The 140701-nt window shown below is 38.5% G+C and overlaps 4 protein-coding genes across 9 annotated transcripts; all 4 read right to left on the bottom strand.

The window, feature by feature from the left end:
- Positions 1-49556: 49556 nt before the first annotated feature.
- On the bottom strand, positions 49557-67941 carry LOC119735798 (serine/threonine-protein kinase Chk1-like). 4 transcript variants are annotated; one of them, XM_038209736.1, is made up of 11 exons: positions 67860-67941; positions 59554-59677; positions 59207-59341; positions 58214-58402; positions 57494-57598; positions 56181-56267; positions 55084-55183; positions 54080-54263; positions 52939-53070; positions 51369-51470; positions 49557-50902 (listed from the first exon to the last, which is right to left on the bottom strand). In XM_038209736.1, the coding sequence occupies exons 2-11, from the start codon at positions 59660-59662 to the stop codon at positions 50807-50809; spliced, it is 1239 nt and encodes a 412-aa protein (XP_038065664.1). In that variant the 5' UTR covers positions 59663-59677; positions 67860-67941; the 3' UTR covers positions 49557-50806. The 4 variants fall into 4 exon arrangements, with proteins under 4 accessions (XP_038065664.1, XP_038065665.1, XP_038065663.1 ...); XM_038209737.1 differs by having other exon boundaries at positions 67749-67868; XM_038209735.1 differs by lacking the exon at positions 67860-67941 and adding an exon at positions 67053-67094.
- A 4094-nt stretch (positions 67942-72035) lies between these two features.
- LOC119735444 (alpha-N-acetylgalactosamine-specific lectin-like) lies at positions 72036-73686 on the bottom strand. The gene has a single exon (XM_038209142.1). The coding sequence runs from the start codon at positions 73639-73641 to the stop codon at positions 73138-73140; it is 504 nt and encodes a 167-aa protein (XP_038065070.1). The 5' UTR covers positions 73642-73686; the 3' UTR covers positions 72036-73137.
- Positions 73687-92321: 18635 nt separating this feature from the next.
- LOC119735754 (serine/threonine-protein kinase Chk1-like) lies at positions 92322-107459 on the bottom strand. Of its 3 annotated transcripts, XM_038209671.1 has the most exons (13): positions 107360-107435; positions 107019-107099; positions 105669-105768; positions 104471-104594; positions 104179-104313; positions 103186-103374; positions 99145-99249; positions 97846-97932; positions 96802-96901; positions 95711-95894; positions 94552-94683; positions 93970-94071; positions 93401-93496 (listed from the first exon to the last, which is right to left on the bottom strand). In XM_038209671.1, exons 2-13 carry the CDS (start codon positions 107081-107083, stop codon positions 93401-93403), a joined length of 1419 nt encoding a protein of 472 aa, XP_038065599.1. In that variant the 5' UTR covers positions 107084-107099; positions 107360-107435. The 3 variants fall into 3 exon arrangements, with proteins under 3 accessions (XP_038065598.1, XP_038065600.1, XP_038065599.1); XM_038209670.1 differs by lacking the exon at positions 107019-107099 and having other exon boundaries at positions 92322-93496; positions 107360-107459; XM_038209672.1 differs by lacking the exons at positions 107019-107099; positions 107360-107435 and having other exon boundaries at positions 92322-93496; positions 105558-105768.
- Positions 107460-109847: 2388 nt separating this feature from the next.
- LOC119735753 (alpha-N-acetylgalactosamine-specific lectin-like) lies at positions 109848-112140 on the bottom strand. The gene has a single exon (XM_038209669.1). It carries the CDS (start codon positions 112039-112041, stop codon positions 111532-111534), a length of 510 nt encoding a protein of 169 aa, XP_038065597.1. The 5' UTR covers positions 112042-112140; the 3' UTR covers positions 109848-111531.
- Positions 112141-140701: the final 28561 nt, after the last annotated feature.

The following is a 140701-nucleotide window of genomic DNA, read 5'->3' as shown; positions in this document are numbered from 1 at the left end:
CTTAAAAATGTATATGAAATGGCTGCAAAATCTACTCACATCATGCAAGCAAAGATGTAAAAAGGTACGCATTTAGTTCATATATTTACGGTAACATGTTCAAATAAAATTACCTTGTTGACGAAAGTATATCACTCGACGTAAGGGTTTGCTCGTATATTGTAAGAAATAAATGTGTAGTCACTTATTATGTGTACAATTGATATTACAATTTTTGTAATTGAGGTATGAGACCTGATACATCAAACTGAAAAGGCAGTTAAGGCTAAGAAAAGATAACTTTGCGGCGCCATGTGAATAATCTCTTTTGTGAGTGTGTTTGGTTCTGAAAAGAACCGGAGGGACTCGACGTTTCGAACTGTATGCTCTGCCTCAGGAGAATGAGGGATTCCAACGATGATGCGATGTTATAAGGATGGATGCGGTGAGGCGTGAGAAATATGCGAACTGGTGAAGCTCGAAACCTGTGAAGCTGAGAAGGATGCAAGTCTACTGAGGGATGCTGGATGATCACTGGAGCGTGTCAGTACATAGTGAGGGAGTTCAGGGTATAGGTGACCCATAGGCGAGAACTGAACCTTAGTAGACCCATCGGACTTGGACTTGAAGATGGGGCGCCAAATGTCGCTGATGTACAAACCGATGACTTGGGGAACAGTGTTATGCTTGATGATCTCGATGGCTTCTCTGATGCGTCGGGGGTACCAGCGGTCGATGCTAGTGAGTGGTTCTGCTTGGTTCCAGTTGATCTAGTGGTCCTCGGTGTGGGAGAGTTGGACGATGGAGGATTTCTCGAAGTCTCCCTTCCTGCCTTGGGCACTGTGTTCATTGAGTCTGGTGGGGAGGTCCCTGCCAGTCTTACCGATGTACACTTTGCCACATTCACATGGAATCTTGTACACCACCCCTGGTCTTGTACACGCCTCACCGCATCCATCGTTATAACATCGCATCCGGTTCTTTTCAGAACCACACACACTCACAAAAAAGATTCATTCACATGGCGCAACCGCAAACTTATCTTTCCACCATGCAGTTAAGGATAATACAAACAAAACAGCTTCGTGTCCTTTTTGCCGCCCTCCTTTTCTTTTTTTATTTTTATATTTATTCATTTGGTTAATTCATACATTTGCAATTATATTTTACAAATATATTTTCTATTTATTATTGTTTTATTTCTCCCAAAGATGTCGGGGGGGGGGGGGGGCAATCACATTTCATTATTAAATTACAAAGTTTCCCACAACCAGTGAAATCAAAAACTGCATTGGGAACCATCGCAGTTGTCATACCTACCAAAAGTTCGTTTCAATTTCACTGCTATTTTTATGGTCTGTATTAAAAGCGAAGAATGATGGCCCGTATGCGAATTTTCTTTTCCCAAACTACATCCATTATACATGGTTGTTTAGCGCCCTCTACGATACTTTTATGATACGTACGCAGGTATCTTTATTTTCCCCCAGGAATTGTTGAGTAGTGCGATAGCTCAGTTGGTAGGGTCCTGATTTTGTATCACGAGTTTGTTGGTTCGATCAAGGCACCGTTTTGTACTCGATTTTTTTTTTCGAATCTGGAGCTTCGGAGGATCTTTCTAATTTTATATGTTCTTCTCATATTTTTTTGTAGAGAAGTAGAGTCTAAAACGCCATAGCGTAAACCCCATGCGAATGTCGTTTTGCGAGAAAAAAAATCGCAGCCCCCAAGAAGCTCAAATAAACAAAGAAGTATAATTGTATTGAACTAATAATACATGTATGTTGCCTAGTCGCTACAGTTAGATTTTTGTTTGGCTGAACGTCATCGGTAATATTCGCAGGGTAGCAGTGTTCAGTTTCAATCATACTCTTTGTATACACTATATAATGAAAACATGTATTTCTCTTGTAATCATTGAAGACAATTCTGACCATTCTTACAAAATCAATGACATCTTGCCAAATATTATTTAATTCCGTGATATCAACTCATGATGAGCTCGTTGACATAAACAAATCTCGAGAGAATACGCACTTGGCATCATTTAGCCTACTATATAGGTGCAGCTGCGATTTCTTATTCAGATATTTCTCTGTGAATAAAATAGACGACCAGACACGACACAGGTGGGCAGTATAGGTTTATGTGTGTGAAGGTTCAAAGTTGACTGAAATCTCAAAGTTTCAAAAGTCAAGTAGAGCCCAGGCGTTCTGTTCAAATACAATGATCATTGTGCAGTGTGGTAAACACTTCAACTAGACAATGTTATCAATAAACCACTGACTGTGCTATGAGTCACTGTGGCGTGATCTGTCTCGAGCTGGGTAGGGCCTAGGCGGAGAATCGGTTTACAAGTTTGCATCAGAAGAGCTTTACTTCTTGCGTTTCGTCTTAATGTCTCACTGGATTATCAAATGATTTGCATAAAGACAGCAAACAGCAGTTTAAAGGTAAGATATATGGATGCATTTACATGTTGATCGTTATTGATGAAACATTGTATGCATAATATAAATAATGTTATATTATGAAGTAAGGGGGGGGGGGGCTGTTCAACAGTTCTGCAAAGTTGATGATGTTCCTATTTTCCCAAAGGAAGCAAATTCCAATAAATATTGCTGCACGCACTGCTTTATTGCTAAAAGTGTAACGCATGTTTTCGTAATTACAAGTAAAAAATAAATGACAACAAATTTCTGGTCAAAAAAGTAGCTTAAATTTGCTGTCATTGTTTCATCTTCAAGGTTTTTTTTCCAGTTTAAAACGGGTTACCAGCGAAATACTATTCACATGACGGTCAATTACGGGTACCATGAGAATGACGGTGACCGTAATTCCTACACAGATTTCGTATTATTTCAACGGTAACTTGCCGTACGCCCTACTACAGAGCAAGGGGACTAACTCGCTGGGGTTGAAGGGGTTGGAGCTGGTGGCAGGGTCGTAGGGGTAACGTGGGATCGGTACCATTTGGGGTTAACACGGGATGTTTTTGTGGCTGAATAGCAAAATGAATGCACATCAAAGTATAACGAATGTGACACAGCACAATGATCAGCCACGGTACACCTATCCAGGTCTTTTCATGGGTGTCATTAACGTGCACAATCTCAGTGTTGTAGTCGAGGCCACAACCTCCGAGGCCGAGGCCAAGGCCGAGGCCACAACCTCCGAGGCCAAGGCCGAGGCCGAGGCCACAACCTCGAGGCCAAGGCCAAGGCCGAGGCCACCATCTCCGAGGCCAAGGCCGAGGCCGAGACCAGCTATCAAAACACGTAATAAAACATAAATCACTAAAACAAGGTTAAGATTATGTTGGGAGTTTTAACATCTTTTTAGTTGAATTCACTGAGTTTTGGAGTGCCTGGCTTACAAATGTACAGCTTGCAATGGGTTTCCTCTTGTAGGGAGTCCGAATATTATTTTTTAAAGAAAGAAATCTCAAGTTTTGTATCACTGAAAGCAAATTACACAACAAAATCAATGGCGTTTGAATCAGGCTCATAGGTGTTGGCCCTTTGGAGATACAACAATTTAAATGGCCAAATTTTGAGTTTCTATTCTGTAAGATTCACATCATTTACTTTTAGCATGTTTTATAAATTATATTTTCAAAACCTATCAAAATGCTTAATATCATAGGAATCCCCATTAAATAAACAACAACATGATTTTTGAATCAGGTTTTTACCACTCATAACCAAAAAGTTACGACCCCCCCCCCCCTGACCTTCGCACTGTCCAGGCGCGCGCCGAGCAAACACCGCGATGCGACCAGACAATGCCAGACGGCCCGCCGTTACGCACGGGCAAAGCATAGTTCCAATCCCGCTCCACACAACGGGATAAGTGTCCACGCATTATCACAACGGGATAAGTGTCTACGCCACTGGTACCCAGTGGCGTAGCCAGGAATTTTTCAGTGGGGAGGGGGGGGGGGGCTGGAACATTCCATGGGGGGCGTCAAGCAGGGGCGTCAATTGCTTCTCAAAAGTGGGGGGGGGGGGACATACCTTGATCATAACTGATGCAAGCGCAAAGCGCGAAGCCCTTACGGCGTGGGGTTCGGGGCCCGCTTAAGGGCCCCGAAAAAAATTTGATTCTAGATGTTCTGTGGTGTGATTTGAAGCAATTTCTTACGACTTTCCTCCATGCTTCAACTAATATTTTCTTGGCAAAAGATAATTATTTGAACACTGTTTTCGAGGTTGGAGTCATTGAATCAGCTACCAGAATTCTGAGCTATAGGCGTGGGGTTCGGGGCCCGCTTAAGGGCCCCGAAAAATGTTGGATTCTAAATGCTCTGTGGTGCTATCTGAGGCAATTTCTGACCACTTTAACCAATATTTTCTAAGCAAAAGATACATTGAAGTACATAATAGAGCCCATGGCGTCATGTAGATCAATGATAATTTTTTTAGAAACTCAAAATCTCAGTGGGGGGGGGGGGGGGGGGCGACAAGGTTTCATGGGGGGCGGTCATTTAAATCACCGTGTAAAAATAAAATCTACTTGATAAATCGTAACTGTTTTTATCATCTTTATGAAAAAAATGGTACGGACTAGTACACTCGATCGTATCCAGAAAGTTCAGACTTTTACTTAAAAAAGTGGCCTATAAAAAAAAATGATTTGGCCAAAAAAAAAAGTCTCCGGTTTCTGGTATGCACGCGCGTCGCCGTAGCCATGCGCGTCGGCAAAATGAAAAAAAAAAAATTTCAATAAAAGATGATGTCTCAAAACCGCCAAACTCACTGGTTTGACTGGAATCCTGCTGTTGCACAAATTTAACGTGTTTTTAGATGGGGTTATGATCGAGAATAAGCTTTATATGGCCTCTCTGGACTCCCATATATTTGCACTAAGTTCAGTCGGGCACCATTTGCAGTCATCAGCATACATTTGAAGCAAAAAAAAACAGGTAAAAAAAAAAAAAGCCGCGTGGCCGCACCACTTTTTCGGCAAGCTCCAAACCAGAAACCGGAGACTTTTTTTGGCCTTAAGCTTGCCGCACCTTGCCGCAAATCATTTTTAAAGGTCGTGGTACAGAAGCGAAACGAGAACATTTTGTACAACACTGCAACCAGACTAGTCTACTAGCACATGTTATTGTACGCAAATGGGGTTGGTGCCAGACTTATGTAGTCTGGCACGCGGTAACAGTTATAACGCTTGCACGTAGAAAGCTGAAGCGCAGGCTAGGCGAAGATGCTACGTACGTGAGTACGTTCAATGCAACCATTTCCAGTTCATTCGTGCGTACATTGTATATGAGTTCGTTTCACGGAACCCACTGCGGCAGAATCTCGAGGGTTTGATACGGTAAAAAATTGAAATTAATTAGAATAGAAAACACATCAAAATGGGCAGCCTCGAGCCGGCTTCGACCGATTCGCCGAGGCCGGAAGGCTCCGAGGCCGGCCTCCAACACTGGTGCACATGTAAGTGAATGCATTTGTTGTGTGCTTCTGAGGCTCAAAAATTGACATTTTTTATTAGCAAAATATTTCAAATGTTACTGTCTTTAACAAAAATCCTAATGACACGACTTCTAAGAAATGGTTATAAAGGAAATGCACATCAATTTCCGAGACATAATGTAAATGCCTTTGAAGAAAATATGACAAAAACTATTGCAATACTTTCAAAAGTGACAGTGATAAACATTGACGATAACTGTAAAAGATGAATCTATTGTAAAAAAAAAAAAAAAAGCGGCTAGTTTCTTCCCTGAGTTTGTTCATTTCGTTAAGTTTCTTCATTTCTGAAAATGTCGCCCAAATGAAAAGATAATGAAATCATTTAATTCCTTGATTGAAATTTGGTGTGAGGTACAAATACAAAATTAAATTGTTTACTATTGAACTGCATTTTCGTTGAAATGAATACTGCTATCGCATTCGCCTACTCGGTGCAAAATCGAAATGCAACCAACATACTACATTTTGCTTAAACAAGAAATTAAAAAAAAAAACATTTAAACGCAATCAAATGCTCTGTATAACTGCGAATAACAAACCATATTCTTACCCGACATTATGAAAACTATCGAAATGGAAAAAAAAGGAATGCTCTAATTGAATGAAACAGTTGAAAAAAATTGGATCCGAAAACTTGTGTTTAGTCGCTACACACTAACCTTTCTGACATTCGCATTGCATCATGGGTATGGATGACAAACAGGCCATGCGGTTTATGCACAAGCCAATGGGGCAGTGAATCAGTCAAGTTTTAAATAATGTTTTGGGGTGTGTTTTTCCAAGTTAAATGATTATACATTAAGATATTAGTGCATCGAATAATATGAAATGTAAGGAATATAAGAAACGTAGTTTATAAATAAGAAATTCTTAAAATTCCCTACAAAGTAGCAGCTATCAGGCTGCGAAGGATGCTTGTGATTGGTCAGCATTGGAGGCGTGAGCTTGAAATCTTGATTCTGATTAGCCAACATCATAATTTCAACATTTTGTTATCAAATGCTTTAGGTCCGAAACAGGTTTTTTTTTTTACCTGAAGTTACTACCAGAGGGTGCTATATACACACTTTTTGGGGGCACAATCATGTTCTTTTGTGACTTAGTTTAAACTTTAATAGTTTATATGTAATTACAAAAATCCATACAGCTATCCAGGAACCAATACCTGGATTAGATACGACACTGGTGTGGAGTAGGTTGTGTGAAGGATCAAAGTTGACTAAACTCTCTAAGTTACAAAAGTTACAAAGTAGGGCCCACGTCATTTAATCGTACAGAATTATCATTGTGCAGTGTGGTAAACACTTCAACTATAGATAATGATATTAATAAGTAACAGACTGGGCTATGAGTCACTGTGGTGTGCTCTGTCTCGTGTAAGGTAGGGCCAAGGTGGAGAATCGCTTAACCTGTTTGCATCAGAATATCTTTACTTCGTCTTAGTGTACTCACTGGAATATCAAATACTTGCATAGAGACAACAGACAACATTTAAAAGATGAAATATTTGGATGCGTTTACAAGTTGATCGTTAATGATGAAACGTTGACTAATATAAATAATGTAATATATGAAATAAAGGAGGGGCCGTTCAACAGTTATGGGAAGTTAATGCTGTATGGTTGTATTTTCCCAAAGGAAGCCATTTCCATTAATCTATTTCTGCACGTGCTGCTTTATTGCTAAAAGTGTCATATATATTTTTTGGTAAGTATAATATACATTAACTTACACAATGATCAGCCACGATACACCTATTCAGGTCTTTTTATGGGTTTTATTTAATTGGTGCGCATGTAAGTGCATTGTTTTGTCTCGCGCTTATGAGATTCAAAATTGGCATTTTGACGAGCATTTTGACTGTTTAATGCTCTCAAACAGGTGTTTTAAAGGATACGATCTTTAAGAAATGGTTATAAAGTAAATTCACAGTTATTTCACAGACATAATAAATAAATCCCTTAGAAGAAAATATAAAAAAAGGAATAAAGAAAACTTTCAAAAGTAAAGTTTGCAAGTGATAAATTTAAACAAATATTGACCATAAAATAAAAGATAAAATGTATTGTAAAAAAGTTTTATATACAAATCAAACCGACGAGTTTGTTTGCAGATGCTGTTAATTTCATTGAGTTTGTTCATTTCTGAAAAAGTCGCCCGAATTATACTATCTTATAATTCCTTGATTTCTTTTTTTTTTCAATAAAAATTAAAAATTAAGTTGTTTTCCATTTCAACTGCATTTTCGATGAAAATAAATACTTCTATCGCATTTGTCTACGTTGTGCGAAATCGACCACAAACAAACAAATTAAAATTGGTTTAATCGAAATAAACATTTGGGTCTGAAAATCTATGTTTTCGCTACACACCAAAATGGTACTCAATGCCTTATAAACCTTTCTTACATTCGCAGTGCGTCATGGACATGTATTTTGGGTGTGTTTTTCCAATTTAAATGATCAAAAATGAAGATTCAATCCATAGAATATATATAAAACGTATATAATTTAAAAAACGTAATTTATAAATAAGATTAAGTTTGATAAATTAAAGAAATGGTAGAAGACAATTATCTGAAAATTCCCTATAGAGTACCAGCCATCAGGCTGTGAAGGTTGATTGTGATTGGTCAGCGTTCGAGGCGTGAGCTTGAACTTGATTTTGATTGGTCAATATAATAATTTCTGTATTTTGTCATTCAAATGCTCGGGGTCAGTGGCAATCCAATGAAACAGGTTTTAAACCTGAAGTTACTACCAGGGGTCGCTTAACATTTATTTTTGGGGCACAATCATCTTCTTTTGGGATTTAGCTTAAACTTTAAAAGTAACATGTTATTGACAAAATCAAGACTGCTATCAAGGAACCAAAGATACGACACTGGCGTGTAGTATGTATGTGAAGGATCGAAGTTGACTAAACTCTCAAAGGAGGGCAAAGTAGGGCACAAGTTATGAATACGTACATATTTTTTTGTAATGCAATAAACACTTCAACTAGATAATGATATCAATAAATACCTGACTGGGCTATGAGTCACTGCGGCGTGATCCGTCTCGTGTTGGGTAGGGCCTAGGTGGAGAATCGCTTCACGTGATTGCATCAGAAGAACTTTACTTCTTATTACGCTTCGTCTAAGTCTACTCACTGGACTATCAAAGATTTGCATAGAGACAACACACAAATCAAAGGAATTGAATAGAGCCAACAAACAAGACTGAGTTTCCAGAAGTACCCAACTTGTGGAATAATGTATTGTGGTTGGTCACCTGACATTAAATGTATAGGTTTGGGCAGACAAAACATAGTTTGACAACCCCCACCCTCCCCTCAGACACCCCCCCCCCCCAAAAAAAAAGATTGATATAAAATGCCCAAATTTTATTTCAACTATTGTTTTTAAATCCCCTTCTATGGTAACAATTGCACCCCACGGAATTTGTTTTCTGCCAAACTGACCCTTGATAATGCATTTTGAAAGTCATTTCACGTGAAGTCGATCGACCGAAGCGTTATAAATACGGGGCTATCAGAACAAGTTTTACAAAGGAGCAAATTTTGCATCCCGGTGCAAAAAACAAACAAACAAACAAAAACACTATAACGCATGCACGGGTGAAGAATGAGGATTTTCAACAAAAGTAAGTTAACCCTAAAAGGGCTGTACTATTTGATCATCTCTTAGCCGGGGGCCGGATCCCCTCCTAAGATCTCGGTCATCAAGTGACGGGAAATTTCGAAACTCGGTACATGCATAGCACAACTAATCATAAACATATACCCAAGAAATGTCATGAATATAGGTCAAAGGGTTTTGTAATTATGGCTAATTAATTATTCATATACATGAATTGTACTTCTGCTCTGTGTACACTACGTATAGGCCTATGTGGAAATTCAATTTTAGCGCCGGAAAAGTTTTCGCTGCGCGGCAACCTGTTGTCCGATTTTGATGGTTTTGGTATCAACACTGGCAGATGCGCAAAGCTCGAGGCTAAAAAGTCAGAACAGCTCTCGTTATTTTTATTTTTTTTTGTAAAGCTATCGCGGAAAGAGTTGGGGGCGGATTCCGCCCCTGGCCTCTTTAGAGTTAATAATGAAAGAGAAATATCACGAAAAAATTCTCAGTGTTCAAGTAACCATATCGCTCCCAGGTCCAAAATACACATTAAAGTACGCCTACTCGCCAGTGAGTAAGCACAACGCAGTAATAAACAAAGTACTTGAGTTCAGATTATCTGTTCATGATATCAGCCTAATGGGTGCGCGTGAATTGTCTGTACACACTACCCTTAAAGTTGCGGTACCCGTGCTATTCAACAAAAACGTATTTTTCCTATTGAAGAAAAATATTTATATTGTATTCTAACCGAAAACCCGTTTTGTTTTGTTTTGGAAAGTCTGCAACCCTCTAAAAAAGTTGGAGTTGAGAAACAATGTGATGACTGAGAAATGATGTTGGTAAAAGGCAGTTGTTGGTTCACGTTATTCTCAAATTCTATGTAAGGCAAAATAATTCCATTTGAAGAACTATCTTTGTTAAAACAAGAGTGTTTCATACATCATTTGCTTTTGCTGTAATTTTCAGAAATGGATGGATTTGGGGTATAGTATTTTATAGCAAATATTGTTACACTGACTCGTTTGAAGTTTTGGGTTTGTAGATGCTGCAGAAAAAAATCATGTTCCTGTAGTCGGGTTCCTTGACCCAAGATGAAACAGAGCACTGTATAGACGTCGGGGAATTGTAAGATAAGGGAACCAGTCTAGCTGGCTTGTATCCGTTCATAGGTGTATAAATCGATTGCAAACAAAATGTGGACCAAATAAATAGGGTAAATTGGGGGCAGTGTCTTCGAGCATTCCACAACCTATTTAGACAATTTACGGTAAAAATGTTACCCTAAATTTGCCGTCATTTTTTTTACAGTTTAAAATGGGCTAGCTGTGGATGGAGCACACCTTATAGCTGAACAGGCAAAATGAATGTAATATCAAAGCATTACAAATGTAACACAGCGGAATGATCAGCCACGATACACATATTCAAGTATTTTCGTGGCTGTCATTTACTTTGTGCACATTAAAGTGCATTTATTTGTGGCTTGCAATTGAGGTTCAAAATTGGCATGTTTTTTAGCAAAATATTGGCTATTTTACAGTGTTAAACATGATGAACTGACACGACGCTTTATTTCAATTAAGTTGAGAAATGGTTAGGCCCTATGAAGGAAATTTACAGCTGTTATAGAGACATAATGTAAATGCCTGGGAAGAAAATTTAAAAAAAAAAAAAAGTATGACAAAACTTTCAAAAGTAAAGTGTACTAGTGATACATTAATACGAATATTGGCGATAAATGTAAAAGATGAATGTATTGTGAAACAAAATGAGTTTAATATACAGATCAAAGCTGTGAGTTTGTTTGCTAAGTTTGTTCATCACACTGAGTGTGTTCATTTATGAAAATGTCAGTCGTACAAAGAACAGATAGTGAAATCATATAATTTGTTGATTTCAATTTTTTTAATACAAAATACAAAATTAAGTTGTTTTCTAATTGCAACTGCATTTTCGTAAAAAAAAAAAAAAAAAAAATATTTCTATCGCATTTCCAACTAGGTACGAAATCGGAAATCAACAAACACATTAAATTTGCTTGAAAGAGAAATTTCGAAAACATGTTAATTCTAAAACATTTAAAGATATAGTCCAATATGCGCCGAATAACAAAACGAACTACCCCTGGTACTAATTTATATTTTCCTACGGTGCGTCTTAAGACGCACCGTTGGAAAGGCCTTCTTTCGTTGATAACTTCAAAATGATAGCTTGCCAGAAAGATAAACATTTCACAGGGAGTTTAGTCCCCTTACTATCTTTCAACCGAGTATGCTTTTCAACAATAATACGCCAGTTACTGTTCGGATAGCTGCAAATGATGGACTATAACTTTAAAAGAAATCAAATGCTCTAACTGCGAAATATAAGCTAAATCTTAAGTCAAATTTCTGAAAACTATCGAAAAGGGATGAACAATTGGTGTAATCGATCAACAGTTGCGAAAATGTTTTCGCTACACACTATAAGCAAATCGATTAACGCACAAACCAATGGGGGAAGTGAATTAGTCAAGGTTTAAATCATTTTTAATGTTAATTGATCATAAATAAAGATATTAAGAGTGGGTCCCCGTAAATATTTCATATTTAGTGTCATCTGCATCTTTTATTTTATTTTAATATGAAAGGACTTAATAAGTAAGTAACCAAAATGGAACTTTAATTTGTTTCAATGGCCCGTTGCCATGGTAACAGGCCACTTTGTGTTATGTGTTATGGGATTTTTTGGCTTGTTTTGGGGCCTAAAATAACAGTTTTTCTGATTAAAAAAAAAACACCCAGCCAAAATACAACATGATATCACAATATCAACTATATCATTACAAAGTATCATCCTTGCCTTTATTGTCAGACAACACACAAAACCACGCATCGAAACAATGACTTGAATGTTTGGCATAGTTTTTGAGCCCCTATTTTATTTCTCCTTGGTCATTGTTTAACATGATTAAATGGCAGTGATTACCTCGATAGACTATAACGGAACAATAAGAATTATCTTTCGATTTACTTAAAGTTATTTTCCTAATTTTTTTGGAACGCTTGCCATAAAACGGGGCACGCTTGGCCCTCCTTCCCATGCTTGGCATCACTGGGCCCAAAACCTTGGCACGCTTGCCAACCATTCACTAGCCCCACCAGAACAAGTGGGTGCTAGCCAAAGTGTTTTTTAGTTTTGTCACGTGACTTGAATATATGCAAAAATTACTTAATAAATTGGAAAAGCACCCCGATTTGGTCCACCGCTCGTAGATACGGTCGGCATGTCCCATCAGTACAAATGGGTGCTACGCGTACTTTTTTACAAAAACTAAATACAACCTGTTAAATGTTTAACGTCCAAATTCAAAGTCTTACTGCAGAACTAATTACCCAACTTGTTTATTTAGTTTGAATTGAGGCACTGTCCGTCGCTCCCAGGACATTACTGCCAAACGCGCAACGCGCGCCCCACTGGGACGACTGAGGCAGCACGCATAGAGCCCAACCCCGACGAGTAAATTAAACACAAACAGCGAAGGAGTGTATTGCAACGGAATGCATCTACCTGAATTTTTAAGACAAAAGTGAGTTACCATTATTACCGCAACAAAAAAAAAAAAACGAACCACCCATTGGAAATGCCTTTGTATCATGCAAAGTATTAGCATGCAGATAAAACTTTCAGGAAAATGAACCCTGACCATTTATTGCAAATAATGCAAACTCCAACAGTTTGTTTTGTAGAAAGAGTGCAACTTGTGAATATCCTTGGCTCACTGGCCACAACAACTTGGGCATGCTTGCTCAAACAAACCACTGCTTGTAAACATGGTTGTAAAATAAAAGATGCAGATATACATATTGAAGAATAATGAATACCATTGTTGCAATGATGAAGTGCAAATTCTGACCATTGGTTTAAAGAATCAATTTCCATTGGAAATGTCCTTGGCACACCTGCCCCAGAAACTTGGGCATGCTTGCCCAAACAATCAATAGAACACATGGATACGTAAGAATAACCGTCACCATTATGGCAAGAATCGCAGCCTCTGGCCATTGGTTTCAAAGAATCAGTTCAAATGTGAAACATCCTAAGCACGCTTACCCCAAAACTTGGGCATTCTTGCCTGATCAGCCCACTGCTTGGTAACATGTACAGTTGTAAAATGCAAAGTAAACATACAGATAATACATTGAGAAATAATGTACACCCCCACTGCATAATGGCAACAAGTTCAAACTGCCACCACTGTACTCAAAGACTGAATCAAAATTTTAAATGTCCTTGGCACGCTTGCCCCACCAACTTCGGCATGCTTGCCCAAACCATTCATTGCTTGGAAATTATAAAATGCAAGATAAACATACAGATAATAAATTGAGGAATAATGGACGCCATCACTGCATAACCCTTGCTTGTACATATGGTTGTAAAATATAACATGCAGATATGCATATTAAAGAATAATGGATAACATTATTGCAATAATTAAGAGCAAACTCGTGACCATTGGTTTTAAAGAATCAGTTCAAATGGGAAATATCCTTTACACACCCGCCACAGAAACTTGGGCATGCTTGCCCAAACAATCAATAGAATGCAACTATATATACGTAGGAATAACTGATACTATTATGACAAGAATTGCAAACTCTGACCACTGGACTCCAAGATTGAGTTCAAATTGTAATTCCTTGGTACATGTACACTTTCCCCAAAACTTGGGCATGCTTTCCCCAACAACCCGCAATCAGCCCACGTCTTGGAAACATGTGTATTTGTAAAATGCAAAATAAACATACAAACATGGCAACGAGTTCAAACTACGACCACTGGTCTCAAAGATTGAATTCAAATTGTAAATATCCTTGGCACGCGTGCCCCAACAACTTGGGCATGTTTGCCCAAATAGAAGAATAATGTAAACCACCAATGCATAATAACAGTAAGTTCAAACTACCACCACCGAACTCAAAGATTGTGTTCAACTAATGAATATCCTTGGCATGCTTGCCCCTAAACGTGGACATGCTTGCCCAAACAATCCATTCTTAGACAGTTGGTTTAGTTTTGGAAAATTCAATTGAAAACTAGACAACAAATGGTGCATTTAGGCTGTACAACACGTGTATATATGTATCCGTATACTATACTTTGTGTTTTCGGTCATACAGACAACAATTTTGTGAGGAAAAATATTTCGATAAATGTACAATTGTCGCATTTTCTTTCAATACAGGAACCTGTTCAAGCAAAGTCTGATCGGATTAAAACATTGTACATGCATAGTCAGGGATGTGTTATTGTTAAAAAAATTATAATGCGGAAAAGCCCTATGTTCTGTTGCAAACAGACATTGATCTCTCGTTTTGTTTTGTTTTGTTTTTTTTTGCTTTCTCGCTTCAAAGTGGAAAAGCATTGTTTTCGTTCCGATTTTTTTTCCTTTTTTTTGCTTTTCCGCGTAAAAGCGGAAAAGCATTGTTTCTGTTCCGATTTTTTTTCTGTTTTATTTCTTTTTGTTCCATCCCCAAATCCCATAGACTTTGTACATGCTTATTCACCGCGGCATTTTGGACCTAAAACAAACTCGTATTCTAATGAAACTTGTCCCATGTAAAGACCCCATAGTGACATTATGTCCCGAAGAGTGACGTCACCTTGACGTCATCATAGGTCACGGTGACGTCATCTTCTTTGTGCAAACTTTAAGACCCTATATCTAGAAAACCGTAAGTCCGATTGGGTTGAAACTCGGTATGTAGGTAGACCGGGATGTGTTATAGACGAAAATTGAGGTAACGTCATCATGACGTCATTGTGTGATTTAATTTAGATTTTTGAAGTTTTGGATCAGTAAGCCATATCTCACGAACTCAATATGTTATTTTCAAAATTCGTTTGGTATCATGTTTGTTACATAACAGGTATATTCACAAAATTGTGAAAAGTGTGTGACGTTATTATGGCGTCATCAAAAATGCGATTTAAAAAAAAATAAAGGGAATGTCCAATCGCCATGAAACTTGGTGGGTGGGTAGATAATACTACTAGAACACAAAATCTTGAATGACGTCACGATGACATGATCGGTGGATTTTTTACGATTTTTTTTATATTGCCAATTTTATTCTGCTTACAAAATTTAACACCTTTATTAATCCGATTGTTTTCAAACATGGTACAGGATAAAACCAAAATAAAATAATGAGCACTACCAAGTATTGTTACGATGGCGTCATCATCAGACATTAACTTGTATATAACAGTAAGTCAGATTGGGTTGAAATTTGGTGTGGGGGTAGGCCGGAATGTGTTACAAATGCACATTGAGGTGACGTCATCATGACATCATTTTGTGATTATATATATTTTTCTCACATTTTGAAGTCTTTTGCCGTATTTCACAAACGCAATGCCAAAATAAAAATTCTTTTTCAATTAGGTTTATTACACAAAGGTAAATGCACACAGTTTTGCACGAAACAGAAAAACATAACATCAATTAAAAGAACAATGCGGAAAAGCCCTATGTTCTGTTAGAAACAGAAACAGAGCTCTAATATTTGGCTTTTTCGCAATTCAGCGAAAAAGCCTTTCTTTTTGTTCTGTTTTTCTGGCTTTTTCGCAATTCAGCGAAAACAAGCCATTGTTTCTGTTCTGATTTTTTTTCTCCCTAGTTTCTTCTGTTTGTTCCATGCAAAATCCCATAAACCTTGTACACGATTTTTTGTGCAAGCCACTTTTGGCATTGAAATTTGTCAAACATCATTCAAGTTAAGCATATACATTGTCCTTATGGCAAAGTTGTGTCCCGAAGAGTGACGTCCTGATAACGTCATCAGGGATAACGTGACGACATCACAAACGTGCATATTTTGAAGTCCTATATCTAAAGAACAGTTTGTCCGATTGGGTTGAAACTACGTATGTGGGTAGACCGTGATGTGTTTTAGATAAAAAATAAAGTGACGTGATGATGACGTCATCGTGCTATTTTATATAAATTTTTGAAGTTTTTGGACCTTTAAGCCATATATCACGAACGCAACATGCTAAAATGAAAATTCTTTTTGTATTTGGTTTGTTATGTAAAAATGTGTGACGTCATCATGACGTCATCAAAAATGCAATTTTTAAAAACACATATAAGTGAAGGTCCGATCGTCATGAAACTTGGTGGGTAAGTAGAGATAACTAGTATTGGTATGCAAAATCCGAAGTGACGTCAAGATGACGTCATCGGTTGATTTCTTATGATTTTTTTAATATTTACAATGTTATTCTGCTTCCAAAATTGTACACTTATAAATAAGCATAATACGAAAAAGCCCTATGTTCTGTTGCCAACAGACATAGAACCTCCAGTTTCTTTCTTCTTTTTGTTCCACGCAAAACCCCATAGACTTTGTACACGATTTTAGTACCCACCACTTTTGGCATTGAACTTTGTCATACATCATTCAAATTAAGCATATGCAAAATTAAAAATTCTTTTTGTATTTGGTTTGTTAGGTAATACGTGTTTGCATAACATTTTGAAAAATGTGTGACGTCATCAAGACGTCATCAAAAGATGCAATTTTCAAAGGAAATATCCGATTGTCATGAAACTTGGTGATAGGTAGATAATGGAACTAGTATGCACTAGTACTAGTAACTTGGTGGGTAAGTAGAGATAACTAGTGTTGGTATGCAAAATCCGAAGTGACGTCACGATGGCGGCATCATTTGATTATTTATGATTTTTTAAATATTTATCATTTTATTCTGCATCTAAACTTGCACACTTCCTTTCATCAGATTGACTTTAAACTTAGTTCAAACCAAGACCACAAAGACAAAATGTGCATTGAGGATGGTTTTCAAGATGACGTCATCGCAGGGCATGTGACGTCATGTGACAAAGCTTTATTTCAAATCCCATAGACAATGCATATGATTCTTGTACACGCCACTTTTGGCATTGAACTTTCTCATACATCATTCAAATTAAGCATATGCATTGTTCTTATGGCAAAGTTGTGTCCCGAAGAGTGACGTCATGACAACGTGATCTTGGGTCACGTGACGTCATCACAAACGTGCATATTTTGAAGTCCTATATCTACAGAAAATCCGGTTGGGTTGAAACTCGGTACGCATGTGGGCCGGAAAGTGTTATAGGTGAAAAAATGCGACATTAAAAATATTTTTTTGTATTCGGTGTGTTAGGTTTTAGGTATATGCACAAAACGTTTGAAAAATTTGAGACATCATCATGACGTCATCAAAAATGTAATTTGTGAAACGCATATAAGGGAAGGTCTGATCGTCGTGAAACTTTGTGGGTAGGTAGATAATGGTACTAGTATGCAAAGTCCGAAGCGACGTAACGATGACGCAATCGGTTGATTTTTTATAATCTTTTTAATTTCAAAAATGTATTCTGCTTCCAAAATTGTACACCTCCTTTGATAGGATTGACTTCAAATTTGGTACAAACCAAAACCACAATGACAAAATGTGCATTGACATGTGTTGTCAAGATGACGTCATCGCAGGGCATGTGACGTCATTTGATAAATCTTCATTTTTTTGAATTATTCTAAGTATTTGAACAACCTTTAACTGTATCAAGCACTCTCAAAAGTGACTGCAAAAGGATAAACATAACATAAACGTTGATGCGAAAAGGCCCTATGTTCTGTTCGAACAGTCATAGCTCTATTTTTTTTTTCTTTTTCAGTCATTTTGCCCATAGCATTTGTACACATTTTTTTGTTACCGGCACTTTGGGCACTAAAATCAATCCGATTGACGTTATACTTGGCACATACTTAGACCAGCATCTGAAGTTGTGTGCTGAACATTGACATCATCGTGACGTTATCATGAGTCACGTGACGTCACATTATATTCGATTTTTCTGTTGTGACCATTTTCTAGCAAAATTCGGCTAGATCTAACAGATTGGGCTATATCTCCAGAACTACAAGTCCGATTGGGTTGAAAGTTGGTATGTACCTAAACCTAAATGTGTTACAGATGACAATGTAAGTGACGCATGATGACATCATCATGCGACATGTGACGTCACAATATAGTTGCATATTTTGAAGGCCAATATCTACAGAACTACAGGTCTGATTGGGTTGAAACTCCGTATGTACCTAAACTGGGATGTGTTATAGATGAAAATTTAATTGACGTCACGATGACGTCATCACGTGACATGTGACGTCATATTTAAAAATTCATAATTTAAAGGCCAATACCTCCATGACTACGGGTCTGATTGGTTTCAAACTTGATATGTACCACAACCGGGGCGTGCTAAAGATGAACATTTTATTGACGTCACGAAGACGTCATCACGTGACATATGACGTCATATTAAAATTGCATATTTTGAAGGCCAATATCTACAGAACTACAGGTCTGATTATGTTGAATGTTGGTGTGTACCTAGACCGTGATGTGTTATAGATGAAAATTGATGTAACGTCATCATGACGTAATCACGTGACATCTTACGTCATAATTCAAAGCCCTATGAGAATGTAATCACCTATTATATGCCACCATTTATTATAAACAGAAGTACACATCCTTCCTTGATGGAACTTATACTTGAACTTTACATGTCGCAAGTCACAAAAATTACCGAAACAGCCCTATGTTTGTCCACAAACACACTTGACATAAATCTAGTTGGCTTTTTCGCCATCATCAGCGAAAAAGCGTTTGTTTTTGTTCGGATTTTTTTCTTACTTTTTCGTCTTCTTGTTCTTCTATCCCAAATCCCATTAACTTTGCACATGTTTCATTCTGGGACCCCACATCAACATCAACAATCACCATCAACTTATCATCAATCAACATCAACGTCAACAATTAACAATTAACATCAACAATCATCATCAACAATCAACATCAAGAAACATCAACAATCGACATCAATAATCAACATCAACAATCAACGTCAACGATCAACATCAAAAATCAACAATCATCAACAACAATCAACAACAACAATCAACACTGCGAAAAAGCCATATGTTCTGTTGATTGAACAGAAATAATGAACCTCTAGTATTTTCTTTTTCAGTCATTTTGCCCATAGCATTTGTACACGTTTTTGGTACCGGCACTTTGGGCACTAAAATCAATCCGATTGACTTTATACTTGGCACACACTTAGACCAGCATCTGACGTTGTGTGTCGAACATTGAATTCATCGTGACGTCATCATGAGTCACGTGACGTCACATTATATGTGCATTTTCTGTTGTGACCATTTTCTAGCAAAATTCGGCTAGATCTGACAAATTGGGCTATATCTCCAGAACTACTGGTCCGATTTGGTTGAAATTTGGTATGTACCTCAGGCGGAATGTGTTACAGATGACAATGTAAGTGACGTCACGATGACATCATTACGCGACATGTGACGTCACAATATAGTTGCATATTTTGAAGGCCAATATCTACAGAACTACAGGTCTGATTGGGTTGAAACTCCGTATGTACCTAAACTGGGATGTGTTATAGATGAAAATTTAATTGACGTCACGATGACGTCATCACGTGACATGTGACGTCATATTAAAAATTTCATAATTTAAAGGCCAATACCTCCATGACTACGGGTCTGATTGGTTTCAAACTTGATATGTACCACAACCGGGGTGTGCTAAAGATGAACATTTAATTGACGTCACGAAGACGTCATCACGTGACATATGACGTCATATTAAAATTGCATATTTTGAAGGCCAATATCTACAGAACTACAGGTCTGATTTTTTAGAATGTTGGTGTGTACCTAGACCGTGATGTGTTATAGATGAAAATTGATGTAACGTCATCATGACGTAATCACGTGACATCTTACGTCATAATTCAAAGCCCTATGAGAATGTAATCACCTATTATATGCCACCATTTATTATAAACAGAAGTACACATCCTTCCTTGATGGAACTTATACTTGAACTTTACATGTCGCAAGTCACAAAAATTACCGAAACAGCCCTATGTTTGTCCACAAACATACTTGACATAAATCTAGTTGGCTTTTTCGCCATCATCAGCGAAAAAGCGTTTGTTTTTGTTCGGATTTTTTTCTTACTTCTTCGTCTTCTTGTTCTTCTATCCCAAATCCCATTAACTTTGCACATGTTTCATTCTGGGACCCCACATCAACATCAACAATCACCATCAACTTATCATCAATCAACATCAACGTCAACAATTAACAATTAACATCAACAATCATCATCAACAATCAACATCAAGAAACATCAACAATCGACATCAATAATCAACATCAACAATCAACGTCAACGATCAACATCAAAAATCAACAATCATCAACAACAATCAACAACAACAATCAACACTGCGAAAAAGCCATATGTTCTGTTGATTGAACAGAAATAATGAACCTCTAGTATTTTCTTTTTCAGTCATTTTGCCCATAGCATTTGTACACGTTTTTGGTACCGGCACTTTGGGCACTAAAATCAATCCGATTGACTTTATACTTGGCACACACTTAGACCAGCATCTGACGTTGTGTGTCGAACATTGAATTCATCGTGACGTCATCATGAGTCACGTGACGTCACATTATATGTGCATTTTCTGTTGTGACCATTTTCTAGCAAAATTCGGCTAGATCTGACAGATTGGGCTCTATCACCAGAACTACTGGTCCGATTGGGTTGAAATTTGGTATGTACCTAAACCGGAATGTGTTGTAGATGAAAATTTCAGTGACGTCATGATGATGTCATCATGTGACATATGACGTCACAGTAAGGGTGCACATTTTGAAGGCCTATATCTCCATGACTACAGGTCCCATTGGGTTTGAAAGTCGGTGTGTATCTAAACCGGGATGTGTTGTAGACGAAAATTTAAGTGACGTTCCGATGACATCATAACGTGACATGTGACGTCACAATATAGGTGCATATTTTGAAGGCCTATATCTCCATGACTACAGGTCCGATTGGGATGAAAATTGGTATGTACCCAAACTGGGATGTGTTATAGATACAAATTTAAGTGACGTCGCGATGACGTCATCACGTGACATATGACGTCATATTATATTAGCATATTTTGAAGGCCAATATCTACAGAACTACAGGTCTGATTGGGTTGAAACTTGGTATGTACCTAGACTGGGATGTGTTATAGATGAAAATGTAAGTGATGTTACAATGACGTCATCACAGGACATGTGACCTCATATCAAAAGTGCATATTTTGACGGCCAATATCTACAGAACTAAAGGTCTGATTATGTTGAATATTGGTGTGTACCTAGACCGTGATGTGTTATAGATGAAAATTGATGTAACGTCATCATGACGTTATCACGTGACATGTTACGTCACAATTCAAAGACTTACGAGAATGTAATCACCTATTATATGCCACTATTTATAATAAACAGAAGTACACATCCTTCCTTGATGGAACTTATACTTGAAACTTTACATGTCACAGCCTTATGTTTGTCCGCAAACAAGTTGACATAAATCTAGTCATCCTTTGTTTTTGTTCTGATTTTTTTTTCTTACTTCTTCTTCTTCTTGTTCTTCTATCCCAAATCCCATTGACTTTGCACATGTTTCATTCTGGACCACACTTTTGACCCTGAACATACTTCAATCTCAATGAAACTTGAAATACACATCCTTCCTTGATGGAACTTATACTTCAAACTTTACATGTCACATGTCACAAACAGTTACCGAAACAGCCCTATGTTTGTCCACAAACATACTTGAAATAAATCTACTTTGGTTTTGTGTTTGTTATTTTTGTTATTATTAGTATTTTTCTTTTACAGACGGAGAGGACTCAAGCGGCACGGCAGTGGTACAGCATACACAGCTTGAAGACAGCAGCACAGCAACGACGGCTTACAGTAGTAATCCAGCTGAATTACACGCTGCTGACAGATTCGGGAAAATGTACATGACCACAGGTACATATTCACAAATTGTCAAATGGGTGCACGGGGACACCAAGAAGATTTTAATGCCACAGCTAACGTTGAGTCAGGCCGGTGATAAGACAGAGGCAAGGGCAATATCACGAACATATTTTACTCAAGAAAACACGAAAGGGCAATCCAATAAAACTGGTCATTCTGAGTGGATCAGATGATGAGCAAAAGTCCATTATTTTGAAAAGCATTGCGTAATATTGGGCAACTTGCTCCAGTCCCTCACTCAATAACTTCAAACTTGTTACCTTAATGCAAACGGAAGCCCCTGAACAAGAGTCTGACCTTGTTGACTCGATCTATGCTCAACTGTTGGGTCAAGACACAAATATTTGACAGAGATATTGACAGAGGTAACATAAATTGGGTCGTATGTATAAAAACTAGTAAATGCTAGGAAGTTTAAGCAAAAAGTAAAAGCATTTACTTTGGAGTACAAGCATTAAGGAAAAGCAAATGCTTAATTTCGTATGAATACAAGTTTTCCTTTACTGTTCAGCATTTACTAGACAACAAATAGCAAATGCTTCTTACTGTTGGATTGTTTTCATGGACGAATGATTGCCAACAAAAGGGTTTATTTTGTGTGTACGAACTGCCGCATACACACACAGGGTTTACACGTGGTGTAATAGTCCAAATCAAGGTGATGCATACAGTACATGTAGTAGTACATACATTTTGATCCTCAAATCCAGCAAAAATGATGACACTTTTCGGCAGTTGCAGAATACAAAAAGTATACTTTCATCATTCATGAAAATTGTAAAGATCCACAGTGTCATGTAGAGTGGGAAAAACCATACCAACATTCGATACACAAAGAGTTTTGTTTGTTGAAATATTAAAAAAAAAATCGTTTGCAAAGATTGGTGACCTAATAAACTAAACAAATGATTTCATTTTGTTCAGTCCCCAGGGTGCCGTTGGATAAAATTTATCCTTAATTATTCTGTGCCGCACTGAATTTTACGCTAACACTTGTCATGCGAAATTATCGTTTCTAATTCTAGTAATAAAATATATAATAAAAAAGTATTTAAATTACGCATAAATGTTAGTCAAAATACAGTGTATGGTATTATGTAGTTTATTAACGTTTTGTGTCAATTTTGGGGCGATTAATATTGATAAATGCAGCAGATTTCTTGCAGAAGTATTAGCTATATATTTTCAAGGTTGCCCAAACCAAGCCTTGAAAAATGTCCAGTAAATGCTTGAAATCTGAAGCATTTACTCCTTTTTATTCATACGAAATGAAGTAAACACTTCTAGTCTAGCGAAGCTAGCAAGTAAAATGTAAATACTTTTAGCTTACAGCAAATGCTTTCCAGTAAAAAAGCATTTGCTTCATTTTTATTCATACAAATGCAATTAAATGCTTAAAAATTGGTAGTAAAAGCAAATGCTAGTTTTTATACATACGACCCATTGATAGAGGTCACTTGGAGTCATTTATTGACACCTACTCTCACAAAGTGCTTGTCCTCTGGGATGGGATTGATTATCAGCAACCTTGATGCAAGCAAAGTTGGTTCTGTTCTCAAACTCCTCGATCGGATGGCAGCAAAGGAAATATGGGAACTTGTAACCACATGTTCCTCTGACTCACACAAATTCATTAGCGAATCAATGGTTCAGGAACCTTTCACTCATGAGACAGCTTCAGACGTCACTCAGGTACAGATTGAAGATTATGTGAAAACAGTTCTTATTTCTCGATAAACCTGGTAAGGCTGAGGATCTCTCCGATTGGGCCAATGCAGCATTACCTGAAACAATATCACGCCTGTACAGTAAGGCAAATAAATACATATTTACACGACAGACAGACATGTCAATGGAAGCAATATCCAGAGTACTGATTGTCCTTGGTAAGCCTGCATTGGAGAGTCTGGTTTATCCTCAGCAAAGGTTTACATTTGAAGAAGAAGCGTTTAAGAAAGGAGCTCTCGAGAGGGTCCTAGATGCAGGTCTCTGTACTCGCAGGCGAGTCCATATTGGTTACAAATTTGTCAGCTACTGCATAGAGTTAAGTCATACGACAATTCAAGCATTCTGCCCTGCTAAACACTGCCATAGTGTATTAGACAGGGAGTCCCATAAGCTTCTTGATCAAATTGACCGCATGTGTAATTTTCAGTATTTGTTGCGCTTTTGCTGCGGCGACAATAAGCAAAGCTGCAGGTTGACTGAATGCATGCAGATAACGATAAACACCAACGTTACGACAAATTAAAGTCGCTCATGTGACTGCTGAAGCATGTTGCGGGCAGACAACGCTCTCTGGATACCTCGCTAATATAGGCGTCGTTGCAATAGTTAGCTGTGACCTGTCAATATTATGTTAAGTCGTAGTTTCGCGTTTAACCACAATGAAGAGTCTGTTTACACTGACTTTTGATGTATACAAAATAACAGTGTGTCCCTCAAAAAAATGTCAGTCTGACTGTTTTTAGAATAACTACAAAACCGTGAGGTCAATTTTGAAAATTGTTGGCTGTGCAGATACCCCTAAGCATATGGACCTCATGACTTTGTAGCTATTTTAAAAATAGTAAGACGGACACTTTTCACGACATGCAGGATTTTACATAGCTTACATAACACAGCAATGGAATCGATTAAGGCAAGGAACTTGGTTACAGTGTCCAAAAATGTTGTAACGAACAATTGATAATTGTGTAGTGATGCTTGACTGAAATCAAGTGTAACTCATAGGGGTTTAGGCCAAGCATATAATCTACAGAACCAAACATTTTTACAATTGATCTCATGGTTTTGTAGTTTGTTCCCCCCAAACAGTCAGACGGACCCTTTTTGGCAACACTTACTGTATCTTTTCGTCTCACTAGCTTGTTGAGGGTAAGAGCTGTGGTTTGATATCAAGAAATCAATACAAAACAAAAAAAAAGGAAAAAGAATATACACAGGGGCGGATCCAGATCACCATTTTCGGGCCAAGATGGCTGGAGTTCTTTTTTCTCCAACCATGCTAACGCATAATGCAAACACAGTCGTTCCTAATGCATACATTCTAGCAATGTATTATGACACTAAAATAATCTGTACGCGCTTTAGTTATGGTGCATTGACATTTTATTCATTTATAGATACTCCACCTGAGGATATCTTCAATTGGGATCTATCTGAACAGATTGGAACGCAATGGGAAAAATTGGCCTTAATCTTAAAATTTTCTGGAGTACAGATTGGTATAATTAAGGCTGATCATTCCAACAATATCGTAAGGCAGTGCTTTGAGATGTTAAGCACATGGTGGAGAAAGCAGGACAACTACACGGAAGCACAACAGACGTTGAAGAAGGCTCTGATTGCTTTGGGCAGGAACGACATAATTCGCGGCGCAGCAGGTATGCTCAGTATCTGATGACAGTGAGTTTGGAAAAATGTACACTTACATTTAACACAGATTAAAAGAAAAAACTTTGGTGCACGAAGACAAACGTATACATAATGGTCATCACATAATGTACTTTACCAGGTGTGAGAAACTAATGGAATTTAGTGGAAAGGGAAAATAATATTATTACTCATCAGGGATATCCGTTGTTGTGATTTGAATTAAGGAATGAGATGTGAAGCAGTTTTTGTATCGAAATTGTACGTGCGTGACGATATTTTCTTATAAATAAATATCATTGCGCGCGGTAACAAGGGACGAATTTTTTTTTTACAGTTATCTATTAAAAGTCAAACATTTTTGGGGGCGAACCGTTGGGCAGTTTGATTATTTGTGTTACATGAACTACCATCTGTAGGCGAAATGTGCACCAAAAACTGCAGTCTACACTCTAAAAATGTATTTGTCATTGAGGCCTCTTTGTTTGTCAAAATGAATAACTTTGTTTAGTAATTGCTGAATGACTAATTATCTGTTATGGAAGACTAATTTGCCGTCAGTGATGACTAAAATAAGTTGTCATTTTGACTAATGTACATTAGTTACGTGTATAAGAAAGTCATTGACTAACCTAAATTAGCCATCAGTGGTGGTTTTGACAAATGACGCGCAGTCAATGTCTCTGAAGAAAGATCGAATACTTGTCAAAATTAGTCATATATTCCTTCTGACTTATGAAGTTTGTTATTTTCCCGCCGTTGATGTGTTTAAAAAAGCGGGACTCATCGATGATGCTTTGTTAGGCGTACGTGTATACGGATATGTTACACTCAGTTTGTCAGGCAGCCATTAAACGGACATCTTCCTTCCTCCATTTCAACCATGACGAAGGTAGGAAAACTATGATTTCGAAAAACATGAGTTATGAAATGAGAGTACGGTTGTGAGGGAAGTGGGTTGAATCAGTAAGAATAAGCTGTAGCCTATAGATACCGAGTGAGACTCTTACAAAATTTTATGCTTGTACTTAGGCACATCTTTATGCTGCAAAACCGTATGCGGTAGGCCTAATAGATACGTATCAGCCATGTCGTTGTGCAATTTCTTTGCAACACACTAGTGAGTTTGTTGTGCCAAACAATTCATGAACCAATTCCTAAACTAAATATACTAAAGATAGGAGGGGAACTATTACATGATTAAGAACATTCCACGATTTTGTTGATTTGAAATATGGACATTAAATTTTGAGTAAAAAAAAACCGAGGAGAATAATAAATAATATGCAACAAATAAAGAAAGATTTTCTCTGTGTGTTTCTTTTGCAGGTGTGATCATGATCATGCAGTGGTAGATGCAAGGAGCTAAACACTGGCCCTGTGATCCAATTGCACAACAAGTGAGATACAAGTCAGCTGTGACCCCATTGTGACCCGGAGATGTACACATTATGGTGTACCATTAAGGACACTATAACGGACACACAAAAAATGCTAATTCAGTGGATATTATCTGGACTAAAGTGTGATTAGTCAGAAATTCAGTTACAAATCGCGCAAGTCGCTTGACTACAGATTAGTCGTATCAAGCAGGTTTCTATTCTTGTCATATGACTATATTTTCTAGCCTGAGTCTGACTCTAGACTAATCTATAGTCATTAGTCATCAATACTCTGTGACTAATATAGGCAAGTCGTACGAGACATATCACTGGACAATTTTTTTTAGTCAAAATGACAAATTAATTTTTAGAGTGTACGAAATGTTAAACATATATAACTAACTAAAACTGGGATAGAAAAAAGTTATAAAATAACTACATCCAACTAGACTCTATGAAGTCAGGTGAAAAGCATTAATTATGACAGTGAGTAATGTTCTCAGTACATGTATCAAAGGCCTGTACACTACTCTTGATGCACCTTAACACTTTATTATTCGCAGGATCTTACGATTTGTTCTGACTCCATATAAGAAGAAACAGAGCAGTTTACATACATTGGGGAATTGTAAGGTCAGGGAACCAGTCTAGCTGGCTTGTACCCGTTCATAGGTGTGTAATCGATTGCAAACAAGTGCGATGGTCAATTGGGGCCAGTATTTGAAAAAAGCCAGTTTTTTTTCCAACGCTGGTCGGCCGACTAGCGTTGGAAATTGATACAAAAATACCACTTTTCTTGAAAATGACAGTATACCAGGTGCCATGATTTTACAGGATGCTTTACACTGTCATTCAATAACAGTCCAGCAAGGTATATCCAAATCATTTGGTAGTTTTATTTTTTGGTGTTTGCAAATGTTGTATTTTCCCTTTAACTGACACCACGCTTTAATTCAATTAAGTGGAGAAATGGTTAGGCCCTATAAAGGAAATTCACAGCTATTATAGAGACATAATATAAATGCCTGGGAAGAAAATCCAAAAAAAAAGTATGACAAAACTTTCAAAAGTAAAGTGTACAAGTGATACATTTATACGAATATTGACGATAAATGTATTGTAAAACAAAATGAGTTTCATATACAGATCAAAGCTACGAGTTTGTTTGCTAAATTTGTTCAGCACACTGAGCAGGCGCGGATCCAGAGGGGGAGGGGGGGGGGGGCAACCCCCCCCCCCCCACAGTTCTGTTCATAAAAAAATGTTCATACAAATTCCTAAAAAATAAAAGTCACCCCCCCCCCCCCCTGCTGTGACACCCCAAAAACATTATACTGGTATAATGTCAGCGCGTTTAAAATACGGTGCACCATTCTGTAATCTAGTGTTACAAATTGTCGAATTTGAACAGCGCCGTTATTGAAATATGGTTCCAGCCCCCCCCCCCCCCCCCCTCTTTTTGATTTTACGGAGGCCAAGTGTCCGGAGAAAAAAACCTGTGTACATTTCAGATTTTTTTGCCGATGAAACCCCCCCTCCGAAAATTCCAGGATCCGCCCCTGCTGAGTGTGTTCATTTATGAAAATGTCAGTCGCACAAATGAACAGATAATGAAATCATTTCAATGGTTTTTTTTTTTAATACAAAATACAAAATTACGTTGTTTCCTATTGCAACTGCATTTTCGTAAAAAAACAACAACAATATTTCTATCACATTTTCCAACTAGGTGCGAAATCAACAAACAAATTAATTTGCTTGAAAGAGAAATTTCGAAAACATGTTAATTTTAAAACTTTAAAGATAAAGTCCATCGTTTGTAATTTGTGCATTTTGTTCGTTTGAAGCAACAAAAGTGTTCAAAATCTAATGAAAGATACTGAACAACTAACCTGATGAAGTTTCAGCTCAGCTTCAGCCGTATATTCCAAGAAAAACAGCATTCTAGGATCTCAATTTCAAATCAAAAGTTGCTGAGTCATGTTTGAATTGTTTTGAATTGCAGCTATACGCGATGTCGCGCACTGATCCTACGAATTATAGCAACCGCGCGCCTGTGCGTCGTGCCAATGCTTGCGCTCGCTGCGCCGAATGACAAAACGAACTATAAATTTAAATTTTCCTACGGTGCGTCTTAAGACGCACCGTTGGAAAGGCCTTCTTTCGTTGATTACTTCTAAATGATAGCTTGCCAGAAAGATTAATTTCACAGGGAGTTTAGTCCACTTACTATCTTTCAACCAAGTATGTTTTTCAACAATAATACACCAGTTACTTTTTCGGATGGCTGCAAATGATGGACTATAGCTTTAAAAGAAATCAAATGCTCTAACTGTGAAATATAAGCCAAATCTTAGCCAAATTTCTGAAAGCTATCGAAAAGGGATGAACAATTGGTGTAATCGATCAACAGTTGCTAAAAATGTTTTCGCTACACACTATATGGTACTCAAAGCCTTACCAACCTTGCTGCCATAGCAATGCATCATGGTCATCTATGACAAAAAAGCAAATCGATTAACGCACAAACAAACGGGGGAAGTGAATTAGTCAAGGTTTAAATCATTTTTGATGTTGATTCATAAATTGATCATGAATTAAGATATCAAGAGTGGGTCCCCGTAAATATTTCATATTTAGTGTTCTCTGCATTTTTTTTATTTTGTTTTAATATGAAAGGACTTTGCAAGTAAGTAACCAAATAGAACTTGAACTTGTTTCAATGGCCCGTTGCCATTGTAACAGGCCATTTTGTGTTATGGGAATTTTTTTGCCAGTTTGAGGCCTCCACAACTTTGTTTGTCTTATTTAAAAAAAAAAAAAAAACCAGCCATAATGCAAAATGATATCACAAAATCCACTACATCGTTACAAAGTATCATCCTTGCCTTTACTTTAGAAAAAAAATGATTTAAATGTCACCCTTAGGCTATCTTGAAAAAAAAAAGCTAAACAAATTGTAAGTTTCTGGCTGGGTGATGTTAAAAACAGTTTTTGGCTAAGATTGCCACTAACACAAAATGGCCTGAACCATGGCAACGGGACATTGAAAAAAGATCTCTCCTTTGATTATTTGCTCACCACGTCCTTTCATATTAAAAAATATACATAACACATAATTATATACAAAATGAACGTGGATACCCACTCTTAATGCATATAATATATATGTGAAATGTATATAAGAAACCTAATAATGATAAATAAGATTGTTATATAAATTATACCAATGTAAGAAGACAATAATCTTACAATTCCCTACAAAGTGCAAGCCATCACGCTGCGAAGGTTGATTGTGATAGGGCAACGTTGTAGGCGTGAGCTTGAAACTTGATTTTATTGGTCAATATCATAATTTCCATATTTTGTCATTCAAATGCCTTGGGGTCAGTGTCAATCCAATGAAACAAGTTTTATACCTGAAGTTACTACCAGAGGGCGCTATGTACCTACTTTTTGGGCACAATCATCTTCATTTGGGACTTAGTTTAAACTTAAGTAACATGTAATTTACATAATTAATACTGCTATCCCATAACCAAAGCCTGAATTTGATACGACACTAGCGTGTCGAAGGTTAAGGCCTATGTGCGGGTGTGTGTGTGTGTGTGAAGGATTGAAGTTGACTAAACTTTCAAAGCTTCAAAAGGTAAAGTAGGGCCCAGGCTATTAATACGTACAGAATCATCTTTTGTTTATTGTAATAAACACTTCAACTAGATAATGCTATCAATAAATACCTGACTGTGCTATGAGTCAGTGTGGCGTGATCTGTCTCGTGTTGGGTAGGGCCTAGGTGGAGAATCGCGTAACCTGTTTGCATCAGAAGATCTTGACTTCTTACGTTTTGACTTAGTGTACTCACTGGAATATCAAAGATTTGCATAGAGACAACACACAATTCAGAGGATTTGAATATAGAAAACAAACAAGACTGTGTTTCAAGAAAAACCCAACTTGTGGAATAATGCATTGTTGTTGGTCACTTGACCATTAAATGTATTGGTTTGGGCAGACAAAACATAGTATGACAAACGGTATCACAACCCTCTCTCCTCACCCCCCCCCCACCCCCCAAAAAATAAAGCAACGAAAAACATTGATATAAAATGCCCAAAGTTCACTTCAACTATTGTTTTTAAATCCGCTTCTATGGTAACAATTGACACCCCACGGAATTTGTTTTTCTGCCATACTGACCCTTGAAATGGATTTTGGAAAGTGGTTTCACTTGAAGTCGATCGACCGAAGCGTTATAAATACGGGGCTATCAGAACAAGTTTTACAAAGGAGCAGATTTTGCACCCCGTTACAAAAACAAACAAACAAACAAACAAACAAAAACACTATAACGCATGCACGGGTGAAGAATGAGGATTTTCAACAAAAAATGTGTTTCATATAGTTAACCCTAAAAGGGCCAGACTATTTGTTCATCTCTCAGCCGGGGGGATTCCCCATCGAGTGACGGGAAATTTTGAAACATGGTACATGCATATCACAACTTATCATAAACATATACCCAAGAAATGTCATGACTATATGTCAAAGGGTTTTGGAATTATTGCTTAATAATCGTTCATATGCATGAATGGTGATTCTGCTTTGTGTACACTACGTATATGGGGAAATTCAGTTTTCACGGCGCGGCAAACCGTTGTCCGATGTTTATGTTTTGTATCTTTTGTAAAAAAAAAAATGAGTTCTATGTACATATCAAAGCGGCCAGTTTGTTTCCTGAGTTTTTTCATTTCGTTGAATTTCTTCATTTCTCAAAATGTCGCCCAAATGAAAGAAAATGATATCATTTAATTCCTTGATTTAAATTTGGTGTGCGGTGCAAATACAAAATTAAGTTGTTGACTATTTCAAATGCATTTTCGTTGAAATGAAAACTGTTTTTTCGCATTCGCCTACTCGGTGCCAAATCGAAAACCAACAATAAAATTGAATTTGCTTCAACGAGAAATGTTGAAAACATTTAAACGCAATCAAAATAATGCTCTAACTGCAAAAAACAAACCATATTCTGACCCGCCATTATGAAAACTGTCGAAATGGGGTATAAATTGAATGTTTTAATTGCATGAAACAGTTGAAAAACGTTGGATTTGAAAACCTATGTTTTCGCTACACACTAACCTTTCTGACATTCGCATTGCATCATGGGTATGGATGACAAACAAGCCATGCGGTTTATGCACAAGCCAATGGGGCATTGAATCAGTCAAGCTTTAAATAATGTTTTGGGGTGTAAATCAAATTAGGTTTTGCCCTTCACCGACGTTTAAACACTTTATACTCAGTGTGTTGATTTATATCACCCCGACGCAAAATTCCATCTTATAAATAGTTCATGCGGTACCCGCTGCTGTGTACATCAGATTCCAACCAGCCAAGCGATACCGTTAGCTCGGTGGTCAAGTGGTAAGACATCTGCACTAGAAAGCAGGAGGTCGTGGCTTCGAGTCCCACCCGAGTGATTTTTTTTTCCATCTTTCACTCGGGAGGTAACACAGTGAGTATACAGTGCTTAAACGTCGGTGAAGGGCAAAACCTAATTTGATTTATATCACCCCAAGGCAAAATCCCATCTTATAATAGTTTTGGGGTGTGTTTTTCCAAGTTAAATGATTATACATTAAGATATTAATGCAATATATGAAATGTATAGAATATAAGAAACGTGATTTATATATAAGATTAAGTGTTATACATTTTTGAAATTGTAAGAAGAAAATAATCTTAAAATTTCCTACAAAGCACCAGCCAACAGGCTGCAAAGGTTGATTATGATTGGTCAGCATTGGAGGCGTGAGCTTGAAATCTTGATTCTGATTAGCCAACATCATAATTTCAACATTTTGTTTTCAAATGCTTTCGGTCCGAAACATTTTGTTACCAGAGGGACTTAATGCCCACTTTTTGGGGACACAATCATGTCCTTTTGCGGTTTAAATTAAACTTTAAAAAAAAATAGGAAATTGGAAATAATCCATACTGCTATCCAGTAACCAAGACCTGGATTAGATACGACACTGGCGGGTATAGTACGTTGATGTGTGTGTAGGATCGAAGTTCACTCAACTCTTAAAGTTTCAAAAGTGAAGTACGGCCCACGCCATTTAATCATACAGAATTATCATCGTGCAGTGTAGTAAACACTTCAACAAGATAATGCTATCATTAAACCACTAATTGGCCTATGGGCCACTGTGGCATGATCTGTCTCATGTTGGATAGGGCCGAGGTGGAGAATCGCTGTTTGCATCAGAATATCTTTACTTCTTACGCTGCGTCTTAGTCTACTCACTAGAATATCAGATACTTGCATAGAGACAACAAACAATACCTTAAAGATATTTGGATGCGTTCACAGGTTGATCGTTATTGATGAAACGTTGAATAATATAAATAATGTAATATATGAAATAAAGGAGGGGCCGTTCAACAGTTATGGGAAGTTAATGTTGCATGTTTGTATTTTCCCAAATGGAAGCAATTTCCAATAAACTATTGCTGAACGCAATGCTTTTTGATAAAGTGTGAGGTATTTTTTCGTAAGTACAAGTAACAAAACGTCGCACAAAATTTAAGGTAAAATAGTTACCTTTAAGTTGCTAAAGTTTTTTTTTCAGTTGAAAACGGGTTACCAACGCAAAACCATTACATGACGGTCAGTTACGGGTACCTACAAGATGAAGGTGACCGTAATTCCTACATAAATATCCCGTTATTTGATGGTAATTTGCCGTACGCCCTACTTCAACGCAATGGGAAAATGGGGATGGTGTGAGGGGCAGGGGTAGGGGCTGGTGGCAGGGTGGTGGGGGTAAAGTGGAATCGGTACCATTTGGGGCTAACACGGGACAGAATAAATGCACATCAAAGCACTACGAATGTGACACAGCACAATATCAGCCACGATACACAAGTCTTTTCATGGGTGACGTTAAATGTGTGCGCATTTCAGTGCATTGTTTTGTCACGTGCTTCTAAGGTTCAAAATTAGCATTTTCACGAGCAAAATATCTAACCTTTCCTAGCCTTAAACAGGGTTTTAAATGAAACAACCTTTGATAAATGGTTACAAAGTAAATTCACAGTGATTTCAGAGACATAATAAATACATTTCTGGGAAAAAATATTAAAAAAACATGACCTCAATTTCAAAAGTAAACTGTGCAAGTGATAAATTTAAACAAAATATTGACGATAAACAAAGGATAACATGTATTGTAAAAATAAAAATGAGTTTTATATACAGAACAAAGCGGCTAGTTTCTTTTCTGATTTTTGTTCATTTCGTTGAGTTTCTTCATTTCTAAAAATGTCGCCCAAATGAAAAGATAATGAAATCATTTAAATCCTTGATTACAAAATTATATTTTTTACTATTTCAGCCGCATTTTTGTTGAAATGAATACTTCTATTTGCATTCGCCTACTCGGTGCAAAATCGAAAACCAACAAAAAAATTAGATTTGTTTAAACGAGAAATTTTGAAGAAAAAAAAATGAATGCAATCAAATGTACTATTCAACTGCGAATAACAAACCGTATTCTTACCTGACATTAAGAAATCTATCGAAGTTGGATAAAATGAATGTTCTAATTGAATGAAGACTAAACGTATTTTGACAACCCCCCTTCCCGCTCCCGAACACACACAAACCCACACTAGAACGTATGTTTATGATGTAAATCGAGGGTTTTCTTTTGTTCCTCTTCCATTTTCTTTTGTTTGTACTTTTTCGCAACAGCTCTCATTATTGTTTATGTACACGTTTTCTAATCGTGGTCGACCTCCAGTGCCGTAATCTGTGCCGGCGAGTGGGGGTGGGGGGGGGGGGGGAGGGTGGGGAATGATCAAAACAAAACATTTGAACGCAATCAAATGCACTATTCAACTGCGAATAACAAACCGTATTCTTACCCGACATTAAGAAATCTATTGAAATTGGATAAACATTGAATGTTCTAATTGAATGAAACAGTTGGATCTGAAAACCTATGTTTTTGCTGCACACCATGTGTAACACAATGCCTATTGAACCTTTCTGAAATTCGTATTGCATCATGGGTATGGATAACAAACAAGCCATGCGGTTTATGCACAAGCCAATGGGACAGCGAACAAGTCAAGCTTTAAATAATGATCATAAATTAAGATATTAATGAATAGAATATATGAAATGCACATAATATAAGAAACGTACATTATGAATAAGATTAAGTTTTATAACTAATAGAAATGTAAGAAGACAATAATCTTAAATTCTCTACAAAGTACCAGCCATCAGACTGCGAAGTTTGATTGTGATTGGTCAGCGTTGGATAACGCTAACCAATCTGTGAAAACTCTTTCACACTGTAAAAACTCTTTCAACCCAATTTTTTTGCTATGATTCCCTTTACTGTTTCTCTTCATTTTGCCACAGATAAATCTAACCCCAAAATGCCTTTAAACCTGTTTTCAAGGAAGGGAAACACTTTGTGGACGTGGGCAAGTCCACACAACACAACATCGCTGCTACACCGAGGTCTTTTGTTCGGAGGTCCTGCACGGTGAATGTAATGCTTGTACTCCGCACACACAAAAAGCAGTAAATACATCATTGATAAAAAATGCCCAAATTCCATAAAAAAGACCCGTTTGTTTTTAAATCCGTTTCTGTGATAACAATTGACACCTTACGGAATTTGTTTTTTTCTGCCAAACTTACCCTTGATAAAACATTTTGGAACAGTCGTTATACTTTAAGCCGATCGACCGAAGCGTTACGGGGCTATTATGAGGAGCACATTGTGCGTCCCAGCCCGGCCGGATATGTCAACTAAAAAAACATCAAAAACAGGGTCTTCCCGATGTTCCCCAATACCTATGTTCCCCAACACCGATGTTCCCCAAAATCCTTAGTATTGGGGTTAGGGTTGGGGTTAGGGTTAGGGTTAGGGTTAGGGTTGGGGAACATCGGTATTGGGGAATTTATATAGGTTACAGTATAACACATGTATGGTGAAGTGTTAGGGTAAAAAAAAAGGTCATTTGGCAACAACACAAGTTAAAGATGACAGAAACATACCAACAAAGAATACGTGTTCAATAAGCAACCATATCACACCAAGGTCCAAAATACACATTGAAGTACGCCAACTCAGTGAGTAAATACAACGCAGTAACAAACAAAGCACTTGAGATCAGATTATCTGTACAGTGTATCAGCCTATTGGGTGCGCGTGATTTGTCTGTTCAATTCACACCGCCCTTAAAGTTGCGGTCCCGTACTCTTCATGAAACACGTGCTTTCCCTTTTAAAAGAAATATTGCAACGAGAAAACATGACTTTCACAATTATAACAAATCGTGATCATGAAAATAACATTTGACTTGGTGGTCCTGTAAACTACGACCAGTTAAATATCAATGAGTGAAATAGCATGAACGAATCAATGCTCAACAATGACCATCGAAAACCTAGGTTCAAAATACACATTCAAGTACGTCTGCTCGCCAGTGAGTAAAATAACACAGTAAAAAAATACACAACGCAAAGCACTTGTGATCTGATAAGCCTATAATCAGTGCGAGAAATTCGTCCGTACACACCCCTTAATATATTATGGGGGATACTTTCGTATTCCTATTCCATGTTCTTAGCACGGAAATAAATTTACGCGTATGACGCATTGTTGAAGACGAAAAAGAACATGAAAAATACTGTAAGCGGATACGCAATTCGCAAAATGTATGGCGAAATCAGTTCATGTAAATATAGTTAAGGAAATACATTTCTTCCAACCTGAGTGTATTTAAGACAATACTTTTTTTTAAAGAAAAATCAACACCGAAGAATTCCAAGCGGACAATCTTGCGATAACTTCAACAGAACGATTACATTGCCCGATATATATTATTCATTCAGTTATTGCGCTCGTGAGTGGAAAACAAAGTTGTTATAGCTTTGGCTTTGTTGTGGGGGGGGGGGTTGTTTTTTTTTTTTTACTTTTTTAATTTGTTTTATTTGCACATTGAACATCAACTTACTTTGTGAACATCAAATTAAGAACATTCATCAACAATTCCACCATTCAACTTACCGACTGGTTAACAAAAATAACATTTCAGGAAACATATTTCTTGTTAGCAGCAGAATCAAGAGACTTAAGGATATTGCCAAGAATTTGTCAGAAGCAGAGCAGAAAGAAGTTAACGCGACGATTATTAATATGGCAGGTAAAACATAAAACCAGATTTACGTCTGCATAATGTCGCCGCAGTATACACTTGATACACTGAGTAACTGAGTAGTACAATGTTATCATTACCCTGGAATTGACTGATCTAATAAGCAATTATTTCTCAGGTTGTAAAGTCTGAAAATTATAGTCATTTAAAGCTATAGTCCATCATTTGCAGCCATCCGAAAAGTAACTGGCGTAATTATTGTTGAAAAAACATACTTAGTTGAAAGATAGTAAGGGAACTAAACTCCCTGTGAAATTATTCTTTCTGGAAAGCTGTCATTTTGAAATAATCAACGAAAGAAGGCATTTCCAACGGTGATTCTTAAGAAGCACCGTAGGAAAATTCAAATTAGTAGGAAGGATTTGGCTGATATCCTGTCAGGTAAAGATGAACGCAATGTACACCCTAGCCATCTCCTCTAAAATGTGATGGATGGTAGTGATTAATATAAAAAATCTGGTCAAAGCTCATCCCACATTTTCAATTGAAAGATTCTAGTTCTCTGTATTCAAAGGAACTTCATATTATGGGGATAATAAAGTTTTAAAAGATATAACATCTTACCTCAGTGTATCCACTGTCCCTTTCATGGGCCAATGGATCGTCACCCACAATGAACACATATAATCCTTGCAGCCAGTTAAACATTGAAATTAAAATTTGAAGTAGTAAAATTTGAACTGAAATTGTATTCTAAAGTTAAGATGAAGTGGCAGGATCACCCGTATAACCTGCTCTTAGCAGTATTATGAACGTGGCCACCTATTTCTCAAATGGTGCCCAGCCTCCCCAACGGTCGTATTCGCAACGTCTGGGCAACTTTAAGGATTCGGGGGCCTAACATTTAATACGTGTCAAAAAGTAAAACACAGTAAATATAACTCCATCTGTGATTGTAATTAAAGTATATGTAGCGGATATTTCCAAAATGGCCGCCACGCATCTGTAGATATTTACCTGAATATTATCAAAGAGATTATCGCATGTGTCACTGCAGTGTGTTTGTTTCCAGAGTCGTACTTTATTTATCAAAACATTACATATTAAACAATGAGCCATCTTTTTGGTCCCTTGGTGGAATTGGATGATTTTTTTTGTTTCAAATTTAAGATGAAGTGGGTGGATCACCCGTTTCATACATTAACCTATACATTAGTGTCTTGTTTGTCATGGCACGTTATATAATGTTGTGTTTTCCTCTGTTAATTGTTCAGCGCATTGGGACCCCGTGTACAATGCGCTTTACGTACAGGATGTGTTATCAAATCGGCTTTTCATGTCTTTGTATTGGTAAACCTTTTTCGAGTACTAGGTTGATATTCTTCCAGATATTAAACAGTAATTCTAATGTATGCTTGTAAATTCTGGATATATTTAATTCACTGTCAAGTTAGTTTTTGGTTAAATTGTTTTCGTATCGGTGACTTTCCTGTTTTTGAAACAGAAATACAAGGTCTTGAGCTATCTCTACAAGATATGCCTGCAACTAAGAAGGCTTTGAGCGACAACACAGCAAAGGCTCGACAGAGGGTGCATGACAGAGCAGCCGAGGTCATAGCAAAGGTCAAAGCTGAAGAGAAACGACTCCTGGATGAGATCACAAGCCAGGAACGGGAGCAAAATAAGCGACTGGATGAGCACGAGAAGACACTGGGTACCAAGCTGCATTCACTTTCCCAATATTCCGCGATCAGCAAAGGCATGGAGAAGCTCGGAGTTCAACCAACTCCCAAGGCTGCGGGCTTGAAGTCGCATCCCGTGTTCGTTAAGAGTCAGAAGCTTGACATCGATCTGGGTCAGGTGATGGTGGAAGATACATGGGAGCTGCACCATTCATTTGGCGTGCAGGGGAGTGGTGAAGGGGAGTTTGAATTCGCCAGAGGCATTGCTGCTGCTGCTGACCCTGACGAGATTGCAGTGGCTGACTGGACGAACAAGCGAGTTGTAATCTGTAACAACCAGGGACAAACCAAGAATACCATTCCGATTGACTCAAGTAAGTAATTTGTGTACATATCTTCATAATATAATTATACTCAAACAAAAACGAAAGTCCCACATCTCCAATGTGTTTTTGTCCAACTCAAAAACTACTGAGCACCTCTTGCGCCAATAACGACTACAAATTCCGTAGCAATCCAGCCATACTCTTTATTTGGCCCAAAACAGTGATAATAAGTACGAATTTATGAAATTTATGACAAATGGTACCGAAAACAGTTGCACTTTTGTAAACGTGCAAGTTGTGGTTCACACTCACCTTGCACGTATATAAAAGTGCAACTTTTTTCGGTACTATTTGTCAACAATTGCATAATTTTGTACACATTATCACTAGTTTGGGCCAAACAAAGAGTATGGCTGGATTGCTAAGGATTTTTTTGTACTGATCAATCGTAATTTGAGCAAGATGTGCCCAGTATTTTTTAGTATTAAGGGGGGACTTTCTTTTTTGAATGAGTGTATCATCCCGTTTTAACCTCCAATGAAAAGATACACAGGCATAATAACTCTTATATTCTTTATTCACATTCCATCATAGGACAGGGATTAAAACAAAAATCCGGGTCACTACTCTCTTTATTTTGTTTAAATGACTTGCTATGAAATTTTGAATAAAGAGACCCACTGGAACAGAAATAATACTGGTCCTTTCAATCAGCCTCATCCCCAATGCCTTCCATTGATCATATTCATTATACAAATCAGTTTTATGTTCGTGCCGTTTCCGTCCTGCGTAAAATCACAGTTATTTCGTAGGAGGCATTAGTTGCTCTTTCATGTCTCCCTATTTGTTTCCATCCCACCACCACTTGATACTTCGGTAGACATTTATGTCCGTATGGTATAATTTCAAGTCGAACTTTTGGAGACGGTCATGGAAGGATGTTGCAAGCTTTAAGAAATCGTGAAATGCATTTTAGAAATGGATTTTGTGGTTCACTGCAAACTGTAATGCAACTGCCCAGCCATCCAATTACATCGCAGTCGTTGCCCTTCAGGAGAGATAAACTTGTAAAATAATACGCCTAACCACAGTAAAGTTTAGTCAGTCGCTGGAAAATTCGTCATAGTTTTCACGAACAGCCACCTTATTTGGATTCTGAACAAAAAACCGTTTTCACGATAATCTCAAAAGAAGTTTGTTTTATTTCAGAACTGCAAAAAAAATACTAGTTTGTTACAACTTTGCGCAATAAGGAACCCTTCACATGATTCTTTGAGAGTTAAGTTTTACGTGAACCCAGTAGTTAGAATTAACACAGTAGTTAATGAGAGTAAATTAATTAGTAAAAATATGTGTCTCTTCGTGAAAACGAAAATGTAAGTTTCCTACATTCAGGCCCTTTCTGTTCAATGTGTTGTTCTATAATGGAAGGGGCGCGCATGTACACGAGCGCAGCTGAGAATGTAACAAAGATATGCTCTTCGTGAAAACGAAATTCTGAGCTACTTTTACGCCTTTCCGTGCAATAGGTTTTGTACACGTTCAAGGGTCCGAAATGTATTTGTCTTTTCGTGAAAACGCAAAATGCAATCATCGAAATGTCTGCCCCTTGCATCATTAATGTAATTTGGAAATTAATGATGTTTTCTTAAAGAAACATGTCAAAATGGTGAAGTACAATGTTTTAAAGCAAAATAGTGAAAAATCGTTAAAAAAATGTAATTTTTGACATATGAGTCTCTTCGTGAAAACGGTGACGAATTGTTTGCGCCGTTTGCGAGTTAGCCACGCCCCGTAGACAACCCTATGGAATTTGTGTACGTTAAGTTTTGTTTGTCTCCGATGTTGTGCGTTCCGCGTCCATTTGTTTATCATGTAATTGGACAATGTAATGATCACAAGCTGCGTTGACGCGATTCTAACGAGATTCTACCGCGATAGGTCAATTGACATAATACCATTGATTCCTCGATCCTGTTTGGTCGATCCATGGCAACAAGCCGTGCTACATTATACAAATAACGAATGTTTGTGAGTGCGATTCGCCTCGTGGAATAGAACATTCAATCTGTCACCTCATGAAATTATTTTTTCCATCGCACGAACGTAAAACATTCGTTATTTGTTTTATACAACACCAGAATAAATTCTCGTCATTTGATTGGTAAATTATAAACTACAATTTATTTTGATTTTAAAGATGTTGAACTACCCCTTCACGAAAATGTTTGAACCCAACGCTGTAGCGCTGGCTCTTTGGAACAATACGCGCTACGCTGAACGCGCACACCAGCATGCATTTTGCACGCAAATACCGCGTCATGGAACAAGCGCAAAGTGAAACGGTATAACGCATGGGTATAACGTATGGTCGCACCGTGCATTATACCGAATAATAATATGTCACGTGATCTACAATTCACCAATCAGATGACGGGGATTTATTCAGGTGTTGTATAAATAACCATACCGCACGACCACGGTCCATACCGCACTCCGCGTATTGCGCTATTCTAAGCCTACGTGATGCGATTAGTGCTGCACAATTCACTGTGAATTCAAAAGTTGCGCGTAGGTTACACAGCATGCGTGTTCCAACTTTACTGTGCGTCAAGTTTGCTTGAAGATAAATTCGTGATCACGCTCGCGCTCGTGGAACACGGAAAATGTAGTGCGTCTGTGTCCCACATACCATTCGGCCTTCGGCCTTCTGCCTAGGACAAGTTCACGTCTTTATAGACAACATGATTTCTTTTGTAACATCGCGGTTCACTTGACTTATATTTTGACCACCACCTCCGACCAAGGTTTACAATTTTTCTAACGTCGTGGTTTACTTTTTTAATGCCGCAGTTCACTTTTTCGGCGTTTTGGAAATAATAATCATTACGGAAATGTGTCCTTTTTAGAACATCATAATATGTGTACGTGACCAAAATGCGCGTCAAGTTGATACAACGCGCGCTGTGTATACGCGTAGAACGTTGGTATTATACGCGGCCATCTTCGTGAGACCGGGGGCGAATTGGTCAATATGCAAAGTCTACTGTGTGAATGGTGTATAGAGATCAGTGGATACAGCCTCGACTCAAGGGTCGCGTGCTCGTTCCTTACACTAACCCCTGGCTGTGATGATGACGTAAATGACGCTGAATGGCTATTCACAGCGTACTGCGCGCGCATTTGGAAGATTGCACGCCGGGCGCGCCCTTAATGCGCCCATAATTACGCTTTGCACGTAACGTCACGTACAAAAAAATATTATGATTCAAAGTCGCGATGCCTGTACGATATGGATTATGTCAGCCGCGTTTTTCGCTAAAAAAACCCCTGTATCTGTGGTTGTAAAGGCACAAAAGGGGTACGTACATTCAATACAAATCTTTGCTAATTAACACAATGTCCAAACGTTGTGTTTGAAAGGATTGATTCTTCAAAATCACAACTTTCAACATTTTAAAGATGGCGTCGGCACGTAAAACGGATAAACTGCAGCCCTAATTATAATGTGCCGTATTTTGGCACATTTGAATTACATAATTTCAGTGGTTACGATCGCGCAAGGCATGATGGGAAACAACATGGCGCTGCAAGATCGTACCCACGGGGCACGAGGTTGCAGTGGATAGGACATCGCGCCATGTTTGTACACGAATGCGCGGCCGAACAATTGCGGCGCGTTTACTGTCAGACGGGTAAACGCTCAATCTGCATTCACTTTGTTTACTTTGGAAATCGAAAATGGATTATCGAATGAGCTGTTTTCTTACAGGAGGGAGTTGAAGCGCTCCCCCAAAAAATTATTAAAAAAAAAGACATTAAATGAACGACATAAAGAGTTACCTCAATCCTTTCAAACAGCTTCTCCACACTTGATGTGTACCCTCTTTATACATTTTCGAAATTGACGAACGTTTTCCTTTTTTTTTTTTTTTATAAATCCCTCCTCCCAAAAATGATAACAAGTAAATTGCCATTTTATCTTTGCCACATTGGTCGTTAGAGCACATTGAATTACTCCATCAATTAAATGAATAATTGTATTGATAATATGCTGAAATGACATTATATATTTTTTAACACTCACACTCACACGAGAAATTGTATCGAGATTCATTCAAATACATGATGCATTTATTAAAAAAAAAAACCAATTAGAATAAAAGGTAAAGAAAAAAACCTTAATTTTAAAAAGAAATCAGTAATAAACAAGTCTTCTTCCCGTCCCCAGGTACAATCTGACAGATTGATCAGGGAATGACATCGTTCACCTACTGTGATATTGTGTGAAAGGAGACAAATCACAAACCAAAAAAAGTTTTTGACTAATTCTGTCAAAGAATAATTAAAGCTACAGTCTTGTTTATAATGATTATGTTTAGCTGTACTTCTGAAGAAAACAATAGAATGATGTGTCAGTGCAATGGGAATCGTTTTTCTAAGCGAATAGCTGTGTATTAATAGCTAAAGCTGGTAATATTATATAACGGCGCGTATTTATTGCAATTTTAAACCGTAAAAGTACTCTTATTGCTTTATTCACAACACAAACTGATGTCAAATCTAATGTGACAGTCATCTTGGGAGCGCATTTGCGTTAAAATCCACAGCTTCTTTCCAAAAATAAAATCATACAATCAATGTTAACAGTTCCACATCGCAGTCATTAAATTTAAGTAAAAATTGATCCAATTAAAGTCAAACTCTGTGAGTGTGGATGCCTATCACATCGCATGTTCAGTTCAGTGAATGATACAGTCGATTCCATCCATCCGTAAAGTTCTCCATTTTCGTCTGTCTCGGATACCGTCCTGCAGCTGGTGGTTCGTCCTTGTGGCTTTGTTTTGTTTGAAGGTCAATCCGAAGTTGTGCAATTACGCCTAAACCATCTCCTCGGCTTATCTTTTTAAAGCAAAAGAATGGGCACATTTCGATAAGCATTAAGCAGAAGGCAGACATAATTCAAAATGTGCATGTAAAAGTTATTCGAATACACTATTATCATTGCCATTGCCAGCTTAGTCGGTTACGTACGTCTTTAAAATAAAATGATGTCGACCAGCATGACAGGCCTAGATCGCATGGAACTTGAACAGAATATCTCGCTACCACACAGTATGCCTCCATCCCCTCCGAACGACAAAATTAACGATATTATAATTTGCTTTGTCATTCCTAGTAGTAAACACATATTGTAGGCCTATCGTAAACGAAGGCGGTTTACCGATTCGTTAAAAGAAAATACTTACTTGCGAATAATTGTCCTATTCTTCAACGCTCCTTACTTCCCGACTCCAGCAATCTAATACTGCGCACACCTTGACAATAATCCTCATCGATTTTGATCAATTTAGATCTCTGTTCCTTTTATTCTTTCAAAAATAACAAGGAAACCGAAGAAAATCCAATTGCTTTTTTTAATCCTCCTTTCCAAAGTGTTATGGAGGACCAAAAGTGGACAACCCATTTTCTCAAAAATCTGCCAGAACAAAAACAGAATTATTGTGGAAATGAAGTCCTCCTTTTGAATTTTCATTTTTATATTGTCAAAAATTTGGACTTTTTTATTTTCTTGTACACAGGCGGTCCAAAAGTGGACAAACCAAATTTCCGAATTTCAAGGCGCAGAAAATCAGAAAGAGCGTTTACGTGCAAACCAAATTTTCGCATTTCTGCCAGCAAAAAAAAGCGGAATGCGTTTACGACCAAACCAAATCTCCGAATTTCTGCTAGCAGAAAATCGGAAAATGCTTTTACGACCAAAGCAAATTTCCTAATTTCCGATTTTCTGCTAGTAGAAATTTGGAAAGTTGGTTTAGTCGTAAACGCTCGTTCCGATTTTTTTCCAGTAGAAATTCTCAAATTTGGTTTGTCCACTTGTGGACCGACTATGTACACGAAAATAAAAAATCTAAATTGTTGATCACAGAAAAATGAAAATTCAGAAAGAGGACCCCATTTCACCCATAATTCTGTTTTTGTTCTAGCAGATTTTTGAAAAAAAGGGTTGTCCACTTTTTGTCCTCCATAAAAGTGTACACAACACGAATGCAATACTTCAACATCGCGAGTCATAACCACAGAAACACATAGACTGTAAAACAGGCGATCAGCAGCACCCGATCTCACGAGCGCTGCGAGGACGCGTTGCATTTCGTGACGCGTCGTATCATCCATTTCACGAAAGTTGCGATGTGTTGAACGCGTCGTAAGTTCCTTGACAACGGCTTAAAACACGTCGCAAGCTACGACGTGTCTAATGGTCATCGCAAAATAAGAAGAGTCATTTTCTAAGCCAGTTTTATGCCATAAACATTACAAAAACAAGATTATAATACCGAGGTTATGTGTGTAAAGTTGTAAATAGAAAATTTATTGGATAATTATGAATTAAACCGGAATATTAGAGGTGAAATTTCAGAGGTGAAAGTAGCTATACAATCCAATGAGAGCTTGTTTTCCTTCAAAATTGCATCGCACGGCCGCCATTTTGTTTTACGTTTTAACAAATTTCGAGCTGAGATCCGATAACTCTTTGTTGAATATCAGACGATTATATACGCTGACTTAATACATAAAACAGTCACAAAGTTTTGCTATAAATACACCTACGACGCGTCGCACTTAAGACGTGTTTCGTGAAATGGATTGCAGGACACGTCGCAGCTGCAACGCATCGTAGAGATACGATGCGATGCGTCGCATCTCTGCGATGCATCGTAAGTTACGAAGAGTTTGATGAAATCGGGTGCAAGTCCAACCTCGTCCCCAGGGTGTCGAGCAGTACGCGCCCACCACTACCTGCTCTCTCACCCTGGTATTGGATCATTTGCATGTGCAAGATTTTTGCACACGTATGCAAATGAGGAACAGTCTGGTGCCTGGATATGCGTTACACATTAGCGTTTGTTTTTGTATGCGGTGTCTGGGGTAAAAACAGAGTCAATTCGTGGCAGCGCGAGCACGGCGTGAGTTACGAAAACACGATTTTTGAAATCAAACTGTTACGATCTTATCAAGACAACATGCAGTATCATATTTCATATTAATATGAGCAAATTGAAAAGGAAATTAGTATTTTCGAGAAGGCGTGGACGAATGATCGCGAAAACACGTACTGCACGTTGTGAATATATAGCACCAAGTACACGATAAAAATCCATTACTAGCCAATTGCAGTATCCAATCAGGATACAGAAAGAACGTTTCCTATCCAGGGTTTACTATTGGAAACACGGTTGGAAATAAAGTTAGCACTGGGGACGAGGTTGGGTGCAAATTTCGCGGCGCCCGACTAAAATCCAAACTATGGGCAAATTCACCTCTCGGTATAGGGATTTTACACACACCCAAACTATTCCATTAAAAAAATTCTATGAAGTTATTTTTCGATTGTGAAAAAAAACCCTTGTGTACTTAATATGCATTAGGTAGATTAAAAAACAATAACGTGCACAACTTTTTTTCAATCGGATTGTGAATAAAACAGCCTTTTTTTAATTCAGTAATTGATGTTCTGTATGTAAATGTGTGTAGTGTACTAAGAGCGTATCTGCATTGAACGCGCGTCGCGCGATTACGCACGCTGTCAACAAGCGTTTTGACCATACTTTTTCAAATCACAGTTTTACGCGCACGACTGGCGGTCTATGCGTTTATATTATGTCTGTGGTCATAACCCCATGTGACATGCACACTTTATGATGGTCATTAGCTTTTTGAACAACAATTATCATTGCACAAATACATATCTTCGTTCGTTCACTTTTATCCTCATTCTTTTATTTTTCCATAATGCGTTTTAAACAATATTGCTCCTAGTTAATTGAACATGTCAAGGTCTGTATAGTGGATCAGGATCACTTGATTCTCAAATAATCAGATATATTTATATTCATTATTTTAATCATTTTCTTCTTACTAGGCAGCAGTAATTACTCGAAACTTTTTCGGTTATCTGAATGATCTTATTCGAAATAAATTTTGTTTTGCAGATGACGTCGTTGCTATATCGAATCAGTGGGTGTGTGCTCATCCCCGCAAGGTGATGGTTTACCATAGGGACACCACGCACAAGTTTGATTTCCACACTGTGCCAGAGGATGAGGTTGGCAAGACAGCCGTGCAGCTCGCGAGCGTGGCTGTCATGCCCAACGGTAACATCATAGCGGGCGATAGGAAGAGAAAGGTATTGACCGAGCACAATCCTAGGAATGGTGAGATCCTACACACCATGCCAGTGAAGATAACACCTGACTACTTGGCTGTACTGAGCAATGGTTGGATTGTGATCAGTGACAGCGAGCAGGGACTATTGGAGATAGTGGAGGTGTCTAATGGCAACGCTGTGACTGTTGGCACAATCCAGCCAACCATCGACGGTAAACCGGTGAAATCATGCAGGGGTGTATGCAGCAACAGCTCGGGTATCTACCTTGCAGTGAGCACAGGGTACTACAACGGTGGTCACATTCACCACTATAACTGCGCAGGTCAGTTTGTCAGCTGCGTGGCTCAGGGACTGTACAGCACCCAAGGAATCACATTCACGGCAAACAGCCAGCAGCTGGCTGTGGCTGACTGGCACTCAGTAAAGATATATCACAAGGTGTAATGCCAACGATGTCATCCAGCATGAAACCGCCTTCCCTAACCCGCGTTTGTGGTGGGATTAAAATCCCAATATGAACTTGAGGTGGCCTGGGATAGCACTTAAATATAAATAAATAGAAATAATAATAATTATTATTTCTACTACTACTACTACTAATAATAATAATAAAAGTGAAATAAAAATGTCCAATTGGCATTTATGGTCAGAACATTTTATGAAGCAGGTAGCACGGTACCAGACACGATACGTCAAATTAGAGAACACTTTAATTTCCAGAGGTACAGCATCCTAAGAGATTGGTGTATGTAGCATTCTTATCAATTTAAATTGACTTGTCCAAGAAAGATAACAAACAGGGAAGGTCAAGGTGTTGTACATTACGTAAACATTTGAATTGAGTTCACTTTCAGCAATGGATTTTCCTTTTTATTTTGTAGGAGTTTAGATAACTTAACGATATTGTTAAAGACATAGTTTAGTGTTAAGAAATTTACTCCATGTATATACATTGATCTTAAACCTTTGCTCCTTTTTTGGTTCTTGTATATAGGTTGTTAATGCCCGATTGTTAATGCCCCATTGTGGTATTTTTTTTTTTTGTTACTGTTTCTTGCAAACTGCATTGGCTTTAACTTGTAACTCGTAACTTGTAGTCTCCGTTTAATTGTTCCCATTATGTTCGGTATATTGTCAGTCTCTGTTTCTAGGTTAAAGAATTGACGTTTCTGGTTTAAGGTCCAGGCATGCAACTTAGAAGGGAAAAAACAGGAAACTACAATCCTAAAAAGACCTTGTACAGTGATTTTCAATTTTGAATGGAATAAGTATGAAGTGAACAACGAGGAAATGGGCTTATCCGGGAAAAGTTGCATGCCTGAAGGTCCTTTGTTCATCCTCATTGGTGATCATAAGTGCTCGGTTGTTGACGATTTATTCATCCTTTCTCTTGAATTTCGAAACTTGTTTCAAATTTAGCGCTGGTCTTAAATTCGGGATTCTGTAAGGTTGATTTGTTTGCCAGAAATCTTGATTAATTTTAGTATTAGCTCTTACTTAAAATAATTTTCTTTTGTTTGTTTTAACTTCAAATAAATAGTTTTCTTTGGCTCGTTTCTCAGAAATATCATTTGTTTTCCCCGTCTATGTTTTTCAATTATTCTGCGTTTTCTCCTCACCCTATTTTTGGTGCAGATTGAATTTTAGTTTAGATTTATTGAATGTGGCGAGTTCCCACTGTGTCCCTTTTCTGAGTTACATAAGCACCAAATCTAACTACAAAGTACAAGTGACAAAACAACACAGAGTGCGTCCCATGGCATTCTCTGTTTTTGCTGTCTTGCTGTGCACGGCCAAAAGTACTATACCCGTAGCGTAGCAACCAAAGTACTGTATCATATACATGTACATCTAATTGTTATATGTCTATGGTGCAAATGCATTATGCATACAGGTGTGTGCTTTGCGCGTTGCGCGTATTGTTCCCAAGCGCTAGCGCTACAGAGCTGGGTTCAAACATTTCGTGAAGGGGTAGTTTGGAAAAGTGCAGGTAAATTTCTAACTAATTTCGTATTCCAATAGAAATAAATTTTAATTGTACTCAGATTAAATTAATCAGTTATCGCTTAAAATCAAGCAGAATCTGTGGGAGAGATGTCAACAAATATTGACTGCTTCATCCAAGTAGTAAAACTAGCCTCCCTCGGTCATCCATGGAGCATTCTATAGAATGCTTCATGGATCACCTCGGGAGGCTAGTTTTACTACACCGCTCGAAGCAGTCAATATTTGTGTAATATTCACAGGACCTACATTTTAAGCTGAGGAATTCACTCATTCAGAATTGCTAGACAAAGATTTTTTTTCAAAGAACTCAAGGAATATTTTTTTCCAGTGAATATTTAATTAACTTTGTTACATTTTTTTTTTTACAAAAAGCTTCTTTTAAAATTACAAAAATATATCTTGAAATGCAAAACGTTAGCAAACGTGATGATCGGTACAAAAGATTAAAGAAATTGTACACATGAAAATCAAATCATTTTTGTTTGGTACAGTGAAGAAGACGAGAATATAATTAACGGTTTCCGGTTCCAGATAAGCTGAAAATTAGCAAGGAACTCATTATTTGGCTTCTAGATATTTAGAGAACAGGCTACACAACCGAAGGAACATGAAATAGCAGTAGAGTTGACGTCAGCAAGTCCTCGCAAGTCAGATCTACAGAGTGAGTCAAAAGAAGTGGAACCAAAACCTCAAAAACGTACATTTCATGTTTAAAAAAAAAAAGGCAGCATTGACATTGATTGGCTTGTGATGGACTTTTGACAACTTGCCTTCAATAATAGTATATATCCGGCTCAACACTTGTAACTGCTGTTTTCTATGACGCTTTTGTAAGGTATGCAGTGCATTCAATGCATCAGTTTATATAATACATTATACCTTGATAAAATATGGGGGAAACACTCTTTTGTGTAAAGTGTAAACCTTAAAATACAGGATGATAATTATAAATTTTGCTTTCGATTCATTTATTGAAAAGAAAGTAAGTTGATCAACATTTTCTGGTCAATTCTCTCCTCCTAACTTGTCAAAGCTTGTGTGTTGACTATCATGGACAATTCAATTTTATAAAATGGTTGGTTTATTCATCTTGAATCAGGAAAACGACAGGAATAAAAATTGCAGATTTAAAGGTATCTGGAGATTTATCGTCATGCCAAACTCAGCACACACACAAATTGGCAGTCAAGCAACCGAAGGCATTGTCCAAAAAAGTCGGCTATCCCTGGACACATGTGTAAATTGGCAGTGGCACCCATGCGATTCGCATGCAGTGTAACTGTGCCAAGTTTCAATTGAGATAACTCAAGTTTCTCAAACAACAAGCCTGCCAAATTTGACGACAAGTTGACGTCGTTCACAATGAATCACCACCTGATCGTGAGTAAAACGCCACAATTTCTAAAGTTTAAAAGATTGCGAGATTTTTTCCAGGCACTGTGGATTGTGGAACAAGCTGATTGTAGGAATTCATGATCGCATAAAACCCTGACAAAAATAGAGAAACAAAACTACCTGCATAATTAATGGAAGAGTTGGTATTAATACTGCTACCCTCAATCGGGAAATGCTGAGTGTTGTGACCTCTGACCCAGCTGGGTCAGACCATTCAGACAAAAGGGGATAGCAGGGGTACTTTGGTGGTGATGTGCGCCAGCTTTCCTTTTATCTTGAGGAAGTGTCGCTTGAACTCGATACCATCACCCTAAGAAGTGGAAGAAGGTTTTGGAAATAAAGACGATTCAGTGTTTCGAATTTGACTTTGGGAAAATGTCCAACAAAAACAACCATGATGGGAAACTGACTAGGTTTCCTTTTAATTGAAAGTAAACATTAAAGCAACGTTCAGCACATGAACCATACCACACAATTCTCCAGGTTGTGTTGCAAAATACGTTTGTTAATAAACGCGCAATCCTATTTCCCGCAAATATGCATAACCAAAGGTTTCCCGGGTGCTAAATTATGGACATTTATATGTGGTTCACAAAAAAAGCTCTGCATCAAAAACTACTGTCCTGAATCGAGAGATCTTGGTTTCATATTCCGCCTTTTTTTTGGGGGGGGGGGGTCTCACCCTGTATAGGCTACTTAAAATACAAAATCGGCGCCCAAGTTGAAATAGAGGCACTCCAGTGACATATTAAAGACCGGAACCGTGAATGTATTACCTTTGATAGTCTGAAGTCTACAAGTACTTTGTCGTCCATCTCGTGCAGGTGAGCTTTGAAGATCAGCGGGTTCTTTCGTCGATCCAGAGATGTGATTGTGACCTGTGTCAAACAAAAACACAACAAGCACTCAGTCACACAGAATCAACAAGTCAATCTGGGCGATTCCAGGTTAGAGCCGAATAGAATAGAATCGATTCCAAATTTGAAATCAGAATCTGTCTTTAAGCAGTGAAAAAAAAAGACTTAAAGTCTGCCATGAGCCAATGTGACCCATCAAGCCGGCATTTATCTCCGGTTTCAGTAGCATGAAACGACTGAGAATATTTTCACTCCCCTGGATGGGATGCTAGTCCATCGCAGGTTGCTCCCCAGCTAAGGCCAAAAAAAAAAATAGTTCTGCTTCCGATTACATGCCTTTCCAAAATAGGGTCGGTCGGCCGAAAAAAAAAAAAATTTTGCCAATTTTTTTTATGCAGCTTGAATGGGGTATTCAATTATATGCGAAGTTTTAGCCTGAACTATTTCTATTGCACTACGAAAGCTATACACGAAATGGCAACAAAAAGTGAGTAAAACCTACCTTTAATTATTGTCAATATATTTACGTTCGATAATTTCAAAAAAATAATGGAAAATTCAGGCCGTTCGCACCATATGCACAACGCTAGTCAAGACGCGGGGAGCTGGCCAAAACTCCGAGGTGTGTGATGCGTGCGTGTGTGGCGAGCAGCCCACCATGGGCCGACAGACCTGTTTTTACCGTCAACAATTTCGGGAAACACGCGGCATGTATCACTCCAAATACGAGTAGTGCGATCTCAAAATGAACTCTTGAACACAGAAAATACATACACAGACAAGCTAGATCAATTCTGTAAATTAACTTGCAAAAATGTTCTTTCTCCATCGGTGTTTTCTTGGCATTTTTACGATGTCGAATCCGACCAGTTGACAGGGGCCTGCACTGTACTGATATACGCATATCGGTCACATAGCTAGCTGTGGACTGGTTACCGCATTTTCATTATGTCTGGCCCCTGCGCGGCGCAGCGGGAACCAGTCGTCGCCACGTGATTATAGGGAACCTGATTATAGTCACCGTGCGTGATCGAATTGCGAAGTAGTTATATCGCGAAGCGAATTTGTAATAACGGAGGTTTCTTTTGAAAAAAAGCGAATTTGTAAGTAAGAAAACAAATAAATACAAGCATTTTTGGATGCAAAAGGGTTGTTGAGAGGTATTTTGTGAAGACAGAAAAGACAGATTTTATTTGTATTTATTCAATTTTTTTTTTTGGGGGGGGGGGAAATTGCCGATAAAATTTTTAGGGTCGCAGCCTAAAAATAGGGTCGGTCGGGTAACCGGAAGCAGAACTATTCTTTTTTTTGGGTGGAGAGAGGCATGTGGGGTGGCTTGCCCAAGGACACAACATATTGCCAGCTGCTGGATTCAAACCCCTCGCCATCTGATCATGAGTCACGAACCCTAACGACTAGGCCGCACTCCCCACTCAGCAGGCATTGTCCAATAAGTATTATTTTAGTTGTACAGGCTAACATATCTGACCTGTCTTGCTGTTGTCGTTTTCCAGCTGTAGCCCATCTTCTCTAGTACGGCGGTGAGTTTCTTGATGGTTTCGTCGGGGCTAAGTTTGGTGAAAACCCTGGTCATGCGCTTAACTAGTCTCTGCATAGGTGTCTGTCGGGACAATGGGAAAGAACAAAAACAAAGTAATTATAGAAACTAAACAAACAAAAAACATTGCTGCTTGTGTTGGTCTTTAACCTTTTTACTATTGTGAGGAAACCAAAATAGAGCGTGTCCCAAAATACCGGCATTTTTTTCGCGAGGCTCTAGCATCGGCACAGAAACACGTACCGCCATTATCGTTATACCATTTTAAAGCTTGGAATCTTAACTTTATCCCTAGCAACTAGTATTTTGATATGGTCAGCCTGAATGAAGAGGTACTATTTGAATACAAAAGGTTGTGATTAAAATTTGGTCTTGAACTTAACTCTTTAGGTCTATTTTTTGCTCTGTTCTCATTTATCAAACTGAAAGCCATTTCAACACAAGACAAAATGGCACTCCATACCTGAAATCGTGCATGGATACTTCTGAAGCATTTATCTCAAGTTTTTGTAACATTACCTTGAAGAAACTACATAATAGAACAATCTGAAAACACTCTTGCAGCCTATGTAAGGTTGATGTATGGACAGCAAAACACAAAAACATGCTAGCTTGTTGAAAAGCAGTGAATTACATCTGTGTTGAGGGTGTTTGGCGTGTGGTTTCCTGGTCAACTTAAGTCACCTATGGATAGCAGCAGGGGGTGGTTTCTTGTCGACAAAAGTCGTCCATAGTAAGGATAGGGTTAAAAATCCACCTGATCCTGGACTGTTTGTTCCTGGGGGATATCCATTGGGATGGATCGACTTAAGTCACCTATGGCTAGCAGCAGGGGGTGGTTTCTTATCGACAAAAGATGTCCAAGAAAGGAGAGGGCTAAAAATCCACCTGATCCTGGACTGTTTGTTCCTGGGGCATATCCATTGGGATGGATCGACTTAAGTCACCTATGGCTAGCAGCAGGGGGTGGTTTTTAATCGACAAAAGATGTGCTAGAAAGGAGAGGGTTCAAAATCCACCTGATCCTGGACTGTCCGTTCTTGAGGGATATCCAGCAAAGTTGTTGACTCACCTGTGAGCTACCGGGCGTTGACTGTATCTGACTACTCAGCAGCAAGGAGTCAATGTGGACCGGCTGTGAGAAGCTGACGCCAAGGATTAACTTCTCCACGGATTCTTTGGTGGTTTCTGGTGCCGGCGTGTCATGGACGGCGTGTGGTATGGGCTGGGAGCTGGAGAACGTGGCCGAGTTCTCTCTGTATTGATTTCACAAACGGGGAAGACGTGAAAAAGGGGGAGGATTGTAAGGACTGGAAAACAGTTATGACTATAGACCTTTATCATGCTGCCACCATTTTCAGTCATGTTCCCTGTACCCAATAGCGTACTGAATGATAATGTTTTGGTGCACAAAGCTACCAGACTATTCTTCCTTCCAGCCTCGCTTTGGTTACGTTGACTTGAATTGGAAAAATCTAAATGACTGCAACATGATTATGGTCAATTGGTCAAAGGTTTTCTATTCAAAACTGCAAGCGGAATAATTCTGAGTTGCTTTTTTACCAGAAAGATGAAGTAATAATTAACAAGGGATGAATGAGGACAAAGAGCAAGGAATGCAAATTTGTGACATCACGGCATATTTCCCTGCTGCGAATTTGCAACAACTTAACAGATTTCAACTCCAGCAAATTTCAAAGTGAATGTTTGGTGACGTCAAATTCGTTTCGCATTCGCATTCACAAGATTTATGAAACAGCCTTGCCAAGGACTGAATTACAGTTCTGTATCAAACTTTTGTCCAAAATGCTTAAGATGAAGAATAAAATTGGGCTGCTATGTTTACCAGCACGATCATGAGTTAAGAAGCATTATATTTATTCCCGAAGAACGTTTTCTTGAAATCACATTTTCGTTTCTCTTTTTTATATTATTATATTTTTTGTTTTGTTTCACTAGTTTGTGCTTAAGCTGTACATAGACACAAATTATAGCCAAATATTTTTTCGAGGTTGCAGTGCTTGTGACATTTCGACAGCAAAAGGCAAAAAAACTAACAATACTCTGCACTCTTACCTTCTGATAGATGACGTAGGTGAAAGGTCATTGCCTGAGCAGACACGCTTGAATGAACCGGAACTTGTTGGTGAACTGGATGGGGGTCTGTGAGGCCAAGCTAGGAAGAAACCACCAACATGTTTTGAAATAAAGTAGTAAACCAGAATATTGCAGAATTGTCGTGAAGTCCATTACATGTGATTATTAATACAAGCCAGTCACAAATCACACTACAAAACCAAGACAATCCTTAACCCTAACCACCCCAACTCCATCAAAATCCATCCCCCATTTTGGTGGATTTTGGGGGGCTTGGTCCAGAAGGCCTGGCGTGACTAAATATTGATGGAGTATGATGGCTTTGGCCTCATGGCCTGAAGCAGTGCTAGGGGTATCTGATTGATTTTGGCTAGCTTCCTGAACTACTATTGTGATAAAAGCCATGTTTAGCAAGTCCATATTGCGTCAGTGGTGGATTCCATTATGTCATGTACAGTTTTATACTTGAAGCACAGTGATTGATGGATTTTGATGGACTTGGTTCAGTTCCTAGTAAAAGACGCTAGGGAGTTAGGGTCAACAGCCGTGTTACAAGTCTACCAATTACATGTAGCTATTTACGAGTCAGACCGAGATTCGAATCACAAGTCTGTCACAAGTCATACTACATGTCAATTACAAGTTAAGTCACTAGCAAGATCTCTAGCAACCGGAGATGAACAGCAACAAAAGAATGCCTTTGTTGCAGTTAATTCGAATAGCTTGTGAGCCGACTAGGGACTGGGGGACTTTGTGATTTGACTTGTGATTTGACTTGAAATAACTTAACAACTCTAGAATACTGACATCCATATTTTTGTTAGTGACTGGTTTTACATCAATGATTTAACCCAGACGAAGATGTTAGATTGCTTATAACAATTTTTGTATGGCAATCAGCCTGCTAAAGCAGCTTTTCTCTTTGTCAAAAAAACATTTTCAAGGACTGCGCAGCAACAACCAGAACAAAATTTAACAACCAACCCCTCCCTCCGTAATGATAATTGTTGGCTTTGAATGACACAATCTAATCTAAGTAATTTGTTCATTGATTTTAAAAACAAGTTGGTACTTACTTTTGCCATTGTACCATCTGTCTTTCCTCAGTGTGGCTATTGTGCAGCGCTTGGTGGGAGACTCCGTCAAGATTTTTCGGAGTAATGCTGAAAAAAAGACAAACAAGAGATGAACGAGATGTGCTTAAAATACTAGGAAATCACTGTCAGTACAGGGCACTGAAATAAATAATATATTTGTAATGCATATACAGGGTGAGTAAAAAAAACCAACGAAACCCAAATGTCGGGACTATTGTTTTAGTAAAGTTCTGCATGTAGCACTTTCAAAATCTGGGATATGAAAGTCCATAAGCTTTCTTTTAGTACAAGAATTACTCAAATAACTCATGTACTTTTCAAGTTACGGAATTTTGAACACAACCACTGTGCGTTCTTTCAGCAAAACGAAAACAATTCAAGCACATCCCTATGTGATTTGTTTTTTTTTTGCTGCACCTTTCTGTGATCCGTGGACAGAACTTTAAAACGGTGGTTGTGTTAAAATTCCATAACTTGAAAATTACATGGGTGATTTGAATGATTCTTGTACTAAAAGAAAGCGTATGAATTGGGCTTTCACATACTAGATTTTGAATGTGCTACATGCAGAAATTTACTACAACAAATGTCAACCATAGTCCCGACATTTTTTGTTCACCCTGTATAGAGCTTTCCATCATAACAACAATCTGAAAGCATTTTCCAAAGCACATTTCCACACTATACAAAGATAAAGAACAGTTTCGTGCACTGGGAAGTAACAACAAAAGAGGAAATTGTAAGCTTACAAGACTTTATACCGTTTTTTTCTCAGTTTTTAACGGCATAAATTGACAAACGAGAAAATAACCTGATCCAAGGAAAACCTACATGCCTGTAAAATGCATAGCTTGCAACACAAAAGTCACACAAAAAGAGGAAATATCAAGCATTACAAGTCTCTTTGCAGTCTTTTTACAAGGGAATCAGAAAGAGAGAAAATCAGTTAATCCAAGGGAAAATTGCATGCCCGAAGCTAGCTGAGCAACATTCTGACTTCTAGAGTGGTTTCTTCAATTTTTAATTTTAACAGAATCCAGCCTTTTTCATCTTGTTGAGGTATGCAATATTTGTCATTTAGTCCATGGAGCCCATACAGTAACAACAGTAATAGATGTTGTTGGGTTTTTTTCAACTCAATCTCCACCTCAATGTTGTTCGACTTTCTGCAAAGGCCAAAGCTTTGATCCGTTGCCTTTTGAATCACAAGAGAAACATTATGGAAATATTTCCAAAGACTGAGATTGAGTTTGAGACAAAGATGAGACTTGGAAAACAGCCGCCGAACCCACCTAATGGCAAGGGATCGATCTTCTTCCATGGCGACAGGTGCATCTTCTTATCCAACCAATCACGGAACTCCTTACATTCGTACGTCGGTTCATCCCACGGCAGTTCTGTTACCAAAATAGATCACAAACAATTCACATGGGCAGCAACACAGATGACTCTTCAATGCTATACTATACACAAGGATATTAGTGGACACTTGATATTTTTTCCTGAAATTGGAGGTATAAATGAAAATTATAATACATGTACACGTGTACATATATTGTAAAATTTTAAAAATATGTAGTTACATTAAAAAAAAAAACACCTAAAATCAGCTGAATTTGGAGGGTCTAATCTCTGCTCCCCTTAGGCCTACTGAGAAACCCCAAAAAGGACAATTATGTTGAAAACATGCCAATATGCCTTCTAACTCAGGCATGCAACTGGGAATTTAGAGGGAAAAAACAAGGGAATTCCAAACCACACAAGACTTTGTATAGTGTTTTCCAATTTGTAATGGCATTCATGAGAAGTAAAAAACAAGGAAATTAGGGGATCCGAGAAAAACTTGCATGCCTGCTAACGCTCCCCCCCCCCCCCTACCTGGGAGATAAACACCCCTCTTGATCCAAACCTGGATCCGCCCTTGGCCTAGGTTACATTGCAAATCAACTATTTACTTTTGGTCTTTGATCTAACTTGCTCTGGATGAGGACCGTGTGATTTTAGCTACAAACCTCCGCCCAGCATGGCCACAAGAATGATCCCACAGGACCAGACGTCGGCCGGCTCAGCAGGAAACTCCTCCTTCTTCATGACCTCTGGAGCGACGTAGGGAGGCGTCCCGCAACACTTGGCCATCAGACGCTCTTTGCCCTGGTGGCGGAAGACCGTGGCTAGACCAAAATCTGAGATCTTTAGGTTATCTGGACACAAGTTACAAAGACGAGAACATTAGACAATATCGGCATCCGGGAAAAAAAGTGTCATGTATCCGTATGATGATGACTGATACATGTAAGCATACGCGAGGTCGTGTTCAAAGTAAAAGTTTGGCACTATGCCAATTGTATGCGTGTACGTACAGCTGCAGAGGAAGCAGAGTCATGATTTATGTCACAAAAATGTGCGAAAAAAACGCCACGAAAACTTCACTCTTAAGAGCTTCCAACTGCAATCAGACATATCTGGTACATTATTAAATTAAGAATGAGAGGTTGATATCATTATTAAATCGAAAGAAATTTTCAGTGAAAACACGGTCAATTCATAGGTACAGATCCCATGTCAATATAAAGCCAGTTTGGCATGCGCACAATGATATGGGACACGGGTCATTTGGGATAATCAAACACTCATCAAAGGCGCATGAATGCGCACAGCGACGGGCGCACGACGCTCGCGTGTTTATTACAAGCAGAATGGGCGTCTGCGTAACATCGCATGTCATCACGTCAACGATTTTATCCCGAATGACCTTTGACTGCTTCATCGAGAAACCGAACTGGCTTATTGGCTTCCATACGTAGTTCCATTGCCATTTTGTCATATCACATATGAGAAGAACACACAGAGTGATGATGTCACGCGTTGGGCCATCCATTCTGAGACAGTGGGAGCTAGCCCCATTGAACAAGTGCCTGTAATAGTGTGTGTTAACACTTGGAAAAGCTCACAACAACATTTCAAAGTACAACAAATTGTGAGAATCTCAAAAATGTTCATCTTACCGTTATCATCCAGGAGTAAGTTTTCTGGCTTCAGATCTCGATGGGTCACACCCTTCTTGTGTAAATACTCAACGCCGGCCATCAGTTGAACAAAGTACCGATGGGCCTGCTTGCCTGGCATACCAATATCAGGCTCTGCAAGAGAATTAAACAAATTATTTCAATTTTATGGGTGAGTTGCTCAACAATTTGGACCCAAACGCGTAACACCAGCTATTTCGGTTCATCCAAGGCAACAGGCTGTTGGTGATTTATGGTAAAATATTCACGTTCACATACTCCAGGAAAACCATACCAATTCTATCAAAGAGCTCTCCCCCTGCTCATATACTCCAGGAAAACCTTACCAATTCTATCAAAGAGCTCTCCCCCGCTCATGTACTCCAGGAAGAGATACTGAATGTTGCCTTCTTTACGTTGGCCGTAGAAGCGAACAATGTGATCGTCGTTCATCATCCTGTGGACGCAGACCTACAGAGGGCAGAGGGCACAGATCAAAAGGTCACCAGCGAAGAGGTGTCACTGAATGGGATAGTGCCCAGGTGAAAATTCCAGTTGAAACCAGTTGAACTGGTTTCAACTGGTTTCAACTGGTCCCAGTTGAACTGGGAATTGGTGACTGGTTTTAACTGGTTTAACTGGTATTAACTGGTTCAACTGGTATGAACTGGTTTTGAACTGGTTTAACTGGTATGAACTGGGCAACTGGTTTAACTGGTTTCTAACTGGGCAACTGGTTTAACTGGTTTATAACTGGTTTCAAACTGGTATGAACTGGGCAACTGGTGTAACTGGTTTCTAACTGGGCCACTGGTTGAACTGGTTTCTAACTGGTTTCAACTGGTGCCAAATCAGTTTAACTGGTATGAACTGGGCAACTGGTGTAACTGGTTTTCAACTGGTTAACTGGTATGAACTGGTTTAACTGGTATGAAGTTTCCAACTGGTATGAAGTTTCCAACTGGTTCAACTGGTTTCCAACTGGTTTAACTGGTGAACATGGTTTCCAACTGGTTCACAAATGACATGAGCTGTTGCCAACTGGTTTGGAACTGTGAAGTCGTTTTGAATTGGTCTGTAGTTGGCATCAAACTGTCGTTAGCGGGTTGAAATGGTCTTGAACAGGCGGGTTGAGATCTGTGGGTTGCTTCAAGGGCGAATACATGTAGTTTGTTGAATATATCCAGATAGATATTTTGCAATTGATAATAAAGAGTGATTATCCGGAAACAAGTATTACAAATGAGACAAAGGGGAGCAAAATGTTTTGGCAAATACTGTACGTTGTATATATTTGACACTATTTACAAAATGTGTATCATCATAATCAATGAAATATTATAATTGGCTTTTCAAATAAATAGATGCAGAAGTCTTGAACCATGAAAAACTATCAAGATGGTGGTGGAAGTTATTTTACACTTGATTTTTACAAGATTTTTTTGATGGCTAGATGATTTTCCACAATCCAACTTACATGTAAATTTGAATGTTGAGGATAAAAGAGGGAAGGTTTTGGTTTGAGTTTAATGCCTCTCGTTTCATAATTAGGCCACAATCCACGCTAAAACAGTAAAGCTAGCCTATTCGTTTTAATTATGAAACTCGTCTCAATATCTCGGTGAGTAAATTTACAGGAAACTTCAATGGCTTGATAAATCCAGGGCAATTAACATTCAGTCTCAGATCATCATAATATTGACAAAAAAATTGAGAAATGTACAGACCTGGGGAAACAGGTCCTGGGAAGCACAGAACTTTCATGTACTGGTCAAATTTTATCGAATCAAAGATGAAAAACACCAAAGCTGTAACACTGAAGCCTTGCAGAAATAACGTCACTGTTTTGATATCCAGTTCGCGTGCTTCAAATGGTTATAACAATTACACTCCGAGTCACTTAATTTGCTGCAGATTGTTCCTATATATACGTGCTTCTCCAGTGTCTCCTGAGCCTTTTCCCGTCACTGTCGCACCCGTCTCTGTTGCAAAACTCCTCTCCTCACGTATCGATTGACTGTTCCATTGTGTCCATGGCTCCCTGTCATTGAGAACAAACCAAAAACAAATTAAAAAGTAAGAAAAGCAAACCCTCCAAAAAACCCTTAAGAACAAAGATGGTCTGGGCTGAATAAGACAGCTCTAGTTGTACTTTCAGAAACCACCACTTTGTCAGGATTTTGCTTTTAATATGTTCAGTCTTAACATTATTAAAAGTAACCTGATTAACTTCTGCAATGCCGAAGAAATTGTGATCCGCAATTAATTTGTATCCTAATACCACCAATATTTCATTTACCTTGCTTTATGCAATACTTTCCTGATCCCTGAAATTATTAAAGGTGTGCTGTTTCTTGCATTTTATGGGAATACGACAGAATTAACCAGGAGTCCAAACTCATACATGTATTCCTCATTGTGACTGCTTCGAGTATTATGTAGAACTAGTCGTGCTAGTAAATGTACAAAATGTATAATACTTGGATATGACTATGAGCTTTATTTTCTCACCAGCATGGCCAGCTGATCACAAACAAAGCTTAAGCATGTTTAAGCAAATAATGATATCAAACATAAAATGTAGTACAAATGTGACAGAATCAATGCTGTACAACGGATACGAATAAAAAAAAGCTGGGTATTTGAAACATCCAGTACAAACTTACCAGTAGGGCCTACAACAAACTGTAGGTTTGAAAGAACAGGGCTCCAGAAACGAAAGGTTCTGTCCAAACTATCTCCCATTCCGCAAAGACCATGGTGCTGCAGGAATATTAACTCTGACTAATAAGCTGTATGTTTACAGACATGTGTGATGCTTTTGGACGCGGATTTGGAACTGAATACAATACATGTAATCAGTGTTTTTTCGAGAAGACGATACATTTGTGCCTGCTCCGTCTTTAACCATTTTGAATGAGTAGTAGAACTGAACTGCATGCAGGCTAGCGCAATGTGGCCTAACGGTTTTTCTGGTTGAGGCAAGGTCATATTTACATGTACAGTATATGCTGTGTGCTGACCACTATAGTACGTGTGTCAAAGGGCATGAAGTGACCTTGCGCAAGACTGGACAGTGTAAGTCATATACATGTACATGTACAGTATACGTTGTGTGGAATGTACATGTACAATGCATTCCCATACAGTATATCGCTGCACGGGTTGGGGGGGGGGGGAAGAGTCCATCATATTATTGAACCGCAACCGCGACAAACATGATGTGCAGTCTTGAATCATGTTGGCTGGTTTTCTACTGAAAATCTTAAGTCAATTTCCCATTGAAATTCTTCTCTTCAGTTCTCAATTATAAGCTCAAAACTGAAAAACAATTAATGATCGACCATCTACCGCAAAGCAAAAAACTATATATAACATGAGCAAATGGCAAATAATTAACAGCTGGTAATAACTTTTTCCATTTATATGGTTCCATCAACTGGTTTCAATTGTTGATGGTCCGGGCCCTGTTGGTTTTAAATTTCCTGTTGACACTGGTTTCTGCAACTGGTACGTTAACTGGTTTCAACTGGTCCAGAACATGTTGACACTTGGATACCACTACCGCCCAGCAGGCATTTTTGGTCGGTTTAACGTCCAAGCGACGTTTGATTCTGACCAATTCTGACGTTGGATTTTGGTCCTTTTATAATTGATTATGAAAGTCAGTTAGACGTCGAAATCTGACCAAATAATAACGTCTGTTTATGGTCGAGTTGTGACGTCAATCCTACTGGTTTGATTGACGTTAAACTGACGTCAGATTTCATGGTCAGATTTTGGTCATTTGATGATTGATTTTGTAAGTTATTTAGACGTTGAAATCTGACAAAATAATAACGTCTGTTTATGGTCGAATTGTGACGACAATCCTACTGGTTTGATTGACGTTAAACTGACGTCAGATTTCATAGTCAGATTTTGGTCATTTAATGATTGATTTTGTAAGTTATTTAGACGTTGAAATCTGACCAAATAATAACGTCTGTTTATGGTCGGGTTGTGACTGCAATCCTACTGGTTTGATTGACGTTAATCTGACGTCAGATTTCATGGTCAGATTTTGGTCATTTTATAATTGATTTTGAAAGTTTTTTAGACGTTGAAAACATGACCCAAATCTAACATCCGTATAATGGTCAAATCATGACGTCAGTCTGACCATGATTAACTGGTTTAAATGGACGTCGACAGGACGTCAGATTCTTGGTTGAATTAGGTCAGTTAATGGTTAAAAGTGTAATTTATTTAGACGTCTAAAACACAGACATGAGATCTAATCTCTTTTTTGAATATGTGTGGAGGTAGAAGACATCAGGCCGTCGATCTTGATGTTTTCTCTGATGATTGTTGCCACGTATGGTAGGGCTTGGGTAGTATGTTTCTTCTCCATCAATTGCAAAGAGCAGAGATGAGCTGGGAAATTAAAAGGAGATGAATGAAATTGTGAATTTTCTTGAATACCAACACATTCAAAAATTTTTTTTTGTGACTCGTCAATAATTAAAACAAAATAGATTCTTTATGTAAGCCAATTTAAGTGCAGCGGCAGTTTTATTTTCGGAGATCCGAAGAAAACAATTATTCTTATGAAGAAGACATGCACATTTTAAGTATACTAGGCAGTTCCATGCGATTCCACGAAAATAAACAAAACTTAAAAATTAGAAGAATATTAAATTTTAAAAACTGCAAGCATCACAAGGTCCTCATTTGAGTTAGTGCGGTAGTGAGATTTGGAATATTTAAGTTATCGATCAACATAGTGTAGGAAATTTGTCTCATGTTGAGATGTGCGTTAAATGACAGCAGTTTTAGGCTTAAATGCAGCTTGGACATGATGATGGAAGGCGGGCAGAACATGCATGACTGCTGATTAGCTTAGATTGTCTAGATTTCAATGTTTAAAATAAAGGGCACCGTAAGTGTAACTTTGAATTTGAAATAAGAATTGACAATAGCATCTAACATTAACAACTTTCAACAATGAGAAGTTGAAGTATTTTTCCATTGAATTTTTATATTACACAAGTAAGTAGGCATACAGAAGGGAACCCGTTGTACATATCACTGTCAGGATAAAATTTCAAGACTACTCGATCTCGTCCTTAAAAAGAAATTTCAAATCCCTAACTCGGAAACATTCGCATTAGAAACTTACCGTTTTTCAGACCGGTACATTGCAAAAGCCGACCATGTAGCCTAGGCCTGCATACTACTATTAATCTTGATAATTGCAGTTCAATCAAAATCTTGTGCTTGTCCCATACATCCTGATGTCGTATCTTGACTTGAAGTTAAGATTAGCAGGAACACAATATCTTGTCAACAAGTGGCATATACTGTAGGACAATATACTGTTGCAATGTGCCCACAAAACTTTCACATTTTGACCCACCACGTCTTTCACCGAAGCTGTTTCGAAGTTGCTAGACTCGTGTAGCATTGGAATGCAAGAGACCGGTCACACACAGGGCATAAATAATGCTTACGCACGCGCGGTGCGCGCGCGATGTTTTGGTCATTTGGCGCGCGGGGCAGGAATTTTGGCTCGGAGCCAAGACGTACGTTTGGATGTTGTATTTTGGTTTAAACCATGACATAATGACAACGTTAAATATTTTAACCATCCATCGACCAGAACTTAACGTCATTATTTGAATAGTCGAAAGGACGTTAGAAAACGGACGTAACTATGGTTGAAAACATGACCTATAATAACGACTTCAAATATTATAACCAGCAGCCGACCATAATCCAACGTCACTATTCGAGTAGTTGAAAAAAAAATGTCAAAACCATGACATAATAACGACGGTAAATACTTTTACCATCCCCTGACCAGAACTCAACGTCGTTATTTGATTCGTGGAAACGACGTCTGAAAACGGACGTAATATCATTGTTAAAACACAACCTTTTAACGACGTCAAATATTATAACCAGCAGCTGACCACAATAAAATCTCGCTTTTGGAGTCGTTGAAAAAAACGTCAAAAACGGACGTTATATTTTGGGGAAAACCATGACATAATAACGACGTTAAATGTTTAAACCATCCCCTGACCAAAACTCAACGTTGTTATTTGAATCGTGGAAACGACGTTAGAAAACGGACGTAATATCTTAGATGCAAACATGACCTCATAACGACTTCAAATATTATAACCAGCAGCTGACCACAATAAAACCTCGCTTTGGAGTCGTTGAAAAGACGTCAAAAACGGACGCTATATTTTGGTGGAAACCATGACATAATAACGACGTTAAATATTTTAACCATCCCCTGACCAGAACTCAACGTCGTTATTTGAATCGTGGAAACGACGTTAGAAAACGGACGTAATATCATGATTAAAAACATAACCTAATAACGACTTCAAATATTATAACCAGCAGCCGACCACAATTCAACTTCGCTTTTGGAGTCGTTGAAAATAAGTCAAAAACGGACGTTATATTTTGGTGAAAACCATGACATAATAACGACGTTAAATATTTTAACCATCCCCTGACCAGAACTCAACGTCGTTGTTTGAATCGTGGAAACGACGTTAGAAAACGGGCGTAATATCTTAGATGCAAACATGACCTCACAACGCGACTTCAAATATTGTAACCAGCAGCCGACCATTATTCAACGTCAATTTATTAGTAGTTGAAAAAACGTAAAAAACGGACTTGCATTTTGGTTGAAAGCATGACATATGTACGACGTTAGATATTATAACCAACGGCCAACCACAATTCAACGTCGTGTTTTGATTTGTTGAAACGACGTTAGAAAGCGAACGTCATATCTTGGTTGAAAACATGACATAATTGTGACGTCTTAGAGGGAACCATAATAATGACAATAATACAACGTTGTTTTTCAGGCCGTTGTAAAGACGTTGACAAAACAACGTCATATCATGGTTGAAACTATGTTACGTATTATTTATGACCAAATTCCTACTACATTGTGACGTTGTTGTTATGTCAAATTCTGACGTTAAATTGTCGACACTAAAGCAACGTCTGGCAGACGTTATAATGACAACGTTTTCTTTGGTCTACCAAAAAGACGTTGTTTTTCGGTAAGGAATGGTTGATCCGACGTTGCGACCATAATACAACCGTTATACAACGTCAGTCTGACGTTTGGTGCCTGCTGGGCGTGACCAGTTTGGTTGCTAATTCAACTGGTTTCAACTGGTTCCTATTAACACCACAAGAATTGCCAGTTGATAACTGGTTTCTTAACACTGGTTTCAACTGGTTCCAGTTAATTGATATGGCACAACAAGAATTGCCATGGTTTCTTCAACAGGTTTCAACTGGCTGTGGACACACAACAAGAATTGCCAGTTGATAAACTCTTTTTTCAACTGGTTTCAACTGGTTCCTGTTGGCACAACAAGAATTGCCAGTTGGTAACTGGTAAGTTCAACTGGTTTCAACTGGTTCTGCTGAATCCAGTTGAGCTACCAGTTGAAACCAGTTGAATCGAACAGGTACCAGTTGGACACCAGTTAATCCCAGTTAATCCCAGTTAAAACCAGTTGAAATTGTAACTGGTTTCAACTGGAATTTTCACCTGGGTGACATCCCTTTTCCAAACACCAGCAAATACAGACAGAGTCTAGAGTCCAGATTTATTTCAAGAATGTATATATGAGAACAGGAAAACACCTTTGAAGTTTTTGAAATCATATTGGTTGTGAGCCTTGATGATGCATACTTCTATACAGTCTGACTGGCCTACTCCAGCACACTAACACCTCACAATGCATCTAGTGCCCTATTCGTTCACACAGTTATATTTAAATTAGATTGACCCCATGTCACTAGTCAATCAGCTTACTTTGCTCTGCCCAGACTCAGACTCCATGTCTGCCGTGGGAGATACCGAGACAGGTTTAAGACCCAATACACCCTTCACTTTCAATTCGTAATCCCTCCTCGCCGGCTGATAGCTATAGCCACGGCTTGAGGAAAGGCTATGTGCCGGAAGACAGCTAGAGCCGCATTCCCGAACGTACACATTTCATTCATCATGCAATTGCACTTGATACAAGATTTGCATTGAATGGTGGATTTTCTATAAAGGAAAGTTGGGTGAACTTTCCTTAGTCATGAAAAGTAAAATCTATTCAGTGACACCACTTACTGTTCTGGGTTGAATAAAAAACAATTTGAGCACAGCTAGTACACAGGCTTTTGTTCAGTGTAAGTGTGCGGTCATTATTGATGGCTACGCTCGGCTGATCACACTGGGCTACCTGTACAACACGAATGCGCCCTCAGTGTGAATACCAGCAGGCCGGCAAGATATCGAAAAAAGTATAACATCCTAGACAGGTTAAAGTGCAAACTAATTTTAACTGAACACACAAAACAGTCTGGATAGCACTGTTGTTGTACAGTTAATCACAAGTCAGTCACAAGTCCATCATACGTCCAGCAACATGTAGATCACAAGTCACTTTAAGATTCTGGTGACAAGCAACCGTGAGTGAATGCAAGCGCGAGTGAATAAATTACAACCGAATGCGCTTACCGCGGTGATTTAGCTGTGACTGAATGACTTGTGATTGACCTGGGAGACTAGGGAAGGACTTGTGATGCACTCATCAACTACAAGACTTCTGGCGATGGGATTTACAGGCACCTCTTTGCGGACATTCTCTATGGCCCCTTTTGCTTTGTCCAGATTGAGTATCTTGTCAGCTACAGCCTCCTGTGTGCTACGATTGACCGCAAGCTTCACCCTGGGGAGACACAACACAATAAGCATTATCCATTAAATGCTAAACATACAAAGCCTTGTGTGGTTTAAATAACTCCCTAGGCCCTTTTTGCTAGGAACCATCCTCAATCCTCCAAAATTGTGCACTTATGATCAAATGAAGGATACCCACTGCCCCAATCCTTCAAAATCGTTAGACAGTCCTGCCTCAAAAACATCCTCCTCCTTTTCAAACACCATTCATCCTCAATTGACCTATCGCCGTTTGTGAGTTAGCCACGCCCCTTAGACAACCCTATGGAGTTTTGGTACACTTACTTTTGTTTGTCTCAGATTTTGCGGGTTTCGCATCTATTTGTATAACATGTAATTGGACAATATTTCACAAGCTGCGTAGATGCGATTCTAATGCGATTCTACCGCAATAGGTCAACCCTCCAAAATCCTCATGTGCTTCAACACCATTCATCTTCAATCCTCCAAAATCCTTATATTTCTCAAAAACTATTCATCCTCAATCCTCCAAAATCCTAAAAAAAAAAACGCCAGGAGGACTTTGGTAGATTGAGGTGGGTTAGCTAGGGTTAATTTGAAAACATTCATGAATTACACCCACTGAAATTTCAAAAGAATATTAAAATTACATTTAACAAACATGTAGGCCTATATCTGACCAGGAAAAGTTTCAGGTCTGGATTAAAGGGAATGTACATCATTGGCTTTGGCTGTAATTATCAGAAATGAACTACTTGAGGGGTAAGTATAATAGATCAAATATTGTTACACTGACATGTTTGAAGTTTTGTGTTTGAAAATGCTGTAAAAACTAAGAAAAACAAAAATGTTTAAGTAGTCTGGTTCCTTGACTCCACTAAAGATAAAATGGATCAATTTATAAATGCCGGAAAATTGTAAGGTAAGGGAACCAGTCTAGCTGGCTTGCACCCGTTCATGAACATGTAACCAATAGCAAACAACATTTGGACTGAAAAAAGTGTAAAGTTGGAGCAGTAGTTGAAAAATAGTTAGGTTTTTCCAACGGTGGTCAGCCGACCACCGTTGGAAAAACCTAACTATTTTTTTAAAAAAGGGAATTATAGGAATTCAATTTTCTTTAAAAATATCAGTAACTAATATGAAATGAACGAAAGAGAAAATAATAAAATATAAAATGACTTACGCTTTCATTCAAAAGAGAATGCACTTTTAAAGTATAAAATGAGACATTGTTATTATAGCGTAAACTTCCTGTCATATGGCCGTGTCCGAAACGGGCTTCCAGAGCTACGGCTACGTCTATTGTCAGCGCGTCCCCGCGTATTTTCAATGGGCGCAGACCTAGACCTAGCTCTAGACAACTGATTCGGATGCAGCCTATAGAATGCAGCCGATCCGTTAGGGGGGCTCTCCGTTAGGTTTATACCCTCCGTTAGGGTTGAAGTCGGCCTGAGCTAGGGTTATATTACTGTAGCCAGTTAAGTCTGAATATCATGTACATGTACATCAATAATGCACTTTGGATGAGGCTATGCCCTGTCCAGGCCTTATTCTGTTTACAATCCAGAAAACTGTCTCCCAAAGCTATTTTTTGTCTCTCTATCGACTTCTCCGACGAACGTAAACAAAAAAAACTATATTCAAGTCTCCCGCCCGCATGAGTACTGGAGGCCGCCATTTTGAAATATAAACAGATTGATTTTCATTACCTGACACAAAATGAATACTTATAAGATCAAGAATTAATGACAGACCTCAATTGTAGAAAAAAATCGAAAAAAAATGATGCACTGGCCGTTTATGAGGTTAAATGTTCAAGGCCAGTCTATAGCATTTTGCACAGTTTTAAACCAGCACACATACGGAATCTGCAATGTCTTCAGAAATAATTATAGCATCATTTTAATTTAGTTATATTGTTGCCAAATGTGCGTGGGTGTGGGTGTATGGGTTGTTGGCTGAGCGCATGGGAGCATTTTTATTTTGTTTGCTTGTTTTCTTTGATTTTTGTTTATTATTTAAATATTAAATTCCTTTGTGTGGGGTGGGCGTGGTTATCTTGAAAAGGGTGGGGAGGAAATGTTTCATGGTCATTGAAGGTTTTACTTAGAATGCTCATGTCTTTAAAGGATACCCCCATCCACCCCCCACCCCATCCCCACCCCTAACCAACCACCCACACCGCGTACCCCCTTCAACAACAACAACCACCCCCCCCCCCCACCACCACCATTCCAGTTAGGGTTACGTTTCACAAAAGTTGCCCTCCGTTAGGGTTACGATCCGTTAGGGTTGCCTCCCGTTAGGGTTACGATCCGTTAGGGTTGCCCCCCGTTAGGGTTACGATCCGTTAGGGGTGCTCTCCGTTAGGTTTATACCCTCCGTTAGGGTTGAAGTCGGCCTGAGGTAGAGTTATATTACTGTAGCCAGTTAAGTCTGAATATCATGTACATGTACATCAATAATGCACTTTGGATGAGGCTATGCCCTGTCCAGGCCTTATTCTGTTCACAATCCAGAAAACTGTCTCCCAAAGCTATTTTTTTGTCTCTCTATCGACTTCTCCGACGAACGTAAACAAAAAAAATATATATTCAAGTCCCCCGCCCGCATGAGTACTGGAGGCCGCCATTTTGAAATATAGGGTCCACTGTACTAATTCAATCCCCATTGAAAACAGTGTAAAATCAACAAAGTTCAGGGCCAAGGAACATGCAAGCCAACATCACTGGGGTTTCTGAAACAAAAAATAAATTATTGTCTTGTCTTTCATCTTTTCATTTCTTTTCAATTTTACGTACATTAGCCAATTACATTTTTAAATATTCACACCCAAATAAAATCACCTCCCGAAAAGTGATAGTTCCCGAGCCTGCATGTAGCCATTTTAAGAGTGGCACCCTTCCACTTTCACAGGCAAATCGGACCCATTTTTTTCATCCGTGATGAAAAGCCTGCCCTCAGATGGAAGCCCCAAAACCAGGGAGTTGATCCTTGGGTATATTTAAACAATTCCACCGCTTTTAAAGCCAAACGGTCTCCGTTTTCAAAAGAAATTGTGTGGGGGGGGGGGGGGATCACTTTTTATGCTAATCAGCTGGCGTAGAAATTCTCGCTTGAATTAGTTCACTGCACCCTTAACGGTCTCTGTACTAACTTCCGTACATTTATAATAATCGGAGTCCAGTTACAAGACATGTTCGTTTGGGTATTTTTAGGGCGCCATCTATTGCTGTCTAATTGCAAGGTTTGTTGCCATTGAGAGGGCGCTCTTCACAATATCTGTAGATTAAGAGTACAGTCGTACGAAGTGGCCAATCAAAGCAAACAAAAAAAGTTAAAAGGTCGCAGGGTTTATAAACAAGATCGGGTCAGGGAAAACCCTGGGGTAAAGGTTTATAATATAACGATATAACTTGATGACAACCGCGGTCCGGGGGGCGGGGGGGGGGGGGGGCTGGGCATGGCCCCGTTGGCCATGGCCCCATTAACGTCGCAAAAAAGTCAATCATTACGTACACCACCCACAAAACTCAACCAAAGCAATACATTTCCACACCTTCCTTTGCTTTTCATATTAAATTTGCAAAAACGGCGTAAAACGTTTGGACCTAGTTATGTTTGGCACCCTCCCCCCCCCCCTAAAAAAATGTGTTGTCATGATCCGGCCTTGCGTAATGACAAAATCGCGCCTTTGACAAACAAAAAATTGCTTGTTATTCTTGTTTTGCGTAGCAACGCCTATAAACGTTGAGAACTGCTTGTTATTCTACCTGTGTTTTATTTTCAATGGAGAAATCTTCTGTGGCCCTATAACCAAACATCTTTCTCATGACATGCTCATGACAGTTTGTCAAATACCAGGCCTGCATCATCAAAGGCACAATTTCTCAAAATAATAATGTTTAATATGTGTCCCACAAACATTACTAGACGTTTGGCTGTGGCCATATTGGCGAGGTGTTTGTTCAACGGGTCTTTCATTCAAGAAAGACGTCAATAGTTAGCTGAATACTGCATGGGACAGTCTGTCGTTGATAATTACTACTCGTGGCACGTCATTTTCGATTCAAAATTGAAAAATAATCTCTTCAAACATCACAATGTTTCATGCGACATTTTTAATCTACGATTATTTAAGGAGTAAAATAAGATTGATCATGCAAATAACAACAACAAAGTCGGCAATAAAAATTCGACAACTTTAAGAATAAGAAAAATATTAAAGAAACAAATTTTAGTTAAAACACGTTGGAACTATTTTGAGACACTCAATCGTGGATAATGATGACAGAAAAATGTAAAGTTTAGAATTTTAAATCTTAAAGGAAAAAAAATGTCCATCATCTCAGTGGTAATTCGTCGGCGGGTAGGTTAAGCATTGACAACTGGTATCGGTTCTTAATATTTCGTTGCAAATTATCCAAGAATGGACTGAATTTATCTGGTGTGTTCGGCATGAATTAAAATGGATCCAGGTTTTTTTATATTCACTAACGTAATATCTTTAATTAGTCCATCCATGAAAATCAGAGCATATAGACTTGCACTTAGACAGTGGAATTGACCAACAAATGTTCTCTACTGATACATAAACAATAACAAGAATTTGAACTTTAAACATCAATAAACTTACATTCTAATGATAACAGAATTTACCAGAAATTAAAAATAATTCGAACATTAAACGACAAAGCAAATTATAGGAGATTTCAAGAGTAAATGAATATAAAATTAAAGCAAGGTGTCCAGTTAATTGAAGCAAAAACTGTTGGAGCCTGTAATCTGAGGATTTTAATTGAAAACTATTTTTGTTCCTTGTTTCCTAAGTGTTTGGAGATACTTGTGCGGCTTAAGCGTACGCCTAAACCAGCAGATTAGTTCACCGATGGTTGTGGTCTTCAATGGATGTCTCACTATTAACCTCGATACTTGGTCAAAGCCAAATTGTTTGAAAGGATGCGTGTGTTCTTAAACGTGTAAGCCATGAAGGTGTGAAGTTCATTCTCACTGTGTAGCCGGACAGCAGTCCACACCTCGAAATTCAACCGTTTAGTTTTAAAGTGAAACTGTTAGAGAGTGTCCGTTTGGTAGAACAGTTTGGCGATTATGGCGATGACATCGACTTGGTGTCGTTTTGTTCCAGGTTTGATGTTACAAAATTGTTCTTACGAATCTCCGTGGTCGTCCGTTGTGGTGGGATTTACTTTGAAGTTGCCATCTTGCACATGTAGGCTTTCGTAAAGCCGCATGGGTCGTCATTCCATTTGCCATCCCATATGATTACCATTTCGGTACAGTGCGCATCACCAGCTCTGCTCCAGGGCTGGCCACTTCTCCATCTGGTAAAGCCGACCGCTGACCCATCTGTCCAGATGAAGTTCCCCTCATCTGCCTCGTCAGTGTAGCCGATCCACACGTTGCTGGTTGTAGTCCCACGGACCGACTTCACCATCGTGAGCAGCAGATCATTCTCCTCAACGCTGGCTACTGACGCCAGGTGACCCTCGCCGACTTGAGTGAACTCCTTGCAGTGATTCTCAGCCTCAGCGAAGGTCTTCTCGTCGCCGAAGTACCGGTAGCAGTTGCCATTGTAGAAGGTCCACATCGGTGGACACTTCGTTGGGCAGTTACACGAGCAGTCTGGTTGACATGCCGCGGCAAAACCCACCAACAGGACGAAGCACAAGGCCCGAACGAAAGCCATGCTGTTTACAAGTTGTCTTCCTACACCTCTGAGTGTCACAACCAAAGTTACAGTTGCAGGGTGAGACTAAGAGATAAGATGGCATTGCTTATAAACATTCGTTTGGTCCCCGTTCGGTAAATGCACACCCGACATGAAGGCTTCAGTGGCGTCAAACGTCACGTGGAGTGTTTTAATTGGCCAATGAAGGTTGGAGGTGTGGCCGGCCACGGCCACATTTGTCTTGAAGAAAAAACATAACATCACTGGCCTGATTGGACAGTATTTTTCACACAGTTTCATATAGGAAATCATGTCAACGCTATTTTGTTAATCGTTTTTAGAGCAATGACTTCAGAAATTGTCTCTTCCCTGACCGTTCACGTTTTGCCACCATACGTACTGTCAGCAGTCGGCAAATGGAAACAGGGCTTCACGTGCATGCTGCGCCAGCATGACTTTGTGATTTCATGAAAGCAAAACAAATTCTAGTGCACAATTTTAATATTATTCACAGACATTATCACCACATATTAAAGCTATCATCTTAAAGCTATCCATAGATAGAGACAAGTTCCGGTTGTTTGTTTTTGGTTTTTTAGTGTCCCTTTTACACAGGAAATGTGTGTTATATTTCTGCGAAATTAAAATATTATTGGGTTCACAGGCATATCAAAATGTATCACCAAGTAAAATTACAAGTAAAACAAGTAAAAAACATGTGAAATTATGAAAAAAAAATGTTGGCATGCTTAGAACCTTTTTTTGTTTTATATATAGGGGCTTTTTACTAGGTTTCACACGTAAATAGGAGCACCTATCTTCACAAAATTTAGTTTATTTAATGATCAATGTTTGTTCTTTAATATCATTATGTCCTTTCTCTTTTAATCATCATTTTGTTGAACCCTAAAAGGGTCGGGGCGGAATCCCCCTTAAACTTTTTCCGCGATAGCCTTAAAAAAAATGTCCCGACCCGAGCTGTTATGACTTTTTAGAATCGAGCCTTGCGCATCGTTTGGTACCAAAAACATAAAAATGCGACAACGGGTTGCCGGGCAGCGAACATTTTTCGCTGAATTATGTCGTGTACACAGAACAGAATTACAATTCGTACATTGAAATAATTAACTAGAGGTTGTAGGAACAACCACACGGTGTTGGGCCATGGATAACTTTGCCACACACATCAATGCATGTTTAAATCCATGTTTGACTTTTTCATCATGCCGCCAGAGGGCGCTCTAACATTTGATGACGTCACCTGTAACATTTTTGTACAGTTCTGCCTAGGCAAAAAACACTCACACTTCCGGTTTCCACCGGAAGGAAAGGTCACATGATTTTGCACTTAATACCAAAAATGAAGACCCTGCAATATTGTATCGATTGCCATAAAAACAAAATCAAATCTGTAGCAATTTTATATTGATTTTCAAAGATTTACAATAAGTTGAAATACAATATTACAGGTTATGTTTAATATCAAATAGTACACATTTAATATCAAATATTACACAAAGGACAACATTTAGGTTTGGGTGAAGCAAAAAGGGACGTACCCTAACCTAGGGACAGACAATGGGACAGACAGGACAAAGGACTACACCAGCATATGAGTGTGAATGCAGGTACTAAAACATAACGTAACTTTCTTTACCAAGTAATACCCTGGGAAAAGAAATGTAATAAATACGAAATAAATTAAACATTACAGTTAATATTAATATGCATCAGGATTATTATTTTTTGGGGGGTAGGTTTTTTTTTGACAAAATAGAGCCTGTGATGGTGATTTTTTTTGGATAGATTCACACAGATTGTTCCAGAAATTTACACCACGTTTAATAAGACTGTTTTGAACAATGACGCTCGACTGTAACAAACATGGATATTTTTTTCTGGAAGCACTTTGAGTATTGTGTGAATGTACGTTTGATGACAACGTAAAGCATGAGCTAAACCAGTAATGCATGATTCATGTACTTATATGCTTTAATTTCTAACAATTTTAGATTTGCAAATATGTTGGCAGTATGCACACGGTGGCCAGCATTAGAAATGATGCAAACGTATACTCTCTTTTGTAGCAACAAAATTTTGTCAAAATTTACTGAGGAACTACCCCAGTTTAGAACTGAATAGTTTAATATGGGAAATCTAAATAAATTATAAAGCACTGGGTCGATAGTGAAAGTGAACGTCCCGGATCTGGGATGTTGATTTGTTTTTTTGTTCAACATTATTTATTGCACACACATCCTTGTTTCAGTCTCGGTACCATGTGGTACCACCGATACATAGTACAGGCAATATAAGGTTTGACCTCAAACAAATTGCAACAGAATTTTTTTTCACCACAGTGCATTTCTATAAGGTCCCTAAAAAGACATACTAAAAGTCTTAAAAAATCGAGGTGGTGGAAATATGCCTAATTTGCATAAATCCAAAATGGCCGCATATGTTAGGACCTTCACATTGATTTGGTCATATTTCTCATACTAGGTGGATTTTAGAGGTACTTTAAACAACAGTTTTAGTCCTTTTACATTGATTTACTCATTATTTAAGTCCTAGGTAAATTCCAAGATCCCTATGTTTCTGAAATTTTTCAAATGCCGTATAATTTGCATAAATGCCGTATATCAATTTGCCTAATTAAAGTTAAAATAATGGATGCCATGTGTGGACATGTACCAATTGAGTGTTCCCTGATAATCCAAGTCGAATTTGACACCACAGTGCATTGCTATATAAGGTCCCTAAAAAAGTTGTTAAAAATCCAAATGGTGGAAATATGCCTAATTTGCATAAATTCAAAAGGCCGCTAATTACATGATTTTCATATGATTTGGCGCGGCCATAATAGTATATAGGCCGTTATAGACTTTTGCTTTTTTTTGTTTAAGAAGTAATTTTTGCCATATTTGGAAAGAGTTTACCTCCCTAAGCCGGAAATGCATTGAAGACATTTTTTCCCAGCTACCGTGTGGCGGCCATCTTGGATTTCAAAATGGCCACCATTTCGAGCCTAATTTGTATCATAACTTCGGACTTGATTGTCACCTGAAGTTTATTTTGATGGCAAACCCCATGTTTTTGATACCAAAGAACCTGAGTACATTATTGTTTATGGTGTACTCCAAATGGATGGCAGCCATCTTGGATATTTCAAATATATGGCCGCCATTTTCGGCTTATTTGCATAATAAATTTGGACTCGAATGGCGTACGAAGTCAATTTCGGTGGCAAACCCCATACATTTGATACCAAGTAATCTTAAAGACCCATTGCTGATGATCTATCCCAGATGGATGGCAGCCATCTTGGATTTTTTTTTTCAAAATGGCCGCCATCTTGGATCTTATTTATAATAACATTGCACCTGAATGTCCAATGAAGTCCATGTATTTGAATGAATTCAAGTAAATCACTGTGGACGGGGTACTTACAGTTGATGGCAGCCATCTTTGATATTTCATAATTGCCGCCATTCTGAACTATTTGCATAATAAATTTGGACATCAATGTCGTATGAAGTCACTATTGGTGGTGGCAAAGCCCATAAATTTGATACCAATGAATCCAATTAGCACATTTAGGCATCCCAAATGGATGGCAGCCATATTGGATATTCAAAAATAGCGGCCATCTTTGATTTCATTTAAATAATAAGGTGGTACCTGAATGTCGTATGAAGCCCATTTTGGTGGCAAACTGCATATGTTCTTGATACCAAGGAACCCAAGTTAATCATTGTTGATGGGGTACTCCACTGGGAGTATACCCCATCAACAATGATTTTCGTGGGTTCATTGGTATCAAAAGCATGGGGTTTGCCACCAAACTGAACTTCATATGACAATCAGGTCCGATGTTAGATACAAATTAGGCCCGAAATGGCGGCCATTTTGAATTCCAAGATGACCGCCACATGGTAGATAGAAAAAAATGTTACCAACGGATTTCCAGCTTAGGAAGGTAAAGTCTATCCAAATAATTATGAGAAAAATTCCTTCTTTAGCAAAGAAAAATGCAGTGGCCAAAAATATGACATAATATGCTATCTAGTAATAACTCTCGTCCTAAGTTGCTTTTCGGGGTACTTTAAACAACATTTTGTCATTTGACATTGGGGTCATTCAGTGTCAAATCACCCCCCAAAACTTTTAAATTTGAAACCCCAACCTCTTCAAATTGGATCATATTTAAAAGCCGAAATTTTAAGTTTTAGCACCATCGGACAAACAGTTTTCACGCTACCGCCTAGGCAATTTTGGTCAAAATGGACATTGCTGCCATTTTTAAATGACCATATTTCTATAATCTGTGAGCGAAATGTGTTAATCTTAATTTCTTTTGAAAGGTTACATCATGAGAAATCCAAATTTACCATTGTTTTTTTCATGTCGGGGTTATTTTAAGTAAAATGACATTATAACCTTGAATTTGACCTTGAATTTGACCTAGTGGATCACCCGACATTGAGACAAACGCGGATGAAAATTAAACCCCAAGATGTTCGCTACAAAATATCAAAAAATTGGGAAAGATATTTTTTGTTCGGTTTTTGGCTCATCTCAAAGTTGGCATACGCGTTGCAAAATGTGATATCCCTATGCAGTGTACTAGTGGATTTAAAGTAGGCATTTTTTTGTCTCTGAAATTTGTTAAAATTATTCCTGTTATTTTCTGAGTTAATTCATCAATCATTTTTTTTTTTACGGCCGTAAAGTGTTATGTAACTTCGGAGGTGGGTGCTAGGTGAATTATGCAAATCGTAATTCCTTTTCCCTTTGTTGCATACCAATTCCGGGCTTGCACCCATGCGGGAGGGGTATAAAACCATCGCCCACGTATTTTCGGATTGAGGTTTGCGGTTTTTTGGTTTATTTCTTTCCCGTATATATAATTTGATTTTTGTGATTTGTAACTCCTGTGTTGAATCCTCTGTTCTCTTGAGTTATTCCTTGATTTTTGGTCTGAGTGCAGCGGCACAAGGATTCGCTCTGCGACACAGGGATATCACATTTTCCAACACTTATACCAACTTTGACAAGAGCTAGAAACCTTAACAAAAAATATTATACCCCATAGGAAACATAGGATCTCATAAGGTACCTCGGACTGGAATGATGATGAAATCAATGTCGAAGGACAAATTGTTGTTCAAAGTACTCCAAAAAGCAATGCAGGACAAGAGTTATGGCCAAATCAAAAATCATGTAATAAGTGGCCATTTTGAATTTATGCAAATTAGGCACATTTCCACCACTTGGATTTCTTTCCTTTTTTAAGGAACCTTATAGCAATGCACCATGGTGTGAAATTAATTTATGTACATGACTGGACTTGGATTATCAGGGAAAATTTTATTAATAAATGGCATTTATGCAAATTATTATTGGCATATCGCAAATTTGGGAAACATAGGGATATTGAAACTTACCAAGGTCTAGAATAATGAGTAAATTCGCCTGATGATCGCCACGCAGTGTGCGTGTGCGTGAAACCAATGGTAGCAGAATAGACTGAACCTATATGTTATATATAGATTCATATATGTATCATATTGCAGATAGTATATATATATTACAGCATAAAAAAATGAATATAAATCATCTACAGATCTTTTCTGAAGTCAATGGGCATCTCAATAATAAATTAAGATCAACTCTCTGTGTTTAGTATTAAATATATTGTTGCAGCATCACTAAATATTCAATTATAAAGTAGCAAAAAAGTGGTACTGGGTGTGGTTAAGAAACACATTAGAAAACTACTTTCCACCACTCGGATTTCTTAAGACTTTTAATATGTTATAGAGGAGATTTTTCTGAGTAATAACCTTTTTAAATGGTTTCTGTTACAATTTGTTTGAGGTTACCCCTTAATTTTTCACATAATGCCTGTACTAACAAGAAAGTGACATAGCTGAAAGTTCAACAGGTTACCAACCTACTAGCCTTTCCAATGGTTCAAGGGACTTGCTATTTGTAACCTGAGATCACTGTATATATATGCTACACTCTTCATCCGGGATCAGTTCGCTTTGCCTTTGTGACATCCGTGGCATGTTGATTTGTTTTTGTTCAACATTATATTGCACGCACATCCGCGTTTCAGTCTCGGTACCATGTGGTACCATCGATACAAGAAAGTGACATAGCTGAAAGTTCAACAGGTTACCAAACTACTAGCCTTTCCAATGGTTCAAGGGACTTGCTATTTGTAACCTGAGATCACTGTATATGCTTCACTCTTCATCCGGGATCAGTTCGCTTTGCCTTTGTGACATCCGTGGCGTGTTGATTTGTTTTTGTTCAACATTTTATTGCACGCACATCCGCGTTTCAGTCTCGGTACCATGTGGTACCATCGATACAAGAAAGTTCACTAGCTGAAAGTTCAACAGGTTACCAAACTACTAGCCTTTCCAATGGTTCATAGGACTTGCTATTTGTAACCTGAGATCACTGTATATGGTTCACTCTTAAGTTTGCTTAATTTTGTATGCTTGTAATAAATCAAGGAACCATAAGTTGAAAACAAAACCAGATTCTCACTTAGAACATTGAGTAAATATACACCGACTTTTGTTTCACGAAACTCGAACAATTCATCGAAATAAGAGTGTCGTAAGATTATTATACAACATTTTTAAGCCGAATCGCTTAGAAATTAAACAATAAGCGATAATTTAGCCTGAATGTGCTCATTAAATGTGCTCTGAACACTCAACGATACTTTCCTCACTTTTAATGTAACATATCCAGCAAAAAAAGTTTTACATAAATTAGGGTGTGAACCTTAGATCACTTGTTTTGCTATGTGTAACTAGGTTTACCTTTCATGTGCATGCGCGCTAACTTAATGGCCACCGTGAACACACGTTGGCACACCATCACATGTTGCTTTCCTAGCCTGTCAAACTCAGGCCAGTATTGCATGTTAATTCATACTGGCTATACACCCAACAAATCTTATCCTTATTCAGTACAACGCGAAGATGTATCTACCTACCGCTGATGGATTGTAGATTTAGTCGGGCTTGCTTTAATGCAGTCCTTATCAGCTATCACTTCAATTTGTTTTCTTAAAAGCTCATAATTCTAAATTTATTCCAAAAGTGTTAAACCCTAAGATTAATATTGTCCTTCCGTTTAACTTTTACTTTTCACCTTTTGACCACCATCAGTTTCTATCATGTGACCCTTCCTTCCGGTTAAAACCGGAAGTACCTTAGTTTTTAAAATTGGCAGAAAATACGAACTCGCTTTCAAAGATGTGAGTGTCTGCCTAGGCTGTACTTAAATAATACAGGTGACGTCATCAAATGTCAGAGCGCCCTCTAGCGGCAGGTTAAAAAACGTCAAAAACGCATTTTCACTTGATGTCTGTGGCGAAGTTTGCGGTATTCGCTTCAAAATTAATGTACATGATGACCTTAAAGCAGACAAGACATATGCGCGAAAAAAAATTGATTACGTCATCAGATCGGAAGTTACAATAAAAAGACCTTTAAACCTTCAAATATCAACCGTGATAGAAATAATCAAGATTGGGCTATAGCACAGTTGAAATAGCTCTTGAAATTTCTGGTAATAACGTCACAATGACGTCATCAGGTATCATATTGCAAGCATTCAAAGATTTCTAGATTTAATCTTTGAAAATCAATATAAAATCAAATACTACAGATTTAATTTTGTTTTTTATGGCAATCGATACAATATTGCAGGGTCTTCATTTTTTGTATTAAGTGCAAAATCACTTGATCCTTCCTTTCGGCCGAAACCGGAAGTACCTTATAATTTGAAATTGGCAGAAGATGCGAACTTGCTTTCAACGATGTGAGTGTCTGCCTAGGCAGTACTGTACAAAAAAATTACAGGTGACGTTATCAAATGTAAGAGCGCCCTCTGGCGGCATGTTGAAAAGTCAAACATGGATTTAAACATGCATATTTTGAGTTGATGTGTGTGGCAAAGTTTGCGGTAATCCATGGCCCAACACCGTGTCGGGCGTCGGGCGTCAGGCTTTTGTTTGTTGTTCGGTGTTTTGGGCAGCTCCATTTCCGCAGTCTCAACTGAAGCGAATACGCAATTCCCCAAATGAATGGCAAAATCAGTTCATGAAAACATTTTAAAATAACGATTCTTCAAACTTGAGTTTTTAAAGACCAGTAGTATTCTTTTTCCAAAAAAGAAAAATCAACACCAACAAATTCCAAGCGGACAAACGTTTGATAACTTCGACAGTTGTACGAAATATATTATTCATTCAGTTGTTGCGTTTGTAGGCGGCCAACAAGATTGTTTTAGCTTCGTATATAATTTGGCTGGGCTGTTTTTTGGGTTGTTTATATGGTTATGTTTTCTTTATTTATGTATTTACACAATGACATCAATTTGTGAACAGCAGTTTAAGAACATTCATTTACAATTTCTCCCCTCAACTGACGGACTGCTTAAAAAAATAACATTTCAGGAATCATATTTTCTTTTTAGAAAAATCAAGAGATTAAAGAACTTGTGGGAAGCAGAGAAGAAAGAAGATAACACGACGATTATTAATATGGCAGGTAAAATATAAATTAAGGAAGGATTTGGCGGATATCCTGTCAGGTAAAGATGTACATTCACCAAGTAGTTAGTATAAAGCTTGGTCAAGGTGTTCGTCAGTAGCGTATCCAGTTTTTGATGTCGGGGGGGGGGGGGGGGGGCACCGCACATCCGCGCCGATAGACATTTTGTTGGCCTCCGTAAAAAAATAGGGGGAGGGGCTGGTACCCATCTTCAAAAAAGGGGTGCTCTTCAAAACTCATCATTATTATGCATACTACAAATTATATGCCCACCTCCATGGCGCATTGTTTTTGAGCGGGTTTTCTTTGTTGGGATTGATTTTAGAACTGTCTAAGCTTTTATTGAAAAAAAAACAACAAATTGCTTAAAAAAAAGGAATTTGTCAAACATCCGCCGGGGGGAGGGGAGCTTGCCTCCCCCCAAGTCTTACAGTACTTTATACCAAATTATTAAATAATCAACAACGAACCATCTTGCTGGCCCTTAGTGGCATTGAATTATTTTTTATTAAACTACATGTGTTATCAAATCGGCATCCCATCGCCTTTGTATTAGTATACTATTTTCGAATACTGGTTTGATGTTCTTCCGTTTGTCAAACAATAACAATTCTAATATATATTAGGTGTGCTTGTAAATTCTAGGTATTGTTATTTCTTTGTCGAATTTCTTTTTTTTTATGATCGTTGACTTTCTTGTTTTTAAAACAGAAATGCAAAGCCTTGAGGTATCTTTACAAGATATGCCTGCAACTAAGAAGGCTTTGAGCGACAACGCAGCAAAGGCGCAAAAAGGGGTGCAGGACAGAGCTGCTGAGTTCATAGCAAGGGTTCAAGCTGAAGAGAAACGACTCCTTGATGAGATCACAACCCAGGAACGCGAGCAAAACAAGCGACTTGATGAGCACGAGAAGACACTACGTACCAAGCTGCATTCACTTTCTCAATATTCCGCCACCAGCAAAGGCATGGAGAAGCTCAGAGTTCAACCAACTCCCAAGGCTGCGCGGTTGAAGTCGCATCCCGTGTTCGTTCAGAGTCAGAAGCTTGCCATCGATCTGGGCAAGGTGATGGTGGAAGATACATGGGAGAAGCGCCATTCGTTCGGCGCGCAGGGGAGTGATGAAGGGGAGTTTGAATCAGCCAGAGGCATTGCTGCTGCTGCTGACCCTGACGAGATTGCAGTGGCTGACGTCAATACAAGCACCAGCGAGTTGTAATCTGCAACAACCAGGGACAAACCAAGAGCACCATTTCGATATTTGCAAGTAAGTTGTTTGTGCACACACGTTTTATAGTATATATTATCCCACCTTAACCTCCATTGAAATGATATAAACGTAACAGCTTTAGTATTTTTTTCAAATTCCATTTCGGACAGGGCTATTTCATTTATTGTAGTTTATTTCATTAATCAAATAACTCGCTATGCAATTTTTATTCAGGGACCCACTATTCAGGGGCCTCATCTCCAATGCCTTCCATTAAAAACATTCATTATACACGTATGTTTCAGCCGCTCATTTAGTTTGCGCGCATGCGCACTCAAAATATGAAATACTGCTAATCAGCAAACATGGATGCCTGCAGTCGCAGTTTGACCCACTGAAGTATTGGTCAACATCACGCTTGAAGAACTTTGATAATTTTTTCTTTCCACGTGGACTTTTCATTTTGTACGTTTTTTGTCCATAATTATTGTTTTTTTTTTTATATTTTAAAAGGTTTTTAGCGCCGTTACCACACTGTAGAAACAATTTATTTCTTTGTTCACTTGGTCTACTGATAATTTTTGGTTTGAATCATCTTTTAAGTACGATTGAGAAGGATACATTTTAAGACATGAAAACCAGACAATCGTTCAGTGCGTCGTCTGCTACCGCTCTTTGCAAGCCGACGACGCGGAGGAAACCATTGCGCATGCGTGAGAAGACGAACTTAATGCACGCACGGTCTATGGGGCTGAAACATACGTGTATAACAATCAGTTTTATGTTCGTGCCGTTTCCGTCCTGCGTAAAATCAAAGTTATTTCGTAGGAGGCATTAGTTGCTCTTTCATGACTGCCTATTTGTTAACCCTCTCACCACCACTTGATACTTCGGTAGACAAATATGTCCGTATGGTACAATTTCAAGTCGTACTTTTGGAGACGGTCATGGAATGATGTTGCAAGCTTTAAGAAAATCGTGAAATGCATTTTATAAATGGATTTTGTGGTTCACTGCAAACTGTAATGCAACTGCCCAGCCATCCAATTACATCGCAGTCGTTACCCTCCAGGACAGATACACTTGCAAAGTAATACGCCTAACCACAACAAAGTTGAGTCAGTCGCTTGAAAATTCGTCATAGTTTTCACGAACAGCCATCTTAATGGATTTTGAACAAAAAGCGTTTTCAAGATAATCTCGAAAAAGGTCTCTTCTATTTCAAAACTGCAAAAAAGTTACTAATTTGCAACAACTTTCCGCAATAAGGAATCCTTCACATGATTCTATTAGAGGTTAATTTTTACGTAAACCCAGTAATTAGAATTAACACAGAAGTTAATGAACGAAAATTAATTAGTAAAGATATGGTGTCTCTTCGTGAAAACGAAAATTTAAGTTTCCTACATTTAGGCCCTTTCTGTTAAATGTGTTGTTATATAATGGAAGGGGCGCGCGTGTACACGCGCGCAGCTGAGAATGTAACAAAGATACGCTCTTCGTAAAAACGAAATTCTGAGCTACTTTTACGCCTTTCCGTGCAATAGGTTTTGTACACGTTTAAGGGTCCGAAATGTATGTGTCTCTTCGTGAAAATGCAAATGCAATCATCGAAATGTCTGCCCCTTGCATCATTAATGAAATGTGGAAATTAATGATTTTTTCTTAAATAAACATGTCAAAATGGTGAAGTACAATGTTTTAAAGCAAAATAGTGAAAAATCGTTAAAAAATGGTAATTTTTGACATATGTGTCTCTTCTTGAAAACGGTGACGAATTGTTCTCTCGCCGTTTGCGAGTTAGCCACGCCCCGTAGACAACCCTACGGATTTTTTTTACGCTAAGTTTCGTTTGTCTCAGATGTTGCGCGTTCAGCGTCCATTTGTTTATCATGTAATTTGACAATACTTCACAAGCTGCGTTGACGCGATTCTAACGAGATTCTACCGCGATAGGTCAATTGACATTATACCATTGATGTCTCTATACAGACTGGATAGGACATTGTGCCGTGTTTGTACACGATTGCGCGGCCGAACAATTGCGGCGCGTTTACTGTCAGACGAGTAAACGCTCAATCTGTATTCACTTTGTTTGCTTTGGAAATCGAAAGTGGATTATCGAGTGAGTTAATTTCTTAGGGGGGAGTTGAAGCGTTCCCCCAAAAACAAATTGTTCCAAAAAAACAAAAAAAACATAAAATGAACGATATGAAGAGTTACCTCAATGCTTTCAAACAGCTTTTTTTGATATGCACTCTCTTTATACATTTTCGAAATTAACGAACGTTTTCCTTTTTATTTTTTAATAAATCCCTCCTCCCAAAAATGATTATAAGTAAATTGCCATTTAATTTTTGCCACATTGGTCATTACAGCACATTGAATTACTCCATCAATTAAATAAATAAGTGAATAAGTTTATTATTGATATGCTGAAATGACATTATATTTTTTAAACTAAACACTCACACGAAAATTTGTTTGGAGATTCATTCAAATACTTGATGCATTTATTAAAAAACCCGAACATCAATCAATAAGAATCTAAAAGAAAAACCCTTAATTTTACAAAGTAATCAGTAAAAAAACAAGTCTTCTCTCCGTCCCCAGGTACAATCTTACAGATTGATCATGGAATGACATCGTTCACCTACTGTGATATTGTGTGAAATGAGACGAATCACAAACCAAAATAGTGCTTGACTAATTTTGTCAAAGAATAATTCAAGCTATGGTCTTCTTTATAATCATAATCATTGTTTAGCTGTACTTCTGAAGAAAAACAATAGAATGATGTGTAAGTGTAATAGGAATTTGTGAGCAAATAGCCGTGTATTAATAGCTAAAGCTAGAAATTTTATTCAATGGCGTATATTTATTGTAATTTTAAACCTTAAAAGTATTCTTAGGTTATTGCTTTAATCACTACAGAAACTGATGTCAAATCTAATGTGACAGTCATCTTGGGAGTGCATTTGCGTTGAAATCCACAGCTTCTTTCCAAAAATAAAAATCGTACAATCACAGTTAACAGTTCCACATCGCAGTCATTAAATTTAAGTAAAAATTGATCCAGTTAAAGTCAAACTCTGTGAGTGTGATGCCTATCACATCGCATGTTCAGTTCAGTGAATGATACAGTCGATTTCATCTCTCCGAAAAGTTCTCCATTTTCGTCTGTCTCGGATACCGTCCTGCAGCTGGTGGTTCGTGCTTGTGGCTTTGTTTTGTTTGTTTGTTTGATTTTGGTCAATCGGAAGTTGTGCAATTACGCCTAAACCATCTCCTCTGTTTATCTGTATAAAGCAAACGAATGTGCACATTTCGATAAGCATTAAGCCGAAGGCAGACATAATTCAAAATTGCATATAAAAGTTATTCGAATACACTATTTCAAAAAGTCCCACCTCAATTTCTTCTCATTGCCATTGCCAGCTTAGTCAGTCACGTATACGTCTTTAAAATAAAATGATGTCGACCAGCATGACAGGCCTAGATCGCATGGAACTTGAACAGAATATCTCGCTACCACACAGTAGGCCTCCATCCCCTAAGAACGACCAAATTAACGATATTATAATTTGCTTTGTCATTCCCAGCAGTAGACTCATATTGTAGGCCCATCGTAAACGAAGGCGGTTTACCGATTCGTTAAAAGAAAATACTTACTTGCGAATAATTGTCTTATTCTTCAATGCTCCTTACTTCCCGACTCCAGCAATCTAATACTGCGCACACCTTGACAATAATCCTCATCGATTTTGATAAATTTAGATCTCTGTTCCTTTTATTCTTCAAAAATTACACAGAAACCGAAGAAAATCCAACTGCTTTTTTTAATCCTCTGTTCCAAAGTGTACCCAACACGAATGCAAAATTGTGTTCATATCCCGTCTGTATTATATGGAGATCAATGCATAAGACTTATTAGGCGCTTAGGTTTCAAAGGACAGTAAATGAGTTATTTTATAACAATTTGACTTTTACGTTTTCGGATTTGGAAAGAGAAGAATCTAATAAACCAAAAGAAAAAAAACTGTTCTCAATTGAAATTGGAAACAGCTATAGTGTTGGAATACTTCAACATCGCGAGTCATAACCACAGAAAAACATAGACTGTAAAACAGGCGATCAGCAGCACCCGCTTTTATAAAGCGCTGCGACGCGTCGCAATTCGCGACCGTCGTATCATCCATTTCACGAAAGTTGCGATGTGTTGAACGCGTCGTAAGTTCCTTGACAACGGCTTAAAACACGTCGCAAGTTACGACGTGTCTAGTGGTCATCGTTCAATAAAAAGAGTCATTTTCTAAGACAGTTTTGTGCCATAAACATTACATAAACGAGATTATAAAACCGAGGCAATTTTTGTAAAGTTGTAGATAGAAATTTCATTGAATAATTATGAATTAGACCGGAATATTAGAGTTGACATTTCAAAGTAGCTATACAGTCCAATGAGAGCTTGTTTTCCTTCAAAATTGCATCGCACGGCCGCCATTTTGTTTTACGTTTTAACAAATTTCGAGCTGAGATCCGACGACTCTTTGTTGAATATCAGACGACTATTTACTTTACGCTGACTAAATACATCAAACAGTCACCGAGTTTTGCTATAAATACACCAACGACGCGTCGCACTTACGACGTGTCTCGTGAAATGGATCGCAGGACGCGTCGCAGCTGCGACGCATCGTAGAGATACGACGCGTCGCATCGCTGCGATGCATCGTAAGTTACGAAGAGTTTGATGAAATCGGGTGCGGTCCTATTCGAAACTACACGCCCATTTTCGTGATTTCGTGGCGCCCGACTAAAATCCAAACTATGGGCAAATTCACCTCTCAGTATAGGGATTTTACACAGACCCAAAGTATTCCAATAAAAAAATTCTATGAAGTTATTTTCCGATTGTGAAAAAAATCCCTTGTGTTCTTTATATGAATAAGGTAGATTAAAAAACAATAACGTGTACAACTTTTTTCAAACGGATTGTGAGTAAAACAGCCTGTTTTTAATTTAAAAATGTATGTTCTATGTGTGTACTGTACTAAGACCGTATCTGCATTGAACGCGCGTCGCGCGATTACGCACGCTGTCAACAAGCGTTTTGTCCATACTTTTTCAAATCACGGTTTTACGCGCACGACTGGCGGTCTATGCGTTTATATGTCTGTGGTCATAACCCCATGTGACATGCACACTTTATGATGGTCATTAGCTTTTTGAACAACAATTATCATTGTACAAATACATATCCTCGTTCGTTCACTTTTATCCTCATTCTTTTATTTTTCCATAATGCGTTTTAAACAACATTGCTCCGAGTTAATTGAACATGTCAAGGTCTGTAGTGGATCAGGATCACTTGATTCTCAAACAATCAGATTTTATTATTTTAATCATTTTTTCTACTAGACAGCAGTAATTACTCAAAACTTTTTCAGTTATCTGAATGATCTTATTCGAAATAAATTTTGTTTTCCAGATGACGTCGTTGCTATATCGAATCAGTGGGTGTGTGCTCATCCCAGCAAGGTGATGGTTTACCATAGAGACACCACGCACAAGTTTGATTTCTACACTGTGCCAGAGGATGAGGTTGGCAAGACAGACGGGCAGCTCGCGGGCTCGTGAGCGTGGCTGTCATGCCCAACGGTAACATCATAGCGGGCGATAGGAAGAGAAAGTTATTGACTGAGCACAATCCCAGGAATGGTGAGATCCTACACACCATGGCAGTGAAGATAACACCTTACTTCTTGGCTGTACTGAGCAATGGTTGGATTGTGATCAGTGATTGGGAGCAGGGACTAGTGGAGATAGTTGAGGTTTCTAATGGCAACGTTGTGACTGTTACCAGAATCCAGCCAACCATCGACGGTAAACCGGTGAAATACTACGCGGGTGTATGCAGCAACAGCTCGGGTATCTACCTTGCAGTGGTCACAAGCAAAGTCAACACTGGTCACATACACCACTATAACTGTGCAGGTCAGTTTGTCAGCTGCGTGGCCCAGGGTCTGTACGACCCCTATGGAATCACAATCACAGAGGATGGGCAGCAGCTGGCAGTGGCTGACCGGTACTCAGTAAAAATCTATCACAAGATGTAATGCCAACGATGTCATCCAGCATAAAAACCGCCTCGTTAAACTTGCGTTTGTGGTCGGTTTACAATCCCAATATGAACTTGAGGCGGCCTAAGGATAAAACTTAAATATAAGTAAAATAATAATAATAATACTAATAATCGTAAAATAAAAATTAAAATGAATGAGACTGCTGCAAATTGCTTTCTGACAGGATTGACCTGAAATATACAAATGTAAAAATTTAAGGCGGCCTAACGTATGGATCTTAACAAGATCTTCTTCATCGATACGTCAGGCCGCCTTAATTTATAATTTTTTTTTGAAATAACTCGGAAGGTGCAGGTGCTAATTAGCGGTTTAATAATGCGCACTACCTCAGTTGACGATTCTTCACGTCTGTCATTGCTTCCAAATTCATTAGATATTCCCAACACACAATTAAAAGTTGAAAGACATCATCGTCGAGAACGGTTACTTGAAGTTACACATGTATGAATTCCTAATCGCACCTCCCCTAAATCACACCCTCCCACATTGAAGTTGCGGTCTGAATGTCGATGCTCATGTCACGAAAAGAACATATTACCCGGTGAATGGTCATTGATTGCGGCTTGTCCGTAACTATGATGACCGTAAAGGGAAAGTGAATTATGCTTACTGCAGATAGAATATGCACAAACAAGTTGAAGTCTAGTTATGTCATAGAGGGCAATTTCAAAAAATAAAATCCTAAAACGTAATATGTCAAATTGTTATAAAATAACTCAGTATAGACGAATACTTGGGAGATAACAAAGACATTGAATATTTTGATATATTAAGTTGATATTATAACCCTTGTATATTCAAATACACCGTGACCATACATAACGTTTGTAACATGTTAGAAATATTGATGGAAATGTATGTAATCACGAATAGCCCAGTGATTAGATACGTAATCCGATCACTAAAAATAAATGCCGATTGTGATATGTCCTTGTTTCTCACAAAAACTGGAAAGATTACCAGGTTTTTTCCCCGCATTCAGCCATCATTCGGTCTGGGTATTGACGTATGACCACAGTCAGTACAAGTTTCGCTTATAATAAATAATGCATTAAAAAGACAATTATTTGTAACTACCCAAAAAACACAACAAACACAATGTTGATATTCCTGTTATTTTTAAAGGATAGTTATTAAGGGCCAGCACACTGCTAGACACAGCATTTCAAAGCAGCCATGGTAAGGCCACAGTTTATTGCTGTCCAATTGGCATTTATGGTCAGAACATTTTATGAAGCAGGTAGCACGGTACAAGACACGATACGTCAATGTAGAGAACACTTTAATTTCCAGAGGTACAGCATCCTAAGTGAACTGGTGTATGTAGCATTCTTATCAATTTAAATTGACTTGACTAAGAAAGATAACAAACAGGGAAGGTCAAGGTGTTGTACATTACGTAAATATTTTGATTGAGTTCACTTTCAGCAAATGGATTTTCCTTTTATTTTGTAGGAGTTTAGATAACTTAACGATAGTGTTAAAGACATAGTTTAGTGTTCAGAAATTTACTCCATGTATATACATTGATCTTAAACCTTTGTTCCTTTTTTGGTTCTTTTATATAGGTTGTTAATGCCTGATTGTTAATGCCCCATTGTGGTATTTTTTTTGTTACTGTTTCTTGCAAACTGCATTGGCTTTAACTTGTAACTCGTAACTTGTAGTCTCCGTTTAATTGTTCCCATTATGTTCGGTATATTTTCAGTCTCTGTTTCTAGGTTAAAGATTGACGTTCCTGGTTTAAGGTCCAGGCATGCAACTTAGAAAAAACCAGGAAACTACAATCTTAAAAAGACCTTGTACAGTGATTTTCAATTTTTAATGGCATAAGTATGAAGTGAACAACAAGGAAATGGGCTTATCCGGGAAATGTTGCATGCCTGAATGTCCTTTGTTCATCCTCATTGGTGGCCATAAGTGCTCGGTTGTTGACGATTTATTCATCCTTTCTCTTGAATTTCGAAACTTGTTTTATATTTAGCTCTGGTCTTAAATTCAGGATTCTGTAAGGTTGATTTGTTTGCCAGAAATCTTGATTAATTTTAGTATTAGCTCTTACTTAAATCATTTACTTTTGTTTGGTTGACTTCAAATAAATAGTTTTCTTTGGTTCGTTTCTCAGAAATATAATTTGTTTTCCCTGTCTCTGTTCTAGAATTATCCTGCGTTTTCTCTTCACCCGTTCTTGGTTTAGATTGAACTTTTGTTTAGATTTATTTAATGTTGGAGTTCCCACTGTGTCACTTTTCGGGGCTACATAAGCACCACATTCCACTACAAGTGACAAAACAACAAAGCACTACATGTATATTCACAGGACCTACAGTTTAAGCCTAGAAATTCACACATCAGAATTGTCAAACAAATAATATTTACACAGAAAACGAAATGTAGTTTTTCGAATGAGCCTTTAATTTAACTTTGTAACAGGTATTACAAAAATATATCTTGAAATGCAAAACTTCAGCAAAAGTGATCGGTACAACAGGTTGAAGACACCTGTACACATGACAAATCAATTCATGTTTGTTTGTTTGGCACAGTGTAGAAGACGAGAATATAATTAACGGTTTCTGGTTCCAGATAAGCTGAAAATCAGCGAGGTAGGCCTACTCATTATTTGGCTTTCTAGATATTTCGAGAACAGACTACACAACCGAAGGAACATGAAATAGCAGTAGAGTTGACGTCATCAAGTCGACACAAGTGGGTTCCTATCCTGTCTTACGTGACAAGATATTCATCTTATCTGTGGCTAAAGGCCTTTCTGCACTATCGTGTCCGCTACCCATGTTGTATTCAACAGGTGCACCATAATCAGAACCAGGTTCCACTGACCACAGGTTAGCAAAGGCATACCGTTCACACTTACACCGGTGTGTACATAGGTCTGTTGAAGATTTGGATTTTCTATCTAGGTACAGCCTCTCAACCCTGGTTGCGGCTGCGAAATTTCTTTTTCCAAACGAGATCAGACAATATCAAAAGAGGGCTCTCTCTCTGCATTATGCATATTCATGATGTCCAGGGATATTAGAGAATAACTTATATAACTAACGATTGGCAGCTCATTCGTGGACTGGTTGAAAAAGCTCTCATTGGATTGTACACGTTTTCAATCGAGGCCGTCCTCGATTTGGTTCCTGTCCTCAATTCTATTTGATTTTGCAAGTGTGTCCTCGATTTACACCATAAACGAACGCCACTGATTACTAGCGCCCATTGGATAAATGCTCAAGTTGAGTTAACTTCCGGTTCCAGTGGTTCCAATTCTACTTGGCCAGTGGGCATGGTTTAAACTGAACTGACGTCACACTAACGAACCTGCTACGTATTCCTTTGTTGTCAAGGAAAAAGTATCTGGAGATATCATCATGCCAAACTTAGCAAACTCACAAATTGGCAGTCAGGCAACCGAAGGCATTGTCCAAAAACAAATGGCTATCCCTGGACACATGTGGCAATTGGCAGTGGCACCCATGCGATTCAGATGCAGTGTAACTGTGCCAAGTTTGAATTGAAATAACTCAAGTTTCTCAAACAACAAGCCTGCCAAATTTGACGACAAGTTGACGTCGTTCACAATGAATCACCACCTGATCGTGAGTAAAACGCCACAATTCCTGAAGTTCCAAAGATTGAGAGATTTTTTTTCAGGCACTGTGGATTGTGGAACAAGCTGATTGTAGGAACTCATGATCGCATAAAACCCTGACAAAAATAGAGATACAAAACTACCTGCATAATTAATGGAAGAGTTGGTATTAATACTGCTTCCCTCAATCGGGAAATGCTGAGTGTTGTGACCTCTGACCCAGCTGGGTCAGACCATTCAGACAAAAGGGGAAAGCAGGGGTACTTTGGTGGTGATGTGCACCAGTTTTCCTTTTATCTTGAGGAAGTGTCGCTTGAACTCGATACCATCACCCTGAAAAGTGGAAGGTTTTGGAAATAAAGACGATTCAGTGTTTCGAATTAGACTTTGGGAAAATGTCCAACAAAAACAATCATGATGGGAAACTGACTTGGTTCCCTTTTAATTGAAAGTAAACATTTCAGCAACGTTCAGCACATGAACCATACCACACCATTCTCCAGGTTGTGTTGCAAAATACGTTTGTTAATAAACGCGCAATCCTATTTCCCGCAAATATGCATAACCAAAGGTTTCCCAGGTGCTAAGTTATGGGCATTTATATGTGGTTCACAAAAAACTGTGCATCAAAAACTACTGTCCTGAATCGAGAGTTCTTGGTTTCATATTCCGCTTTTTTTGGGGGGGGGGGGGGTTGGGGGGGAGGTCTCACCCTGTATAGGCTACTTAAAATACAAAATCGGCGCCCAAGTTGAAATAGAGGCACTCCAGTGACATATTAAAGACCGGAACCGTGAATGTATTACCTTTGATAGTCTGAAGTCTACAAGTACTTTGTCGTCCATCTCGTGCAGGTGAGCTTTGAAGATCAGCGGGTTCTTTCGTCGATCCAGAGATGTGATTGTGACCTGCGTCAAACAAAAACACAAAAAGTACTCAGTCACACAAAATCAACAAGTCAATCTGGACGATTCGAGGTTAGAGCTGAATAGAATAGAATCGATTCCAAATTTGGAATCAGAATCTGTCTTTAAGCAGTGAAACAAAAAGACTTAAAGTCTGCCACGTGCCAATGTGGGCCATCAAGCCGGCGTTTATCTCCGGTTTCAGTAGCATGCAACGACTGAGAATATTTCCACTCCCCCTGGATGGGATGCTAGTCCATCGCAGGCTGCTCCCCAGCTAATGCCAGTACCCATTTATACTCCTGGGTGGAGAGAGGCATGTTGGGTGGCTTGCCCAAGGACACAACATATGGCCAGCAGCTGGATTCGAACCCCTCGCCATCTGATCATGAGTCACGAAGCCTAACAACTAGGCCACACTCCCCACTCAGCAGGCATTGTCCAATAAGTATTCTTTTAGTTATACAGGCTAACATATCTGACCTGTCTTGCTGTTGTCGTTTTCCAGCTGTAGCCCATCTTCTCTAGTACGGCGGTGAGTTTCTTGATGGTTTCGTCGGGGCTAAGTTTGGTGAAAACCCTGGTCATGCGCTTAACTAGTCTCTGCATAGGTGTCTGTCGGGACAATGGGAAAGAACAAAAACAAAGTAATTATAGAAACTGAAGAAAAAAAAAAACATTGCTGCTTGTGTTGGTCTTTAATCTTTTTACTATTGTGAGGAAACCAAAATAGAGCGCGTCCCAAAATACCGGCATTTTTTTTTTTCGCGAGGCTCTAGCATTGGCACAGAGACACGTACATGTACCGCCATTATTGTTACACCATTTTAAAGCTTGGAATCTTAACTTTATCCCTAGCGACTATAAGGTTGATATGGTCAGCTTGAATGAAGTGGTACTATTTGAATACAAAAGGTTGTGATTAAAATTTGGTCTTGAACTTAACTCTTTATGTCTATTTTTTGCTCTGTTCTCATTTATCAAACTGAAAGCCATTTCAACACAAGACAAAATGGCACTCCATACCTGAAATCGTGCATGGATACTTCTGAAGCATTTGTCTCAAGTTTTTGTAACATTACCTTGAAGAAACTACATAATAGAACAATCTGAAAACACTCTTGCAGCCTATGTAAGGTTGATGTATGGTCAGCAAAACACAAAAACATGCTAGCTTGTTGAAAAGCAGTGAATTACATCTGTGTTGAGGGTGTTTGGCGTGTGGTTTCCTGGTCAACTTAAGTCACCTTTGGATAGCAGCAGGGGGTGGTTTCTTGTCGACAAAAGTCGTCCATAGTAAGGATAGGGTTAAAAATCCACCTAAACCTGGACTGTTCGTTCCTGGGGGATATCCATTGGGATGGATCGACTTAAGTCACCTATGGCTAGCAGCAGGGGGTGGTTTCTTGTCGACAAAAGATGTCCTAGAAAGGAGAGGGCTAAAAATCCACCTGAACCTGGACTGTTCGTTCCTGGGGGATATCCATTGGGATGGATCGACTTAAGTCACCTATGGCTAGCAGCAGGGGGGGGGGGGTGGTTTCTTATCAGCAAAAGATGTCCTAGAAAGGAGAGGGCTAAAAATCCAACTGAACCTGGACTGTCCGTTCTTGAGGGATATCCAGCAAAGTTGTTGACTCACCTGTGAGCTACCGGGCGTTGACTGTATCTGACTACTCAGCAGCAAGGAGTCAATGTGGACCGGCTGTGAGAAGCTGACGCCGAGGATTAACTTCTCCACGGATTCTTTGGTGGTTTCTGGTGTGGGCATGTCATGGACGGCGTGCGGTATGGGCTGGGAGCTGGAGAACGTGGCAGAGTTCTCTCTGTTTTGTTTTAACAAACGGGGAAGACATGAAAAGGGGGAGGATTGTAAGGACTGGAAAACAGTTATGACTATAGACCTTTATCATGCTGCCACCATTTTCAGTCATGTTCCCTGTACCCAATAACGTACTGAATGATAATGTTTTGGTGCACAAGGTACCAGACTATTTTTCCTTCCAGCCTTGCTTTGGTTACGTTGACTTGAATTGGAAAAATCTAAATGACTGCAACATGATTATGGTCAATTGGTCAAAGGTTTTCTATTCAAAACTGCAAGCGGAATAATTCTAAGTTGCTTTTTTACCAGAAAGATGAAGTAACAATTAACAAGGGATGAATGAGGACACAGAGCATTTCAAATGAATAGATGGTCATCGCCTAGAGATTTGGAAGACTTGTGATTGAAAGTGCCCAGCGTGAGCGTGAGCGTGAACGTGAATGCAAATTTGTGACATCACGGCATATTTCCGTGCTGTGAATTTGCAAAAACTTAACAGATATCAACTCCAGCAAATTTCGCAGTGAATGTTTGGGGACGTCAAATTCGCTTCGCATTCGCATTCACGAGATTTATGAAACAGCCTTGCCAAGGACTGAATTACAGTTCTGTATCAAACTTTTGTCCAAAATGCTTAAGATGAAGAATAAAATTGGGCTGCTGTGTTTACCAGCACGATCATGAGTTAAGAAGCATTATCTTTATTCCCGAAGAACGTTTTCTTGAAATCACATTTTCATTTCTCTTTTTTATATTATTATATTTTTCTTTTGTTTTGTTTTGTTTCACTAGTTTGTGCTTAAGCTGTACATAGACACAAATTATAGCCAAATATTTTTTCGAGGTTTCAGCGCTTGCGACATTTCGACAGCAAAAGGCAAACAACTAACAATACTCTGCACTCTTACCTTCTGATAGATGACGTAGGGGAAAGGTCATTGCCTGAGCAGACACGCTTGAATGAACCGGAACTTGTTGGTGAACTGGATGGGGGTCTGTGAGGCCAAGCTGGGAAGAAACCACCAAAATGTTTTTAAATAAAGTAGTAAACCAGAATATTGCAGAATTGTCGTGAAGTCCATTACATGTGATTATTAATCCAAGCCAGTCACAAATCACACCACGAAACCAAGACAATCCTTAACCCTTACCACCCCAACTCCATCAAAATCCATCCCCAATTTTGGGTGGATTTTGGGGGGCTTGGTCCAGAAGGCCTGGCGTGACTAAACATTGATGGAGTATGATGGACTTTGGCCTAATGGCCTGAAGCAGTGCTAGGGGTATCTGATTGATTTTGGCTAGCTTCCTGTACTACTATTGTGATAAAAGCCATGTTTAGCAAGTCCATATTGCGTCAGTGGTGGATTCCATTATGTCAGGTACAGTTTTATACTTGAAGCACAGTGATTGATGGATTTTGATGGACAGATCCTAGTAAAAGACGCTAGGGAGTTAGGGTCAACAGCCGTGTTACAAGTCTACCAATTAGCTATTTACGTGTCAGACCACGAATCGAATCACAAGTCTGTCGCAAGTCATACTACATGTCAATTACAAGTCAAGTCACTAGCAAGATCTCTAGCAACTGGAGATGAAACCTTTGTTGCAGTTAATTTGTGATTTGACTTGTGATTTGACTCAAGATGACTTAACAACTCTAGAATATTGACATCCATTTCTTTGTTAGTGACTGGTTTTACATCAATGATTTAACCCAGACGAAGATGTTAGAATGCTTATAACAATTTTTGAATGGCAATCAGCCTGCTAAAGCAGCTTTTCTCTTTGTCAAAAAAAAAAACATTTTCAAGGACTGCGCAGCAACAACCAGAAAAAAAATTAACAACCAACCCCTCCCTTTGTAATGATAATTGTTGGCTTTGAATGACACGATCTATCATCTGTTTCAGTAATTTGTTCATTGATCTTAAAAACAAATTGATACTCACTTTTGCCATTGTACCATCTGTCTTTCCTCAGTGTGGCTATTGTGCAGCGCTTGGTGGGAGACTCCGTCAAGATTTTCCGGAGTAATGCTGAAAAAAAAAGACAAACAAGAGATGAACAAGATGTGCTTAAAATACTAGGAAATCATTGTCAGTACAGGGCACTGAAATAAATAATACATTTGTAATGCATATACAGGGTGAGTAAAAAAAAACCACGAAACCCAAATGTCGGGACTATTGTTTTAGTGAAGTTCTGCATGTAGCACTTTCCAAAATCTGAGATATGAAAGTCCATAAGCTTTCTTTTAGTACAAGAATTACTCAAAAAACTCATGTACTTTTCAAGTTACGGAATTTTGAACACAACCACTGTGCGTTCTTTCAGCAAAACGAAAAAAATTCAAGCACATCCCTATGTGATTTGTTTTCGTTTTGCTGCACCTTTTTGTGATCCGTGGACAGAAGTTTAAAACGGTGGTTGTGCTTAAAATTCCATAACTTGAATATTACACGAGCGATTTGAATGATTCTTGGACTAAAAGAAAGCTTATGAATTGGGCTTTCATATCTTAGATTTTGAAAGTGCTACAAGCAGAACTTCACTAAAACAATAGTGCCGACATTTGTTTTGTTTTCACCCTGTATAGCGCTTTCCATCGTAACAACAATCTCAAAGCGTTTTTCAAAGCACATTTCCACACTATACAAAGATAAGGAAACAATTGTGTGCACTGGGAAGTAACAACAAAAGAGGAAATTCTAAGCTATACAAGACTTCATACCGTGTTTCTCAATTTTTCACGGCACAAGTGACAAACGAGAAAATCACCTGATCCGATGAAAAGCTACATGCCTTTAAACAACAGAGCATGCGACACAAAAGTCACACAACTAAAGAGGAAATACCAAGCATTAGGCCTACAAGACTCTTTGCAGTCTTTTTACAAGGGAATCAGAAAGAGAGAAAATCAGTTAATCCAAGGGAAAATTGCATGCCTGAAGCCAGCTAAGCAACATTCTGACTTCTAGGGTGGTTTCTTCAATTTTTAATTTTAACAGGACTAAAATCCAGCCTTTTTCGTCTTGTTGAGGCATGCAACCTTCGTCAGTTAGTCTATGGAGCCCATACATTAACAACAGTAATGAAGGTATTTTTTTTCAGCTCAATCTCCACCTCAATGTAGTTCGATTTTTTGCGAAGGCAAAAGCTTTGATCTGTTACCTTTTGTATCAAAGGGGGAAAGATTGAGGTTGAGTTTGAGACAAAGATGGGCCTTGGAAAATAGCCCCCAAACCCACCTAATGGCAAGGGATCGATCTTCTTCCATGGCGACAGGTGCATCTTCTTATCCAACCAATCACGAAACTCCTTACATTCGTACGTCGGTTCATCCCACGGCAGTTCTGTTACCAAAATAGAACACAAACAATTCACATGGGCAGCAACACGTGTGTCTCTTCAATGCTATACTATACACAAGGATATTAGTGGACACTTGATATTTTTTCCTGAAATTGGAGGTATACATGAAAATTATAATACATGTACACGTGTACATATATTTTAAAATTTTAAAAATATGTAGTTACAATTGAAAAAATAAAACACCTAAAATCAGCTGAATTTGGAGGGTCTAATCTCTGCTCCCCTTACTGAGAAACCCCAAAAAGGACAATTATGTTGAAAACATGCCAATATGCCTTCTAACTCAGGCATGCAACTGGGAATTTAGAGGGAAAAAAAACAAGGGAATTACAAACCACACAAGACTTTGTAGTGTTTTCCAATTTGTAATGGCATTCATGAGAAGTAAGAAACAAGGAAATCAGCAGATCCGAGAAAAACTTGCATGCCTGCTAATGCCCCCTCCCCCCCCCCTTCCTGGGAGATAAACACCCTTACAAAAATGTTCTATAGAATTCTTTAGAACGTTTTATACAGTTCTATAGAACTCTACAGGCTCGCCAATTCTCTATAGAATTTCTATAGAGGGAGTCTATAGAAATTGTTTACTCTATAGAATTCTATAGATTTCTAAAACAATTTTTTTCTATAGACCCCAAATTTCTATAGAAAGGTATAATTTCTATAGAGAAGTACTTCTATACAAGGATAATTTCTATAGAGAAGTATAATTTTTATAGAGAAGTATTTTTCTATGGCAAAGTACAAGATTATCATTTAATATTAAAAAAAAAAAATAGAAGCCATACATCAATACATTTCCAGCGAGGAAATGAGGTTGTTTGTTAACCATTCATGCTACATGTAATGTATTCACGATCTTCATGATTTGCATAGCTTGAACCATGCTATATAACATAGCGTATGCAGGAAATTTGTCTTTTTACAACTACAAACTATTCAAGGAGGAAGGAACTATTCAAGCACATACAGAAATAATTATTTAGTTTTAGAATGTGAAAGAAGAAACTTAAGTTCCATCTGCATTTTTATTGTAATTAATCCTTCAAAAAGAGCATAAATCACATTACATATCATACTTCATATAGCAATAAAATCATCAAGTCAGGATACCCCTCCTTATGCAGCTCGCCCCAGACGCACCGGATAAACTAGGAGTTAGAATAAACAGAAGGCTACATACTTATCCAATTACCCCCCCCCCCCTCCTCTGGCCAGCCCCACACCCAGAATGAGAAGTGACCACCTGCTAAAAGCAAGGTCAGGTTACAACCACTTGTATTGCCTTCCGCTGGTAACCAGTCTCACCCAACATGTTTTATAGTTCCATGCACGGCATGTACATGTACACACGACCTTGCATACCAGTCAGTACCAGAACAGAAACTGCCTGTGTAGCAGATTTGAATTCAGTCAGTTGGACCAAAGTGGACCATGGAGCTATGGTGGGAAGGATCGAGGAATGGGTTTGCTGGAAACAAAAAATACATGTATTGTCATGATTGTACTTGTTTGTACAAGAAGTTTGAGATGAAATTGCTCAAACCATGAATGTTGGCAGTAAAAGGCATGCCTATGGAAACTTTCAAGAATTAATTGCTGTTCTTGCAAACACATTTGATGGAGATTTAACTGTGTGCCTCCATGGTCATGGTGTAATGTTGCCTACATCTCCGGATGATCATGATTTGCACGGTGCTGTACTACTCTGCTAGAATTACGGAAGACGTGATCAGGTCTGGGGGAAAACGATGGTGACTGGTGAGTTAGAAGATTTGATTTAAAACCACCTTAAATTGTTGCAAAATAGAATAGTGACATTATATCAATATTTTATAACAAACTGTCAATGTTGTTGTCTCAGTCATGACGGTATAATACAGTTCGTGATTACCAGATTCCTTCCTCAGCAAAATTGCAAGAGAACATCAATTTTTAAGAACTACAAAAGTACATGTAACTTGTCATGCTTGTTTAATATGGGTCAATTCTGCCCGTCCCATGTTCTGGGTCGCTATAACTCCTTTTTGACATTTGGGATGTTGGTCTGTCGTACTTAGCTACGACAGACCAACATCCCAAATGTCAAAAAGGAGTTCTAGCGACCTAGTTAGTGGGACTACTTCTGCCCAAACTCCCTCCCTAAACCATGGAGAAAGTATTCCTCCATGACTAAAGTAAGGGGTGCATCAATAGATATAAATAGGGTCGAATCAACAAATAAGATTCAGCTGACTTGACATGTTTGAGGAATAAGATTCTGAATAAGAACAGCATTGAGGAATAAGATTCTTAGGTCATCATGGCCATGTTTGTTGGTGGACATTAATTTCATTAACATCACACTTTTTTTGTAAAAATTATCATTTACAAAATGAACAATTCATTTTCCCCACTGCAGACTTCCTCAAATGATACATCTAGAATTCTACATCTACCTGTCTCCATGATCCTTTGCGCTACGCATGGATATGATCTACCAAAAACTACCGAGATGAGCTGCAGTATGTGCATGTACAAGACAAAGACTGTCTGACTGCTTCTGCCCCGGCTCTGCAAATTGGAGGCAGCGGCATGCATCCTTAACAAGCAGTTGGAATCATCATCCTAATCTACAAGATGTCAGTTCCGGAAACTACAATGGACATTACTTTTAAAAAGATTATCATAAAGTTTGTTCAATACATACACACATGAACATGCAAATGATATACAGGTATGTCACAGCTTGATAGAATGACTCTTGGAAATTACGATCAGTACTTTCCTTCAAACTTCCAATTCTAGTTGTCAAACGTGTCTGAATACCATTGCCTTTCAACAAAGCTCTATGCATGGTTTTACAAACTGAATATAGGCATGGATTGTTGCAACCATCACAAGTCTTTCATGCATGTGTCTTTCTTGCCAAATTTATAGTATCCCTCTCAGGAAAACAATTCATATAAAAATGTGTTTATTTTACTTTTTTTAGCCCAACTTCTGCAAGTTAACAGGAATCTTTATTAATTTTCAACCAAATTTTTCTCAATGAAAATGTGAAAAATGTCTGCAAGAATTGTATTAAATGTTCTATTGAAAAACCTACATGTATCATATTTCTAAAGAATTCTATTAAGCGAAGCTTATAGAAAAGGGCCAAACTTCTATAGAACTTTATTGAGTTCTATAGTCTATACAGTGTTGCAAAACAAGCTTCACATTTTCTATAGAGTTCTATAAAAGGTTTTTAGAGAAATTAGAAACTTCTATACAATTCTATAGAGTTCTATAAAATAGTTCATAGAAAAAGTTCCAAATTTTCTATAGAGTTCTATATAATATTTTTATAGAAATTACAGAAATTCTGAATAAAATTCTATAGAGTTCTATAAAATAGTTTATAGAAAAAGTTCCAACTTTTCTATAGAGTTCTATAGAATATTTTTATAGAAATTGGAGGTAACCTCTATGAAATTCTATAGAGTTCTATAGAATATTTCATAGAAAAAGTCCAAATTTTCTATAGAGTTCTATAGAATATTCTAAATAAAACTAGCCTTATTTCTATAGAATTTTGTTCATTGTTCTATAGAAAAGGTATAATTTCTATAAACTTCTATAAACCGCTGTATAGAATTATGGCCCATTTTTCTATAGAATCTCTATAAAATCTCTATAAAACCTTATAGAAGACTTCTAAAGAAACTCTATAAAATTTCTATAGACAAAATTCTATAGAATGCTTTATAGAATTTCTATAGAATTCTTTCTTATAGAATTCTATAGAACTTTTTTGTAAGGGCACCCCTCTTGATCCAAACCTGGATCCGCCCTTGGGCTAAGTTACGTTGCAAATCAACTATTAGTTGACTTTTGTCATTGATGTAACTTGCTCTTGATGCAGGAAGGACCATGTGATGTTAGCTACAAACCTCCGCCCAGCATGGCCACAAGAATGATCCCACAGGACCAGACGTCGGCCGGCTCGGCAGGAAACTCCTCCTTCTTCATGACCTCTGGAGCGACGTAGGGAGGCGTTCCGCAACACTTGGCCATCAGACGCTCTTTGCCTTGGTGCCGGAAGACCGTGGCTAGACCAAAATCTGAGATCTTTAGGTTATCTGGAAACAAGTTACAAAGACGAGAACATTAGACAATATCGGCATCCGGGAAAGAAAGTGTCAAGTATCCGTATGATGATGACTGATACATGTAAGCATACGCGAGGTCGTGTTCAAATTAAAAGTTTGGCACTATGCCAATTTTATGTGTGTACGTACAGCTGCAGAGGAAGCAGAGTCATGATTTATGTCACAAAAATGTGCGAAAAAACGCCACGAAAACTTCACTCTTAAGAACTTCCAACTGCAATCAGACATATCTGGTACATTATTAAATTAAGAATGAGAGGTTGATATCATTATTAAATCGAAAGAAATTTTCAGCGAAAACACGGTCAATTCATAGGTACAGATCCCATGTCAATATAAAGCCAGTTTGGCATGCGCACAATGATATGGGACACGGGTCATTTGGGATAATCAAACACTCATCGAAGGCGCATGAATGCGCACAGCGACGGGCGCACGACGCTCGCGTGTTTATTACAAGCAGAATGGGCGTCTGCGTAACATCGCATGTCATCACGTCAACGATTTTATCCCGAATGACCTTTGACTGCTTCATCGAGAAACCGAACTGGCTTATTGGCTTCCATACGTAGTTCCATTGCCATTCTGTCATATCACATATGAGAAGAACCCACAGAGTGATGATGTCACGCGTTGGGCCATCAATTCTGAGACAGTGGGAGCTAGCCCCATTGAACAAGTGCCTGTAATAGTGTGTGTTAACACTTGGAAAAGCTCACAACAACATTTCAAAGTACAACAAATTGTAAAAATTTCAAAAAATGTTCATCTTACCGTTATCATCCAGAAGTAAGTTTTCTGGCTTCAGATCTCGATGGGTCACACCCTTCTTGTGTAAATACTCAACGCCGGCCATCAGTTGAACAAAGTACCGATGGGCCTGCTTGCCTGGCATACCAATATCAGGCTCTGCGAGACAAAACAAATTCTTTCAATTTTATGGGTGAGTTCCTCAACAATTTGGACCCAAACGCGTAACACCAGCAGTTTCTGTTCATCCAAGGCAACAGGCTGTTGGTGATTTATGGTAAAATATTCACGTTCATATACTCAAAGAAAAAAATACCAATTCTATCAAAGAGCTCTCCCCCGCTCATGTACTCCAGGAAGAGATACTGAATGTTGCCTTCTCTGCGTTGGCCGTAGAAGCGAACAATGTGATCGTCGTTCATCATCCTGTGGACGCAGACCTGCAGAGGGCAGAGGGCAAAGATCAAAAGGTCACCAGCGAATACAAACAGAAACTGGACATGCTGAAGAACAAGACTGCATGAGAACGGGAAAACACCTTTAGAGTTTTTGAAATCGTATTGGTTGCGAGCCTTGATGATGCATACTTCTATACAGTCTGACTGGCCTACTCCAGCACACTAACACCTCACAATGCATCTAGTGCCCTATTCATTCACACAGTTATATTTAAATTAGATTGACCCCAATGTCACTAGTCAATCAGCTTACTTTGCTCTGCCCAGACTCAGACTCCATGTCTGCCGTGGGAGATACCGAGACAGGTTTAAGACCCAATACACCCTTCACTTACAATTCGTAATCCCTCCTCGCCGGCTGATATCTATAGCCACGGCTTGAGGAAAGGCTATGTGCCGGAAGACAGCTAGAGCCGCATTCCCGAACGTGCACATTTCATTCATCATGCAATTGCACTTGATACAAGATTGGCATTGAATGGTGTATTTTCTATGAGGGAAAGTCGGGTGAACTTTCCTTAGTCATGAAAAGTAAAATCTATTCAGTGACACCACTTTCTGTTTTGAGTTGAATAAACAAAAATTGAGCACAGTACACAGGCTTTTGTTCAGTGTAAGTGCGCTCATTATTGATGGCTACGCTCGGCTGATCACACTGGGCTACCTGTACAACACGAATGCACCCTCAGTGTGAATACCAGCGGGCCGGCAAGATATCGAAAAAAGTATAACATCCTAGACAGGTTAAAGTGCAAACTAATTTTAACTGAACACAAAAAACAGCCTGGATATTTACAGTTATTGTACAGTTAATCACAAGTCAGTCACAAGTCCATCATACGTCCAGCAACATGTAGATCACAAGTCACTTTAACATTCTGGTGACATTAGCAACCGTGAGTGAATGCAAGCGCGAGTGAATAAATTACAACCGAATGCGCTTACCACGGTGATTTAGCTGTGACTGAATGACTTGTGATTGACCTGGGAGACTAGGGAAGGACTTGTGATGCACTCATCAACTACAAGACTTCTGGCGATGGGATTTACAGGTACCTCTTTGCGGACATTCTCTATGGCCCCTTTGGCTTTGTCCAGACTGAGTATCTTGACAGCTACAGCCTCCTGTGTGCTACGATTGACCGCAAGCTTCACCCTGGGGAGACACAACACAATCAGCATGATCCATTAAATGCAAACATACAATTTTGCTAAATTTTACCTCGTACTCTGAATCTGCTGCGACTGTGCGAGCATGGTGCGAGGAATAATTTATGGATTTATAAAAGAAATAACAGTAAACACGTTTGTACACTATCTGGTCTCGATTCAACAAACTTTATTCTTATTCTCACTCACTGGAAAATATATGCATGAAATGAGTATTTTGGTGGCTAAAAAAGTTACATGCACGTCGTGCATGCTCAGTAAAATAGCTACGTGCACAAGCAAAAATCTACATGCACTGGTGCATGCGTGCACCCGGGTAAATCGAGCCCTGCACTGATCGTATGTCTAGATTCTTGCATATGTCTTCACATTCACAAATTGACATACTATAAGTTATAAATCCTGCGAGCGCGAGTGGAATACGGAATAATATAGTGCGTCTGGGAAAGATTTCCATATACGAAGTTCACTAATTTTCCTCTGTATTGACTAACAAGCCCCCAGATAGCAATTTCATGTCATCAAAGTCAATTTGAGCAGTGAGAAAATACAAGCATTTTCTTAGAAAACACTTAACATTTTTCAGTCCAATCTCATAGGGTTTGTACACAGGGTGTTGAGTGAACTTCGTATATGGAAATCTTTCCTGCGTCTGTGTCCCACAAACCACGATGCCGAAAGCCGAGTGGTATGTGGAACACAGATGCACTATATTCCATGTTCCATGAGCGTGAGCCTGATAACAAATTTATCTTCAAGCAAACTTGACGCACAATAAAGATGAAACGCACGCTGTACACAAACTTCAGCCCCTTATCCTATACACGTTTGTGTTTGTTCAGAATGGCGCGCGCATCTTGGAATAGCGCAACACGTGGAGTGCGGTATGGACCGTGGCCGTGCTAGTACATGGTTATATGTAGAACACAGATGTACTACATTATTCCGTGTTCCATGAGCATGAGTGCAGAAAAACTGGTTATATGTAGCACGGCTTGTTGCCATGGATCGACCAATCAGGATCAAGGATTCAAGTTTACTTGAAGATAAATGTCCTTATGCCTTCACAATTTACAGGCATGGTATGTAAAGCACCATGGTGAGATATTGAAGACATACTTTCCATGCAGAGACACTGCAAAACTTTCCTTTTTTGAAAGATTTAAATACAATATACAAATGAAAAAAAAAAGATTATGAAAATATGAAACGCGAACAGTGCAGTTCCTGACTTACTCTCCGTACGCCCCCTCCCCCAGTGTCTGCACAAAGTCCCAGCCTTCCACAAATGGAGTCACCATCTTGGACTAATTATGTCTGCAGAAAAAAAAGAGTATCAAATGGGCAGAAATGGCACTTGCGCGGAAGGTCAATCCTGTAAATAATCTGTATACATGGTATTGGTATAGGGAATCTCAGACGTTACTTTCCCTTTTTCAAAACAATCCTCCAGCGTGTCCTGAGCCAGAGCCTTGAAGTTGAATTAAACAATTGGAATTGTTCAGACCAGTCTCATAGGTTTGTGCACGGGGTGTCAAGTGATGTCTAGGTATGAAATTTGATTTGTTTTTACTTACAAAAATATCAACTCATCGTCGACATGATTAATGTTGTGATTGACGAAATACATAAATCCCGCGGCAAGCATGCAAGTGCCGCATGCATGTTGTTATTGGACCGCTACATTTTACATACTGGAAAAAAAGGTAATTATGGGAATTCAATTTTCTTTAAAAATATCAGTTACTAATATGAAATGAACATTAGAGAAAATAATGAAATATAATATGACTTACACTTTCTTTCAAAAGAGAATGCACTTTAAAAGTATATAATAAGACTTTTTTCTAAAAGCGTGAACCTCCTGTCACAGAATAGAATAGTCCTTTATAGTCAAATACCTGTCGTCATGTTAACGCTCTCTGCACTAACTTACGTACATTTATAATAATCGGAGTCCAGTTACAAGACATGTTCGTTTGAGTATTTTTATATCTATTACTGTCAACCTCGTCCCCAGTTCTTACTTTATTTCCAACCGCATTTCCAATAGTAAACCCTGGATAGGAAACTTTCTTCCTGTATCCTGATTGGATACCGCAATTGGCTAGTAATGGATTTTTATCGTGTACTTGGTGCTATATATTCACAACGTGCAGTACGTATTTTCGCGATCATTCGTCCACACCTTCTCAAAAATACTAATTTCCTGTCCAAGTTGCTCATATTAATATGAAATATGATACTGCATGTTGTCTCGATAAGATCTTAACAGTTTAATTTCAAAAATCGTGTTTTCGTAACTCACGCCGTGCTCGCGCTGCTACGAATTGACTTTGTTTTTACCCCAGACACCGCATACCAAAACAAACGCTAATGTGTAACGTATATCCAGGCACCAGACTGTTCCTCATTTGCATACGTGTGCAAAAATCTTGCACATGCAAATGATCCAATACCAGGATGAGAGAGCATGTAGTGGTGGGCGCGTACTGCTCGACACCCTGGGGACGAGGTTGCTATTGCTGTCTAATTGTAAGGTTTGTTGCCATTGAGAGGGCGCTCTTCACAATATCTGTAGATTAAGAGTACAGTTGTAGGAATGAGGGCGGTATCACTGCACTAAGGTGTGCATCAGTAATAAAAATATTTTTAAAAAGGGAAAAAATAAGTCTGGTTGTTTGTTGGATTATTTACATTAAAAGGGTCTATGAGATGAATTTGTATTAAGATCGCATTGCATGTATGTGCAGCTTTCTACTCCTTTAAAATTTACATTTCTTGTCTTATCCAAATGTATTGGTAAGTGCACTTCTTCAAACGTTTCTTAAGAAATACTTTTCCGGACAACTGATGGTGCTGTTGCTTTGATTGCATTTTAGGAAAACAACGCTAAGCTTCGGGGTTTTCTGTTCAAATTGTGAACCCAACTTTCTTGTTCATGGAAACAATTTTGATAACATTTGCTACCTGGATTACTGCCATGCACTAACACAACAATCGAATCACCACAGCAAAGAAAAACGTACAAAAGCAAATTATCCAAAATGCGGACGACTGTTTGTGCTGAAATGGCAGTAACATTGAGGCTTTGATCTGCCCAGAATAACATCACACTTTTGCTCCTAGATATGAACATTTTCATGAGCATAAAAAAACCACAAAAAATTGAAAATAAGGTGAAATGGGATACAAGGGTACATTTTAAAGGATTACCTTAAAATCAATTATTTGTTGAGGCCCTATAAATTATCTGATGCGCGATATGCGGACAGCCTTTTACTTATTTATATCTTGGGGGGGGGGGGGGGGAGGGGGGAGTCCCGCGGGCGGAAGAGGGGGGGGGGGACTCCAAGTGTCATCCATGTAACGGAACCGGCCGAGAGCTTCATGACGAACTGAATCTGCGTGTCCTTTTATACTCAGCACACTTTACGCGACCCTGCGCGAAGTAGAGTTGAATTTACTAACTGTGACCCAGTCTCAACGGCTGTCTATTGCTCGATTGCTGTCAGCACCAGGGCCTACGCCCCCCCCCAAAAAAAAATGGTCGTCACTGCCCCCTCCCCACCTGTCGCCCCCACTGGAAATTTGGCAACCGCAGAAAAAGCACAGTCCAATAAGTGACCAGGATAAATGCCATTTGGCACGAGTCCTATTCTCTCAATTTTTTTTTCACGAAAAGCCTGTTTTCGCGAGTGGCCTTTTATTTTAACGTCCCGTAGAAATTTAGCGACACCTTTAAACTTTGAGAATTGCTTGTTTTTCTACATGTATTTCATTTTCAATGGAGAAATCTTCGGTGGCCCTACAGCTAAATATCTTTCTCGTGACATACTCCGATTGTGCGCCAATGCTTGCATCATTAAAGGCACAATTCCCCCAAATGTTTCCCTAATCTGCCCCACTAATATTACCAGACGTTTGGCTGTGGTTATACTGTGTGGCTATGTGTTTGTTCACCCAACCAGTCTTTCTTTCAAGAACGACATCACGGGACAGTGATAATTTGTGCCCGTATTTTCGATTGAAAATAATAAAAAAATCTCTCCAAACAACACAACGTTTCATGCGACATTTTTAATCTACGATAATTCAGGATGAAAGAGAAGATCAGTCATGTAAGATGACAAAGAAAATTAAACCAAAGAAAATAAGATTAAACAAACTTAAAGAATCACAAAACAAAAAGTAAAATGCACAAATTAAGAAAAACAAATTGAAATTGTATTGAGAGACAGCAATCGGGGATAACGATGAAAGGAAATGTAAAATTTCAAATTTCACGACACCAATTCAACATTTCCTGTCATCGTTACAGTGATAATTTGTTGGTGGGAACGTCAAGCACCGTCAATTAACATCAATTCTTATGAATCTCGTTTCAAAAGATTAACCCTAGTTTAGTCTGTGTCATGTAAAATTTACTGGATTTGTTTTATTTTAGGAAGCAATTTGCTTTGAATTAGTCCATCAACATCTCACCTTTTGAGTTTTGTTGTACTTTGACGTAATGAACAAGACATGTTATAGAAACTGCAAAAGCATTATATCCTGGAGATAATTTCAACAAGAAACTTAGAAGAAATTGAACATTAAACAGCCAAAAAAAAAAGATTTTAGATATAAATTAAACAGTAAATGAATTAAAAATTAAAAATAAGGTGTCCAGTATAGTCAGCTTGCTATTTCTGCTGGAGTCCGTAACATGAGGAATCGTATTTTGAATTGAATGATTCTTTGTGCGTTGTAGTTCCGAGACACATCACAGTTCGTTGGTTCCTTGCTTTATGGAGATAATGTCATTGGTGTTCAAGGTAAGAGTAGATCATTTGCAGCTATCCAGAAGGTAACGGACACGGATGACCAACTTAATGTTGAAAAGCTTACTTTGTTTAAAGACACGGTAATGGCACTCTTTCGGGCATACTGTTATCTTGAATAAAAGGGTAAAAGAAAGTCATTCCCAAAGATGCGTCTAGAGACGTATTTTTGGAAATATCCGTTAGTATAGTTGGTTTGTAATTTGTGGAAGCCGTGAATGGGTGCGCTCCGACGTTGACAGGACGAACTCGCGCCCTCTGTTGCTATTATTTGTCAGTTCAGTGTCTGACATCGCGTAGCTGCAATCGGTTGAATGAAAACGTGTCCCGGACGTTGATTTTAGGCCCAATGCAAAACATGACTCGGCAACTGTTTGATTTGAAACCAAGATCCTAGAAAATTGTTTTCTTGGAATAAGCATCATTCACAGCTCTAAAAATTTCACCAGGTTAGTTGTTAAGTTCCGTCTTAACATTTTCAACACCTTTATTGCTTTAAACGAAACCAAATGCACAAAATGAATATTTGATTTACCCTACCCTTTTAAAGTACAACAGCTGATTAGTTCACCGTTGCGTTTGGTCTTCGTCCATACTTCTCAATATTAAACCTGGACACCTGGTAAAACGAGCAAAGGCTAAATACTAAATGTTAAACTCGAATCCTGCAGGTTCGTAAACGTTGAAGCCACAAAGATGCAAAGTGGGTTAAGTCTTAAAACGATTTCTTTTTCACCGTGTATAGCCTGACAGCAGAGCAGTCTCTACAAAGAAATTCAACCTTTAAGTGATTCTGTTTGTGAGTGTTAGTTTGGTGAGACAGTTTGGTAAGATCATAGCCGATGCCATCGATTGCGAGGGCTTTGCAGGTTTGGTGTGGCATTATGTTCTGACGCATCTCCGTGGTCATCCATTGCGGGGTCGATTTAATTTGTAGTTGACATCTTGCACATGTAGGCGAACGCTCTGCTGCATCCGATGTCATTCCATCTGTCATCGCCATCTAGCTCATGCCGCATGTGAGCACAGTCCTCAGCATTTTGGGAGTTGTCGGGCTGGGTTGAAGCCCAGTCGGTGAAGGTAACCGCTGATCCATCTGTCCAGATGTACTTCCCTTCCTCTGCCTGGTCATTCAAGCCGATCCACAGGCCGCCTGTTGTAGTTGTGCGGACCGACTTCCACATCGTCAGGAGCAGATTATTCTCCTCGGCGCTGGCTATGGACGCAAGGTGACCCTGGCCGACTTCAGTGAACTCCTGGCAGTGGCTCTCAGCTTCATCATAGGTCGTGCCAGTGCCGAAGTACCGGTAGCAGTTGCCATTGTAGAGAGTCCACATCGGTGGACATTTAGGTGGGCACTTCGACGAGCAGTCTGGTTGACATGCCGCGGCAAAACCCACTAACAGGACAAAGCACAAGGCCCGAACGAAAGCCATGCTGTTTACAAGTTGTCTTCCTTCTCCGTTGACTGTCACAAGCCAAAATGCATGTGCAGAGTGAGGCTAACAGATGAGATGGCACCCTTTATTAACCCTCGATTGGTCTCAGTTTGGTATAATGCACGCCTAACATGAAGGCTTCAGTGGCGTCGAGCGTCACGTGGAGCGTTTTGATTGGCCAATGAAAGTTGGAGGTGTGGCCATCAGGGCCATCTTTCCCCAGAGGAAACAAATGTTTAACATGTATCACTGGAAAATACGTCTCACGTCAGATTCATATAGTGCCATGATTGGACAGTACTTGTCACGATTTGTGAGTTTCATGCACGAGACCAGATGGCATTCCAACTGATTGTCGGGTGCATTTACAATGAGAAATACGTACAGGACTGGTTTTTTTTTTAAATTGAATGGTAATACATTTAACTGTGAAGACTTTTATTTCCTTAATATATACAATTGTTACCTTAGCAGGTACAGCGCTGTAACGCCGCAACGGGGTATCAAAGCGCTTTACAATTATTATTATCCCTGTTTCAACGGGCAAACACACCTGAAAACTTCTCAGCTCCCTGGGGAGTATACAGCTCGATGCTGCCATTTCGGCGCAAAGCAGCTAAATCAACCACAAGAACCATCTCTACCCTCACAGGTAAACCCATCTACTCCTGGTTGGAGAGAAGCAATGAGTGACAAAGTGCCTTGCCCAAGCACCCAAGACAAACCGCGCCGTTATGCTTCAAAAGCTTTTGAATTAAAATAAAAGGAAAAGTCAACTCTTCTGTTGTTGTTTTTTGAAACACCAATGGCGATTTTTGTCCGTTTTCCTTTGCAATATTAAATAATTGCTGATGAATGTGCGAAAACGTCACTGTTTCGTTGTATTTAATCCGCCCTCTAATAAGAAGATCGCCAGGCGAGTCAAAATTTTTGAGATAAGGCATGATTTTTTTCCTCGTATTCTCTCTCTCTCTTCACTGCCTGTTAAAGTGGCGCATGACACACAGTAGTCACTAGTCGTGGCATTCTCCCTGTTTAACCAAACTCATGCCTTAAAAATTGGCAAAATGAAAGTTAAATGATAGGGTTAAATGGGACACAGAGGTGTCTTTTTCAAGGACTGCATTAACAACAGTTTAAATATACAACGAAAGTAAAACTAAATTTCAAACGCTATCGGTAATGAATATGTAATTGATATGATAATATTGCCGCATCAATTCACTCGGTAACGACAGGACAAATACATCATTCATTATTTATAGGTAGGATAACTTTAAAATGATACTAACTGGTATTATTTTTGTTTTAAATGTTGCTCAAACCTGTTGAATTAAAAACATATGAAACCCCACAAAAATAACTTGCGATATCGGTAACGAATACGAGAAGGCTATTGTTGTATCAGTTGAAATTAACCATATGTCATTTGGTACATTGAATCAACTTAAACGTAAACGTAACAGCTTGTGTTGCTTCTATTTCCCTAGAATGTTTAGACTATATTTCGTCACCGAATACAATTCCATATGGCTGGAAGTTATTGGTGCCCCCTTTTGCACGCACGTTTTCAGCAGACAACACATCAGCTTACAAGCATATGAAGAGAACATCTTATTTAAAAATTAAAAACAACATTTGTTTTTCTTGTCCGTGAATTATCAGGGAGAGGAGGTGCAATTATTGACTGATCGTGTCCTGATTGAATTAAGCGAAGACAATAAGTCTGCAGGTACAAACACGCATATATCCAATCAAGAAACAGGGTATTGGCAGTTTTTTAAATTACGTTTGGATTTCAAGACAGCTACTTCTCCGGAGTACCAGAGTCTGGTACTCTACCGCAGTCTGGTACTCTCCTATATTTAGATCGATACGGCTGGTCTCCAGCCTAAGGAGCTATGCTGGCCGCCATCTTGTCATTCTTGTTGCTTGCTATGCTCGGTTGGTGGAGTCAAGCTCTGAGAGGTTTCGTAAGTTGAGTTTCACAGCAATCACGAGTAACCAGATACAGTATTCGGCATGGCGCCTCCATTTTCACATCTTGGAAAAAGCTTCAGAAAGAGTTTGAGAGCAAGTTTTTAAACTGAACTCATCGTGACGAGCCTTCTTGACACACTCATTCACAAATACCTCAATAATGTCGGGATGACATTTTGATGTGTGCAAAATCATCATGATTTTACAAACGTCAAAATCTCATCGTATTTGCTGGACAGCATTTTTTGCCTTGCAGGTAAATAATGGTTGCATTAAACAAGCTGCTTCCATGTCTTGCAATAGGCATATATTTTCCATTGTGCACAATAATGGTCAGTTTTGAAGAGCTCCCCATTTTGAAAATGGTGCCAGCACCCCCACCCCTCCCCGCTTTTTGATTTTACGGAGGCCAAGTGTCAGTAGAAAATAAACAAAATATGTCTACATTTCGGCGGGCGGATCCCCCCGACATCAAACGCTGGATACACTACTGCTTATTATGCAACGCAGTGACGACTACTGCGGCAAATGGAAACTGCCGTTTTGTTTAAATTGATACAGACGGTCCTATTTACATAACATCACCACGCCCCCATTGCTACGAAATGACCAAGACGAATTAGTGAGAGAACGTAAGACATAATGCAAGGGCGCAATGCTACCATTGGTCTTGGTTACTGACGTCTTAGGCCAAGACGAGACCAAGGTATCTAACTGGTTTAAGGTCCATTTATTTAGAAATACGAAGGGGATTGTTTTTGAAATGGAATGGTAATTGGGGGGGGGGGGGGGTCCAACCCCGATCTGCAATAAGCTATATATGGACCTTTCTATTGTTTGTAAACATTGACGCCATTTTATATGGGCTGCCACAAGCACATAAATTGAAGCCGTGGTTGGCAACATATTTTTCCCAAAAAGTCCTCATAACGCCATCAATACGTAGTAAAAAGGCATGTGCAGGAATTATGTTGTATGTTTGTTGACAATGTTTTATTTCCCAGTATCAAATAATATTTTGGTTATCTGTAATAAGTCTTCTTCATTTTTGCAGTGTTGGACCTTCCATAGTTTTGCAACCCGTGGTTGGCAAAAGTCTATACGGTACATAATTACATGTATTGGTGTGACGCACATAATTATTATACGACGGTGAACGTACGAAACCCTGACAACAATTGGACTTGAAATCTAGCCTGTATGTTTGCGTGCATGCATGATAGCCTTAGCCTATCAGAATTTTGAAAACAATTCAGCCAGCCAATTCGATGGTATCGCGACTACACTGACCTACACGATCTACCAAGGCGCCAGCTGCTCAATGTAGCAATTAAGCCAAGTCCTGGAAAAAGCGACCCCACTGGAATATGTTTCGCTTTACCTATCGAACAATAAATCTGGGGCGTGTCTGGTTATCATGAAACGGGGGTGGGCTTAATATAAAGAATGTGGGTGTGTGTGTGTGGGGGGGGGGGAGTACGCATTGCTATATTGCTATATATGACGTCCAAGGGTAATGGGAGGCCTCTTCAGGGGCGGATTGCTGTCGACATGTCAGCTCCAAGGCCCACCCTCACCCCATCCCAATAACACTCGTCGGCTCCGCCCCCCTCCCCTCAATCGCCCTCACTGGATATATAGCAACCACAGAAAAATACCATCCCACAAATCACCATGATAAGCGCATTCAACATAAAGGGCCCTTTTAGGAAACGTGTTCACTTCATTTTTCAAGGAAAGCCTGGGTTTTTTTTCGCGAGTAGTGTTTTATTTTATTCTCCCGTGAAATTGAATAGCATGACCTTTGGTGTGAAATTTACCATGATGTCAGTTGTAAACAGCGCCCCCCTTGGGAATATAGTGTCCAGCCCCTTTACTGTTACATCCAGCGCAAGCCCCCCCCCCCCCCCCCCCCGCCCCGGTCCTGTAGCGAATTTATAAACTTTCAACTAATTGATGCTCAAATGTTACAGATAATTTATGTACAACAGCTATCACAGACCTTCTTCAGATCGTATTCGTGTTTCTGTGCAGTTTCCAAACCAAGAAGGCAAACATTCGAGTCTCGCTGTTTTGCCATCCACCCTGCTATGTTTCAAGAATCCAATGAAACGCAGGGACCGAGCATTCATATTTGTACGCAGTCGGCATGTGATGATACTTCCTGTGTTCAGTCAGTGAAGTGTCGCCAGGTTTTGGGTGGTATAAGCATGGCGTAAATTTATGATTGTGTAAGGGCGCTGTTCATGTTATGATATTCCGAAAGCTTCCAACACTAGAAAATACTATCCTAATGCGTTGACCCTAAAAGGGCCGGGGCGGAATCCGCTCCCCCCTCAACTTTTTCCGCCGTAGCTTTGAAAAGACAAATTCGCTACCCGAGCAGTGTTATGACTTTCTAGCCTCGAGCATTGCGCATCTTTTGTTACCAAAAACATAAAAATCGGACCACGGGTCGCCCCGCAGCGAAAAGTTTTCCGTTGCTACGCGCTGTGAAAACTGACTTTTCCCATATACGTCGTGTACACAGGGCACAATTACCATTCGCACATATAAATATTTAATTAGCCATAATTCCAAAACCTTTAACCTATAGTCACGACATTTCTGGGTATGTTTATGATGAGTTGCTCTATGCATGTACTGAGTTTCAAAATTGTTCGTCACTCGATGGCCGCGATCTTAGGGGTGGCCGCCCCCGGCTGAGAGAGTGTCAAAATAACCCGGCCCTTTCAGGGTAAAAGAAAAAAAAGATCAAATAAAATGTGGAATAATGCTACCCATTGAATCTGTCACAAAAAGTCTTGCACCTTTTACTTTATACCTTATACCCGTTTACCTTAATGTATTTTTGAGGGAAACAATTAAAGCACTCGAAGTGTGAATTCCAGGTCAAATACGTAGCCTACATTACAATCTGACGAGATTAATAACACTAGTACTGTGAGTCGATCCAGATTTGATCAAACGAGGGCGCTAAAACCCCTAACATGGAGATAGGTACGACACTGATGGAACTCAGCTCATTTTGAATACGTATTATTGATGGATTATATGTGACAATAGCAAAGGGACAGGATGTGTTCTCAAATTCTGCAGCAGCGCCCATCGTTTAGTCATCAATTAATTTCTACTCAACAATTTACCAACATTTAAAACGCAAAATAGAGCATGCGATTTACCTTCAATATGGAATATTGTTCAAAATTAATAACACTTTCAGCACACGATAACAAATATTATACTTCTCCTCTTGCAGAGTTGAAGTGGCCAATCAAAGCAAACAAACCTAGATTTATGTTTGTGGATTTATGTTTGTAACATATGTCACAGGTAAGTTTCAAGTATAAGTTCCATCCAGAAAGGATGTGTAGTTCTGTTATAATAAATTGTGGCATTTAAATATGTGATTCCATTTTCTTAGGGACTTTGATTATGACGTCACAGTCACGTGATCACGTCATGATGACATAACATCAATTGTCATCTACAATCATCTATAACAGCCTGCCGCTAGAGGGCGCTCTAACATTTTATGACGTCACCGCTTTTCTGTAAAGAGCATCTTAGCCAGAGCATACATCGTTGAAAGCAAGTCATGTCTTTTTACCAATTTTAAATAACAAGGCACTTCTGTTTTCAACCGGAAGGAAGGGTCACGCGATTTCGCACGTAATATCAAAAATGAAGACCCTGGATAATTATATTGATCCCCGCAAACGTCAAGTTCAGGTCTCTCACGGTTGATTTTATATTGATTTTCAAAGATTACATTTAACGTGATGTCACGTGACTCATGATGACGTTACCGTGACTTCATTTCAGTTTTCATCTATTTTTCAATTTCAATTTCAAGAACATTTATTTCCATCTTTTCACAACATTTGATTATAATACAAAATAATGAAAAATTATACTGATGGAGGCATGCTAAAACAAGCCGAAGCTTATAACATATAACATGCCTGTACACATACATAACAACTCACACGATAGACGAACGTTTAGAATCAAAAAAGAAGCACAAACAAACAATTAGAGAAAAGGACAAACAAATGTGATAAACATTACAAAAGTGTAATAATAATAACGGAAGCGTATAGAACAATACAGGAGCAGCGGCAGAGATGACAAGATAAGTAAAAAGCAAAGCAAGAGGTAAAAAGCAGGCAAATTAAACTGAGAGAAACGAAGAAGCGGAGAAGCTATGTAATATAATGGGCGAGCAGATGCGTCTTATAATGATTTTTAAATCTGCCTACAGAGGATTGAGATTTGATAAGTGGGTCAAGTCCATTCCAGAGACGTGGTCCATAGAAGCGTAGGGTATTCATCGAGTAGGAAGTGCGAGTGAATGGTACATACAGGTTTTTGTGAGATCTGGTGTGATATTGGTGAATATTATTAACAGAGGTAAAGTACGATGAGAATGTGAAGGGCAGGAGATTATTGGTAAATTTATACATTAGGATACCTGTTTGAAGTTTATTAATATCGATGAGTGTTAGTGTGCGTAATTTGGCGAACAGAGGTGCAGTGTGGTCATGGGGGAGAGACAGGTAGTTTAGTCGGAAAAGGGGGGTATCGTGCACCCTCGGAAATCAATTTCTAATCAACGTGTCTAGGTCAGAAAAAATGCGTAGAAAACGATTTGCTATGTTAAAAAATTCAAAAAATGTCCCACGTATTGTTTTTATGCAAATTAGTGCCGCCATTACCGAAAAATCTATTTTTAATTATATCTCAGCCAATATTGCAGATAACTGAACGAACTAGGTGTCTAAACCCATGTTTTCAAGGTCAGAGATCACAATAAAACTATTTTGGAAGTGACCACATGTGTCTGTGGCATAGGAATATGCAAATTAGTGCCGCTAATACCGGAACATCATGTTTTTGGCATATCTCGGCCAATATAGCACATAACTACACCAGTAAGGTGTCTAAACCCATGTTTTGAGGGTCAAGTATCATTAGAAGACCATTCACGAAGTAACTATGTGTGTCTTTGGCATGAAAATATGTAAATTCTAATTTGCCGGTTTATCAAAAAATTGATTTTTAGCCAATATTATATTCAATTTCAGCCAATAGTACAGTTTATTTTAAATATGATGGCTTAAAATAAACTTTGATCATTAATGCTTATCACAAACCCTTCTGTCAACATTAGCTGCAATATTGGCCGAGATATTGGCTAAAAATCAAATTCCCGATAAATCGACACTTTTGAATTTACATATTTACCTGCCAAGGACACGCATAGTTACTTCGTGAATGGTCTTCTAATGATACCTGACCCTCAAAACATGGGTTTAGACACCTTACTTGTGTAGTTATGTGAAATATTGGCCGAGATATTGGCTAAAAATCAAATATCTGATAAACCGACACTTTATAATTTACATATTTTCATGCCAAAGACACACGTAGCTACTTCGTAAATGATCCTCTAATGATACTTGACCCTCAAAACATGGGTTTAGACACCTTACTGGTGTAGTTATGTGCTATATTGGCCGAGATATGCCAAAAACATGACTTTCCGGTATTTGCGGCACTAATTTGCATATTCCTATGCCACAGACACATGTGGTCACTTCCAGAATAGTTTTATTGTGATCTCTGACCTTGAAAACATGGGTTTAGACACCTAGTTCGTTCAGTTATCAGCAATATTGGCTGAGATATAATTAAAAATAGATTTTTCGGTAATGGCGGCACTAATTTGCATAAAAACAATACGTGGGACATTTTTTGAATTTTTTAACATAGCAAATCGTTTTCTACGCATTTTTTCTGACCTAGACACGTTGATTAGAAATTGATTTCCGAGGGTGCACGATACCCCCCTTTTCCGACTGAACTAAGGGTGCATATGCGAATAGCTCTTTTCTGGACTTGGATTAAAGAATGGAGTTTATTTGTAGATGTGCGTGCCCAAACGATGTTACAGTAGTTCAGATAGGGAAGGATCAGTGTGTTATATAGCGTGAATAAAGTGGTGGAAGGTAAAAATGAGCGGAGCTTGGAGAGTACACCTGTGTTGCGGCTTATTACATTAGAGACGGAGGCTATGTGATGAGACCAGGAGAGTTTATCATCGATAATGACACCAAGGAATTTCGTGGAATGAACTTTACAGATGGCAGTACCATCTATCTTCACAGCTTCATGTTGACTGGAGTTGGATGACCTACTAAATATCATATACTTAGTCTTAGAGGAATTAAGGGAGAGCTTGTTCGCTTGGAACCACGATGAAATTGTAACAAGCTCGAAATTCAAGATGTTGATCAGAGAAGCAAAGTTTGAATGTGAGAAGAGAATAATAGTATCATCGGCAAAAAGGATAAAAGACAAGAGAGGAGAACTACAGTGAAGATCATTAACGTATAGAAGAAACAGCAAAGGGCCAAGGATAGAGCCTTGCGGCACGCCATAGTGGATTGTCATGGGAGAAGAATCGCAGTTTTTTACTGTAGTATACTGTCTCCTATTTGATAGGTAATCAACAAACCACTGAAGAGCGACGCCTCTAACTCCGTAATACTCAAGCTTTGATATGAGAATGGAATGGTCAATCGTATCGAAAGCCTTAGAAAGATCAATGAATAAACCAACAGAGTGTAGTTTATTAGAGAGAGAGCTAGAGAGGTAATCAACAAGATGGATAAGCGCCATATCTGTGGAATACTTGTTCCGAAAGCCGAATTGATGATCATAAAGAAGCTGGTGTTTGGAGAGAAAGTTAGAAAGTCGCTTATAGATCAGCTTTTCAAGTATTTTTGAGAAGCATGGAAGGACGGAGATAGGCCGGTAATTGGAAAAGTCACGGCGGTCACCAGTTTTAAAAACAGGAGTTACCTTCGCTATCTTTAGATTAGAAGGAACGACACCAGTAAGGATAGACAGGTTGAAAATGTGCGCAAGAGGATGAGAGATGAAGGGAATGCAGGATTTAACTACTGATGAATGGATATCGTCAAACCCACAACTGGCATTTTTAAGTTCATGAACAACTTGTGAGATTTCAGAAGGATCGGTGGGAGAAAGAAATAAAGAAGAGGTATTTCTATCCTGCAGATAATCTGTGAAGTGAGCATCCTGCTAGCCAGCGTTGATCCGATACAAGAAAAGTAAGAATTAAAGGTGTCAGCAATAGTGGAAGGATTAGAAATAGACTGATTAGCATTGAGGAAATTATCAGGAAGATCATCCTTCTTTTTCTTGCCCAAGATATTATTGATCTCACGCCATGTGCTTTTGACATCCTTTTTTGCATTGGCGAACCTGCTGGCGTAGTGGTTTTTCTTTGCCATTCTAATAACTTGAGTGAGACGATTACGGAACCTTTTGTATCTCTGTTCGTTTGCCATTGTAGGATTACGCAAGAAGCGTTTACACAGCTTGTGTTTAAATTTACAGGACTTCAGTATTCCCCGGGACATCCATGGCTGATTCTTCTTGCTTTTACCAACAAAAGCAGGATGTACATTAATGTAATTGAACATCCCGGTCTAGTTACCTACCAACTTTCAACCCAATTGGACATGTAGTTCTGGAGATATAGGCTTTCAAATTATGCACTTTTAATATGACGTCACATGCCATGTGATGACGTCATGATGGCGTCACTTCATTTTTCATCTATAACACATCCTGGTCTAGGTGCATACCAACTTTGAACCCAATCGGACATGCAGTTCTGGAGATTGGGCCTTCAAAATATGTTTATTGTTTATGACGTCATATGTCACGTGATGAAGTCATCATGACGTCAAGTTAATTGTCATCTATAAGACATCCCGGTTTAGGCACATACCAACTTTCAACCCCATCGGACTTGTAGTTCGGGAGATATATAGTCCTTCAAAATATGTGTATTTTATATGACGTCATATGTCATGTGATGACGTCATCATGACGTTAAGTTATTTTTTATCTATAAGGCATCTACCTATGGAATGAAAACATGAAAGATATCGCACAATGAAAGCATTGAAAGACATCTGACCGTTCTGAAAAAAATCCACTACATCTCGCCAAATATGGCGATATTAATTTATTCCGTGATATCAACCCACGATGAACGCATTGACATAAACAGATCTCGACAGAATACGCACTTGGCATCAATAAGCCAACTAGATAGGTGCAGCTGCATCTTTACCAGATACTTCTCTCTGAATAATATGGACGACCTTAGACACGATACAGGCTGGTAGTAGGTTCAGGCCTATGTATGTGAAAGATGAAAGTTGACTAAACTCTCGAAGTTTCAATACTCAAAGTTGGACCCGTGCTAATAATAGGAACATAATTATCTTTTTTTCCTACTGTGGTAAACATTTCAACTAGATAATGCTATCAATAAGCCACTAATTGGGCTATGAGTCACTGTGGCGTGATCTGTCTCTTGTTGGTTGGGGCCTTGGTGGGAATCGCTTTACCTGTTTGCATCAGAAGAGCTTTACTTACCGCGTTTCGTCTTAGTCTTCTCACTGGACTATCGAAGGATTTGCATGAAGACAGCGAACAACCTTTTAAAGGTAAGATATTTGGATGTGTTCACCGGTTGATCGTTATTGATAAAACATTGAATGATATAATAACTGTAATATATGAAATAAAGGACGGTGCTGTTCATGCAAAGTTAGTTAATAATGATTGCAGTTTCCCAAAGGCAGCAATTTCCCGTAAACTATTGCTGGACGCGTTGCTTTATTTCTAAACGTGTGATGTACTTGTTTGGTGAGTATATGTAAGAAAAAATATATTTAAAAAAAGGACATCACATTTACGGGGAAAAAATGCGGATTAACGGGTTGCCAACGATAAACTATGACATGACAGTCAGTTACGGGTACCTAGGTAATGAAGGTATCGTGATTACTGCATGGATTTCTCGTTATTTTAATGGTAATTTGTCGTACCCCCTACCATAACGCAAAGGGGAAATGGGGGTGGGGTGAAGGGTTAGGATGAAGGGGTGGGGACTGGTGGTATGGTTGTAGGGGTAAGGTTGGAGCAGTACCATTTGAAACTAGCTCTGGATGGGGCACATGTAGCTAATAGGCTCTCCAAAATAAATTCAATGTCAAATCATTACGAATATGACACAGCACAATGATCAGCGACGATATATCCATGTCTTTTCATATTATAGGTGTCATTTAGTTTGTGCACATGTATGTGCTTGTTGCGTGCTTCTGAGGCTCACAATTTGCTTTTTCATTAGCAAAATATTTGACATTTTACAGTCTGAAAAAGGGTCTTAAATGACACGACCTTGAGAAATGGTAATAAGGGAAATTCATATCTATTTCAGAGACATAATATCGATGCCTGGGAAAAAAATATATAAAAACAAACTATGACTAAACTTTCAAAAGTAAATTTTGCAAGTGATAAATTTAAACGAATATTACGATAAAGGTAAAAAAAAACTAAACGTACTGTAAAAAAAAAAACCTGCTAGCTAATTGTACCCTGAGTTTGTTTATAAACAAATCCAATCGGTGAGTTTGTTAATTTCATTGAGTTTGTTCATTTCTGAAATGAAATTGCCCAAATGAAAATATAATGAAATCATACAATTCCTTGATTTCAATTTTTTGTGTGATGCAAATACAAAATTAAGTTGTTCGCTATTTCAACTGCATTTGCGTTGAAAAGAAATACTTCAATCGTATTCGTCCACTCGATGCAATATCAAAATCCAACGCAATCAATGGACATTATCGAAACTGTCGAAATAGGATGGCAATAGAATGGTTCAGTTGCATGAAACAGTTGGGGAAAAATGGCTCTGAAAACCTGTGTTTTCGCTACATACCATTTGTTGCTCAATGCCTTTTGAACCTTTCTGATATTCGTGTTGCATCATGGGTATGGATGACAAACAGGCCATGCGGTTTATGCACAAGCCAATGGGGCAGTGAATCAGTCAAGCTTTAAATAATGTTTTTGCTGTGTTTTTTTTTTCAAGCTAAATGATCATAAATTCAGATATAAATGCATAGAATATATATGAAATGTATAGAATGTAAGAAACGTATTTAACAGATTAAGTTTTATCAGGGGCGGATCCAGGACTTTCTGCAGGGGGGGGGGGGGCGTCGTCAGCAAATCATTGCTGAAATATAGACATATTTTTTTTGTCAGGGCACTTGGCTCTGCAAAATCAATAGGTGTGAAGGGGGTTGGGGGGGGGGGGTGTTCATACCATAATTTCAATGGGGCTGTTCAATCCGAGGACTATTAACACTATATTACAGAATAGTAGACAACTACCCCCTAACAAATCTGGCTATGTTAGCATTTTGTGCACAGGCGGACATTAAAATCAGTATATTGTTTTTAGAGTGTCAGAGCTGGGGGGGGGGGGGGTTGCATAACTTGTTTTGAATTTCTATGTTAAATATTTTTGACAGAGCTGGAGGGAGGGGGGGGGGGTTAACCCCCAAGCCCCCTGATCCGCGCCAATTTATACATTTTTGAAACGTAAAAAGAAAATAATCTTAAAATTTCCTACATACACAGACAAAGATTACACAAGTTGTTTAATATTTGCAAATAGTTGCTATGTGCCATACGAATCTGCTAATAGTTTGGTACAATTTTAACACAAAGGTGTTGGGTAAGGTTTTTCACAAATGTTAGGTAACATTTTACTTTCAAAATAGGCAAATTAATTTGCCTAAAATCTTGGTGAATAGTAAAATTTTACTTTTTGAAATCGTGTGCCAACTTTTGGCAGTATAATATCAGACGCCTGCTAGGAATCAATCCATGACACAATGTAATTTGAGCTACCCGGCCCTCAAAGTCCACCATTCACCCCAGATTAACCCCTGGTATCCCTCAGGCCCTAAACAGTCAATAAAACCAGACACTAAGGCCAAAAAAAAAAGTCTCCGGTTTCTGGTATGGAGCTTGCCCGAAAAGTGGTGCGGCGACGCGTTTTATTTTTTTTTTTACCCGACTTTTTTGCTTCAAATGTCGGCTGATGACTGCAAAATGGTGCCCGACTAAACTTAGTACAAATAGGCCTATATGGGATTGGAAGTCCAGAGAGGCCACATAAAACTTATTCTCAACCAAAACTCCATCTAAAAACACGTTAAAAATGTGCAGCAGCAGGATTCCAGTCAAACCAGTGAGTTTGGCGGTTTTGAGACAAAACTTTTTCATTTTGCCGACGCGCATGGCTACAGCGACGCGCGCGCATACCAGAAACCGGAGACTTTTTTTTTTGCTTAACCTCCTCAATGCCATTTGACAGTTCCATTTTGGTCATAGGGGTGATCGAGGTAATCCCTATGTGAACAATGCATTTGTACACAAGCCTATGTAAATGCGCACAAGCACACTAGGTTTTCCCGCCAATTTCCAACCCCTCCAGTAGGATCACAAGACTGACACCCCCTCTAGTGGATGCACCATGGTCCATACTAGGATCTAGTGATAGATGACCTGGGCATGGCTACCACCTGGCTGGGACAATAAAAAAACAAAGAAATGTGGAAGTGATTTTATTCACACTGACTCCAGGTAAGGTTTTAAGTTACATAATATTTTGGTAAAAATACTTTACTGAATACTTAACATTACTTCGTTTGAATGTAGAAAGACTAAAATGTATCTATCAATTAAGTAAAATGTTAATCAATTGTTAAGTAAATAGATTGTTCGCCCTGTATTCTTGTAACCGAACTGCAGTATTTGATTAAATACTTAAATTGTTTTTAATAGAAAAGTAAGGGACGTCTTTTTTAAAGATCTTCTCTAAGTGACCCAAAACGGCCGTCATCGAGACTCTCCGTTGAATTACTGTTGGTTCAATCTTAGTTCTTCTGAGAAAACAACAAAGAATACTCCACTTAGTCCTAGAGTCGAATTCTATGTTATGTTACAACAAAGAGTAGGACTTTCAGGATTCTCGATAATTTACTCAGAAAACAGGGCAATAGCTAAATATGATGCCAACCGAGTGCACAAACCAACACGACCTAGTTGAATTCACAGCAATGGCTCTCCTACATGCGTGAGTACGTGAATAGTAACTCACGTTTACTGCCGCATTACGGTCAAATAGCCAACATGATCGTCACTCGTCACTGACAATTTGTTCTTACATCTTCGGTTCACAATTCGTGTGTGTTTGCCAAACAAAGTGCATGGTTAGTCAATTATAGGCTTGGGTTAATTTCTTACTTTTCAAAGACTCGATTGCTAGATCGACGACGTATGAACTTGGTGGCTTTTATAATTGTTCGAAAAGTACGAAGAAGGATAGCGCGTTTGTCCTTTGCGAATAGCACACTGCAAACACACGCAACCACATGGCGGGCTTTACCTTCGAATCGGTAATCTTTACACAAGGGTGACAACTTTCACTGCAACTTGGTACGGTTTACCAGTGTTGTAGTCGAGGCCACAACCTCCGAGGCCGAGGCCAAGGCCGAGGCCACCACCTCCGAGGCCAAGGCCGAGGCCGAGGCCAGCTATTAAAGCACGCAATAAAATATAAATCACTAAAACAAGGCTTAGATTTTTTTGGAGTTTTAACATCTTTTTAGTTGAATTCACTTACTTTTGGAGTGCCCGGCTTACAAATTTACAGGTTGCAATGTGATTCCTCTTGTAGGGAGTCCGGCGATTTTTTTTTTTTAAAGAAAGAAATCTCAAGTTTTGTATCACCGAAAAGCGAATTACACAACAAAGTCAATGGCGTTTGAATCAGCTTCATAAGTGTTTGCACTTTGGAGATACAACAATTTAAATGGCCACATTTGAAGTTTCAATTCTGTAAGATTTACATTATTTACTTATAGCATGCTTTGTAAATCAAATTTTCCAAAACTATCCAAACGTTTAATAATCATTGGAATCCCCATTACATCAACAACAACTTGATTTTAGAATCAGGTTTTTACCACTCATAGCAAACAAGTTACGACCCCCCCCCCCCCCCCCGGACCTTCGCACTGTCCAGGCACGCGCCGAGCAAACACCGCGATGCGACCAGAAAATGCCAGACGGCCCGCCGTCACGCACGGGCAAAGTATAGTTCCAATCCCGCTATCCACACAACGCGGAACGCAGCACAGGGAATAAGTGTCCACGCATTATCACTGTTAATACTGCATGCCAGACAAAGTCTGGGAACGACCGATCCCGCTCCACACAACACGGAACATGCGTGCACGCGTTATTACTGTTACCGCGTGCCAGACTACATAAGTCTGGCACCAATCCCATCCGCGTACAATAACATGCGGTAGTAGACTAGTCTGGTTGCAGTGTTGTACAACATTTTCTCGTTTCGCCTCTGTACCCCGACCTTTAAAAATGATTTGCGGCAAGGTGCGGCAAGCTTTTAATCGTTTCTTTTTATAGGCCACTGTTTTAATAACAGTTTGAACTTTCTGGGTACGAGTGTACTAGTCCGTACCATTTTTCCCATAAAGATATGATAAAAACAGTTACGATTTATCAAGTAGATTTTATTTTTACATACACGGTGGTTTGATTGATCAGTTCGAGCTCACACGGTAATGTTTGGCGCAATCGGTCGATATGGAAAGCGCGATTTCAGAATTCGTTTTTCCATCCAAATGAATGCAAAGTTCTGAATTAATGTTTTAATAATAGGAGTCAGTATTCCTCGTGGTACCAGGATACTTTTTGTATTTTTAAAGCCCGTGTCAACATGGCTCTAAAAATTACATGTATTAGCACGGTTTGAAATTGACTAATTGTGCGTGATTACAGATAAACGGCCAAAACCACTGGACTCCCTACCTCTTGCCATGATTTTAAAATTCTTCGAAGACATTGGATCCAAATCGGATGATCCAAGCATTCGTGGTCATTTTGATGAACTGAGTGATATCATGCACGCACGTGGAAAGCTGAAGCGCAGGCTAGGCGAAGATGCTACGTACGTGAGTACGTTCAATGCAACCATTATTAGTGTGTTCATTCGTGCGTAAATAACTTTCGTTTCACGGAACCCACTGCGACAGAATCTCGAGGGTAAATAGAGTAAAGAAATAAAATTAATTAAAATAGAAAACACATCAAAATGGACAGCCTCGAGCCGGCCTCGACCAATTCACCGAGGCCGGAAGGCTCCGAGGCCGAGGCCAAGGCCGAGGCCTTGCACTCCGAGACCAAGGTCGAGGCCGAGGCCATGAAAATTGGCCTCGAGTCCGGCCGGCCTCGAGACCTCCAACACTGCAGTTTACCATTGGCAAAGTAAAACATCGGACGTGTTTACGCAACTCGTAAATTTACATATTTACACTTTTATTTTTTTTTCAATCTAATTTCTTTTGCTCAATTTGTATTTAAGCTGTGTATTTGCTTACACAACTTGTTTACCTATTATTTTTTTTACTATTCATTCAGTGTGTGCAAAGAACCAGCCATTAGGCTGCGAAGGTTGATTGTGATTTGTCAACGTTGGAGGCGTGAGCTCGAAATCTTGATTCTGATTGGCCAACATCATAATTTCTACATATTTTGTTATCAAATGCTTTGGGTCCGTATCCATCCAACGAAACGGTTTTTTTACCTGACGTTTCTACCAGAGAGTGCTATATAGTATATTCCCACTTTTGGGGGCAAAATCATCTCCTTTTGGGACTTAGTTTAAATTTTAAAAGTAATAATTGAAAAACAAATCATACAGCTATCCAGGAACCAAGACCTGGTTTAGATAACAGGCGTATAGTAGGTTAATGTGTGCGCAGGATCGAAGTTGACTAAACTCTCAAAGTTTCGAAAGAGAAGTAGGGCACACGCTACTTATTCATACAGAATTATCATTGTGCAGTGTGGTAAACACTTCAACTAGATCATGCTATCTTTGAACCATTGTCTGTGCTATGAGTCACTGTGGCGTGATCTGTCTCTTGTTGGGTAGGGCCTAGTAGTCAGGTGGCATATGGTCGGAATCGTGACCGACTGGTCCAAAGCACCAAACGTGGCAGATAGATTCTTATAGCCCTAGAGAAGATATTTAGAAGGGGTGACACCTGAAATTCTTTTGGGAAGGGTGCCTAATTTGCATAAATCGTTAATCCCTGCCGTGTAATATATTTATTCCCATATTTGGGTATATTTTTATATTTTTATTTTTTTGAAAAGTGTATTTTGGTGATTCTACTTGCATATTCTTACTTCAATAACATTTTGTTACACATATAAGTGACTGAATAATTAGGAGGACATAGTACAGAACCAAAATTGCTACTATTTTACCTTAAAGTTACGCGCATTTACCTTTTCCTCAGATATCATCAAGTAGTCTCGCCAAACGTGGGTATTGATGAGCTTCAAATTCACAAAGTTACTTACTGGCATAGTTACCCTAACAAACATAAGTGGGAAATCATGTGAAAATTGATAACATCTTGAAGTTTAGCCCAAAAGACCAAAAAAGGGGAGAAAATGTGGTGTCCGTAAATTGGGCTACTACGGGAAGGGTAACGTGGGGACTTCAACAAGTTCAACGAAATCCCCCAAATAAGAGATTATTGTTGTTTACAATAATTTTGTCTACGCCAAAACGTTTTCTCAACAAATAATTTTGGGAATTTCCTTGAACTTGTTCCAGTGTTCCATGTTAAGTAACCCTTCACCTACTTGTTAGCCTAATTTATGGACACCTCGTTTTTTTCCCAGTTTTTGTCTTCTGGGCTAAATATCACAATGTTATCATTGTTCACATGATTTTGCATAAGGTTTTGATAGGGTAACTGTACCAGCAAGCTACTTGGTGAATTTGAAGTTCATCAATGCTGATGTTTGGCAAGCTTACTGATGATATCTGGAGACAAGGTAAATGCGCGCAATTTTAGGCCATAATAGTAGCCATTTTGGATCGTTACTATGTCCTTATAATTATTCAGTCACTTATATGCTTTGGAAAATGTTATTTAGGTAAAGATATGTACGTAGAATCCCCAAAATACACTTTTCAAAAAAAAAAAAATAGAAATATACCCAAATATGGGAATAAATATATTACACGGCAGGGATTAACGATTTATGCAAATTAGGCACCCTTCCCAAAAGAATTTCAGGTGTCACCCCTTCTAAATATCTTCTCTAGGGCTATAAGAATCTATCTGCCAAGTTTGGTGCTTTGGACCAGTCGGTCACGATCTTGACGAAAATTAGATCTAAGCCACCTGACTATAGGTGGGGAATCGCTTTACCTGTTTGCATCAGAAGATATTTACTTCTTACGCTTCGTCTTAGTGTACTCACTGGACTATCAAAGACTTGCATAGAGACAACAAACAACCTTTTAATAATGTTATATATGAAATTTAGGAGGGGCCGTTCAACAGTTATAAGAAGTAATTGTTGTATGTTTTTATTTTCCCAATGGAAGCAATTTCCAATAAACTATTCCTGAACGCAATGCTTTTTGATAAAGTGTGAGGTATTTTTTCGTAAGTACATGTGAAAAAAACATCACACAAAATTGAAGGTAAAATAGTTACCTTAAAGTTGCTTAAGTTTTTTTTTCAGTTGAAAACGGGTTACCAACGAAAACTATTACATGACGGTCAGTTACGGTTACCTAGAAATGACGGTGACCGTAATTCCTACATAGATATCCCGTTATTTGATGGTAATTTGCCGTACGCCCTACTTCAACGCAATTGAAAATGGGGATGGGGCCGGGGTGGCGGCTGGTGGCAGGGTGGTAGGGGTAAGGTTGGATCGGTACCATTTGGGGCTAGCTCTGGATGGGGCACACCTTGTAGCTGTATAGGCTAAATGAATGCTACATCAAAGCATTACGAATGTGACACGGCACAGTGATCAGCCACGATACACATATCCAAGCCTTTTCATGGGTGTCATTTAGTTTGTGTGCATGTAAGTGAATGCATTTTGTTGTGTGCTTCCAAATCAACAACAAAAAATAAATTTGCGTGGATGAGAAATCGTGAAAACACGTTAGTTAGAAATCATTTAAGCAAAATCAAATGATTTAACTTCGAATTATATACCTCATTTTTACCCGATTTTCTAAGTAACTATCGAAAGTGGATGAAAATATGGTCTGATGAATGAAAAAAGTGGTTAACAATTGGAAATAAAACAACTCTCTTTTCATTACACACTATATGTGACTAAATGCCTGATAAACCTTCATGGCTTTCCCATTCAAGCTCCAGGCTATGGATGCCAAACAAGCAATATAGTTCATGCACAAGGCAGAGAGGGCAGTAAACCAGTCAAGCTTTAGTAGTTTTTAGTAGTTTAGTAGTTTTTTTTGGGTCTAGAATTAAATGAACATAAATATAGATATCAAAGCATAGTGTATTTAGATGTGTTGAAAAAAAAAATACAATCAATATTATTAATCAACTATGTTTTATACGTTTTAGAAATGTATAGAGAAAATAATCTTAACATTTCCTTCAAAGTACCAGCCATATACAAGGCTGCGAAGGTTGATTGTTATCGATCAGCGTCAGAGGCGTGAGCTTGATATCTTGACTCTGACTGGCCAAAGATGATCATAATTTCTACATTAAATCTTTCAAGTGATTTTGGGTCAGTGGCTATCCAATGAAACAAGTTGTATACCTTACGTTACTACAAGAGGGCGCTGTATACGCACTTTTGGGGGCACAACCATCTCCTTTGGGGACCTAGTTTAAAATTTAAAAGTAAAATATAATTTTAAAAAATACATATTACTTTGGAGACAAGGCCTAGATAAAAATGCGACACTGGCGTGCAGTAGGTTAATGTGTGTGAAGGATCGAAGTTGACTAAACTCTTAAAGTTTCAAAAGTCCAGTAGAGCCCACGCTATTTATTCACACAGAATTATCATTGTGCAGTGTGGTAAACACTTCAACTAGATAATGCTATCATTAAACCAATGTCTGTGCTATGACTCACTGTGGCGTGATCTGTTTCGTGTTGGGTAGGGTCTAGGTTGAGAATCGCTTCATCTGATTGCATCAGAAGATCTTCTTACGCTTCGTCCAGTGGCGCACCCAGGATTTGGCTTTCGGAGGGCAAGGGCGGATCCGGGGGGGGGGGGGGACGGCGATCATGACTATTTTGACTTTGGATACGCCACATACACCCCTGATATAAAATAGGCCACATACGGATCACCAAGGTCAAATTGTGGGACTAAAAAAACCAATAAACCTCTTTGAAAGGGGCCTCACGCCCCCTTAGACCCCTCCCCCTTGGTGCGCCACTGGCTTCATCTTAGTCTACTCACTGGACTGTCAAAGATTTGCATAAAGACAACAAACAACATTTAACAAATAAGATATTTGGATGCGTTCACCGGTTGATCGTTATTGATGAAACGTTGAATAATATAAATAATGCAATATATGAAATAAAGGAGGGGCCGTTCAACAGTTATGGGAAGTTAATGTTGTATGTTTTGAATTCTTCCCAAAGGAAGCAATTTCCAATAATCTATTTCTGCAGGTGCTGCTTTATTGATAAAAGTGTAATGTATTTTTTTGTTCGTAAGTATATCTTTTCAACTATTACATGAGGGTCAGTTATGGCAGGGTGGAAGGGGTAAGGTTGGATCGGTACCATTTGGGGCTAGCTCTGGATGGGGCACACCTTGTAGCTGTATAGGCAAATGAATGCAGCATCAAAGCATTACGAATGTAACACGGCACATTGATCAGCCACGGTGCACATATCCAAGCCTTTTCATGGTTGTCATTTAGTTTGTGCGCATGTCAGTGAATGTATTTGTTGCGTGCTTCTTAGGCAAAAAAAATGGCATTTTCATTGGCACATAATATGTTATTTTACAGTCTTAAACATGGTTTTCGATGACACGCCTTTTGAGAAAAGGAAAAGGCTATATTAGATGCGAATTATATATGCAAAGTGGAAGATTACATACAAATTCCAAAACTTTCAAAAATATAATGTGCAATAAATTGAAACAACTTTTGACGATAACTGTAAAAGAAAACAAATATTGTAAAAAAAAAATGTACAGATTAAAGTGGCAAGTTTGCTTGCTGAGTTTGTTCATTTCATGGAGTGTGTTTATTTCTGAAATTGTTAACCAAATGAAAAGATAATACAATCATATAATTCCTTGATTCCATTTTTTTTTATACCAACACAAAATCCCTTTGTTTCCTATTCAAACTGCATTTTGTTGAAAATCAATACTTCTATCGCTTTTGCCTATTCGGTGCAAAATCGACAACACCAACAAATATTGTCGTTTAAAACGACAAATTAAAAAACACGTTAATTTGGAAACATTAAAAAGAAATCAAATGCTCTATGCAAATTATATATATTCTTACCCGATTTTCTGAAAACTATCAAAATGGGATGAATATATGGTCTATTTTTTTTACTACACAATATGTGTGACTCAATGCCCTATAAATCTTCATGGCTTTTGCAATGCATCCTGGGTATAGACGCCAAACAAGCAATGTAGTTCATGCACAAACCAGTGAGGGCAGTCAAGCTTTAAATGATGTTTTGGTAGTGTTTTTCCAGAATTAAATGTTCATAAATTCAGGTATTAATTCATAATATATTATGAAATGTATTGGAAAATGATAATAAACGTTATTTATCAATACGATTGCGTTTTATGCAAGTACGAAATGCAAGGAGAAACAATCTTAAAATTCAGTACAAAGTACTAGCCATCAGGGTCCGAAAATGTATTGTGATTAGTCAGCGTTGGTGGCCTGAGCTTGAAATCTTGATTCTGATTGGCCAATATCATAATTTCTACACTTGTCATTAAAATGCTTTGGGTCATTGTCAATCCAATGTACCATAGGACGCCATATACCTATACTTTTAGGGCAAAATCATCTTCATTTGTGACTTAGTTTAAACTCTAAAAGTAATATACAGTTTAAAAAATCCATACTGCTATACAGGAACCAAAGCCTGTATTAGATACGACACTGGCGTGCAGTAGGTTAATGTGTGCGAAGGATCGAAGTTGACTAAACTCTCAAAGTTTTAACAGTGTAAAAGTAGGGCTCACGCTAATAATACGTACATATTATCTTTTTTTAAATTGTAATAAACACTTCAAGTAGATAATGCTATCAATAAATAACAGACTGGGCTCTGAGTCACTGTGGCGTGAGCTGCCTCGTGTTGGGTAGGGCCTATAAGTGGGGAATCGCTTCACCTGGTTGAATCAGAAGAGTTTTATTTCTTGACTTCGTCTAAGTGTTCTCACTTGATTATCAAAATATTTGAATAGAGACAACACAAAGAAATGTTTAAAAAGTACCCAAGTTGTGGAAGAATTAATTGTAGCTAGTCACTTGACTATTTCATTTATTCTGATTGTATAAATTATAAGTTCGGGATGAGTAGATGAAGTTTCATAAGGGAGTAGAATGTGGCATCCTGCTTCGGATAGAGTTTAAAAAACAAATTCAATAAAATAAGTATCCAGGACCCCCTAAAATATGATAAAACATGTATGGTGAAGTGTGAGCATTTTCAACAAAAGCGTTATTCATCCAGTCACCTTGACAACAACATAAGTTAAATATGAAAGAGAAATAGCAACAAAGAGTCCGTGTTCACCAAGTACCTTATCATTTCCAGGTCCAAAATACACATTCAAGTACGCCAACCTGCCAGTGAGTAAATACAACCCAGTAATAAACAAAGTACTTGAGATCAGACTATCTGTACATTGTATCAGCCTAATGGGTGCGCGTGATTTGTCTGTCTAATTCAAACCCCTCTTAAAGTTGCGTTCGCTGTGCTCTTCATAAAAAAAATCTTATTTGTTCCTATTCACGAAAAGTGTATGTATTATATTCTAACGAAAAACCTGTTTGGTTTTCTTTTTGAAAGTCTGCAACCCTCTAAAAAGGTTAAGTAGAGAAATAATGTTATAAATGAGAAATGATTGTTGTAAAGGCATTGTTTGGTTGACGTTAATCTCAAATTACATGGATGGCAAAATCATTCACTTTGAAGAACTACATTTCTTAAAACAAGTGTGTTTCTATTAAGATAAGGAAATGTCTTCGGTAAAAAATCAGCACCAAAGAATACCAAGGGGTAATTTTGACAGGACGACCCAATTCCGGACAGTGTGACGGAGTTGATTTTACTCTCTGGTGTCAGAGTGTTCTTATAGTTGAATGCTTAAACATCACTTTAAAAACCTATGAGAAAGCCTACAAACCTGAACTTGAACAAACAAAAGGATTTATGTTAAAAATTAACCATTACTCATTTTCTAATAAAAAAGATGGTTAAAGTTCTTGTATCAAACTGTACCGACGTGCAAGCTTTACAGCAATTTTCAGACACTGTGACAAACAAATATCGAGATTTATCATCAGAGTTTTCATTTTATCAGAATGTGAAATACCATCATCTATAATTTGGGCACACATACCATTTGTAAAATAAAAGGGGAAAGTCCCAGATTGTTTATCCAAACTTTTAAAATGGGAGAGGGCTCAGCTCGCTTCTTGGCTGGTTATCATTTAACAACAGAGGACGCTGTTCTTTACCGAGAGTTTATGCATATGATAAACGTGTCCATTTGTTGTATTACCTTTACCTTTGTTTTTGCATTTGCTTTATGTTTAAGTTTTGCCTTTGTTTTGTTTGTGCCTCTGGCTTTGCCATTATCCTAGCCATTACCCATGCCGGTGTCAGTCATCGGGCGTCGGGTTTATGTTTGTTGTTTGGTGTTTTGGGCAGCTCCATTTCTGCAGTCTCAACTGTAAGCGAATACGCAATTCGCAAAATGTATGCCAAAATCAGTTCATGTAAGCAATAACGTTTTTTTTTTCAAACTGAAGTGTTTTAAGACAGTTGGTTTTCTTTTCTTTTCTGTTTTTTAAGAAAAATCAACACCAAAGAATTCCAAGCTGACACTTTTTCGATAATTTCGACAGAACGACAGTCGTCCGCGAAATACATTATTCCTTGTGTTATTGCGCTTGTTGGAAGACGACAAAGTTGTTTTAGCTTCGTACATAATTTGGCTGGGTTGTTATCTTTTTTATGTATTGATCTATTTACACGATGAACATCAATTTAATTAGTGAACAACAATTTAAGAACATTCATTAACAATTTCACCCCTCAACTTACGGACTGCTTAAAAAATATAGATATTTCTGGAAATATATTTTCTTTTTAGAAAAATCAAGAGAATAAAGGATATCGCCAAGAACTTGTCGAAAGCGGAGAAGAAAGAAGTTAACGCGACGATTATTAATATGGCAGGTAAAAATACAAAACCAGATTTACGTTTGCATAATGTCGCTGCAGTACACAACTGATAGAGGTATACTGTGCTAAGTCACTAACTGGTACAACGTTATAATTACCCTTGAATTGACTGGTCTAATAAGCTATGATTCTTAGTTTTAAAGTCAGATAATTAAAGTCATTTAAAGGTAATATACGACATTTGCAAGCATCAAAGAACAAAACTAACAAATTATTATGAAATACCTAACTGGACTGTTGGTGAAAGACAGTGTAAAGCATCCTGTAAAATCACGGCACCTGGTGTGCTGAAATTTAAAAAAAAAATGCATTTTTTATGAATTTCAAACGCTGGTCGGCCGACCAGCGTTTGAAAAAACTGCCCCCAATTTACCATATTTAGTTCACATTTTGTTTGCAATCGATTACACACCTATAGGTGCAAGCCAGCTAGACTGTTTCCCTGACCTTACAATTGCCACGAGGTCTATAAATGGCTCCGATTCATCTGAAGTGGGGTCAGGGAACACCATAATGACATGATTGTTTTTTTCTTAGTTTTTCCAGCATGTACGAACACAAAACTTCAAACAAGTCAGTGTAACAATTATTTACTCTAAAATACCCCGAAATCCATTCATTTCTGAAATTACAGCAAAGGCAATTGATGTATATTCCCTTTAACGTAGTTCCTTGAGAGTCGACATCTATATGATTTGTATATTAGTCTAAAATTAGTGTACATGGACATTGTTAGACAATCATATGGTCTGCGTGCTTTCACTTGGGCCATAAATGATAATATCTGTTTTATGCCTTCATTTTTTACTAAGGCCATTGTTTTCAATTGTCAATTTACAGCTTTGAATGAGATAAATCTACGTAATCTTGCCAGTCAACTCGGTCCAGATTGGGAGAAGCTGGCCACATATCTGGGCTTTACCGCGGCACAGATTGACAGCTTCAAGATCGACTACCATGGACAGGAGAATCAAATCTTCCGAATGCTCGTCAAGTGGAAACAACAACAAGGTGCAAGCCCTAATCCGACGGAAACTTTGTCAGAGAAACTGACACAGGCCGGCAGGAAGGATTTGGCTGATATTACGTCAGGTAAAGATGAACGTAATTCACCCCGTAGCCATCTCTTCTAAAATGACATTGTGATGAACCAGGTGGATGAGAGCGGTGAATAGAAAAATCTGTTCAAAGGTCAACCCAGAATTTCAATGGAAAAATATTAGTTTGCCGTATTCAAAGGAACTTCATATAGCGGGGGATAATACAGTTAAAAATATGTATTTATCGTTTGTCCCGCTACAGGGCGTTGTTTCCTGAGTCTTATAAACATAAAATATTCAACAACGTGCCATCTTTTAGGCCTCTTGTGGCATTTGGATGATTTTTGTTTGCAAAGTTGTCACAATGAATCATTATCATGTTAATGTTGCGGCCATCGATATTTTTCCCTTTCAAATCAATGTAACCAAAGCGATGCTGGAAGGAAAACTATTATCTGGTTCGTTTTTGCACACAAAAATAACGTTACCGTTCAGTACTGTTATTGGATATGGGGAATATGACTGAAATGATGACAGCATGACAAAGGTTTATTTCTTACATTGACAAGATCTTGAGGTTTTCCTACAAGATGTGGCTGCAACGAAGAAGGCTTTATTCGACAACACAGCAAAGGCTCGACAGAGGGTGAAGGACAGAGCTGCTGAGGCCAGAAGAGATCCCATTGCAACGGTCAACGCTGAGGAGAAACGACTCCTTGATGAGATCACAAGCCAGGAACGGGAGCAAAATAAGCGACTTGATGAGCACGAAAAGACACTGGGTACCAAGCTGCATCCACTTTCCCAATATTCCGCCATCAGCAAAGGCATGGAGAAGCTCAGAGTGCAACAAACTTCCAAGGCTGCGGGCTTGAAGTCGCATCCCGTGTTCGTTGAGAATAAGAAGCTTTTCGATCTGGGCAAGGTGATGGTGGAAGACACATGGGAGAAGCGCCATTCGTTTGGCGCGCAGGGGAGTGGTGAAGGGGAGTTTGAATTAGCCAGAGGCATTGGTGCTGCTGCTGACCCTGACGAGATTGCAGTGACTGACGGCAAGAACCAGCGAGTTGTGATCTGCAACCACCAGGGACAAACCAAGAGCACCATTCCGATAGTCGCAAGTAAGTTGTTTGTGCACGCACGTTTTATAATATATTATCCCACCTTAACCTCCAATGAAATGATATAAGCGTAACAGCTTTAGTATAGGTTTTCCCGTCCAATTTCGCACTTAGTGCATGCAAGAGTATAAATAGTTCATTCAATTTTGCTATAGGGCAATCAAAAATTCAGAGTAGTCATTCAAAATCGCCATAGGGCAATCAAAAAAGAAAAACAGTCATTCAGAATCACCATACGGCAGCCAAAAATTCATAATGGGCATTCAGATTCTCCATAGAGCAATCAAAAGTGTAAAAACAGCATTCAGATTCGCCATAGTGCATTCAAGTTAGCACGGAAGGACACGTGACTGAAGATAGAGCATTCAATTTCGCCATAGGGTATTCATGTTCATAACAAGTGCACTCAATTTAGCACTGTATACATGACTTGTTACAGTAATATAGGTTTTCCCGTCCAATTTCGCACTAAGTGCATGCAAGAGTATAAATAGTTCATTCAATTTTGCTATAGGGCAACCAACAATTCAAACTAGTCATTCAAAATCGCCATAGGGCAGTCCAAAAAGAAAAACAGTAATTCAGAATCACCATACGGCAGCCAAAAATTCATAATGGGCATTCAGATTCGCCATAGAGCAATCAAAAGTGTAAAAACTACATTCAGATTCGCCATAGTGCATTCAAGTTAGCACGGAAGGACACGTGACTGAAGATAGAGCATTCAATTTCGCCATAGGGTATTCATGTTCATAACTAGTGCATTCAATTTAGCACTGTATTTCCATGACTTGTATACAGTAATACATTTTCAAATATTCTTTGCGCGTTTTTCCCAACCTGCAATATGTGTGCTACCAATGACCATTCATAAAAGTTCACTGGACAATTTACATTATTTTTTACAGATGCCTGGACTTCGATAGTTGTATTTGTTTTGTCTCCTAGAGGTGAAATGTAAATTATAGTAGCATTGGCCCGCTTATTGAGCAAGTTATTTTGTTCCTCACCAGCGCCTTGGCGCAAATTGTATATATATTTCTTTCATCTCCTTTGGTAATGCATCCTTTGCATTTCACCTTTTGCTTTCCACATATAATTATCAGCAGCTTGAGAATTTACATTGGCAGACATTACGCAATTAACATCAATGGCTGAAAAAAAAATGACTGAGTTTTGAGCTTTGAACTTTAACATGTAAATTTCCTACCAAAGATCAGTAAAATATAACCATCTGCAGTTGCGATATCATATTAAGTATATACATTTAGTTATAATTATGTTTTAAAAAGAATATAAAAGGTTCAACAAAGAATTACTATAAGGGAAGAAAACCGTAATCAATGTCTTAAGTTGTGATGAAAAGATTGTTTCAAATGATTAAAGTCATATGAAAACAGATACAAGATAAAAAACACACAAATTAAATATATATATATACAATATGAAAGAAGAAAATCATGATATTGTATACATGCTATGATTTATGTCTCTAGTCGATGCATATAATTGAAGATTTTTGCCACATTGGTCATTATAGCACATTGCATTACTCCATCAATTAATAAGTAAATGTATTAATAGTATACTGAAATGACATGATATTTTTTGAACTAAACACTCACACGAAAAGTTGTATCGAGATTCATTCAAATACTTGATGCATTTATTAAAAAACCCAAACGTAAATCAATTAGAATCTAAAAGGTAAAGAAAAAAATCTTAATTTTACAAAGTAATCATTAAAAAACAAGTATTTTTCCCGTCCCCATGTACAATCTGACAGATTGATCATGGAATGACATCGTTCACCTACTGTAATATTGCGTGAAAGGAGACGAATCACAAACCAAAATAGTGCTTGACTAATTTTGTCAAAGAATATTAAGCTACGGTTTTCTTTATAATCATTATGTTTAGCTGTACTTCTGAAGAAAAACAATAGAATGATGTGTAAGTGTAATGGGAATCTTTTTTTTGTGAGCAAATAGCTGTGTATTAATAGCTAAAGCTAGAAATTGTATATTATTGCGTATATTTATTGTAATTTTAAATCTTAAAAGTATTCTTAAAGCCGGTTCATACAACCTCGTCCCCAGGTTGTCGAGCAGTACGTGTACACCACTACCGTCCTGCTCTCTCACCCTGGTATTGGATCATTTCATGTGCAAGATTTTTGAACACGTTTGCAAATGAGGAACAGTCTGGTGCCTGCATGTGCGTTACA

The sequence above is a fragment of the Patiria miniata genome, unplaced genomic scaffold, assembly GCF_015706575.1.
Source record: "Patiria miniata isolate m_02_andy unplaced genomic scaffold, ASM1570657v1 HiC_scaffold_29, whole genome shotgun sequence".
NCBI lineage: Eukaryota > Metazoa > Echinodermata > Asteroidea > Valvatida > Asterinidae > Patiria > Patiria miniata.
The sequence above is the reverse complement of the archived record's forward strand: the minus strand, read 5'-3'. Positions and strand labels throughout refer to the sequence as shown.

What these genes read in the sequence shown, in the direction of transcription:
- LOC119735798 (XM_038209735.1), bottom strand. Translation starts at nt 67,079, where the DNA reads ATGGAGTCTGAGTCTGGGCAGAGCAAA. An exon ending in AGAGCTCTTTGATAGAATTG is followed by an intron (nt 59,342 to 59,553) that starts GTAAGGTTTTCC and finishes ATTCTCTTGCAG; the next exon opens with AGCCTGATATTGGTATGCCA. An exon ending in AAACGACAACAGCAAGACAG is followed by an intron (nt 51,471 to 52,938) that starts GTCAGATATGTT and finishes TGTTTGACACAG; the next exon opens with GTCACAATCACATCTCTGGA.
- LOC119735444 (XM_038209142.1), bottom strand. Translation starts at nt 73,641, where the DNA reads ATGGCTTTCGTTCGGGCCTTGTGCTTCGTCCTGTTGGTGGGTTTTGCC.
- LOC119735754 (XM_038209670.1), bottom strand. Translation starts at nt 107,430, where the DNA reads ATGCTTGCCGCGGGATTTATGTATTTCGTCAATCACAACATTAATCAT. An exon ending in CTTACTTCTGGATGATAACG is followed by an intron (nt 103,375 to 104,178) that starts GTAAGATGAACA and finishes ACTTGTTTCCAG; the next exon opens with ATAACCTAAAGATCTCAGAT. An exon ending in AAACGACAACAGCAAGACAG is followed by an intron (nt 94,072 to 94,551) that starts GTCAGATATGTT and finishes TGTTTGACGCAG; the next exon opens with GTCACAATCACATCTCTGGA.
- LOC119735753 (XM_038209669.1), bottom strand. Translation starts at nt 112,041, where the DNA reads ATGGCTTTCGTTCGGGCCTTGTGCTTTGTCCTGTTAGTGGGTTTTGCC.